Source organism: Erpetoichthys calabaricus, chromosome 4 (assembly GCF_900747795.2).
Source record: "Erpetoichthys calabaricus chromosome 4, fErpCal1.3, whole genome shotgun sequence".
Lineage (NCBI taxonomy): Eukaryota > Metazoa > Chordata > Cladistia > Polypteriformes > Polypteridae > Erpetoichthys > Erpetoichthys calabaricus.
In genome coordinates this window covers 59808776-59952954 of record NC_041397.2, presented here as the reverse complement: position 1 = coordinate 59952954, position 144179 = coordinate 59808776, and the positions used below count along the sequence as shown (strand labels likewise).

General features: G+C 39.3%; 1 protein-coding gene across 1 annotated transcript; it reads left to right on the top strand.

The window, feature by feature from the left end:
* Positions 1–28976: 28976 nt before the first annotated feature.
* Positions 28977–141034, top strand: tnfrsf19 (tumor necrosis factor receptor superfamily, member 19). The gene is made up of 10 exons (XM_051927317.1): positions 28977–28995; positions 37862–37965; positions 45877–45987; positions 80342–80526; positions 85286–85371; positions 113363–113527; positions 122843–122968; positions 123616–123718; positions 127567–127893; positions 136836–141034. The coding sequence occupies exons 2-10, from the start codon at positions 37864–37866 to the stop codon at positions 136837–136839; spliced, it is 1209 nt and encodes a 402-aa protein (XP_051783277.1). The 5' UTR covers positions 28977–28995; positions 37862–37863; the 3' UTR covers positions 136840–141034.
* Positions 141035–144179: the final 3145 nt, after the last annotated feature.

The window sequence follows — 144179 nt, the reverse complement described above, 5'->3', positions numbered from 1 at the left end:
TAAACGACTGCCTACCAAAAAGGAGAAGTGTGCATCATATTTCCCCAAAATGAAGTCAGTGCTCCGTGCCTGTAAGCCTATGTGTAGCTTAGGGCATTCTTGTGCTTGTTGACTTCATGCCACCCAAGAAGAGACTCACAGGTCAATGTTATGCAGACTGAGTTGCATTGACTGGCCGAGTCAATCAAAGTATAGCACCATGGAAGGACACGCCCACTCTCTCAATGACAATGCCCTGGGACACTCGGCAAGAACTGCAAAGACTCTTTTCACAGAATACCACTTCAAAGAACTCCCACATCCTGCCTATTCACTTGGGCTGGCAGCTATTAACTTTTACCATCTGGCTGGAAGTGTCTTAAAGGTGAGAAAGACCTTAACTTTTTCCTTGCTGAATTTCATTTAGAAATAATTCAGTCAAAAAAAGAATGTGTGTCTCTAGTATAACACAACGAGAGTTGCTTCTTTTCATGCTGCAGCCATTAAAAAAGGACTTAATGGACTCACCACAAGCTGGCGGGAAGGGGGCTCCCCATCACAGAGGATTATTTTGCATTAATAACAGCTGACTAACCCAGAGGCCGGGTAGCCCGATTATACGCTTCTCTCTGTTTCACTACCACATGGCCCATTGTATAGTGTGCTTTAGCTAGATAGAAAGCTGGATGTCGTTTTTACAAATGTCGTTATATTAAACTGTTTAAAACGTGTTTTTCATTAAGAATTGCATACTAAATGATGTAATCACATGATCACTTACCGAAGTATTTTCTAAATGAAATTGAAATGGGATATTGTGGACTTTACATATACTTACCAGCCTTCTACACGTACAGTATATTGAATTTATCATATTTGAATTGATCATGAGAATCCATTCTCACGCTTATTTATTATTATAGTGTAGTCCACAAACTAGATTATTTGCTGAGTCCTAATATAATATCCACTCTAGAATTGTACAAATGTTAGGCTGAACAAGGATTTAATGCAGACATTTCATTTAATGAGAAATTCATAATAGCCAGTTGGGAACATCCAAGCAGAATAGGTGTGTTTGCAATCTGTTTCCATAACACATACATTTTATACTTTTAACAAAATTTATTTACTCCTATTATCCCCTTGGGGCAAACAAAGTACTACTATCTATCTATCTATCTATCTATCTATCTATCTATCTATCTATCTATCTATCTATCTATCTATCTATCTATCTATCTATCTATCTATCTATCTATCTATTTATCCTGCATACATATGTGGTATTTTCATGTTCATTATTATTTAAGTGTTTTAGTTGCCCATCATGTTGTGTTCTATACAGTTACAGGTTCATTGTCATATGCACAGAGTCTAGAGAAACTCTTTCTTGAATGTGTTATTGCATATAAACTGTATTTGTAATTGTGTCTAAACATACATGGCTGCTGTCCTGGGTTTGTTCTATTGCGCCTTATGTATATATAGCTGGTATGGGCTCCAACACTCCCCGCCACCCTGTTCAGGACTAAGAAAGTTAAAAAATGACTTGCAGCATTGGTAAGTAGAAATGTGCTTTACGAGAATGAATTAAATTGAACTGAATTGAATCTAGTTTTCTATTTTCTGCACCAGCTTGATCATACTATTCAAATGACTTTGGGATGCAATGGATAGCACTGGTGCCTTGACTTCAGAGACCTGGGGTACCGTCTTTGAAGCGTCTGTACCATTTCTCAATTTTTGCATTGTTATTTTTCTGCTGGTGCTCTGTTTTTCTCTTTCACATTTCACAGCTCTGCATATTTGGTTTATTCATGACTCTCAATAGGTCCTTGATCTACGGTACAGGCTGGAAGTCCAAGGGAACACATATATTTTTCCAGAGACAAAAATTGTAAAAGTCTTAGAGTTAATACACATAATTCATTATATATGTTTTGTCTCATATTTAGGGATGAGCCAGAACCAAAGGTCTATTAGCTTCTTTGATCTGATTGTGAGACTGGTAATTTTGTTCCAAGCTCCCACTGACCTCTTTGTGGAGAAGCATCACCTACTTTGCTTTGAATGGTTTTGCCACCTGGCAAGGCATTTCCAAGGGCCTAGTTGAAACTACAGTAGCACAAGACAGTAGTAGGCCCATACATTGCTCAAAAAGCAAGAGACCAACCATTTCAATGGCAATTCTGCTTGCCAGTATAGGCTAACAAGTGTTACTTGTAACGGTATGTGGTATCATTGTTAATAGTTTGCTAGAATTAAATTCTCAGAAGGCATCAGCATTAGACAGAGAGGGTGTATGGAAAACCCCTCCCTACTGGCAGAAGGCACTTGAGAAAGTTAGAACCCTGCTGCATAAAAAGGTCTGACCCTACAGTGACCTGTCAGGATTTAGGGTTGCGATAACCTCAAGGGTCAACAGAGTGCACTGAGACCTGCTTCAGACCTCAGATATGAACCCAAGGTGGGGTTTAAAACACTTTTACTTTTTACTGAGTAATTAAGCTTGGAATTTGAGACATGAGTCAAGTTAAAGGCTCCACTGGAAGTAAGAAAGTGCAACCAGAATGCAAGATGGAGAGAGAGGGAGGCTGAGACAATGAGATTTGAGAGAGACACTGTTTGTGGATCTTGGGAAGATGGATAAGTGGAAAAGCCACCCCAAGGAACAGATAGGAGCAAGAACCTACAGAGTATCACTTGGCTGGGCAGCAAATTACTTTGTCATTTAAGAAATTTTCTTCTTTGCATTGTCCTTTTAATTATAAACCTATAAAACTTAACATTTTTACTGATATATTTGACATTTCTGTGCCACTTATCCAAACTAGACTGGCATATAATGGTAGTCCTATCATGTCTTGGGCACAGCTCCCCTTACCTTCCATTGATGTTCTCAAGTTTGTGTGCATATGTGTGTTTCACTGCTTTACTGCATAAAATCTGAGTGATAAAATGTGATGTCTGTTTGTAGGAATTTAAAAAAAATGTACATTATTTCCTATTCAAGTCTTTAGTTTAGATCGTTTTGTTAAGCTCTTGTATATGTGGTTGCACCAGGCTCTTCTTATCTGGACAGCTTTCTAGACTTTTTCAATTTAAACATTCTAAATCTAGTGCCACTACAGTTCATTGTAAGATCTGAGCATAACTAACTTCTATAGAATTAAAATTCTTCAGTAGTTCTGATTTAACCTATCATTTACAGTAATTAGCCTTCTAATTTCTCTGCCTGGGGGTGAGAGCGCTAAGTCAACTTAAAACCATAAATACCCTTCAGAATGTACTTCTAGGGGTCTGCGTATTTCCTCTTGTATTTGTAATGAATGTTCTTGTCACTTATGTGTAACACTTGATATTTACCTAGTGTTTACTGAACAGCAGTTTGTGTTTACTCCATTTTGAAGATTGACTACGCCTCTCAGAACCATTTTTTCCTTTTTCTATCCCTGAATGTTCAAGCATTACATTCCTCCTGAAGGTGCACCCTATCTTAGTCAAAGCTTGGCCTTCTTATTATGTGTACCACCTTCTATTACAGGGTAATCGTGAATTCATTGGAAAACACTGAGAATGACAAAATAACAGAGCAACAAGAAATTAAAGTGAAAAACACATCCAAACAAACCAAATACTAAAATGTTCTTGTAAATACTGTCAAGGTAATAATAGTGCAAACTTATAAAAAAAATCAGGAGTGGTCTCCCCTAGACTTTCTCATATACTCAGATATGGGAATGGATATTTGAGGAGTAATCCACAAGACAATGATTATATTTTTACATTATGTACATTAAAGAACCATCGACAACAAATCAAATCAAAATAATAATATATTGAACAATTATTATAAAAGTAAAGTTGAATAAATTGGACTCTGCAGTTACATGAATAAAAAAGTACCACTTCTGGTTAGCGGAAATAGCTCAAAAGTTGATAGAAATCTATGTTTTTTGTACATAATACATGTATGCAAAATTTGGTTGACCTAAGTGAAAGCACTCTCAAGTTATCGCGTTTATATACGCACACACACACACAGACAGACATACACAGACATAATTCCAAAAATGGTATTTTTGGACTCAGGGAGGTCTAAAACGTCGACATTCATCAAAATCTCAAGGTCAATTTTTTGGACGATTACAATACTTTCCCTATACTTCATATACGAGAAAGTAAAAATGTAAATAAAAAGATATATTGGAACACAAACAAACACAAAAAATGAATCAATAACACTTCAATGACAGCTAAACAGAAAGCCAGGCAGCAAGAAAAAAATAGATAGGAATACACAAAATAGCTGGAAAAAAAATGGAGATACTATGAGAAAATATGACTTGAAATCTTATAATCCTGACTAAAGCACTGCTTTAAAATACGGAGGTCTGTGCATACCATTTGCTACAGGTAAAATACAGTACATTAACACAATTCTCAATGTAGAAATTACAAAGAATATAAATGGACTAGATTAAACTTTGCTCATTCAGTTATCATCTACCACTAATGAAAATTGACAGGGCACAATGGCAGCAAGAAAAATGGACCAATGGTAAGAAATCTCAACAAAAAAACAAGCAAGGCTCATCACAGGAGATGAAATGAATGATCAATATGTAAAGTGCAAATCGAAGTCTTCTAGCTTAGGCTTTTGAACCAAAATAACTTTGTTTACAAGGATTCCAGAATGTTTTTTAAAGAACCTACAATTTTGGATCCTGATTTTTTTTTTACATAACATTGACTTACATACCGCTGTGTTGATTGTTACGTGATGTGAGTACCAGGGCTAACAAAAGATGATCACGTCTTGACAACAGGAACTCAAAATGGTGGTGCTCGGTGAAAAACAAGATACCATCACACTAAACAAAAATTATAGAGATTAAACAAAAGGAAACAATAACATGAAAATAAGCCTGAAATCTGCAAAGGTCCAAACCTAATAAACAATTAAGTGTTAAGAAAAAATGTATTAAGCTCATGAAAAAATCACAAAGCACTGACAATCCTAACAAGTTTACGGGGAGGAATTCTTTATTGCTCAGATTGAGTACCAATTCAGGAATAAAGCAAAATGTTAGTGGCCTGATAATACAATCATATCAATAAATATCTGGATCAGAGAAAGTTAATCATGTCTTGGTTTTGCTGTGAGAAAGTATACAGTTGCTTATCCATAGCTGTTTGCAATTAAACAGAGAACTTAAACTGATAGTCTTGAATGGGAATGGGTAATCAATAGGAGGAGAGTACATACAGAATCATCGAAATTATAAAGCAAATAGAAAAACTGTATTTGTTTTGTTATTTTGAATAAACACCAGTAGGGACATAATATGTTCACTCAAAGAAAATGATGCAAGTGCAACCTTTCTATGCATCTTTCAGTAATTACACCTTACTACAGTACTGTATATCTGAACAAAGAACACAAAGTTTTGGCATGAAATGACCATTCATTTACTGTTTACTTAAAATTTCCAAAATATCTTTCAGTCGAGATTTGAAGGTTTGCATGGACTGCCTGGCTATTATTTTCGGATATCTATAATGGCAAGAAATCCTTCCTAACATTTATGTGAAGTTTATGGAGCAGTGGAGAGCACTTTTCCCTCATAGATGCAGAGTTCCTGGTTTGAATACTCCACCTGCTGTTGGGGTGAAGTTTACATGTCCTCCATGTCTCTGCACAGGTTTTTCCTTTAATTGTTTCTTTCTCTAGATTTGTGGGTTAGGTTAGTTATCAAATCTAATGTGGCTACGTGTTAGAGTGAGTGATGGACTGGTGTCCATTCTTGGGGTTGATTCGTGTCAGGATAGGCACTGGCCTGAGCTGGATAACTTGGTTTGAGAGTGTTATGCCATCTATCCTTAACCAGCTTTTATGGATTGTCCCATTGTTTCATTTGGAGAACTTACTATATTTCTAAGTACCATCTGGCATTCACTTTGTGCAAAACTCTTAATAATGTTTTAAATATATTTATTATGTTTACCAGTTAATTTTTTATTGATTGAGCTGAAAATTTGCATCTCTTTCAGTTTTTTCCTACAGCTCATACCACACAGACATGGATTTAGTCTTCTCTGTATTTTATTTAGTGGTGTTTTACCCCTCTTGTAATATAAAGAGTGTGCTTTTTACAAATGCATTATAGATAGTAAGCATAATTGTAGTTTACTTTTACACCATAAACTGTGCAACACATTCTGAATTCTAATTATTACTTTTTTCTATACATTCTCCTGTGATTGACACTGACATGTTCATTAGGACTGCCAAATATTTCTTATAATGCATATTATCTGGTGCTACACTTGAACTGTGTAGCCAAATTAAATATTTTACTAACAATGGAACAGTTCATGCCATTTATTTAAATTAAAAATTAAAACGCTGAGTTTTGCTCAGGTTCATCTGTTGTGATTTTAGCAACTCTAGTGCATATGTAAATCACACCTAACACGAAAAAGAGCAATGAATATAGCACTGACCTTTGTCAGACCACACTTTTGAATCCACCTAATTCAAAAACAGCTTCTTGCACCCTAAGTCTTTGTTTTCTGCACTTTGACTAAATCTGCCGTCTGCACATTCTGTCATAGATCTTCACCTTTGTAGTTTAATGAATAACCTCTCATGGGATACCACTTCAAAAGCATTTCTGAACGTCAAAGTAAATAATATATAGTACATTCTACTGTAATCAAATACTTTATTGCCTCTCAAAAAAACTCAAATATATTTGAGAAACAGAATATCTTCTGTCTAAACCAAAGCTCAGCATCTGTGGACGCACCTGTCCTGGATAGGTGTTCTCTGTCTTTGTTTTCATGATGGCTTCTATTAAATTTTTATGTGTTTCACATTATGCTAAACAGAAAATAAATATCAGTTTTTAGAAATTGACCAGGTATATAATAGTTTCTAAATAAATTTTCATTGTATAGAGCAGGGGTAGGCAACGTCGGTCCTGGAGTGCCACAGTATGTGCAGGTTTTTGTTCCAACCCAGTTCCTTAACGAGAACTCAATTATTGATGATGAAGCACATATTGCTTAAGTGACATTTTAATGCTTCATTTTAGTGGTCTCGCTTGTTAAAGTTCTCCAACCTTAATTGCTTATTTCAATCTTAAACTGCTGCATTCAGTGTTTTAATTGCTCCTTATTAGCAATAAGATGTAAAACAGGGGTAGGCAATGTCGGTCCTGGTGAGCCGCAGTGGCTACAGGTTTTCATTCAACCCAATTGCTTAATTAGAAACCAATCATTGCCAATCTCAGACCTTATTTAATTTTATGGCTTGTTAGTCTGTGCAATGTAAGGCTTTTATATCGTAGATTTTTTTTTCCTTTCCAAGGATATCATCCAAATGATTTGAAGCCTAAAACAGATCATTTTCAGTCTGTCACATTTTTCTATTAAGTGTTTTATTAAATCAAACCGTGCATGATGAACACACACAGGTGTAATTGGAAAAAAGCTAGCTGGAGAACTGCTGGCTGCTTTGTCTTTTACATCTTATTGCTAATAAGGAGCAATTAAAACACTGAATGCAGCAGTTTAAGATTGAAATAAGCAATTAAGGTTGGAGAACCTAAACAAGCGAGACCACTAAAATGAAGCATTAAAATGTCACTTAAGCAATATGTGCTTCATCAGCAATAATTGAGTTCTCGTTAAGGAACTGGGTTGGAACAAAAACCTGCACATACTGTGGCACTCCAGGACCGACGTTGCCTACCCCTGGTATAGAGTAAACATGTTATAGCTTCTTTCAGCACTCTGTTGTCCAATAACAGTGATTTGTTTACTATTCGTCTATTTAATCCAAAATAGTACAGTATTCCAGTCTCTGTTTGCTTCAAGTGTTTCCTTTGATCTTTCTGTAGTTGCTGACATGACCTCTTCACTGCTGAAAGTATCTGAAAAGTACAAACAATGAATGTCTGATTTCCTTTACTGTCTATTTTATTCCTCCTGCTGTCCTTAATACACATCACCTCCTTCTAGACCACTCTCCCCAAACTAAAATACATCAAGAACCTCATGGTGTCATCATTTGTGCGTAACGTCATTTTATTCTCCAGCTGTTTTGTGATCAGCTCATCAGCCAAACAGTTAATGTTAGTTATATTTCTTGTTGGTCTTAAATAGCTTCCTTTTATTTGGTCATTTCTTTCTCATCCACTGAGGAGACCTACTAGGTTTCTTAAACATTTTTATTTTTGATATGAAAGTATCTTGTATTGAATGAAGTGTATTTTGATATCTAATATCCAATGAACCTCAGCTGTCACTGAATTTACAAAATGATTTCATTTTGTTTATTTAATTATTAATAATTTGCACTACCAAATTACTATGACACTGTACAATAGATATAAATAATGTATTCAGTCTTTCTAATTTGAATTATGTCTTCAAAGAGATAAAATAATAAATTCAAACACACTCCTCCTCATGTTATGGCATAATGCTGTTATTGTTAAGAAGTGACAAAGGAATCCAAGAACACAACATGTACGTACTTTCTCTATATTGCAGAAAGCCCAGGAGGAGGTTGGCACCACCACTCTGACTTTGTCTGCTGACACTGACCGTGTACTACCCAGAGGTTTAGTTTCTCCACAGATGTAGCTCACTGGACTTATCTCAATGATCATGTTAATGGATTTATATTTTCATAATTTTTTTAAATTGGTCTATATTACTGTGTGTTCCACCCCATTTGTCTGTTCATTTACATAAAGAATGTATCGGCTAATCATTTTTGTCACTGAACTTTTACTCAGTAACAAGCTCTTTACAAAAACAAATTGAAATGAAGTGAATCGATGTTATTCATTACATTTTTGAACCTCATTCTTTGTGTTGCACAATACCAACAATAATCTATCATCCTTGTGTAAATTAGCCTTTCTGATAATATTTTAAAGTTGTTCATTGACAATCCATGGTGCCGATTCTTTGTCAAATCTCCAGTCGTGCTCGCATCCTTTTAATTCCAACAGGAAATTTCCTCATTTGCTGCTCCTGCATGTCAAATTTGAACAGGTGGGGTTGACTGGTGACTCTGAATTGGCTCAGTGAGAGTGAGAGTGAGAGTGAGAGTGAGTCTGTCCTGCGATGGACTGGGGCGCTGTTCAGGATTGGCTGCTTCCTTTAATCCAAAGCTGCCGGAACGGCCTGGTGACTCTGTATTGCAATTAGCACGTTTGGAAAACGAATGAGTGAATGGCAATTTCTTTTTATAATTTTTAAGGAGTAATGCAGTAATATTATAGTATGTGAGTGATGTATTTCTTGCTGGTCAGTACTGTCCATGTTATGTTTACTTTGATCATCAGGATTCTGCTTCATTTTTATGTTTTGCGCCCTTCCACACCATAACCTATCGTCTGTGTTGGAGGAGCAAAAGCTTAAGATTCATCAAAAATTTCGTTCTGTGGTTTCCAATGGATTGTGATGTTTTAGGGCCACCTGATACGGAATACATCAATATCTCAATGATGGGTGTGTGTCTGTTTGTGTCTGTCCCAGTTTCTTGAGGACGGTCTAGACCTAAACGATTGGATGGAAAAATACCAGACTTGAAAGGTATGCCTGTTATAAGATGACGATGTGCTGATTCGTTTTTGAGCCAAATCATGCAAGTGAAAGAGGCACTCTAATGGAACCTTCAAATACTGTAATTCTGCAATTAATTATGAATTCTTACCGTCAATTACCTATTTTATGATCAGAAAGATCAGCATCAGAGCAATGCATAATTACTGAAAAGTTATAGAATAAATCAGGTAGCTTAATAGGTTCCTAGGGTGCAAAGCGTACTGTTACTCACCTCCGAATTTTTTGCATGTTCACCAATATTACCTAACTAGCCAAAGAACCCAGTGTTGCAGGGGTATAAATAAATATGGAAAAACGGTCCTTTGGAAATTCAAAATTGTTAAACTCAATCAATAACGAGACAAAAAGACATACTCTTAGACACATATGGTAATCCAGAAAGACAATAAAATTGTTATCCAAATTAGTTGTGAAGAAAATGCTGTACGTATCTGTGGTTTCGGGTGAGATCATGCTTTGGCATCTATAAAATTTTAAGAATCCCCCATCAGCCGCAGCGTACTTCTACTGCCTGATGGAAAAACTGTGTTTCTTGTGTAAGCAATGATTTTTGGGTTTCCCCCCACCTACTGTAACCACTCATCCCGATATGATATTTGGCCTATATTTTAAGTTATACAAATTGCAATGCACAAGCAAAATTTCATGAAAATTGTTTCCGCCATTTTTTGTGTAATTAGTGAAAAAACAAACAGACATCCAATCTGCTTATGATTTTATTTATATAGACTAGCTGTGCTACCCATCTAAGATAAGTTGAAATTTAAATCATCAGTGTATATCTCAGTGTATTCAGCATTAACTTTTGTGGAGCACCATCTATTGGAATGTATTTTGTAAAGCATGTAGTAATAAAATGCATTGAACGTTTCATTCCAACAGATGGCATATCACAAACATTAGCACTGTTTTTACGAATATCACACCTAATGGCATATAAAAGAGACATAGCAATCAGACAGACACACAGATAAGCAGAAACACAAACAGACACTTGTCCTTTTAGTAAGGTGGGTCATTTACAAGAACTGTAAAAGGTGGTCTGTTCTCAGTTTAAGCCCTTTCACCTTCATGGTCTAAACCATCTTCAACTAGCCTATGCAACCTATCTCAGTGGTACAGGTCCCATCTAATGTAAGAGGAACCAGAAAGCTACATAAACATGTGTTCATATACAGAGCACCAAGATTTCAGCCACACAATAAATCTCATCTACTCAATCTATGGAGTAAGGTGTAGTATACACACACAGATTCTGTGGCAGTTGCCATGCTAATTGTGACTATACATTTTTCACCAATTTTTCAAAAATTGGATCTAATACAGCTTTCATCAGTCCATTCATCCGGGGGATGTGAACCAAGAGTGCAGCACACAATATGACATCTTATTATAGGTACTTACCAGTCTATGTACACGCCCTAATAATTGAGTATCTATTGTGATTTAGTTATGTGGTGATGGGGGTCCATGGTGATGCACAGGTTTAATGAAAACAGTGGAACAGCTCAGAGCCAATTAAGTATAATGTGCAGTAGCCTTGCATCCACAGAGAACTAAAAGAGGGAATTGGCTAATTGTGTGTCACATACATAAATGGAGTTAGCTCACCCATCCCTCATTGAGTTTCCGCAGATAATTTTCCACAATTGTACTGAGTAGAGAACAAAAGGAGAAGGATGAAAGAGAACTGAAAAAAAAAATCAAGAAAGAAAATAAGACCGAGGAAGAGTGGAGATAAAACCGAGATGGAGATGAAAAGAGAGAATACCAGGATTGTGATCGAGCTGGTGAGGAGGAAAGGCAGAAAGGCTCTTGGGATGGAACATGTGGAGCGATACGAATGGCGCTCCAGGGGTGGGGTTGCTCCTGTTGAGCTTAATGGGAAGCAGAAGGAGCCAATTGTCCTGATAGCCATCCTAAGTATTTTGAAGGATTGTGATGGGGACAAGAGACAAAGACAGTTGACTATTCTCACTGGTGTCTCAGCTCTGCTGAGTAGACCATTACAGTGAGCACAGCAGGCAGGGTTGAGAGAGAGACATGCTGGGGCTCAAGATGCAAGATGTATAAGATTTGCTAATTCTGACTTTGTTTTTAATCTTGATTTTAACCTAGTTTGGATATTGGGTAACCTGAATAAAACACACTACACACTTTTTGAATCATGATTTCTTGTTTGTGTCCTCATTGTCCTAGTCCAACCTTGGTTATGATATATCGATGTCCAATTACATGGAATAACCTAGAATATGGGCACTCTGGTGCATCACAGGCAATACAGACATGACAAAAGTGTGTGAGGCAATAAAAAGGCTACACCTACCCCACATCAGCCAGCCCGTAGCTGCAATCTGTAGGCTGCAGCATATACACACTTAAAAATGGGCTCTGGATTTAAAATTTCTACAGTAAATACACAAAAATGTCTTATGAGAGAGAGAAATTGTTAAAACCTCTAGTTCAGTGAGACATGTCACCAATGATGTCTTTATAAACAAAGCTATTTATAATAATAAAAAGGCACAAAGCCAAAAAGAGACAAAAAGGATATGTCTGAAAGAGCAATCCAGGCCAACGAAGTCCCAAAACGTAATGCAGTAAATCAGAATCTCAAAACAGAAGTAATAGATCCAAAAAAACAGAAGACAAACACCATGAAAGTCAAAACTCCTAAGCAAAACTCATTGATCTGCTTCTGGTTTTCTCACTCTGACCGAAAGGCAAAGGGAGGACCCAGCAGCTTTGATGTCATGGTAGCCCTGCCTCCTGGGGCTTCACCCAGAAAGTACAAGGAATGAAGTCACATGTGAAGACACGCAGCCCCGCCACCAGAAAATCTTGGGCCCTTAACAATTATGGTTGAGCACTTGGGCCTCCTGGCTGATCGAGTGACGTGCCTATGCTACACTCAAGCTTAACGTCAATCACATTGAAATTTCATGCCGCCGTAATTAGATTTATATAATATTGTATCACATGTTGTGTCTTATGATTCGTGGAGGGTCTGGTAGCTCTGAATTAAAATTACTAACAGAGTCAACGTATCTTTTTGTAACGTTTTTATTTGTGTATGTGTATCTCATAATATGATATCAACAATCACAGTGCCCGCCTTTGGATCTTAACATTTGCGTCATACACGTTCTTGACGTGAATCACCTCATCTTTCAAATGATGTGACAGATCCTTTGAATATTTTGCATCTGAATTTGCACAAGAGGCTGAGATCTCCTCCATGCTCATGCTCCTAAAGTTTAAAATTGGACAAAAACGGTGACATATGTTATTTAGGCTTTCAAAATGCTTAGACAATTCTGAAATTAAGGAATCCATCATAACGTGAAACATGCGTCTTCTGAATTTTACTTCTGGATCTTGGGATTCCTGATCATCTGCTTCTGCGTCAGATATGTCAGATTCAAAAAGACATCTTGGTCTTTTGCGACACCGACCTGATTTGAACAGTGCAGGGATTTCCATTTCATTTGCCGTAGCTTTAGCCTCATGCAAGAGAGCCTCTCACTGCTCGGGGACCCTGACAGGTGTCATGGTTGCTTCCCCCCTGGCGGCGGCTCTGAGACACGGTACATAAATTTTAAATAATAAACCAACATGACAGAAATAGCAAAAATATGAAGAATAATAATTAAAAGATATCATAGGGAAAAAACAGGGCTGTTATACAATAATACACTTCTGTGAGGACTCACTTTTTTTCTTGCAGTGGGCTTTCAGGTAACCAATTTTATCTTCTCAGTTCTAATAACACATCCAGAGATATCAACAAAAGAAATGTAACAAATTGTATCTTAAATGTTGCAAGTCACCTTGGATAAAGGTATCAGACAAATAAGTTAATAATAACAACAATAATATCAGAATACTACCATTGATTAATAGCTCAAAGTGAATGGATGACTCTAACTCTGGAAATTATATTCTCGGACACAGAGCCACATAGGAGGTGCTAGGCAGCATTATATCTACTCCTAAGTATTGACATAAGCTTGACAATTTTTAACACTCTCATGAAAAAAAATGGTAATGTAGATCAATAATGTGTATCTTGAAAGGCATTTAAAAATATTTATTAAACTTCAGCACAGATATTTTCTGCCTCAGTGAAAAATAAGCAAATAAAACAGAAAGGACCAGGAGATGACAGGAAAATGTTAAGTCAACAGATAAGCACAGGTCTTAGCCAAGAGATCAATTAATCCAAAATGATCAAACTCTTAGTCAAAAATACACAAAGTGCCGACTCCCTAAGTAGATTTTTTTAATAGCTAAATGCTGCAAAAAGGATTTCACACATACTGTATATCCAAAATTGTAGACAGCAGAAACAGGACAACTCTATCTTAAATAGCATCACTATGATGACATCACATGTTGTAATGCTGAGAATCATGTGATTGCAACAAGGTGACGTCACCAAAAACAACATGGCCACAAGCATCTGAAAACACATAGATTGAGGTGCCCAAAATCAAAATTGAGAAACAAAATAAGACTCAGTTACATTACCAAACCAATAATAACATATTCAAAAAGACAAATATTCCCAGAAATCCATTCTACCAATGAAAAGAAAAATCATATAACAGAATGGAATACCTCATAGAATATTTTTTAACTAATTGGATGTCAGGCATGTATTGGAATTGGAGCAATGCTCTGTAACTGAAATGAACTTACTGGTTTTATACAAGGATATAGTTAAAAGCTGTGTGATTTACCCTTAGTATTGGCCAGCATTAGGGTTTTTGTTATTTTGGTAGTGGTGGGGAGCCTTAGGTTTTGACAGGTAAGTAATCTGGGACAAAACAAGTAGAAACTAAAATCATTATAAATGGAGTAAAGCATCTACTTTAGATAACTGATAGCATCAAGCAAGATAAAACTCTTGCAGCAGGCAATCTAAGCCTGTTGACTTGCTATTTTTTAATTAAGGAAAGGTATTAGGTAACGAAAGTAAACTAATCAGTACGCCAGTGCTGTTGCTTGTTCTTTGTTGGTTAAATGAAGCACATCATACTGTGATGAAAAGGCCTCTTCCTGCTTGGCTGAAGTGTGGACATTTGTGAAAACAGAATAAAGTAAAACTCAAGAAATGATGATTTGTTTTTGTAAATTATGAGCAAATACATTATGGGAAAGCTGTTTGTGTAAAGTGGTGATTCAGTGTTAATATCTCCAGCTCTCTCTCTGGCATTGTGCATCTGAAATCCAACCTACCTACAAGAAAGGTTGTTAAGTTTTGTTTAAATGAGAGTGATCTTGATTTGAAGCTGAAGAAAACCTCAACAGAGGTACAATTGTTTCAGCACTACAAATATCATTTTGGAGACAGAGACATTCTTTAGTCTTTAAAGTGTATTATTGAAGAGAGGCAATAGGTAATTCCTGGTAAATCCCTTGATTGCCTTCCAGATTAAGGAGGAGTTTGGCACAAATCTGTTGGTAATTGCTATTCGTCCACTGAGCTAGGAATGCATTGGTCCCGGCATTGTTTGTTGGATAGGAAAGTGTTACTGAATCTCCTTTTCAGAACCTGTGACCAAAATATGTGAAAAAAGTGATAATTTTGTGATCATATATTGCCTCTGAATGTTGAATGGCTTCTGAGATAAACTGCCATGTGGATTTGGACATTTAAAAAATGAAATATGTTTTTAAATTCTTATCAAAAATTCTGTAGACACCTTTCAACATAATAATTGGTATGTTTGTTAAAACTTCTAAGCAAAAAATTTTTAACACAAGCTAAAAACAATTTAAAACAAATACAAAGCAAGTAAAAAACATGTCATCAGGCAGATAAAGTAAAATGGACAGTAGTTTTATACTGTTGATTTGTCACTTTAATTTACTGGATTGCAATGATTAGTGATTTTTTTTTTAATGTATAGTAGTTGATTTGCACATTTTCTCAGTTTCAGCATGCATACGGTCTCAATTAGCTCTGCCTCCCCCTGCAAAACAATGGACACCATTTAAAAGGCCGTTGGACACATCCCTGAACATTCCAGCATTCAGGCTACTCAGACAGTCTGTGTGGGTCCGAAAGCAAGAAGATGTGCCCCTTCTGGTCACATGACCAAATGAGAGTATAAAAGGGGGTGTTAGAAGGAGAAAATCTGTCTTATGTACCGTATATCTTTGACCAGAGACACAGCCCAGCTGAGAGACTGCTCCAGGTCATCGTCAGAAGTATTTAGTTTTGCATACAGGATCATGTTTAGTTGCTTCAGAATAATAATAATAATAATAATAATAATAATAATAATACATTTCATTTATATAGCACATTTCCTCTCCTCAAGACGCTTCACAGAATTCTCAGAAAGAACAGCAGGATATATGTAACATTGGATACAAAGATTTTCTGCATAGAACACTAAAACAAATAAACACAGGATATACATAGCATTAAATAGAATAAAAGACTATAAACTTGAGTAAAATATTGAATTTAATGCTAAAAGAAAAGCCTGAACAAACAACATCATTTGTGTTATAACACACACAGAGATTATCCTGAGATTCTGGACAGAGAGGTAAACTGAAAGAAGGTTCAGAATGTTAGGTTTAGTTAAACGCCTCCCTGAACAGATGAGTTTTAAGTTGTTTTTTAAAAGAATGAATGGAGGTAGCTGATCTAATTAAGTTAGGGAGGTCATTCCAAAGTCTGGATGCTATACATATGAGCAGTATGGCCAAGGCGAAGCATACAGACACAGAAGAGCAGAGGGCCGAGAACAGAGCCCTGAGGAACCCCTTATGTGACTGGCGCTGAGCTGGATCTGCTGTCGCCAAGACTAACAAACTCTTGCCTATCAGTCAGATAGGACTTGAACATCTGGAGGGCAGTGCCAGAGATACCCAGCATGTTCTCCATTCTGGACAGTAGAATGTCATGTCTGACCGTGTCAAATGCTGCACTGAGGTCTAACAGAATTAATATGCTGGTTTGTCCAGAGTCTGCAGCCATAAGCAAATCATTGGTTAGTGAGACGAGAAAAGCTTTTGTCTTTGTTTTTTTTGTATATCATACTGCTGCTCTTTGGCAAACTGTACTTAGTTATGTTATTGTAATACATGGTTACTCCTATGCAGTATTATTTGTCATGGTGATTATTGTTGTGTTTAATATACCACAAAACAGGAAACCTGCTGAAAATTGGTATTTAACAGAGTAAGCCCAGTAAAATTGTGATGTTTTTGTAATGTTACTTTTAATTTTTCATGTGTAATAAATTAAATAAATACAAATAAATAATCCCCTCTCTCTAAACTGGGAAGAAAGGGAAACATAAAGAGAGAGAAAGAAAGGATAAAAGAATACTCTGTATGCTTTAGCATTGACTTAGAAAATACAAAGTGTCCAAAAATATTAATTTATGAGCTTTGTATCTTGGTTTCTGAAGTGCCGCCTACCACTAACTATATATATATATTGTCACAGATGACTGCGGTCATTACCTGGCTGGGATGCCTGGAGGGACCAGAAAGGGACATTAATAGCTTCCGGGGCACAAAGGGGCAGTTGCCCTGGATAAAAAGAGGACCACGGGACAGGGACAAAGAGGATTTGTACTATTGAGAACCGTGACCACCGCCAGGCGCTTTAAGCCTCAGGAGAACCGGATGTGATTACTTCCGCCACACTTGGCAAGATGGCGGAGGGATCGGCCAGGGACGCCCGGAGTGTTTCCGGTTCAAAGGGCAGCACTTCCGCCACACCAGGAAGTGCTGCCGGATGGACATCATCAGCCACCTGGAGCACATCCGGGTGGGAATAAAAGGGGCCGCCTCCTTGCAGTCAGTGAGCCAGAGTCGGGAGTGGGAGAAGGACGAAGCTCCCAGGAGGAGAGGAAAGGCGGCCAAGGACATTGAGAAGACTTGATTAAGGGTGATTATTGCTTTGTGCTTTGTGTGGAGTGAGGAACTGTGTTTATTTAATGGAAAATAAACGTGTGTCTTTTATAAAGATGTGGTCTCCGACTGGTGGTAGCCGGGAAGTCTCACAATATATATATATATATATATATATATATATATATATATATATATATATATATATATATATATATATATATGTGTGTGAAATGAACTGCCTCAACACACACAAAAAGGTTTGGAGCAGCCACCCATATACTGTCCCAGGTTGCAAAAGGGTTTTGAAAGAGCACTCATGTGCATTGTTTTGAGTTCTGAACTGAACTGATGAGGTTAGGAAAAGATGGTGGCTTTATAACCCGAAAAGTGGAAGTGATGTAATTTGGCCAGAACCGGAAGTGACATCAACCTGGACACCGAACGTGACATCAGTCTGGGCGACGGAACCGGAAGTGATGTTGAATCAGGCAGGTTTCCCATATTTGGCCTGCAGAGATAACAGAGGTAGGTTTAGTTACCTCCACTTGGTCCACTCAGCTCCCTTCTACATGCACGTGTGTGACAATATATATATATAAATATATCTATCTATCTATCTATCTATCTATCTATCTATCTATCTATCTATCTATCTATCTATATATATATATATATATATATATATATATATATATATATATATATATATATGTATGTATGTATGTATGTATGTATATATGTATATGTATATATATATATATATGTATATGTATGTATATATGTATATATATATATATATATGTATATGTATGTATATATGTATATATATATATATATATATGTATATATATATATATATATATGTATATATATATATATATGTATATATTGTCACACATGTGTGATTGGGGGACAACCAGTGGAGTGACGGAGCATAAAAGAAACCGAGATGGGGGAATAACACAGCGTATTAATGTCTTTCTCTCTTCCTCACCAGGAAACAAGAATAACAACCTGCATCAGATACGAAAACACTATCCGGAGAGGACTCCATTTCCGCGTACAAACTCGGATGTCTCTTCCATCCTCCCGAGATGACTTCACTTCCTGTCCTCTTCCGTTTTTCTCATCTCCAGTCTCCAAAGAATGATGTCACCTGCCTTACTTCCCTCGTCACCACAATTTCCTTTTGTTTGTTTACTTTCACACAATGATGTATAAAAGACCCAACGAAACTGTTTATGTTGTCAACTGTTTATTTTGAACTTTTTGACCATGGCAGCAGTTGTGATGGAAAGCACAACTCATCCACATTATACGGGGGTGGTTCCCCAACCTTTAATCTGTTTGTTCTGTCTTGTTTCTTAACTATATATATATGTAGTGTGACGGATGGCCGGGGCCCATGCCTGGCCGGGACTCCCCTTCACCACATCTGCCAGGGGGACAAGGGTGGGAAGCCCAGTATTTCCCCCTGGACGGTAGATGGCAGCCTCCCTGGGTTGCAGCGGTGCCTCGGTCTCCCCCAGGGCTTCATGGGGATTGGAGTTCTGTGCAGCTCTGTGGGGTTCCACAGGCACCGCCAGGGGGTGCTGCAACAGGAGCGGCTGGGCCCTTTTGGGCACTGGTTTCGTCTTACCCGGAAGTGCAGCTGGATGTTGATAATCAACCACCTGGAGCACTTCCGGGTACCCAATAAAAGGGAGCCAGTGACCACCACTCAGCGGCCAGAGTCGGGTGGAAGGAGAACAAAGCTGTGAAGGAGTGGTGGTGAAAGAGAGAGGAGTGCGGTGACTCAGTGCCTGGGACTGTGTTGTGGCTGGTGGGATTACGGGGAAGATGTGTCCTCCAGCTGAAGAAAAATAAAAGTCTTGTTATTTTATACGTTCCTCCTGTGTCAAGTCTGTGCCAGGTCAGACAACCAACAGATGGTGCGTCACAAACATTTGTAGTAATAAAGTACATTACTACAAATGTTTATGATGTGCCATCGAATGACAATTGCAATGCATATGACTCTGTTATATGCCATTTGATATGGAATTTGTAAAACCATTGTTAATGTTTGTGGCACACCATCTGTGGGAATGACAAGTGCAATGCAGGTTATTACTACAAATGTTTGTAATGTGCCACTTGTTGGAGACTTACCAATCAACATAACAACAGATACATAGCAACCAGACAGACACACAGACACATATCCTTTTATTAAGGTGGATATAAGTACATATACTGTATAACCACCTTAATAAGCAGCACTAAGTTCAATCAGGAACCAACTCTGGATGGGTGCCAGTCCATCGTAGAAGCATCTATATGTAAATCTATATTTCTGTAACCAATTATACTTCGAGAGAGAGAATAATAGATCAATCATCAATCCATTCAATCAATTTCCTTTACATGTAATAACTTTGCTACCAATATGATCAAATGGTTCCAGGTATTTACCAATTTCCCTATGTAGTAATGGGTGTATTTTGCAAGTGATACATGTTTTGTGTTTAGTTAATGTTCTGAGTATTTTGTTAAACTTTCTGCCCATCTATTCTATATTCCCTTAGCTGTGAGTGTGGGTGTATGTCTGAGGGGGCCCTATGATGGACTGGCGCCCTGTCCAAGGCAGTTTCTTTCTTGGATTGTTATGTTGGTTGTTGTGTGTCATTTTAAGAGCATGTTGCTATTTAGAAGTAAGTCTGTTATATTTTGAGAGGTTTTGAATTCTGTATTTGAATTTGTATTAACTTGGGATTTTTTGTTTTTGTTTTTTTTAAACAATCTGAACTGAGTATTCTATTTTGCCTTTATGCTACACAATCTTATAATTACAAAAATAATACAAATATTCTTAAATAAGCAGGCAACATTTTTCAACAAACATTAATATTTAAGACATAATACTTAGGAATGTTTTTGGTAAATAGTGCTTTAATACCATAGAGTGACAAAGGCCATACTGCTAGAGGAAAACAAATTACATGCATTCAAATATGTGAGTTAACATTAGGTGGAACTGCTAGAATATTACAAAAACAGCAAACGTGAATGGGGTAGCTTTATATTACATACATGTACTGTACATTGAAAAAATTGTTTTAACTATCTCGTCTGATTTTTATATATCTTTGAGTGTTGAATTCAAAACTTACAGCCATTTTTCTCCATCGTGTAACATTTTTACACATTTCTTTGCTGTCAATTACATTTTTGTATTGTTTTCACACTACAATTAATTAAATATCTATATTTTGTTTTAATGATAATTTATTTGGTTTATTTTCTAATATTAAAATCTACAGTATATTGAAAATAGAACAGTATTTTTTATACAATTAAATGAACAAATCTGCATTTAGAGTGTATGTGTACCAGTTCTGCATTTAGTAATTAGTGTAACCTGTAATTGAATTTCAGCTGAGAATTGTTCGCAGTGATCTGCTCCTGCACTCAGTGCAGAGCACTTCACAAACAATAGCTAGTATTGTATTGTATTGTGTTGTGCATATGTGGACATGAAAGTTCTGTGTATCTTACTGGCTCAGCAGTCAGGCCATACAAAATTGTCAGGTCTTCCCTGTGAGTGGGACAGCAGAGCCAAGAACTGATGTTAGGTTGAGCAGGAATGATGGCCAGCTAGAAAAAATCTACAGCTTGGAGCCAAAAGCATCATGAGACGGAGCAAGCCTAATCCTAGCCTAAAAAAGACTGAAGAACAGTCGTAGACTACTAAGCACGGTTGTAAGTCGCTCTGGATAAGAGCGTCTGCTAAATGTTGTAAATGTAAATGTAAATGTAAGCAAGTCAGGTGCAGATAAAGTGCTACCACCCCTTCATCTTAAGATTGATTTAATGAAGCAGTTTGTCAAAGCACTATTAAAAGATGGAGCCTGTTGGATGTGTTAGTGCAGACAGTTTCAGGGTTTCTCTGACATTAAACTGAAAGAGGATATTTTTTCTGAACCTGATATTAGAAAACTGATTTCTGATGCAGAATCTGATTATGCAATGAACAACCTGAAATGACAGGCCTTTATATCATTCAAAAAAGTCATTTCAAAATCTTTAGGTAAGAATAAAAATTCAAATGACAATGAAATGGTGAAAAAAATACATTGGTTAGTTTTAAAGAACTGAGTTACAACCTCGCCCTCAAAGTTCACTTTTTGGATTCACATTTGGAATTTTTCCCTGAAAATTGAGCAAAGAGCAGTGTGAAAGATTCCATCAGGATATCAAAGACATGGAAAGAAACTGCCAGGGACGTTTGGAAATCGGTCTGATGGTGAACTACTGCTGGATGGATGCTTCAGATTTGTGTACACACAACGGACCACCAAACAGAGGTCTTGGATCAGGAAAACTAAAACGTAGCAGAAACTAGAGGAGTTCTATGTAAGTGTATGAGTATGTACAGTATTGTTTTCCTTACATGTATATTTAAAAAAAATAGATGGACTAAATATTTTCATGGTCAACAGATTTATAACAATGTTGTACACATGAATAAACTGTGTCCTTTGTTTTGTTAAGTTTTAATTCAAACTCTTCAGTTTTGAACTTAAATGTGATGTGGGGTAAAAATTCTAATTACAGTTTTTATTGTGCTCATGAATGCAAATAAAATAATTATGCCTAATTAAAACAATTTGTATAAGCTTAATTTTTTAAATCTGGGTTACAGTTAAATTGATTTTTTTTAGAAATTGTCACAAAACATATATAAGGATGTATAATTGTGATAACATTTATGTTCAATTAAAACATCCATCCATCCATCCATCGTCCAACCCGCTATATCCCCACGGGGGTCTGCAGGAGCCAATCCCAGCCAACACAGGGCGCAAGGCAGGAAACAAATCCCAGGCGGGACGCCAGTCCACTGCAGGGCACACACACCCACACACCAAACACACACTAGGGACAATTTAGAATCTCCGATGCACCTAACCTCCATGTCTTTGGACTGTGCAATTAAAACATGTAAACTGTAAATATGAAATTTTAGGCTGTATGTTATATTCTAAATTCATATCATTGCCTTCTGCATTTGATGTACAGCATTTGATTATAATTAAATTATTAGTACGACTTTATTAGTTACACTTTCTTTTGTATTTGTGTGTACTGTATATTTTAGTAGTATTTTTGTGTATTTATGTATAGTTTTGTGATTAATGTAGCATATGTTGTGACTCTTTTAGTATATGTGTTCTACATTTATTCCTTGACCTGTTGTATAGTCTTATGCACATTGTTCATATCCATCACTTTCCACTTTTTTAGATATTTTAAATGTAACATATTTACATTAAAGTCACCTATATTTTGTTTTTTAAAAAAGTGACCTAATGTACAATCAAGAAGATAAAATTTGCAGCACTTATGCAACAAATAACCTCAAAATCAATCTTGAGAAAAATAAAAAAACACCAGAAAACTTAAAAACAATGAAAGCATAGAAAAAACAAAAAACAAACTTCATATGCAGAGCGCTTTCCATAGTGAATGAGGAGTCATTTCACTTCACCCACCACCCACCAAAGTGCGATGGCAGCCATTTTGTGCCAGGTCACTCACCAAACATTAGCTATTAGGTGGTTAAAGGGTGAGAGATGGTTAGCCAGTTAAGGACAGGGGATGACTGGAGGACCAGAATGATAAGACATGGAGGTCAATTTAGCCTGGACACTGGGATACACACTACTCTTTATAAAGGATGCCCAGGGATCTTTAATGAGCACAGACAGTCAGGACCTCAGTTTTACATCTCATCTGAAGGATAGGGCAATTTTTACAGCAGAATGTCCTCGTCACTGCACTGGGGCATAGGGTTCCACACACAGACCACAGGGTAAGTGCACCATGATGGCTTCTCTAACACCACTTCCAGCAGCAGCTCAAGTTTTTCCTAGATGGTCTCCCATCCAAGTACTGGCCGGGCCTGAACATTGCTTAACTTTAGGTGGATTACGTGTTATGAAGTGCATGTGGTATGGTTGCTGGTTGCTCAGATCAAAAGAAACCAGCTGAGGTGCTTGTACCAGATACAGTCCAGTAGCTGGATGACATATGCGAGACATGGCAGAAGAAATTCCTAAGGATGCAGCTAGGGAGAGGGAAATCTGGTCTGTCCTGCCAGACTTGCTCCCACCACACCCATCACTAAGAGAAAAATGCAAAATAAATAAATGGATAGGTACAATTATATTAAGTATGATTCTTTTAAATTATACTTTATTTATGCATTTACATAGATAAATCTGTGAGTACATAAGATATGAAAACTGTGAGAATTCATCCCATTAGGATCAGGCTTTAATCTCTCAGTGAATTTAGAAATACAAACCAGTGGAACTCCTTTGGGGGTATGGAAACATGAGAAAGGAGTAATTCAGATAATCATCTTTGTGTTTCTTGTTATATAACATGCAGTTACAGTATATATTTTAATACATTCTTGTTTATAATGGGGCCAGAGACTATTCCATTGCATTTTACACTACTAGAGCAATCTAGACAAGAACAGGACATTCAGCTCAACAAAGCTTGCCAGTCCTATCCATTTAATTCTTCCAAAATAACATCAAGCCTAGTTTTGATGGTCCCTAAAGTCTTACTGTCTGCCACACTGCTTCTTCTACTGCTACTACTACTGAACATGTTTGCTTAAGTTGCATAATTTACTAGTTTCATAACGCTGGTCCATGCAGTTCCTGCTGTAAAGGTGCCAGGGTGGTTCCTCAGAGTGATGCCATAGTGGAACCATTTTTGGTTCCCAACAGATCCATCCACATGATGGTTCCAGAAAGAATCTTTATTTATCTAGATCCATAACAGGCTCCATACAGTAAATAACCATGAATAGATGGTAACAGATTTGTGAAATACCAATGGGTCATGATTTTAATAGGACTCTTGCATGATTCAGTAACACAGGATAAGCTTCCGGCTTTCTTAATCTGTTAGTGTCCTACAAGGTAGCATAACATACATTAAAGATTTCAGCTTTTTTTCAATATATTAGGACATTTTTCAAATCACAAAGAACCAACTTCATTTGTAAAGAACCCTTCACAGAATGAAATGGTGCTTTGTCAAATAATGGTTATACGAGGAACCACACAAACCAGTAAAGAACCACAAAATTCTATTATTTTAAGAGTATATGGTGGCACACTGGTAGTTTTGCTGCCTCACACCTTCAGAGTCTTAGAATCAAATGTGAAGTTTGCAGAGTCAGCATAGCTTTTCCTCCAACATCCCAAAGACAAGGACATTGGCAAATGAATGCATACTGGACTGTGCCTGGTAATGGACAGTTGGTTCTTGCCTTCGAGCGCCATGGTGGAATAAAGAGATTTGAAAATGGGATGATTTATTGAGCTGTGCTGAACTTTACATTTAGCCAGACAGCATCCTTACAGACAATACTGGGCAATAAAGGAGGCAGTGTCACCCTGTAGGTCATGGGTGTCGAACTCCAGGCCTGGAGGGCCGCAGTGGCTGCAGGTTTTCATTCTGACCCTTTTCCTAATCAGTGACCAGTTTTCACTGCTAATTAACTTCTTTTCCATTCAGTTTAATAGCCCTGTTTTTAAGGATTCGGTCTACTGAATTGATTCTTTTTGTTGTTAAACAGTCGCCAAACAGAAATAAAACATGAAATGGGCTTCAAACTCCAACCAGTTTCACTCCAACCAGCTAATTCTTGCTGTTAATTAAACCAGATATTTAATTCCATGGCTTGTTACTGCTCTCATTCTGCCACAGCAGACATTTCCAAAACTGTTGATTTTCTGTTTTTTCTAAGAACACCAGCAAAATGTTTTGGTGACCTGAGAGATAAACCTTACTGAGACCCCCCACCTTTCTTTATTTTCACATATTGCGTGATGGGCACAGGTTAGCTGGTCATGTGGCAGCTCATTTTGTGTCTCATTATTGTTTGGCTGCTAATTGAGGATAAAGAAACAACTAAGGGGCCCGAGTCAAGTTAATTAAAACTAAGGCAAAAGCAGTTAATTAGCAGCAAAAAATGGTCGCTTATTAAGAAGATGGTTAGAATGAAAACCTGCTGTACTTTAGGACCAGAGTTTGATAAAGCAATCTTTCATGGCAGTGTAAAGTGAGATTATACTTTAGTCTTTGTAAAACTTTTCAGAACGGCGAGAGAGATATAAAGAGAGGATAACAGTTAAACTAATATTTGGTCGTGCATCCCATTATAGTTATATCTTCCAAAACGTTTTTTTCTGCGACGCAGCGCCGTATGAATTGCGTGCACAGTTCTGTTTTCGCGGAGTTTTTTATACCACTTGTACTCCACCGGCTTTGACTCCCACCAGGTTGGGCATAAATCCTCCTTTCGGTACTAAACAATGAATAACTTTGCAGCTCTAAAATACAACCCAAAACTTCAAATAAACACATACACCTGCGTGCCTTATTTAATTTCCTACGAGATCTTCTTGTTAAGGTGGGCAAACTGTGGTATCACATCCTCAGCCACGGCTGCTCAAAGCTGCGCTTTCTTCCAAAATGTGTTGTTAACTTTTTGGCTGTCGTTACACCCCCGCTCCCCGCAGGCTCTCCGCGCGGTGCTGCGTCCAATCCTAAAGCGGGCCAATGACGTCAAGGCATCTGCAGCTCATTGAGATGAAAGGGAGCCTGGAGAGGTTTGGGCACGGCTTCAAAAGCCATCAGAAGGCGGCGGAGCTGCTCTGCTGATAAAGCCGGCGCGCAGGATCTGGGAGCACTCGAGGGGTGCGGGCAGCGCTACGTGACACGAAGGGAAGCAGCCGTGGTCTGCAGAATAGAGATCCGGACACTGTAGGAGTCCTGGCAATTTTTCTTTTTTTTTTGGAAGGCTATGTGCCATTTTTCTGGCAGGGCACTCGCACGGCACATAATAATATCTCGTGATCATAATTACCTGTTTTAAGTGCTTGGCGCTTTCGTGCTGTTCGCTGCGGCTTTGATGTGTGCGCTGATCACCGATCAGATTACATGCGTTTGATCGCAGACCTCGTCTGCTTTTGATCTCGGATCTCCCAAGCTCCCCACCCCCTCCTCTTCCTCACCATCTCACCCGCCCTCAATTTTGGAGGATCCCCTAATTTTGAATGGTTTTTTGGACTGCACCGATTTGGAGAAGGGAGATTATGGTTGTGATTTTGTCAGAAAAAGTAGCGGAGCGGAACCGACACTGAGAAGGAAGCGAGGACTCTGCACTTTTCTGGTAAGGAGTTCAAATAGGTGTTTAATGCAAATTTCCTTGATTCTCCCTGGAAGTTGAGCGCAGTATTGTCGGTCTTGTCTTTTAATTTTCATCGCCTTTTCAATTCGTTTACGCAAATAAAAGGTGTAGCTTTGTTGCAGAACAAAGTTGTGCGCTCATGTAAATAAATACCCACAGCAGAAAGTTTTCCGTGATCGCTATGGTATCTTTCCAAGTGCACGAGTTTAAAAGTCGTTTTGTAGAATATGCAGCATAATTGTGTATAGATCTGCTGAAGTGCCAACATTTTTAATCGCTGTTCACATTTACAGTAAGGATTTCGCGTGAAGTAAAACGCTTGGCAAAGTCGGACGAAAACGCACCTTGCTAAGTGCAGAATAGCGATCGGGTTAAACTTGCACAGCAGCAGGGATTTGTTTCGCTGCGTATAATTTTAAGTGATTTGAGAAATATGATCGAGTTTATAACTGTGGTCTCGTATTGAACTTTCCAAAAAAAAAAAAAAAATCGCAGAAAACTGTGCGATTCACCAAAGCTCTCGATCGGCTTCAACCGGCTCCAGATAATCGGGGTTAGGAATGAAGAGATGGTTCGAGGTTTTTGTGTTTCCAAATTGATTGCTTTAAATAAGCAGTTAATAGAAATGATCTCGCGTGTACGTACAGTATATTGAAACCTAATGTGTTCATGAACACTGCAGAGAGATGTTGAAATTATTTATGTTTATGACTCCTCGGTAATCTGTACAGCGCACACATGAGAATTGAGATTTAAAAGACAGTTTAGCTAAAAGTAAAAAAACAAATGCTTGCCTAAAAGCATATATTGATATTAAAACCACTTCTGATGTATATCTGTGTTTTATCTTTTTAAATTACTGAGCGATCACTTCCATCTGAAAAAAGTAATGTATCATTTTTGTATGGCAAACCCAGAATTACACTTTAACTGTCATGGCAGACCTCGGATCTTTACTTAAACCGTGTGAAATATAAATTTGACTTAAATTATTACGAGTTATTTTTGACAGCGATAGTTTTTGTTACTTTTTTACTTTTGCCTGCCAGTTTGTATTGCGTTTCACGATTTTATATTTCTCACCATTAATGGTCAAAGCGCACCTCTTTAAAACTTTACTAATTCTGTTAAACTAGTATACAAAACTAATCTTCTTTGATTTAATTATTTAACATGTGTAAATATGTTTTATGTGTACAGTATTTAGACAATTCATATTGATGTTTACTGGCGATAGGTATATTCAAGATCAGTTTTGTTTATTTAAATTGTATATTCACTGAAGACCAAACAAGTCCAGGCCGGCAAAAAGTGCCTTTAATAAAGTTCAATTTCTTAATAACACACAATTCTAAAATCTGCATAATCCGTTACTATGTTTTGGGGGGCTGGAAACTATTGGAGGGACAAGACCAGGACATAGCGATGGTCCTTATGTTTTCCGTTTTTATGACCAACTTTTTGGGATTATGAGGACAAGAGTTTTGTGTGAATTTTCTGTATGCAAATCCTTTTGAGGATTGTATAAAACTCTTTTTCCATTTATAGTCAATTTCTGATTGAATTAACTCTTTTCTGCTTAGTCTCCAGTGCTGTCGGAACAGGCTACATCTCCTCGAGAGACAAAGTTGAATTGAGAGGTTTTACAAATGAGTGAATGAAACATTAATGAATGTTCTGGTATTTGGCTCCTGGGTCTAAATAGCTGCCGTTTATTTTGTTATTTCAAGGCCGCTGCGTGTCACACATTTTCGTTTTTTTTAAATATGTGTAAAGCTTTCCCTCAGCAAGACAAGTTAACTGGAATAATCTTTTTTTATTATTATTATTATTCTGAAACTATAACAAAAAAGTGTTACTTTATAATTTTGCAGCCTCTTGGTCTGCTGGTGACATGGCCATTAAACCGGAGCACATCCCACCAGCAGTAACGCTGGAGGCAGGCAGGGTCGTGTCCCGAATGGCATGCTAGCTGGGCTCTGAGTGCATTAAACACTTCTAACGGGGTAATTTTTTACTAATCCGCTAACTGCGTGCCTTTGAACTACAGCAGTCCCAAGTGACCCCCCCCCCCCCCCCCCCCCCCCCCCTTTAAATACAGGAAGACTATGTAAGCTCCACACCTCGAGTGAAGTCTGTGACTGGACTGGCATCTCGACTCGTCACACACACTTCGCCACTCCGGAGGGCCGTCTCCATCCTCGTGTCCTTACAGTCTGCAAGTATAAAACATCGACTAATAAGAGTGCATATTCTGAAGGATTTTGGCCATTCCAGAACTTCATTTCTAAAACAGTGTATTTTGTTACATGTTCTTCAGTAGATTTAGAACAGTTTTCTTCTAGAAATGTAGCATTTTAATTAATTGCAAGTGAATGAACGTTTAGTGGTCTTTAAAGGACTCTTAATGTAATGTCAGTGATAACCGAGCAGTTTCAAGTTGTCTGAAATGCATTTTCAAATATCTTAATGATGTCTTGATCGCCTTCAGGTATCTGAAATGTATTTTAAGCTCCCAAATTTGCTTTAACTTGAAATGGCTGACCATTCTTTTTGAGATATCTCAAATATATTTCAAGACACTTTAAAATTTCTCCATGTGCATTGTTGAGATATTAGAAGTAAAATTCAAGATAGCTCAAAACAATTTCCTGAGTTTCCAAGATATCTTAAAACGGATTTGCGATTTATTTATTATTATTTTTTTTTTTATGAATTGCACATGAAGCTCTTTTCAGATATCTTGACATGTGTTTGAGATATCTCCGGAGGCACAGGAAGCATTACCAGGTATCTCAAAATGGTTTGAGTTTGATATCAAGATAATCTGAAAGTCCTCCAAATATCTTGTAATGTCTGTGCTGCTTTTGAGATATTTTACAATGGTTTTCAACATTTCTAAAATACATTTTAAGATATCTCAACAAACAGGAAATTGTTTCAAGATCAAGAGAAAGTTCCAAGAAAAGAGAAACCATCACAATTACCGTATATACTCACAGATAAGTTCTCCTGCAGATAAGTTGGGACTTGATTTTACAGTATATTCTGGTATTTTATAATGTCGGCCATATAAGTCGAAAGCAGAAAACTCATGCTATTGGTCCAAGAGATTATTATGATATGCTAACGGCCACCTGAGAGAGTAACCATGGAGCACACTGCCTTTTTTTTCCTATGTGGGTGCGACAATGCGCTGTATCAGTATGTACTACTAACCTCTCGGTCTCTATTGTGCCTACGTGACCACACGGTAAAACCCAAACTATTCCGAAGCAATGTTTGCACTGATTTGTGTTTTTTGTATCTCACACCGTCATACACCTTTATCATAAGAGCATCCCTTATCTACGATGGAGCGTTCGATCAGAAGAAAATATGAAGCTGGTTTTAAATTGAACATCGTTGAAGTAGCGAAAGAAATTGGTAACTTTGCTGCTGCAACCAAATTCAATGTATCTGAGAAACTGATGCAAAATTGGAGGAGGCAAGAAAATGTAAAAAAATAAATAAATAAATAAATGTCGCTTTTTGAATAGGCGTATAAGTCGAGGTCTGATTTTTATGATCGATTTTTTTTCAGGTTTCAGACCCGACTTATACGTGAGCATACACAGTAGGCAATAATATGAACAAAAATGTAACCACAAAACCGGGTAAGATGAGATGGCTGGGAGGTCAGAAAAAAACACAAAAATAAAAACAAAGAAAAGAGAGAGAAGAAAAAACAAAATCTGCAGGGGTTCCAAAGCCAAAAGACCAGCCAGCCCCTGTTTCTTCAATCTGTCCTCTTCGTTTTCATGCTTCACATGACAGGATTCCACTGAAGCTGATCTCGTGGACACATAAGACACCCACCTTGATTCCATCATCTTTGGTTTCTGCATGGTCCCTTGATCAGGTTGTGGTGGTCGTCACCACAGAAGAAATGGGGGGTGGGGGGGCGGGCAGCAGAGAATAGTGGGGATTATAATATGATAATTCTACACCCATATAGTCTATCAGGGAATTCAATTGAAATGTAGCAACAAAAATGCTATATTAAAATAGTGGGCTTTTAACTGTTTTTAAAAATGTTCTGCAGTATTAGCCTGGCGAGTTTCTATAGGTAAAGTATTCCAGATAAAAGTTGGTCAGCCTGAACCATCTTAAAACGTGACATCTTGAATTGTGCTTTAAGTACCTGGAAAGTTATGTGAAACATATTCTGGGAAATGCCTGAAGAGGAGTCTGGCCTGTCTTGACAGCATGATCGTGTGGACAATATGGTGGGTGGGTGTGTGGTTTTTTTTATCTTTAGAAGTGAAGTTTTTGCAGTATGAGTTACGAGAAACAAGCCTTGCACAGTACAAGTGAGGAGCAAGTTCTCCAGCTTTTTAAGGAAGACATAAAAGCGCTGTACAAAATGTTAAAGAATGCAGAGCAAATGTTTAATGTCTGTGCTGCTTTGAACAGATAACCTTCTAGAAGGCCCTGTCTTGGTATTGCATTTGTTTTATGTTCTGCTCTTAAAGAGGCACAAGGAGGTATGAGAGACATTTCATTCCTGAAGTGTCTAATGAAAGTCTGAACTCTTCATGTGTTCTTTAGTTTTTATACAAGATGCTGTGTCTTAAAATTGTTTTTCTGTAATATATTGCTTTGCATTATTGTGATTTGGCCCATGGAGCAGAAAGGAGGTGACAGGAACCTCTTCATTACACTATTTTTGTGTTGATAGTGAACCTGATTAACATGACCTGAGCAGTGTGTGCGTGGTGCACATTCCTGGGCTCTTGTTTGACTTTAGCACGTTGGCAAGTTTGTCAAAGTGTTAAACATGTTTATGTTATTAGCGTTGCAATAAATGAATCTTAAAGGCGTAGCACAGAAGCTGTCTCCCTAATTACCAGAAGCTTTTAAAGTTTGCTGGAAAGGGCATTTGAAGGCAATGACTGAATCTGAAAACTGTACCTAATTACTTCATAACCTTCGCCTGGACCTGTTTGTAACTGACAAAAGGTAGGGTTAACTGCTGAACTTTAGGCCTGCGTTGGGTTTTTGTTTAAGCAAGAATGAAGTTCAGTAAATGTCTAATTGTTAATTATCAAAATTCCACCCAGTTTTGTGCCTCAATATTGAATTTGTAATTCTCTTTGTGAAGCTCTCAAAAGAAAATCATTTTGGACTCTCCATGCAAGTGCTACGTAGTTTGATCATTAATAGCTAATCTGCTATTAAGGTTAAGCTTGGAAAACAATGTGATATGAGAATGAAGGGGAAAAACATAATTTAGCCAGTTGTGTGTTACTGTAAAAAAATCCCCTCTGTTTTTGTTTCATTTAAAATCTGAGCAGTCTGTGTTTTGAGAGTTGGGTTTGAACAGCACCTGGTCTGGTTTGAGCTTAGACGTTCTCCCCATGTTTATGGTAGGGTTTGTTTTTCTTCTTTCACTGATCCACCCATTTTTGTGCACATACTAAAGATGTTAGATTTGGTTAACTGACAACTTGGGATTAGCCTGTAACTGTGCTATCATGCTCTTCATGGCCCAACGTCCTGTGCAGGTCTTAATCTGCTCCTGGAGCTGCCAGAACAAGTTTCAGCTCCCAGGACTCTCTGCTAATTAATAAACATGGGTGTAAGTGTGAGTTAATATCCCAACCAAAGTTTAATTTGACACTTGTACCCAAGGTTGCTGGAATAGCTTTTGAATCCTTGTATTGGGAGACAGAGGTGTAGAAAAATTATGGACGAAAACTAGCAGATCACTGTCAACAATGGTAGGCACAAATGAGCAAAAGTAAAATGTGAATTTCTTGGGTTTGTAATTTTAGTGATTTTTAATCATCACATACAATTTCTTGTATTAGGAATTTGTCATTTTTTGCATACTTCAAACTACTCTCCAGAGAGCTTTTTGGGGTCTGCTATTTGTGTAGCACCCCTGGAGCAACTGCAGGTTAAGGGGCCTAACAGAGCAGCATTCCTCCAGTCACTGCTGGGATTCAAACTGGCAACCTTCAAGTTACCAGCTTCAATCCTTTAGCCGCAGAGCCACCCAGCATGAAACCAAAGCACCGATCAGTCGCACCACCAGTCAATGCAGCTGCACCAATCTTATTTTTTGTTTTTTGTTTTTAATTGGGCATTTGTAATCGATGAAACCACCTTTGTTGAGTAGTTAATTGTGCCCATGCTTCAGCACTTTTTTTGGGTATCTGAGTTGGTGTGACTGGTGGAGCCGAATTTAGTGAGCAGCTTCTTAAGCACATGGTGACGTTACGATTTAGTCATTTCTAAGGGATGGTAACACACAGATGGAAAGACATCGCTTGTTTTTATTATTATTCTTATAATAATAATCATTGTTCACATTTAGTTCACTCATAGTGCTTTGCAAAACTCCATGTAGGGAAGTCCCGGGATGCGAACCCGTTATCTCCTTACTGCGAGGCAGCAGCGCTACCACTGTGCCTTGTGAACGTTTGTTAGTCTCCCTTTATTCTACTTCAGCCATCCCAGGTAACCTCAAACCCTTACCTCCCATTATAGTCGGCTTGTAAAAGTTTACAAAATTGTTTCACTAATCGGGTATTCTTTTGATGTCCACATTACTGCTTTGCAACCTTGGCATTTCAGCCTTAATGAAAGTCACTTCATTTTAAATTTCAGTTCACTGTCTCCATAAAATAGTAAATAGACAATATATATATAATAGACAAATATAATAAAGAATGCGGTTGATGTATAATATGTGAATCTCATTGTGTAATACTTATTTATTTGTAATCTATGTATAATATCAATAAATACAGACGGTGTTTCAAAACTCCTGATCTCTTGTATTCACAGAATAAAGCACATGAAAGACTTAAAAATGTAATTTTTTTTAAGGTGTGTTCATTTTTTATTACTTATGCAAATTTATGTGGATGGTGTTATTAACTGAAAATATCCTTTGATCAGTCTGTTGATTGATTTTTGCCTTTTTTCCCCATCTATGATCAGACAAATGCAGACCCCAGTAAGGAACACCCACCCTTGCAAAAATGGCTTAAAACTGCCTTCAAGGTCCCCTAAAAAAGTAACAAAAGGCTTGGCATATGATAATTAATGTATGATTCTTCTTCTTTCGGCTGCTCCCATTAGGGGTTGCCACAGCGGATCATCTTCTTCCATATCTTAATTAATGCATGATTAAGACATGCATATTTAATACAGATTTGCTATTGTAGCTGGCACAATGGTGCAGTAATTTGCAATGCTGCCTCACAGAACCATCACCCTAACTTCAAATCCCACACCTTGACATTGTGGTTTTCATTTTTTTTTTTTTTGTTCATTTGTTTTATTTTATCTCCTGGGTATTTGGGTTTTCCTCCCACATCCCAAAGTAGTAAGTGTTAAATAAACAGGCTGTTCCAGCTTGGCCCCTCATTCCTGAAGTTGCCTGATCTGAATTTCAAAGTTTTTGTGAATGTTACACTGTTGTTACTTCACAGAATGGAATAGACCAATGAAATCTTTTAAGTTCTTGGCAATAGTTTGCATTATTTGTATCTATAATAATATAAAAGCTCTTTTGTATAGAAAATTATTCCCACCACTACAAAAAAAAAAGTTATGATATAGCCAGATGTGATCGGAATCATCATGTACGCTCATGCTCTGGACGTCCTGCTTCAGCCAGAGAGACACAGTTAAGGATGTGCAGGCATCCAATCAGCGACAAGAACTGAGCAAAAGTCACAGGCATACATTTAATTTTGCATGTGCTGGGGGTAAACTTAATCCGCACAGTTTAGGGCAGGGGTACTCCATTAAGGTCATGAAGGTCCACAGTGGCTGCGGGTTTTCTCTTTAACCAGTTTAATATTGCTTTATTTACAAATAAAACAATATGTTTTTTGGGCTTAGTTTTAATCAACTTACTTATTACAATTCAGAACCCTTGATTGCCTATTTTAGTTTTAAACTGCTGTATTAAGATTTTAATTGTTGCCTGTTTTTTTTTTTTTTAATAATGAGGTGCAGATGACAAAGGAATCACCAGCTCTCCATCTAACGTGCTTCCATTTAACCCTGTGTACATGCTTCATGAAGTATCTGTGCTAATAAAATGTTTTGAAATAAAAGAGAGAGAGAAAAGGGAATGACCAAAAAACATATGAATAAAGTTCTCTAAAAACAAAGAATCCAATTTTTGTTTTGGAAGAATGAAAGCACTAATAAGCCATATAATTAAATACCATGTTTCATTATTGGTTACACCTGGCTTCAAATTTCGAAACTGGTTGCAATGAAAACTGGAAGCCATTGTGGACCTCCAGGGCCAGATTTGAATACCACTGGTTTAGGGTCACAGGGAGCCAGTGATTATCAGAGCAGCATTGTGTGTAAGGCAAGAAGAAACCTGCTGCAGTCTGTACCATTGGGCATGCATGTAGAGGGAAAGCTGAGGAAAACACATAGCTTGCGACCAAGGGGCAATAACTGAACAAAACGTCTAGGCACACAAATCAATTTAATCAGATTAAAGTTTTGTGAGTTTGGTACAGATGTTTCAGCATACCCTGAGTGGTAACGTGGAGCTAGCATTCCTGACTTGCGGCACAAAGGTCTACACAGGTTAGCATGTTCTCCCCATGCATGTTACATGCGTGCTTAAATTTTCTCTCCAATGTTACTGGTAGCAGCAGGCAAGATCTTTAAAAACTGGAAATGTCGAATGCTTCCCAATTAACAAAAAATGTTTAGCCAGTCATGTACTGTGAAATAAATAACCTCCATCCCCCATTTTTTATCCCCAACGTGAGCCCCCAAGCACTCATTTATGAACACTAACTGTCATGCCACTGGATCACACTGTTTCAAAATATCTATAGTAAAAACACTAGATTAGATTAAAACTAAACAGTTGCTTTATTTATAGGTTTTTGTTAGAAAATTGCACACAGCATGCTCTTTTCTGCTTGGCTGTGTGATTGTGCCCTGCAAAGGACAGGCATATCGTCCACTATGGTTGCTTCTTCCCTTACACCCAGGCAGATGCTGGTGCCATGAGTCAGGAATGCTAGCTCTGCGCTACCACTCTGCCTCTGTTAAAATATCTGTAACATACTTACTAAACTTAATCTGATTATAATGAACTATTGTCTCTTGACAGAAAGCTAATTGCTTTCTTCACCTCTCTCTCTGCATGTGCCCCTGATTTTGTTAGGTTCTTGTCACTGATTCCACGAATGCACATACTTAATCTATCCCTCACTAGCCATCAAAGAATACCTGGAACACACACGTGCATGATGATATCCACCACATCAGGCATATATTTTGTAAAATAATGGAATTCTTTTGTGAAATAATGCAATATTTATTTTGATTGGTGGAAATAAGCTGCCATTCATTTGACCACATTGGCGAGGAATGTATGGTCGACATATCTTCAAAAAGAAAAAAAAATTCCATTGGCCAGGCATTTATTGTTGTTTTACAATTTCTACTTTACATTCTGAAGCCCTTGTAATGCAAATCAGAGTTGCAGAGGCTGTAGCCAGTTCTGTCAACACTAGGAGCAATGTAGGAATCAGTCCTGGATAGGTTGCCTGTCCATCACAAATACACCAGCCTGATATCTACATTCAAAAGATGGTAAAAAGATTAATAACTGTTGTTTGTAGCTTTTGAGACCAAAACCGTAAATCTGTCCAGCGGGTGCTGGAATACAAAATTCTTTCATAGCTAGGCCATTTATGTTGGGTAACAAGTTATTGGGAGGCTCCGTTATTAATGCAGCTGCCTCCGTGCTTAGGTGAACTCGGTTCAAACAGTAATCCGGCCTGGAGCTGTAAGACTGCACCTCCAAACATTGTGCCATCATGCAGAGCTCAACATTTTTTTTTAAATGTTGTTCACTGTGTGAATTAGTATGAATGTTGAAATAGATACAAATATCTGTGCTTTTAGAGTTGAATATTATAAATGATGTAGACTGGAAAGTGATTTGTGTGTTATGTTTAAACTTCAGTAACTCCTCCAGAAACAGCCTATGAAGCTTTTGAGAGTATTTCAAGGGTGTGCCATTTAAAGGAGATGACTTTTAGATCTGATCTACTGTGGACCAGGAATTTTTGTATACGCTGTTAACAACTGCATGTCATTCACTTTACTACCTGGTGTTATATGACAAGTTAAATGAAAAACATGAAAATTATTATATTTTAGGTGCCACATTGAATTTTCTAGTGCTCACGTAAAGGTAAAACGTGTATACTTAAGTTTGATTTGGAGTAAATCAGAATAACAATGATGATTTTCACAAAACTGTTGGCCCCAGCAAGAGATTGAAATTGGCACAAATGTTTTCCGAGCCTCCGTAAGTCAATTGGTTAAGGGGATGTGTTAATTGATGTCTAGGATGCTATAAAAGGGTTTAGAATGCACCTTACGTCCAGGTAGGATGATTTTGTCCATACAAGCAGATCTAAACAAATGTGGCAGACGTGTCCTTGCCCTTGACAAAAAAAAATGCAGATTAGAAAAATGGCTTGGGGTTAGCATTTGAGAAGAATACAAAAACCTTCATTACTTGCTGTGTGCCCAAACATGGCAAAAGAATACTTACATTTAGACAATGAAAGTTAACTAAACCTTTTGAATTTTCTACTTGTGTAGTTAGCTATTACCATGTATTGAAAAGTCATCTGTGGAAAATATTCCCTGAAAGCACAAGCATCCTTCAGACTATTTTTGACTCTTTGTTTACAGTATCCATGAATGATTTAAGAATTTCTGTTATGAACGCCTCCACAGTTGGCCTTTATGTATCTCTAAAGGGCTGACTCCTTGCAGTTACTTGTGATTGCTAAACTCACCCCCTGAAGCTTTGAGCTTCAAAGCGTTTTTCATCAGCTTTTAGGTAGTTACTGATTTGCCAATCATCTTCTATGCCGAAATTCCGTAGGCCACCTTTTTAAAAATATTTACGACCTTCAGCTATTTTTGATCAACAGGCTCTTCTCTCTAAAGTGGTGCTTGGATGCACACATGCTTACACACAACTTTTACGCCTAAATCTTAATATGCTCTTTTTGTTATATTTTATAGCCATGAAGCCTTCAAAAGTGTCCTTACGAAGTCTCCGAATATCCTGGAATCAGTCCCTGAAGCAACTGCTCATGTTCAAGCTCACGCTTATCTGGGCTTGTCTGGTACGTTAATCCTAATGTTTGAATTTATATTCAATTTATGTCTCCCAAAGGCTTTTTTTTCCCATACTAGGAAGTATAATAAAACTTTAGCAACCGATCAAACTTTTGTTAATGCATGCACATAAACAAAATGGTAACATTTGCCGCTTTACATTTTCACCTTTTATAGTAAAATACTCTGTACCTTTGTGCCTTCTATTGTGTTGAATTTTGGTTGAACTTCAGTGTAAAGCTTGGGTTATGAAAATAAGTGGTTGTGAGTGGCCACAACTGCAGTATGTTTAAACGCAGGGTGTGACACAGTTCAAACCACTCTTGTTTTATTTAGCTCCTTTCACAGCAGATGCCATCACACAGCTCTTTAGAAGAGCAGTGCCACACACCTTATAGTAAGGCATATTGTTTTTACAGCTGCATCCCAGGCAAGTTATGAAATTGGTTTAGGGACAAAATGTGAAGCAAAGATACAATGTGACCTGGCATCAGTCCTCCTACGAGTGCTTTGGTACTGCATTATTCTGTAGTTTCTGTTGCACGGTCTGTTCTCACCAAAAATTATGCACATCTGTATATAGCAGGGGTTGTGGGAGATCACCATTATGGGTGTAAGGTAGGAATCTGCTGTGTATGGGGTGCCTGTCCAACACAAGACAGACCTGTGCACACAATCACACAACATTATAAAATGTCTATGTGCTATGGAAGATATGTGAGATAGAAGTTTCCTGTTGGCATAAGGCAGTGTCCATCCAAATGGTGTCTACCAGTGGGACAACTGGCAAATTTGTTTTCAACATTTTATTGAGTAGTGATGTTCTCTCTGACTTCTGATCTAATTTTTTCATACAACAACAGACTTGACAAAAGGAAACTGATTTATGAGCATTTTAATATTCTTGTTCTGCAACTATGGATCTCAAACTTTGACACTGCATTCCCCCCCCCCCCCCCCCCCCCCCAATCCCAAAAAAATGATCTCTGCTGAAAAATGTAATTTTATGGTTGCATTGTATTAAGAACTATGCAGTACTAATCTTCTGTATTTCTATGTGTTTTTCATTTTCAAGCATAGTTTGAGAAAAAAATCTGATTTATGAATGAATTCAGCAGAACATCAGTGGTGAGCTGTTGGTCACAATGTTTCTTCCAACCCATCAACCAAAATTGTCCTTAAACAGAAAGTGTAAAATATGGTGTCACAAATGTAATGTCCCTGAACTTCCACTGCACATTGTTCAAGTGTCACATTGGCAACGCTACAGTGGACAACTAGAAATTGGGAAGCTAGAGCACCTCCTGTTGGCAACAAACACCCAACGCAAAAAGGCTCAGACACAAATTAAAAGGCAAGAGTCTTTATTGTGGGGAAACTCTTCATCAGGTAAGCATTTCCCACCACCAAAGCACAGTACAACGAAGTACAGCACACAAGCAATAATAAAGAACTCTGCAACTCTTTCTCTTCTCTTTCTCCATGACTGACCACTGCCTCCTCCACTCCTCCTCACAAGCTTCGTCCATCTTCCTCCCAACTCTGGCTCTTGGAAGTGAGAGAGGCCGCTCCTTTTATCTACCACCCGGACGTACTTCCAGTGTTTCGTACACATGGTCTGAAAACACTTCTGTGTGAGGCAGAAGCCCAGTGAAGTAGGGCTCCTCAGTCCCTGCAGCACCCCCTCACAGTACCCATGGAACTCAACAGGGTTGAGTCAAGGTACTCCATGTCCCATCATGCCCTCTAGTGATCTGGGGGAGATAACGCCCTGTGCATGCTCTCTCCCCCGGTCCTTCCATCTTGAGTGACCCAGCCGGGTAAGAACACCAGCCATCCCTCACAAAATTCATATGTTGTGTTTCTTTTGAGAAAATATTAATAGCCTGTAATGTACATTCTTAAAAATAAAGGTCTAAGAGCAGTTCTTCAGAGTGATGCCTTAGGGTAACCATTTTTGTTTCCCAAAAGACCCATCCACATAAACGTTCCTGAAAGAACCTTTACTTATTTTGATCCATAACAGGCTCCATATAATGAATGACAATGGAAAGGAAACAGATTTGTTGAAAGCAGTGGGTCATGATATTAAAAGGACATATGTACAGGAATATGTACAGTAACACAGGTGTGGTCCAGTCTTTCTAAATCTGTTAGAGTCCTGCTTGGTAGCCTATCATGCATTAAAGATTTTGCTTTGTTTCTACATATTAGGAAGTTATTCCAAGCACAAAGAACCAACTTTATATGTAAAGAATCCTTCACAGAATGAAATGGCACTTTGTCAAGCAAATATGCTATGAGGAACAACACAGCCCAATAAATAACCTTATAGTGCTTTTAAAGAACCATTATTTCGAAGAGTGTAGATGAATATCAAAGATGTTTTAAGACAGATCACAAAAGAAAATTGAATTATTATCTCTAATTTAACAACTAATTAAATTGTTAATTTTCATTTCATTTCCCAGAATGTGTGTGCCATTTAGCTACAGCCTATCCAAACACTGTGAGGTGGTAGACAGGAACCTCTCATCGGAATAACGATTTGTAAAAGGATGAGCTCAAACACATTTTTGCTTATAATGGGCTAATTTAGAATTACCAATTAACCAAACCAGAGCATGTTTGAAATATGGGGGTTAAACCATAATCCACTGAGAAAATCCAAGCTCAAGCTTGCAGTCCCCACACAGATGTCCACCTTCGGCATCTGGAACTAAACAATGAAAGCAAAGAGCCATTCAGGGAGCGCTGACCAAAGACGAAGTGTCATAGGGCAACTGTTGCCTCGCTAACCCTCTGAACATGAAGAGGATTAACCATTTTATCAATCTTGTCTCTTATCCCCATTATCCCCCATGTTTTAAAGCTCTGTTTCTTGGTATTTTCTTTTGATGTTACACAAATATGTAAAAAAGAAAAAAAAATGACACAAAGTCCCCAAACAGACTTGTCTACTGTATCTTTCTATCTGAATCTTTTTAAAGGCTTTAATTCCAGCAAAGTAGAAAATCTCCTTTTTAATCATTGTGATATTCTCTGCAAAGCCCTTTGTCATAGTGCCAATGATAATATATTTAAACAAAATATTTTTGTAATCCCACCTAAATTATATACTTACAATTTCCACAAGCACAGAACAATTCTAGAGGACAATAGGGTATTTGCTCAATTTAAAAAAAAAAAATTGCAGAGGTCAAATTCCTCATCTGTCAGCAGAGTAAAACATTGTGCCGTTCATATTTATTACTGGATTGATGGCCATTAGTCTCAGGCAAAAGCCTTAACAGCTTTTTTATGAGTATGGGCTGTCCTTAAGCCATGTAAACATTGTAAAAAATAAAACCGAACTGTTAATTGAAGCTTTTTTGTTTAAGGCCCTGAGAATATTTACATATGAGAGACCACCATTCAGTCCATCTGGCTTATGTGGTTAACTAATAACCGTGTTATCCCAGCACATTTTGCATTTGACTCGTGTTTAAGATTTCTTGGATGTCTTGTCTTCAGCATGGCCGGTCAAGGTGTTGTGTTGAAGTGCTTGGTGGATTGGCATTTAGTGAAGTATCCTGGAACATTCTTTAAAACAAAAGTGAATTTCTTAATAAGTAATCCTGGACAGAGGTTTTTGCTTTGTAAATACTGTGATATTAGACTGCTTTGGCTTGTCACTTAAGGAGTTCAATGATTTTGGAGTTTACTGTAATTAACAGCCAGTTTGAGAATATTCTCAATAGGCTTATTATTTTTGTATTTGCAAATATCGATGTTTATCCTTGCCACACTACATGACTTTTTCCGTGATTTTTAAATCCTTTTCAGATCTCATTTACATAATCTTAATGAGTTGAGGGTTTTCACAGCACAGTCCTGTGTAGTTTGACATCCCCAGCAACTTAGTCAGAGAGTGTAACTCACTATGGTTTGATTTTTGTCTTAAATTGTAGAGGCAGGCATGTGTGTGTCTGAGAGCTATCTAGAATTTCAATGTATACAGTTCACAAGCAAGGAAAGAAGAAAAATGGGTGTTTTGGACACACAAGAGAAGCTTATCTAATGTGTTTAGTGTGTCTTTTCACGACAGAATTGAAAAAGTAAAAATAAAGGGCTAAGATTGGGACTGGACTTGCCATACATAGAAAGGATTTGTATGTGCATAAGCAACAGCAGAAGTTGGGTTAGGAGCATGTACTGATTGCTGCACCCACCACATGACAAACCATCTGGATTGGGACCTGAGTGCAGTGGGTGACACCTCAGCATCATACTGGAACAGTGTGAGGTTTCTTATGGTGGCTGGAGCGCCAAGCCTGCCGCAAACCCCCAAGTTTTCCATATAAGTTGGAGGACCTACTTGCAGGGCTGGATGCAGATTAACGTCATATCCAGGACAAAGTGATTACAGGTTAAGTGTTAAGGTTATACTTTGGTAATTTGAAACTGTGCTTAAAAGTTGTGAGGCAGTTGTGTAATTCCTAGGCCATTGCCTCTCTAGTCATGTAATTTGACATCCTTGAAGCACCTATAGTCACTGACTTTGACATGCTCTCTGATTAGAAGTCATGTAGGATGCCATAGCTGTCAATAGCTACAGAACTGGACCATCCTATTATAGCATAGCTCCAGTTAGAGAGTATGATGATGTTGAATGTTCAACGGGGTGTGGGATGGCGGTGCGCCATTTGACCCACTTCAGTTGAATTCTGAATTTGTTTGTTCCAAAGGACTGTACAGTCTTCCTGTCAGAAAGTCCTTTTCTCCAAGAAACCTGCCAACTGAGGTTTTCATTTTCTTCCCCTATGTCTATTATCTGGCCTCATCTTTTGCTAGCTGGAACCTCTGTTAGCTTGACTTCAGTATACTTTAACCAAAGGCAACTGATCTCTGTGTTATTGTTTGTTTAAATAGATATCTGGGTTTATGTGTTGTAAGATAAAGACAAGACAACGATAAAGAGTTGGATTATAACGCTGGTTACCCCATATAATTGTGGCAACGTCTTTTCAGATCGGAGTTTCAAGTGAACTAACAAAGATAGGGGAGCTTCTGGTTTTGAGTCCTTCTGGCGAGAACAGGTGGGTCCATGTGGATGGACACCGGAAGTGATGTCAGAGGCATTATACCTGTCAATCACCTTTCTGCAGAGGGAGGAAGAGGAAATGGCATTAGGATACAGCGCCAACCCTTGGAGTGGTGGTAGAATTACATTTACTAGAGCCGTTCAGCTGTCCCCTGTGTGCACACGTGTGATAGTATATAAAGTGTGTAACTATGTACTTCACTGTTACCATATTTGTGAGAATGTTCAAGGATGATGTACCTGATGTACATCTTAGAAATATCTAGCTATATATCTAACTAGATACTGCTTGATGGTCATCTGAAAGATAAGAGATGTCTTGAACAAAATATTTTTAACATTAATTGATGTAGTCTACATATATTTTGTGTCCACTTTTCTGAGTTTTCCGTTTGAGCTTTACTTTTTTTTTTTTTTTTTGAGTACTTTTTTCAGAAATAGGCACACTCTGGATAACCTGTAATGTACAATTTTAATTAGCGAATGATATCACTGAGCTTGGTTGAGCATCTCTGGACCAGCTACTGTATGTTCTAAGAAGGAAAATGAAATCTTCAATATCCTACTGGCCAGAATCAAATCAAATAATAAAGTTTTTATAATTTACCAAAACAAAATTAGGCTTTTTAACATAATGCATAGCCTACACATCTTTGTACATTTATAGTACATTGAACACTATCATTTCCATGCACACTTTACATACAATATATAATTACTTAGTTGTGATATTATTGGTAGAGATCTCTAGCTAATAGTATGCACTGTTTACTGTATAATACGTTTGCCTCTTTTATTTTTCATGCTTATGACCAAATTAATTTCCAATTTTATTGTTTAATAATGAGGGTAGCATTGGTGACGTGCAGTGGTTAGCAACATTGTGCCCCATAGCTCCTGGAGTTTTGAGTTTGTCTTTGATTTGTTGTTTTGTGTCTTCTCACAGGCCACAGGCAGTGTGGTGTAGTGGCTGAGACTTTGGACTTTTGACCTGCAAAATAAGTAAATTTAAAAAAGAATGCCAAACTGGCCCCAGGAGTGAGTATAGCTTTGTATGTGTTAGAATGGTACCGTATCCCAGGTGGGCTTAAATAATAAATTGAAAGATTTACCATTGATCTTTTTGAATGATCATGACTGCAAATGTCAATTTAGTTAGTATTTTTATGATTCTGTGGCATTTATTTGCCCCTATATCATCCAACCATCAATTTTCATTCAATCAAATCCAGTTGAGGATCACAGGGTTGCTCCTGTATCATTATTGCTTGAATGGCCGACTGTATGTAGTAAAGGTTTTTTTTAATTTGTAAAGGGGGATGTTGATCTGTTGGCAAGCCGAAGTAGTAGTAGTAGTAGTAGTAATAATAATAATAATAATAATTCATTACATTTATATAGCGCTTTTCTCAGTACTCAAAGTCTTAGCCACCTTTTACGAGCTTAGCAAACTGACTGGGCCTACTGAGAGACGGCGTACCATTCAAATGCTCTGTCCTAATTAGATCTAAGTAAGTTTTTTTGGTCACATTCTGACCCTTGGCATTTTCAATCTAGAAATGTGGTCCATTGGGATTGTTTCAAAATATCTGTCCACAAATGGATCTGAAAGGCCTTTCAAGTTCTCTAATGCACTTGCATTTTATGTACCATGTCTGTTTTTTCTTTCACCTCTTCTGATTTCATTTTATTCGAATGACCGTAGATCCTTGGACAAATCTATAAAAATCCTAAAATTTGCAAATGACATGATCATATTGGGTCTCATTTCTAATAATGACATGTCTTCCTATCAAAGAGAGGTGGGTTGTCTTGTAGAATGGTGTTCTTGTAACAACAAGGAGCTCAATGCTATTAAGACAGTGGAAATGAGGATTGATTTCTGCCGAGAAGTCACTAACTGTGCATCTTTGAAAATTAATGGCCAGACTGTGTCTGTGGTTCAGTCGTTTTAATTCCTGGAAACTATTTTCACTAACACATTAAAATGGGATACGCATATTACCTCCATCATCAAAAAAGCCAGGCAGGGATTGTTCTTCCTTCACCAGCTTAAGAAGCTTGGCATATCAAGGCGTATATTGTTACATTTTAACTCAGCCACCATTTAGAGTAGTGTGACCTCCTGCATTACCGTTTGGTTTCCCTCTGCCTCCTCTCTTTCTAAGACTCAGTTGCAGCGGGTGATTTGTTCAGCTGAAAAAATCATCGGCTGCTGTCTCCCAACATTAAAAGATCTGTTCATTGCTAGAGCAAAAAAGACAGCAGGAAAGATTGCAGCGGACTCCACCCTTCACAGCAGCCATTTGTTCATTAAATTGCCATCACAGAGGAGGTACAGGTCTATTGCGACCCAAACTAAACACCATCTCCACAGCTTCTTTCCTCAAAGTATTCAGATCCTAAATAAACTTACATAGGGCTACACCTAACTGTTTTTTGCATCATATAACTGGTAACTGTGCTGTTTGTCTATTCGTAAACACTTCATACTTGCTCAAGTTGTACTATTTGATAACTATATTTCATATAGTTTTTTCTATTTATTTGAGTTAACTATTGAAGTTTGTAAATGTGTTTTGTTATAGTGGTTTGCATCATGTCAGGTAATGGTGGGTTGAAATTGTTGTCTTGAGTTGGTTATGTCTTGTATCCCATGTTTTGCACCTAACCAAAGTCAATTCTGGTATATTTCACATGCTAGCAATAAAATGATTCTGATTTCTGTAACCTTGTCTTTCAGTAGAGCACACTGTCTTCTTTTCTCAGTAGTGCAGACTGGTGTCGTAACTAGCAATAAAATGTCTGTTTTGTGTGGTTTTTTTTTGTTTTTTAGATTGCGGCAGAAGCTGGAGACAATATGGAGTGTCGAGAGCAAGAGTATAGGGATCAGGCAGGAAACTGTGTTGCTTGTAAGCAATGTGGCCCTGGGCAGGAGCTTTCAAAGGTGAGTACTGAATATAAGACAATAAGTGAGTAGTGTAAACCTAGTGATTTATGTGAAAGGTGCTCTATACAATCTACTTTTGAGTGATCTGACTTATTAAGTAACCTCCGTGTTGTTATGCCAATTACAAGAGGAATTTTCTTTTTAGTTTGGACTGTTTTTTAAATTCATGTCTGAATTCACACTTTGCCCATTGCTGTTCATGGTAACAATGTGTTTTCAGGTTTCTTTAACACTGCCACCAATGTGCAGGTATTATAAAATATGGCTGCTTACACTGCTGCAAAGGGGGAACAATGAATTTGAAGATAAACCTAATTATGATCTTGTGTGTATTCTTGTGTGTATTCCGTATTGTTTCTTGCATTCTTTCTTCCGACTTGAGGCTTCTACTGGTGGGAATGTATCCAGTATACTGTCGCACATAAGTAGACTCCTGTGAGACAACAATACCATTGGCCATTTGTTCAATTCCTAAGTCTTGATTATGATAGTGCCCCACAATGAAGTGAAAACGTAATGATTAAACGCCTTACTAAGATGTTTCGTGTATTTAAGTTCAACACTTTTGATCCTAATTTGTTGTGTGGTCTTTGCTTTTGGCAGGTTAAACAGACATGCCTGCCTCATCTTGTACTTTGGTGCCATTGATACAAGAGAAAAAAGCAATACCAGCATTTTTTTGTTAATCTATTGCCCAATGTTAAGGTCTAAAGATTTACTTTACCAAGAACTCGAATTATTCATCACTGAGAATGAGCGTTTGAAGTTTCAAGAAACATTGAACAGCAGTTGCGGAGTAAAGAAATCTAAATTACTAAAACTCACATGAGACGAGGAAAATTAATTCTTAGAAAAACATAGAAAAAAAGGAACGGGCTTCATTATTTTCACATGACACCTATGATTTGCGTCACTTTCTGACTGGCTGCAAAATTAAGCCGTCAAGATTGACATCAATGGGAGAAGTGTGTCCTGAAAAAACACATGTATTTAAAAACGAAAATATGGGTGCCACAGGGCTACTGGGTAGAAATCTTCAGGCTTCCCTAATAGGGTACTTGAATTCATTACTTACCGTAATTATGAAAAGTAATTGAGATTCCTGACTTGAAGCAGGTAGAAGTTGGAATATCCTCCTGGATATTTTGGAGATACAATTTTATATAAGTGTAACCATTTCATGTTACAGTCACAGTGTTTCTGATGAAGAGTCAGACCTACTAACACCAATGCTCATGTGATGGAGGTCCTTACATTATAAACTGCTTTATATAAAAAACAACTATTTGTAGAGCAATGCTAATAACCCTTGTCTTTTACCTGTAGGCCCTTAGATTTATATACAGCCTGCATACCAGTTCAACGTTTATTACCTTGCTTTTTATTTAAAAGCCATAGTTTTACTTTTATTGACTGCTACACCTGAACAGTTTGATTTTCAAATTGATAAAACTGTAGTCACAGCTGTAAAGTGACAGGAATCGTATTCATTAGTTGCCCCACCTCAATACAATTGGAATAACCTGCACGCTGAGTCGAGAAGTTGAATATGGACACCTTTAAGTGTGAAGGAGTGACCGAATAAAATGATTTCCATAAATTTAAGAGACTTTCCTGGCTTTGAAATGAATGAAAGGTTTAAATATATCCAGTTGGGGTTGAATTCAGTTATGTTAGCTTTGATTTTATGGAATATTTTTTTTCTCCAGTAAATAAAAAAAATATATATATATATGATGAACTGTAGAGAAAAATCTAAAAATTCCAGTGTTACAGCTACTGTGCTTTAAATACAAGTGCAGAATTTTTTCTACTTTGTGATCATTCCACCCACTATCCTAGACATTTAATGGTCAAATGCACCTCTTAGGTGACACTAAAGAACTCACAAAGTGACTATCTTAACTGTTCCATGACCATTCTCTACACACCCTACCATTTCTGATTTTGCCATCCTTGGCTATACTTTTCTAACCTACAATTTTATCCTGAGTTTTAGCATGTTCATTCATTCATTCATTCAAATGGCTTTTCCAAATTGACAGACAGTCTTCTGCTGACATTTTATTAGTATGTGTTAGTAGCTGGGCTGCAATTACCTTTTTGTGGCATCCAAGTTTGCCAATGCCACTGCAATGCCTGCCCTTCAGCGGTGTTAAAAGAAGCTGTGGTCTCTCCAAGACCCTGCGGTTTATGCTCTACTACACATCTTTTCCTCCTGCTGACCTTTGGGTTTGTGAAATTCAGATGTCTCCAGCACTTTCTCAGGGGAGCTGTAGGTTTTCAGCCAAAACATAGGATTAAGCAGTCAAGTCTTATCAAAACAAAAATAATTGCCTCTCACAGCTGAAGGCCTTTTTTTCTGAACATGTTTGTAACAGTTAAACTCAGAAGTTAGTGCATTCCAGTTATGGGTTAAGTTGTCGGCCAATTCTAATGGCTAAATTAGCTGTCCTGTTTGAGGAGTGGCAGCTCCTTGGGCCTTAAGGACAATCTACATTTTCCTTAATATCATAAAAAAACATGGACATGGATGACATAATCAAGGTTCTTTGTGGTCATTCCAACGTCCATATGCAGAAACAAAGTTCGGTACTCAGGTCCTGATGATTAAACACTGCCCACGATAACCCCATAAAAACAAAAAAAAAATAATTAGTACTACATAAGTAGTCCCTTAACCCCCAAAGCTTCGTGATAAAGGTATCACAGATGAACATAATAAAATAGAATGAAATAACATTAATACATGAATAAAATATGAGTACATATTTTTACTCATATATTTTTACATGAGTAAAATAACTATAGCTAAAAGAAATATTACTGCATTATGCCCTTAGCCGCAAGTAAAAAGGTAGTAGCAATAGTTTAGTACATGAGACTACTGAAACAAAATGCAAAGTGTAGTAGGAGTCGCACAGAGTGCACAGTCAGATTTAGTGATGATGTATTTATAAGTCTCATACCATCCAAGAAGAAGCTGTTCCTTCAGCTGGTACTGCCAGCCCATAAGCTGCGCAGTCTCCTGCCCAATGGGAGGGGAGCAAACAGCCCCTGTGCAGGATGAGTGACGGTGTAAATGTCCTCGTACTGGGTAGGCTGCTGCTGACGTCCCACTGTGCAGACCTAACCACCCATTGCAGTGCTGTCCCGCCAGCAGCTGCTGTACGACACCGTAATACAGGAGGAGAGGATGCTGTCTACCTCACACCTGTAAAAGGAGGTCAGAATAGGGGGGCACAGACCAGCCTGCTTCAACCTCCTCAAGAAGTAGAGGCGCTGGTGGGCTTTCTTTAAATAAATAATTGTTAGATATATAATAAATACTGTATATGTTTTACGAATATACCTTTATATGTTTTATTATATACAGTGTATATATTCACCCCCATATAAGATAAGCCTAGAAATTATTATTGAAATTTCAGATTTTTTTGAATGGCTGAATTCAAGCCAAATCATGTTGAACCTTTCTCGCCTTTTGAGCTCTTATAACAAACTTTGTTTAGTTGAAAATACAATGTGCTATTTTCAAGAAAAATTCAGCGTGTCGGTTTACTTCAATAAAAGCTGAAAAGTGCGTTGACTTTTGATATCCTGTGTGTGTTTACTGTGTATATATAAATTTAATTTACTGTGGCGCAGAGGGTATCACTACCATCCTTTTAGTCCATGTCATTGTCAATGTATAGCTTGGACGTTTCTCTGTAGGGGTTTTCCTCCCAAATGTGTAAAGGAATGTGAGTCACACTAGACGACGTTTCCAGGAATTCCCATTCATAGCCTTCATTTACGTAATCTCAGTAAGTCAAAGGCAGTCAGCATTGAACTCCCGTGAAGGCCAGTCGCATACTCTGCCATACCCAGTGAGTTACTCCAACTGGCCTGCCACTCGCCCTGGTTTGATTTTTATCTTTAGTCATAGCAGTGAGCTCTGTGTGCGTGAGAGCTGAGCATCAATGAATGCTCATTTGGAAGTACATTGCATATGATGCAGCAACGAGGAAGAAGGAACACAGGTGTTTTGGAGCTCATAAATAGAAGAGAAGTTCATCTGTCTGGTTTTGTCTGGTTTCTTGAGTTTCACATACCATGACAGATTAGAAAAAGAAAAAAGGGCTAAGATTAGGCCTTAACTCGCCATACCTGTTAAGCCTTCGTACGGCACCCACAGCATGCTATTGGCTGTCAGAAAACTGAGCAGGCAAAACTCTGCCATGAAGTTTTCACGCATTTGCCAATTTTTTGACATGCCTAGTGATTTGAAATTGTTGTGGTTCAGTGATGAGATCAGCAACTGCAATCAGCAAGTCTGACATTCCCATCGACTAGACGTCACATAACATGACATCGGCTTTAGGTATATTGGTGACTCTTAATTGGCTCCGGTGTGATTTTTGTGTGAGTGGGCCCTGGGAATGGCCTGACACTGAGTCCAGGACTGTCTTACTAAATTGTGGTCCACGCAACCAGAATCTGCTCTAGCCAACCATGACCCAGAATTGAATTACGTGAGTCTGAGAATATGATGTTGTTTATTTATTATTAAAAAAAAATAAAAAATAGCGCCTTTTACAAAGAAACCGATTTAATCGATCAGCTATAATAGAATTACATTCATGTTGTAAAGGGTTTAGTTTGTTTGGTCTTTTCCTGGTTAAAATGACCTCAAGTGTTAATAGAGACTGCTGGGAGAGTAACTCTTTGTTGAAGGAGTGTACAAGTGCTCTTGTGACATTACCACCTCAAATGCAGTGTCCATGCTTCTGAGTTCTGAACTAGTGATTGGGGTCAATTACTCCATTTCCTTGTGCCTTTCTGAAGCTGTCAGTCTGGTTGCCTAGTGCAGGTTAGTGTATTTGTCCTTCATACAGTATGTTCATTCGCATACAGGGTATTGAGTAATGGTTTGTGTATAATGTGTACGTGCAGGGATTTTGCTGTTGTGCTTTATCTGCGCTGGGATTAAATGTAAGTCATGTCAATTTCAACCACTGACATTTCTGTTTGGCATGTTTTTGCCTTTCTCAGCCAGTAGCCTTGTGATGCAGTATCTCATTACTGCCAGCAACATCTAATGTGCTTCATCCTCTCGCAAGGTCGAGAACAATAGATTTGTTTTATGTGTCATTCAGTCAGACGCAAGTGTTTGCCTCTGCATGTAGTTTGCTGCTGTCTGGAGAACATTTGCTCGACTCCCCTTTTTCCCCCCTAAGCCTTGCAAGTGATTTACTGACAGGAAAGGATTAGAAGAGGGCGATGTTCACAGCATTGCCAATGTCTTTGAAATGATCACACAAACTCTTAATAGAATTTAGATAATAATGAAATGATTCACAGATGAAAAGGGCATACAAATCCACAGAGGCCTTGCTTTGAAAGTATTTGGACAAGCCATTCACTAGAACAAATGAATACAATATTAAAAAAAGACAAAAGTCATTTATTTAAAAATGTATATATTTTTTGAAGGTTTTAAAACTCTTACTGTAATACATCTCTGTCTCACAATGAGGGGGTATGACACAGTAATAGTCAATTTACGTCCTTCACAGAAGCTAATGTTACAAGCCACTGCATCAGCTCCGTTTTTATTTGTTTTATATTCACTGGAAAAATGACTCCTACAAGTCTGGTGGAGGAGCTGAAAGTCTTCTAGCAATGCCATCAGTGGCATTAATTAACTAGTACTAATGCCAAAATTCGTGTGGGTGTGTTTGTGTGTGTGTCCTGCGGTGGGTTGGCACCCTGCCTGGGATTGGTTCCTGCCTTGTGCCCTGTGTTGGCTGGGACTGGCGCAAGCAGACCCCCGTGACCCTGTGTTCGGATTCAGCGGGTTGGAAAATGGATGGATGGATGGATGGATAATGCCAAAATTCGGCAATTAATCTGCTAAAATATTACACACATGGATATACTGTACTTCTCCAATATTGTATAATTTCCTCCAGATTTTGGCAAAATTGATTTTTTTTTTGGCATGGTAGCATAATAATAAATAGCTTTGTGGTAGCTAGAGAGACAAAAGCCATAAAATGATTTGAGGTACTAAGATGAAAAATACAAGGCGTTAGATTCTAGACACATCAATGTACCTTCTTTCAATGTTCATCTTCTACATACTGTATGCTGTTGGAATTGGGACTGGGCTAAAGGTGAGCTCAGGGTTCTTCTTCTGATTTGTGGTCTTAACATTTGAGAGTGGAACAGAAAAATAACGAATTACTGAGATCCACATCCTTATTCGGTGCACCCTTTAAATGAATCCCTATAAAAATCTCATTATTCCCGTGCGTCTGACACTGTGAAGCTTCGTCATTCTAAACACATTTTACCTTCAATACCTTTTCCATCATATCCACAGGGAGTTGCTTTGTTTTTACTTGCCTTTTTAATCGGGTTTAATAAGTAGTCTTGGCCCGCAAAAATATCTGCAGCTAACCTGGTTGTGACAAGGCCAAGAGGAAAGGATTTGGCTAATTCGCCATACATAATACTTGGCGTACCATCCTAATCTTGAAAGGCAGCTAATCTAAGGCAGCCATAAACCAGGTAGCAAGGGTCCATTTTCCCCTGCAACTAAATGCCATATCCATGAGCAGCCTAAAAGCTCTTTATGCCAGGTGTTTACCTTACTTTCCACATTTCAACCTTTGGAGGGCCACAAGCTGTGAATAGATGGGGAGGATTATTCTGGATATAGAGAGACAAAAAAGTCAGTGTTGTGCCTAAGGTGAAATCTGCACGCCACAAGGGCAAAATGATAAGGGACTGGGAGAGAGATGAGAATCGTGAAACTAAAATGAAGATTGAAACTGTCAAGACTAGTGTCCAAACCTAAATAAAATCCTAACTCATCGTCAGAGTTCAAAAGTGATAATCGACCACCAAAACAATAAACCACTTAGATTTGAAGTTGTATCCACAAACTCGGATAATCCGGAAGTTTCAAGAGCGGAGTCTTATAACCACTGACTGAGGTTGCGCCACACATAATGTCTCAGTAGCATCTCCTTAGAAATACACAAACAAAAATTTTGAGATGGTGTAGCAGTGAATTAATACCAAATTTTTAAACAGAGCTAGGAAAATAAAGAAATGTGCATGCTTAACATTACAGAAAAAGAAGACAAATGTGAATCACTACAATGAACATTTTTGACGTTTGAAGAGCAGAAGTCTAGGGTACAAGGGAAAAACTCGGATTACTCATTTAGCACAGAAACCTGTAACAGTCAACTTCACGGCAGGTGACCAATCATAATGACATTAAATAGCCACAAAGCCAGTGTTGTACTGTCACTTTTCCGCAGCATGTCCTTGTACCCTTCAAATTTTGTGTGGCTTTATCTTTTGTGCCACTTTTTTCTTCCATTTAGAGTTCCATAAGGAGGTTCTGTAACTGTAAGCTGATAAGGTGTTCTACAATCTACTATTGTCAGTTCAGATTTGTCCAGCTGTACTGACCTGTTAGGTGTCCGCTGGATGTGCTTTAGTCGGACTGCTCACTTTCACCCAGCCTTGTGACTATAATGCTGTGATTCTTCTGCTGTACTTTAAAATTGTGTTCTCTACTACTTGGCAAGCTTGTACATTCTAATCACTAAATGCATTTAATTTATTTTGATTTTGTAATTCATGTTGGGTAAAGGAGTTTTCCAGACAGAGTATAATAATAAGAATGGGAGTCTCTCCAAAATGACTGTTATTGGCACAGATTATACACACATAGGAAATAATCCTATTTTTCCACATGATCACCTTCATTCACCGTCGCTGTACTCCACCTCCACAGGCAATGAAAGAGGCAGACATTTGAACTTTAGGCAGCTATTTGTTTGGCCTGACATTTAACCTTCTCATCGTCTTTTGCATTTCATATGCGGCTCTTCCTCGCAGTCTTATTCCCATATTGGAACACCTACTTTTTTTTTTTTAATTAGTTTGACGAATGAGAGGAAACCATTCGGTCCTTCACGTTTATTTGGTTATTTAGTGGCTACATTGGCTAATCAAATTTCCAGTTACCAAGACTCTGCTTCTAGGCAAGGGACCACCATAGGCTGGAAATATATTCTGGTTTTAGCCCAATATAATTATGACATTTGATGAAAACCCCTATAAGATTGTTACTCCACTTGTATAGTTACAGTATGTTTGCTCCATATCATCATGCATTGTTCAGCTGTTGAAACCTTAAGTTAGTTCCATTTTACTTCAAAACTGCAATCACGCGATCCATTGGAACCGACATCTCTGTTTCAGCGTGACTATGAGTAATTGTTAAGTGACCATGGGTTTAGATGGGGAGACCCTGCTGTATATGCTGGAATTCTATGAGGAAGCAGCAGAAGCTTGATTAAAGATGCATACACTGCTACTTCTCTTGATTTTTGAGAAAGCTTTTTATAAGGTCCTGCATGAGAGGCTAATAGTCAGACTAATTGATGGAGTTCAAGAAACAGTGTGTATAGATGGATGCAAAATTGCCTTCAATATTGGAAGCAAAGGGTTATGAGAATAACAACATTTTCTGAAGTAGGGGTTCTTCAGGGATCAGCACTGGGGCTGTTTTTTAATACACATAAATGACCTTGATCAGAAAATAAATAAGCTGGTTACATTTCTAGATCAAATTAGAGGGAATAGCAGATCATGTAGAATTAGCTGAATATTTACAGATGGATCTGAATAGAAATCAGAGTTTCAGACTTGGGCAAATTTGTGGCAAGTGAATTTTAATATACTGTATGTAAAGTATTGCACATTACACCTTATGAGAAGGACCTTGGTGTCCTAGAGGACTGTCCACAGTCAACTTGAAAACAGTGCATAGAGGAAATTAAGGAGGATAGCCAGATATTAAGGTATATTGCTCATTGTGTAGCGTACAAGTTGAGGAAGGTTATGCATAAGGTATATAACACACTAGTGAGGTCTCATGTGCAACTTTTGTCTCCATACTGGAAACAAGGCATAGCAGTACTAGAGAGAATCTAGAGAAGAGCAGCTAGGCTGATTTGAGTACTCGGGCGTATGTGCTAAGAGGAAAGACTTAAGGAGTTGATCTTTTCAAGTTTAACCAAATAGAGATTAAAAAGTGACATGATTAGAAGTATTAAAATTATTAAGAGATTTAGTACTGCGGATCCCAACTGTTGCTGAAATTTAAAAAAAAAAAAAAAAAAAAAAAAACAATTACAGGTGTTGTTAGAACATGCAAACACATGTAAATGCAATGCACAAAACATACAGATCTGTGTGTGCAAAAAGAAATGGGTCGTGTGATTTTTCTTTCAGTGTATTTGTAGGTTAAAGATAAGTAAAGTTTATCTAATGTCTTTGTGTATGGACTTGTATTTGACCTGTGTCTAGTAAGTGAGCCCATTGCCCCTTTTAATAATGTTGCCCAGTGTGGGGTATGATTCAACTTGATTGGGGAGTCGATGGAAATGGGATGTAGGACAGTTAGTAGCTCTGTCTTGTGCTGTGTTCGCTTGATGGAGGCGATGGTGAGAATGTGAGGGAGAAAAGGAAGCTGCACAACTGTTTATTAATCCAAGAGAGGTGAATACCTGTTATCAAATCTATTTGAGTAGTAGAACATTAACAAACATTTAGATGGATAAATGGCAAACCTACATGTGCAATTGAGTTGTAGCACATTTGTTATTTGTTTAAAAAATCTGTTTCAGTCTGAAAAGTATATACAAATATATTATACTGGTATCTACCAAAATAGTCAGAATTTTTAATTATATTTATGTCGGAACATTTCACCAACACCTACTTTAACATGAACAGGGAACACCAATTGAACATTAAAGGGTTTTTTTCCCCACATAGAGAATTACAGATCCGTGGATTACATTACCATGTAGTGAGATAAAGAATAATATTTGGGAACCTTATAAACTCAACTAAGTTTTAGAGAAATTTGGGGAATGGGGTTGTTGAGCTGCTTTGGGCTAGTCTCATCAAAATTGTTCTAGTTTTATATTCTTGAATAGATGGTGTACCTAATAAACTGGCCTTTTGAATAACGTGCAGCATGTTGGGAAAGGGTTAATGGGAAAGATGCAAGATAAAATAAATTAAATAAAAGAGTTAGTTAATTTTCTGTTTTTTTTTTTTTTTTTCTTTGTCTCTCTCCAATTACATAATCATTTTTCAATACAAAGTTAATGTCGTGCAGCTGGCAAAATGTTCTGTTCTGCCTTAAGGAGCAATTGCTTTAATGCGTTTCCATGATTTGTTACTTAAAATGACTGATGTCTTTTTTTTTTTTTTTTTTTTTATTGAGTTGTTTATAAGTTTTAAACAAAGTTTTGTTAGATATAGAATGCAAGTAACCTCGTACAAATGGTCCAAGCTGGCTCCTAGTTCTGCTATTGTTCCTTAAATTCAATGGTCTTGTAGCTCAGTGTTACGCATGGGCCTCTTCTTGAAACGTTACCATCTAGGAAAGCTTTGAAAAAGAAAGAAACCGAATGTCCTTTTCAGCTTTTCAGTGATTAGGTTACGAAGATTTGTTGGTTTTTCTCTAACAGCTTTGCAATGCACAGTTGCAACAATCTTAGACTTTGAATACATACTGTTTTTTTTGCTTAAGATTACAGCCTTTTATTGTTTTTAATTCAGGCTTTGAAACATATAGCAGGCCACGTGAATGCGCCTTTTATCAGAGGAAAAGTAAAACCTGTTGCACCTCCTGTACCTAACCAGTAGCTGGCATAAAAACGGCAGAGCAGAGTATAACATGGCTTGTCATTAATTAGCCATGTTTAGGGTTTTTCAGTAGTGAGAGGAATGCTGGGATCAGATGTCTGATTTTGTCTTTTTGTTCTTCCACTTAGGAATCATATGATTCCTACTTTAATCCTTGAATTAATCCGTGTGTCTGAACTTGCTGAAACCTTACAGGGTCTATTCCACGGCGGCTTCTTTGTTTCTTTTGGCCTTCTCACCAAAATTTGATCTGCATTGCGAGGGTGGAAGGGTCAGGGGGAGTCCACACGGTGAAGGCTTCTGTGTACTGCATGGAGCTGAGCTGATGTTTCATGCAAAGAACTCAATGTGTTTGTCAGTGCATTTGAAATTCCAGTTTGACCTAAGTAAATTTTAGATATTATAATGGTAACCCATATTTAGAGACTGTATATTTTTATATTTGATGCATTGGAAAGTGTCATTTTAAATCCTATTAAATCAATTTTATAGTCTTACAAGAACTTTCATGTTGTTTCATTGGCAATTTTTACGGATAGATTGGGCAGACACTGGTTCAATTTTCAGGGAACCACCCTGGTAACCACATTTAAAAGGCACAAAATAAAGAAATAAAAAGATACAGAGGAAAGTATCAGCCTCTGCTGTTAAGAATAATAAAATAACTCATTAAATTTAGAGACAAACCAATGCTCTTTCTTTCTCTCTTGCTCGCATCAAACAAGGACACTCCTTTCAGTCGGAACGAGGTATACAGTATATAATAATAATAATAATAATACATTTTATTTATATAGCGCCTTTCCCATGCTCAAGGCACTTATAGATGTCTCTGGACCCTGAAGGGGTGTGGCTTGAGAGGTCTCCGAGGGCGTGGTTAGGTGTCATCTGGTCGCAGTCCTTCAGAGCTGTGAAAGACCAGGTTGTGGGTGACCACGCCCCCTCTGGTCCCCGGGTGGTAGTGCTTACTGTGCTTAGAGCCTTGAAGGAGCCCACAATGCACGAATGTGTTTTTACAGATTTTGAGCCTGGAAATTTGGTAGTCCTGTGAGGAATTGCGATTTTTCTCCTTTTCATTTTCTTTTTAGTGTGATACAGAGGCATGTGGTTAGTACTGCAATAACTGCTTTATCCTGTTATGTTAGTTAAAGGTGTACATGCTAAATAAAGAGTTGACTCTAAACTGGCCCAGTGCAAGTCTGTCTAGGAATGGACTGCTGGCCTAGTGCTTGAAGCTACTGATGATTAAAATAAAAAAGTGGCTTAAAGTGGATGGATGAATTTGATTTTGTTCACTTTTTTTTTTCCTTTTTCTGATCTGTCCTGACATGAATCCCACAGTTGTAAAGAATGAATAATTCTGTTTGTTTTGTATTCTAAATCATCAAATGGTAAAATACCAAGCAAAACTTCTATCCATCTTCTGGTTAGGGGGTGCCAAATGTTCTCACTGGAGCATGGCAGACATTATCCCTGACTGTAATGTCTGCCCAATGGGGGCACAGACATGTATGCACCCATACACAATGACACACTGAGCTAGCTGACATCTAACAGCTATTCTAGGAGCGGGTGTTCATCCTGTTGGAGGAAACTGGAATCCCAAACACAAATGGGAAAACATGCAAAATTAAACAGAAAACACTCCACCAATAAGTGTATCAGCATCCCTTTTGTCCAATAGAACTTTAGCAGTATAGAATATCTTGATTCTAAATTAATTACACAAAGCTTAAAAACTGGGGCCAGAGGGGCTCATATTCCTAAGACGAGCAGGCTAAGTTCTTTAGCGCCTATAGAACTGGACCAGTGCGATGGATTTGCTCCATGTCTATTCCTGCCTGGTGTGTGCAGTTGTCCAACCGTATATTGGAATGAGTAGAATTGGTAAGATTTTAATTTAAAGGTATTGACATTAAAGTAAAAAACAGCATTCTTGGACATCATTGCAGACCATGAAAACATCCTATCACTTTTCCTGTCAAAGCGTTTTTGGAGGGGGGGACCATCAGGCCAACTCCACCCTTTCCAAGTGAAGACCAATAGACTTATTGAATCATATTGAAGACATTTAGCTTATGATCTCCAGGTGGCCCATTTAGCAAGATAATTGCATACCCCTGACATAGAGCATTTCATACAGGCTTTTATCACAATTCACTTCATGAATAAAACATCACAAAATTTTCTGTGTGAGATTGCCTTGGCTTTTTACGGAATTTACGATTTTTTTGTTATTCCCCTTAATAGATTTTGCAGTATACCATTCACTTCAGAATGTGAGAAGACATTCCATTATCACAATGCTATTGAAATTCAAGCTTTACATTGCTTCTATGTTTCAAGAAATAGATGGATACCTGGTGCTTTTTGATATGGTAGCATGTATGTGAACAAAAACATGATCTGTGTGGAGTGATTTTTGGATTACAGTACACTAAAACGTCAGAAGCATGTTCAAATTCACCTGTGTTAGGAATACATACACTTTTTCATCTCTGGATTTTACTTTACAAACGCACACGCAACCAAATTGTCTGTTTTATTTATATGCATATTGTGAAGTAAAATCCAGAGATCAAATATATATCAAATATCAGCCTGTTTTTCAGATTATTTCGTCAACTCGATACCAATCAAATGAAAGTTTATGTAGTGCCTAAAATGGTAGGGCCTCCTAGGCCAGATCAGGGATTTTAATTGCATCCCATCAGTTTCTTGCTTGTGTCAGGTCTTTAAATGACTTGTTAAACTTATTAACATTGATTATGATCCAGCATATGGTGGCTGCCTTGAACACAAGACCAACTTTTTTCAATGAACTGGTATTCCTCTTTCTCCGCATGTTATAACCTGCTCAGTTTAACACAGGGTCAAAGAATTATTATAATATGTTTAATAATGATATACTATAATTAAAATAATACAATAATAATATTAACAACTATAGTACTTATAGTAGTAGTAATAATAATAATATGATAGTATGAAAAGTTCTTGGGTGATAATACATAAGCTGAAGTCTATTTTAGTTAATGATGGGGTATCAAATGCACCACAAATCAGAATAATCTGCTGTGAACCCTCCTGTAGTAGGGGGCTACAGCAAATATATACTGGCTTACAACTGCTAGTGCTCGATATTTTCAAAAAAGAAGGAATAAAAACTGTATACTGTTGGTTGGTTGACATTCAATAAACTGTTTTATGTTCATAACGTCATAGTGTTCAGAATTCAGAATTTGATTTTATCCTTAAATGTTATTTGGAGAGATGGGTTTTTATCCTGGCAACTGCTAGCATTTTTTATTGTTGTAGGTAAAATCTAAGTGAAGCTGTTTCATGAATCGCTCATAGGTGGCAGAACATTACAATGGCAAATGCAGTGTTTCTAGACAAATGGTATAAGTTTTGCACTTAATGGAACTTAAAAAGTCCATCCGTCCATCCATTTTCAAAGCTGCTTATCCCCATAATGCTTATAATATGGCTGTAGGGGAGATGAAGTGATAGTAAAGGAGGGCCTAGAAGATCTTGCTACTTGTATGCATGTCTTTTTTTAAGAATTAATGTAATGCATACAGTGCCTCGAAAAAATTATTCAGCTCCCAGCCCTTTTCTCACATAAATGATTGGCATGATTTGCAGATCCTTCCTTGCAGAATTGCTCAAGCTGTGCCAGCTTAGATGGTGAACAGTGGTAGCAGGCAGCAGTTTTTCGTTCTTGCCACAGAAGTTCTCAGGGATTATGGTCAGGATTCTGAATGGCCCGCTAATGGACATCCAGTTGTTTTCATTTTTCAGCCACTCCATTGTTGGTCAGGCAGTGTGTGTTTTGGGTCATTGTTCTGTTGAAAGACAGATTTCCTCCCCAGTTTAAGCCTTGTGGCAGAGTGGAGCAGGCTTTCCTCAAGGATCTCTCTAGGTTGTGCAGCATACATCTTCCCATCAGTCCTAACCAGATTGCCATTTCCTGCTGCTGAAAAGAATCCCCACAACACGATTCTGCTGTTACATGGCGTTACCAGGCTGATGTGTGTGTTAGGTTTACACCACACACACTGCTTAGCATTCAAGCCAAGTGATTCTCCTTTAGTCTGATTACATCACGAGATTTCTGCCACATCTTTGCAATATTTTCTGTGTAACATTTTGCTAATTGTGTATGCACAAATAACTTTTTTTTTTCAACCAGTGGCCTTTCTGATAAGTGCCAAACTCATTTGCTTGTAGCTTCATATTTTCTCAACTTCTGTAGGAAGGAACTTCTGTGAGCCCTGATGTATGTTCAATGCCTTTCAGTGGTCTTGTAAACTTACCCATATCTGCGGTTCTATAAAACTTTATGTTCCTAATTGTTTTGAATGGTCTTTTATCTTCATTTGGGTGCTATTTGTGGAAAATATCCACCATACTGTTGGAACTCAGGAAGAGATGGGTTATTTAAACCCGTACGTTACCTGAGATTAAGGTCACCCACACATTTCCTACGCAATTGGAGTCCTTCAAGAAATTGAGTGAGTTGACAAGGTAATGCATTTCACCTGAGAAGTTAGAATTCTGTTTAGAAAGGGTGGGAACACGTTTTTTTAATTTCAGAATTTTTTGTATAGTGGTTTGTAGATTAGCTGGATAAATTCTTACCTTAATATATTATAAGTTTAGAATCTGAGACAGTAAAATGTGAAAGTTTAGTTTTGGGAGCTGAACAAAAGCAAAAAAATATATACATAATATTACACTATGCGTGTGTGTGTATAGGTGTACAGTAGATATATAATACACTAACTGTGCTATCCATCTAGAACAGGTTGAAATCTAAGTAATCAATTTGGACCTCCATCACCTATTGGAATGTATTTTGCAATGCATGTAAGTAATAAAATCCATTGTTTTCATCATTCCAACAGACGGTGCATCACAAACATATATGTAGTAAACAAAAGCATTGCTACAATTGTTTATGATGTGCCTGCTGTTTGAATGATAGAGAGATATCAGCTGTACAGACACACAGACACTTGTCCTTGATTATTAAGGTGGAGATAGATATTTAATACACACACAGACATGTAAATAGATATTTTTTCAAGCCGCTGACATCTGTTTGATGCCACTTGATACAAGTATATTGCATACAGTGTAATAGTGAAAAATTGTGCGTGCGGATTACAGCCTCGACACAGAGCGCAGTGCAACTGCTGCCAAAATGTATAACCCTATAGCTAAGATGCCACTCGTCAGTTTGTATGCCTATACTAGGAGATCTGCGCCAGGTTTCTCTTGAATTCGAACACTTGCCTGCGGTTAATCAGGAAGTGGGCCTTTTTCATGAACCACTTTAAATAAGTGGTGATGAAGAAATTGGCAAGTTTTTCAAAGGAAGCTATTTTGCCCTACTTTTTGTTCTCTTTTATGCCTTATTAAATGTGTAATTTGATTTGTGATCCAAAACTGAGTGGTTAATCTATATATTTTCTATCCAATCTATTCAATCCAAATTGAAATTGTGGGGGCCAGAACCTGTCCCAGCCATATCAGGCAGTACTGTAGCCAGGAGCCAAGCGTGAATGTAGTGCCAGCTTCTGCAGTACAGAGTGAAACACACGCCCATACATCTTCGTATGGGGCTAATTTAGAATTGACGACAATTAATGTAAACAGCCTGTCTTTGGGATGTGGAAAGAAAACTGAAGTACAAGGAGGAAAATTACACAAACACTGGGAGAGTATACTCCACATCGATTAATAAATGTGCCAGGATTTGAAACCTAGAATAAGTAGTTACTGTCGCATTAAAAAAAATAAATAGAGGATGTAATTGGATCACCAAACAAAAATCGTCAACACCTTAGGGAAAATGTCGTTAACTAAACAAAATTATTTACTGTAGAGCGGCACCATTGTAGTACTAATATTGTTGTTTTTATCTTCCCATCTATTATATGGTTTTGACTTGAATAGAACAGAAGCAAATCTACAGAATAATTTTCTACTCATCTGCATACTGTCAGTTAGCAAAGAGCTGCATATTAGTTAGTACTGTAGGTGTGGGAAAATCATATCAATCAATAGCTGTTTTTTCTGCCTTGTTGCCATAACCAGTTCTTCAGAGAGATTCTGACCTCATTAATTAGAATTTATAAATACACAACATGCATACTCATTATACTGATGGGATAAATCCAATGTAAAGATTACCTTGGCAGAGCCACTGATGCTATTACACATCACCACGTATATCAACAAAGTTTATTCTGATTTAAGCTGCGTCCCCACTACTGCATGTCTGCTTAACAATTGAGATATTACTCTCTGATTTCACCTTTCATCCACACTACTGCTGTCTTTAGCCCCCAAAAACTGAGACTTTTGAAAACTCTCCTCTGAGCTGTCTACTTCTTAAAATGCTGGCTTGACTTTGAAATGTGGATGGTTGAAAATGTACACTTTTAAAAATGCTCTGATTGGTTTACACTCGTTAAGTAGCCCTCCTCTGATTGGATTCTGATCATTACAACATCTCATTCCCTGATTGGTCACCCCTCACAGAAGGAAATCATATTCCAAGATAGCAAACACACAGGTGCTTGTTGTGCTTTGTACAGTTCGAATGCTGCATGCATATGCAAAAGGTAGATCATTTACCAGTTTCTTAACAGACGTTGAAACAGTTTATTATCAAGGTACCATTAAATTGATTTAAAAATATAGACAAGGTATTACTAGTGCTTCTAATGGCTATTACTGCTTGAAATGACTGCTGCTTCATTTATTAGACATGTATGGCTACAAAGCCCAATTTTCAGCAGCCATTCCTTCAGAGTCCTAATGTAAACTCACTTCGCTTATCCTTTGTTAGTCTTATTTACATGGTAATTGGTTATTAGTGAAACCTTTCTTTGCTACAGAAGACACTGGTGTTGGGTGTGGATTTAGTGCAAAGACAACAGAATATCTAGAAGACATTTGTTTCTCAAACTACAGACTCTGTTGACCTTATCCTCCTATGCCTATCCTCCTCCTTTTTCCATCCTGATCAGATCCAGTTTGCATTGTACCACTTGTGTTAACATTCCTTCAAGGATTTTTTTTTTTCCGCTGTATGTCTGCTTCATAGGCGAGTTTGGCTATTTTAGTGTGAAAGGAGATACTTTTGTAAACAATGTGTGGACAGTATAGTACAGCTTTTAAGGCTAAGTCCACACTACTATGTTTTAGACTGCTAAAATAGACTTGCAGTAAAATGCAGTGCTCTGTCCTGGCAACTGTAGACTTTGGGTCACAAACTTGCCATTTTTTAGCAAGAAATGTAGAGTAAACTTTTTTTTTTCCAAGCAATATAGCTGATAGAAATATTTTTATCATGGATTATGTAGGAGCCATGACTGTTCCTGCCTATTGAATCTTGAGGCTATCGATTTAGCTTTGGTGATGGCTGAAGTGTGTCATTCCCCTTCATGGTTGTTTGAGTTTCCTGAGGATTTGGTTCCTACCCTCTTATGCTGCGACATCTTGTTGCAGGCTTACTTCGACTCTTATGTGTGTTTGTTTAAAAACTAGACATGCTGTGTTTTGTATGTCATGTAAAATGTATTTTTATCTCCAGTTGAATCTCATAGAGCACACTATAGAATTTGGTCAATAGGCACACCTAAACCACACACATCACTTCATGAGCACCCCTCTGGATGTCTTGAATCATCTCCATAGTGTAGCCATACTTTGTGTGACAAGAGTGGAGTGTAGTTTCTGGTGCCTTAAAAAATTTTTTTTAAATGACATTATTATATGTTCCAACAGTGTATGCTGTGTTTGAGCCTACTGGTTGACTCCGATCCCAGAGAACTGGCAGACATTCAGGAATAATGGAAGCCATAGGGGAGCTCAAAGACAGCGACCTGGCAGACAATGAAGCAGCTGGTGATTTGAGGCCGAGTCACACTCCAAATGTTTTGAACAAAACCTGAATGTGCATAAGAGATGGATCAGGCAACACTCAGGGAAACAAAAGACAAAGCCAGAGAAGCACAGTCTGCGAGTAATCAGAATTTTAGTTTATATTCCATCTAGGGCAGCTGCATTTATTTATTTTTAATCTCAAAAGGGCAGAACCACTGATGCAATAGTTAACACTGGATCTTGGTATGATTTCTGGCCCAGTCACCATCTATGTAGAGTTTGTGGCAGGTTTTGTCGAGGTACTCTAAATTTTACCCACCTCAAAAAGCATCTGTATTGGGTTAGTTGGTGATTCTAAATTGGTTTGAGTTGTGCCCTAAATCTTACGGTAGCAGTTTTGTGGAAGTCAGAGTTAGGGAAAAATCCAGTTAAGTGTGAAGTGGAGAACATTTGGCTCTTACTTAATGCGATATGCACAAGCTTCCCATGCCCCTATAAGGAAGAATGTAGGTTTTAAAAAAATTATGGATGGGTAAATCTTAACAGCTTGGTCGTGTATAATAATGAGTATAAGGAATGTCAACAGGAAAGGAGCATTCTTGATAGATGGATGTGGGGCTTACTGGTATAGTGGTTAGCACTATAGCCTCCTGAATCTAGCAGTGAGTTTGACTCTCTCACTTGATTGTTTCAGTGTACTCTGCCCATTTTTCCTGCGTCTGTACGAGTGCTTCTCCTGCTGCTCCAATTTTCCCCCCACATCCCTAACACATTGGCAGTAGGTTAAATAGGGACTCTGCATTAGCCAAGTGTGAGTGTTATGTTATGGGTGGGTGTGGTGTGTGAGTGAGCTCAGCAATGGACTGGCACCATGTCCGAGGTTGACAGCTGAATTTAAGGACTGTGCACAGGATATACACCAGCTGTTACTGGAGTGCCAGTTTCATCACAGGATATATGTACACACTACAGGGACAATTTAAAGTTGCCAGTTAACCTAACATGCAGATTTGTGGGCTCTGGAAGGAAAACTGGAGTAAGCAGGGAAAGTGTTGCATTAGCCTTAATAGCCGGTAAATCAAACTCCTCAAATGTGTATTACACCGATAAACTTAATCCAGTGAGAAATGTATATTCCCTGGTTTAAGAGAACATGAGAGGCACTTGCATTCCAGGTTTGTTTTTTAACCATCTCTGCACCATCCACCATTGAACACATTATGATGTTAACTTCAACAATCAGTGATTTGTATCCTACCTTACAAAACAAGTGTCCACACAGACCTCCTGGAGTTTCAAGGTAAGACTGTCCAGCCGAGTGTAGGCGTGTGACAAGACTTGGACAGACACCCGGGGAAACACGTATACGCTGTCATTGACCCATCTGAAAGTTTTGTTTCTTTTATTTTAGGAGATGATTCTCACAAATGTAAATTAGGGTTGATGTTTAAGGTTCTATCTAAGCAGTACCTAGAGGACCAAATAGAATTATCAATCGATCATTACTTACTTTACATAGCACTTTTTTTTGTTTGCGGTAAACCCCTCCCAAAGATGTATCTTGTATATAAACGTCTACACGTGGAAGTGTGAGGCCAAAGCATGAAGCTCAAAGAAAGCGTCTCGCTTTGTTGCCAAAGTGAAACCACAGAGAAAAGAGAAACTCGCTTAGCCGCTAATACACAACCAATGCAAGTACATCGGTAAAACAAAACCTCTGAGGAGAGAGAAATTCACTTAGGCGCTAATGGACAACGGAGGTGAGCACGTCGGCAAAATGAAACCGCCGAGGAAAGAGGACCTCGCTTAGCCGCTAATGCACTGCCGATGTGATTGATTGATTGAAGTGCCAGAATCAATAGTTTCTAGGAGCCTGGGCTTTTTACAGAGGCGTAGCTAAGGTTTTCAGCGCCTGGGGACAACTGAAGATTTTGCGCCCCCTCCTGTTTGCCTGTTTGTAACATCAACTTGGCGCCCCCTGGATGCTGCACCCGGGGACAGATGTCCCCCATTACCCCAAAGCTACGCCACTGGCTTTTTACAGCACGGGCTCACACAGCTATATATGCAAAGTTTGATATTCATCTCAAAGACTAACATTTGATCTGATTCAGAGTTATCCCCCTCTAGTATGAGAGGATCAGCCGTATTTCTTTGTAGTTCTACCATTTCTTCAGCCATATGGCTTTACTATCATTGAACAGTGAGAACTAAGGTTGGTATTGACAAGGGTGGTTATGAACTGCACATATGTTTGGCCATAATTCTACTTATGTTATAAAGGAACAGCAAGGCAGAACAATATAAAATGTTCAATATTAGAGTCTGCAATGCTTTGCAGTTAACAGCGAGGCTCTGAAAATGAATAACTTTTTTGTAAGTGTGACAAAAGCAAGAAATTTAATATTTTGGCCCTATAAGCGGTCTTGTGCGTGTTTCCTTCTGGTCCTCTGGAGTCAAAGCCGTGCAGATTAGGCGGATTGACAAGCTTAATTGACCACTGGGGTCTGTGTGTGTGTGTGTGTGTGTCTGTTCACCCTGTGATGGGCTGGCGCTCTGTCAGGGCTGATCCTGCCTTGCGCCTGATGCTTGTAGGGATGGACTGTCATGTCCACATTACCCTGCTACGGATAATTGAGTTTAGAAAATATATGGATGGATGGTTTAACAACAGATCAATGAAAGGTTATCCCTTTTAATTTCCCAGTGTTTTACTGGAGTGTAGCACTTCAATGTTATGGCACAAATGTATTTAGCCCTCCCCTCCCAAATGTTTGAACCTACCCAGTAAGAATATCGTAAAGATTAAAATAATCTTGGGCAGGAAATCATTTACAAGATGCAGTTAGCCTTTTGAAGGAATTTTGCTTTTGACTTTAAAGCGAAAATTAAAAAAACGCAGAAGGCTGTCAGTACTGTGTCTCTGTCCTCATCGATCTTTATCTCTCACTCTGTTGTTCTCTGTTGAACATTAGTGGATGCCAAGGGATACAATTATGTAAGCTTATTATTACGCTGAGTGATAAGATGCATATCTGCTGTTAGTCAGGAATGTTAATGCTCTTTAAGAGTTGCCACTTGAGGTTTTCACACTCTGTGGTTTGTCCTAATATTGTGCTGCCTGGTTGTACACTCTACTGTGTGTAAATGATTTAAAAAACGCAGAACTTCTTTGTACCACAGAGGCATTCATAGGACAGCTGTAAAAACTAACTCTGAATAAACCTTTGCTAATGGACTTTATTCAGTAAACTGTATTTTAACAAGATCTGTTTTGTGAGACTTGGACACTTTAGCATGGAGTTACATGTAGAAGAGCACATGGTTGGCCTCCACAGATCATAAGCTTTCTTAGTGAAGGATGACCTGGATGGTGGAATATGAGTTATGTTGTGACAGGATGCAAAAAATGGTCACCAATACACTTAATATTGGGAAATCCCATCAATTGTATATTGCCTCTAGGGGGCAGTAACTTTTTATTATTTATATCTGGTGTTCTGGGAGGCCTCATTTAAAGGACATGAATTTGGGGTTGTTTGATAAGTCTTAAGTGGCCAGTGCCGGGTTGATGAGCATGTGCCCTTTTCAGCAGCTAGCAGGGCCTGAGTGTAAGAGGAGAATTTCTGTCTGCATTTTCATCTGTAATGGGTTTTACAAGATAAAGCTGCCAGAAAGTAACCCAGTATGACCCGGTATGTCAAACATTTCTGTCTTAAACAAGTGATATTGCATAGTCCCAAGAATAAAATAAAAGGTTGGTATAGCCAAGCAGTCCATTAACCTTTAGCTGAGTGGCCAGATAGAATAGAAGGTTACTGGCAGGGAATCACTAGAGTCTGGTTACTACAAGGAGAAAACAAGTCTCATTGTGAATCTGAAGCAGAGAGGGCTGGTTTGGTGGGAAAGTTCACCAAGGACCATGTGGTGAGCATAGCTTTTCAAAAACGAGCTGAGAAGCACATATTGGAAGGACAGAAGAACAAACTGAAATGATGCTAATGACAAATAACCGCTTCCTCACCCACTCTGTCTTGGGTGCAACATGGAAAAGTTTTTGAAATAGCCTTTGAAAACATACAAATGTACACCAAAGCAAAGACCTGTAAAAGCACACTTTTTTGTAAAATTAAGAAACACCTGAGAAAAGCAGTTATTACTATATTTACTATAACTACTATACTTACCTGGCCAGTATTTGGATGAAAGACCATCTAGGAGAAGCTTGGGTTCCTGCTGGAAGAGATGCCAGCAGAGGGCACCTACCTTGTGGTCTGAATGTGGATCCCAATTCCCCTGTGCAGTGACAGGGACACTGTGCTTTAAAAATGGCACAGTTGATTGGATGAGACGTAAAATCGAGGTCCTGACTCTCTGTGGTTATAAAAGATCCCTGAGCATCCTTCATAAGGAGTAGGGTGTGTCCTGATGTCCATGCTAAATTGCACTTAATGGCCTAGTCATTTTGGCCTCGTAATCTAATCATCCCCCGTCCCTAACTGGCTATCTCTCTCATATACTGGCACAAAAATGGCTGCCATCATATCATCCAGGTGGATGCTATACATTCATGATGGTTGAATTCTCTTCCCACTTGGAATATTGAGAAAGCACTATATGCATGTAAATAATTATTATTGTAAATAATAGGTGGTGTCACTTTAGGAGTATCTTTAATCCATGTTCTACATTCATTCCAAAAATTTGTAAAATGGGCTAGAAATTGCAAATTTCTCTGAAGAAGATCCAACACAAGAAATACATGTAATAACTTAAGTGGAAGCAGAAATACTGTAAGCTTTGTGTTGTAAGGCTTTAAAATGGAGTCCAATTTGCTTTAAGCAAATGAGTCTCACTGAGGACTGTGACCTTTAGTACCATAAAGCTACGGGTAGGAGACAGAACCTTGACCTCCCTGCCCTGTCTTATTTTGTTCCAAGTTAGCACAGTCATCCCACTTCCTAGTCACCTAAAGGCCATGTCGTATTGGGCAACCTTTCCATTGATGTTAAGTTGCAGCCTTCAGTTACATAATTTAAGTGAGCTGAGGGTAGTTGACAGTGTGCTCTCGTTAAGCCGGTCATGTAAAATGACATGCCCAGTGACTCACTCCAACTAGACCAGGACTCACTCTGACAGAACTGAGGTGAGTCCTGGATTAGTTGTAAAAAATCAAATCGATTTGATTTTGTTTTTAGTTGTGGGGAAAGGCTCTATTTGTATGAGAGCTGGCAACCAATGAATGCTCATCTGGAAGTACAATTTTTATAACGCAGCAACAAGGAATTAGGAGCTCAGGTGTTCAGGACCTGACAGTCTGAACAGAAGGTAGTCTGTCTGATGTCTCTTGTTTTACGTACTACAGTACAATGGGGAAAATTTGGAAAAAAAAAAAAAGGACAGAGATGGTGGCTGAACTCTCCTAGCTCTTAACCCTTTAGGCAGCATGTTATTTGTTGTCGCAATAAGGGGCAAGCGAACTGTGCTGGAAGGTAAACACTCAGTCACTAAATCTAACATGACCAGTGGTTTTCAGTGGTCCGGCAACAATGCCCAATTACTAGAAGTCACATGATGTGACATTGGCTCAAGATTTTAAAATTGAGTCAGATTTTCTTTAAGCACCTAGGAAAGTTGGAAGAGCGAGGAATCTTATTAATCTTAGCAGAAGATACTGTAGCTTAACAATAAACCTAGTTAAGTGGAATGGACAACTGTCAGTTAATGTGGTGGAAGCAATTGTATAACCAAGTGCCTTTTATCTCAGCCTCGCATTTTTCTAGCAGCACAGAGTGAATTGCTTAATAAAGCACACAATCTAAAATGTTAATTCTGTATGTCAAATATAGATTTTCATCTTTCTGTTATGAACTGTTATTTCTGAAGGCCATTCCTTTGTTCGTCCGTGTGTCACTGCACAACGCTGAGCAGGCAGAGTCACCATCCATAGCTTGGTGCAACTGAATGCATAATCTAAGATCATTTAGCTTGGTGTTCAGCAAGAATGCAACACAGCAGGCTCTAACCATGACTAAAAATGTAGACTGAGCATATGTAACATTTATTTTTCATTTTTTCACCAATTTAAGGGTGATTTGGTTACATCTGAATGATGTATTATTTTACTAGAACATAATGATCTTGTTGGGACCCATGGGCTCAGCTTGGCTTTCATGTATTCATTTGTGGCCTACTTTTGCCATACCAACTGTAGAGAGTTTATTTGTTTTCAAATAGCTTGTTATCTCCGAATGAATTGTGCCTATGTGGAATAGAGATAAGCTGGACAATTGGCTTTATCTGCAGGGCAAACACTGAGCAGTAATATTTTAAGCAGTTTGGATGATTAACCAGCACTGTGCTGAAGCGTGTCCACCATGGACGTTTCAAGTTTAACCTTTTCTCCTGTTTGACAGCCTTTATTGGGCCTTATGGCAGACCCCTGCTGAGAGCCCGTTTAATGAAAAGTCATCTGTAACCTTTTTCCTTAGCAGCAGTCATAAGAGAGGTCGGCAAAAGACAAGTAACAAGACGACTGACTATGGAAAGCCATCGGTTGCTTTCCCTGGCACCAGTCATGAAGGCAGTTTCCACGGCATTCTTTATTAAAATGCTGTGACGGGCAAGCCCACTGTTGACCACTTTTTCTTTCTTCCCATTCTTTGCCATACAAACAAGAATGAACTTCCTTACTCTATAGCCATTATTTTAAAGTGGCCAAGCTTTAATTTTATTGTAAAATGAGGGTAGGTTTTTGAGCATGGGGGGGATGGATTTGTTTTATGCAATGGCAGCCCTTGATTTCTGTTAACACCTTAATTTCACTTGCAGGATACCTACAGGCCGTGTGCTCTGGATACTCTCAGGAGGCATACTGCGTGCTGATGTTGCCCTCACCCAGCTTGCCATAGAGCTTACAGTGTTGCTGGTCAATCACATTAAATATTTTTACTTGGTTCTATTCAGAATAAGACATGTATAATTAAATATATGGATAGTTAAACTAGGACACTACTTAGCTGAAAAATTGTAAAGCTTGCTTGCTCTGTTTATTTTTTTAAGTCCTTATGAAAGCAGAGTAGGAAAACATTTTTGTTTTACTATGTCCATGCTATGTATATGGCAGATACCCTCCAGAATTTCAGCCAGTACTGTTGATGCAGTCAACATAAATGTAGGAGACCGCACCTCGATGTCACTGGCCTGGCATTTTCTATTCCCAATTAATACGGTTTGCCCACTTTCAAGTCATGCAACTTGAAACGCTTGAAATGCTTCCCTATTGGTTCTTCAATTTTTTTTTCTCGTCCTGTTTTATTTTATGCTTCTTTAAAACAATTAGTCCATAAAAAATATTGAATGGGGGAAAAAAATACATTGGACTGTCTTTAGTACTTGCAGTTTTGTCATCTGGCTTTAATTTTTGTTTGGAGGCTCAATGTAATTCTACCATAGGCAGCAGAGCATGCTGTATTTGTTTCAAACCCATCAGAATTCCGAACAATAAGAGGCTACAATGCACCTAGTTTGTGTTTTTTTTTTTGTTTTACTTTGATTATTAGGTAGGTAGAATTTGTTACATGTTACAGAGTGCTCTGAACGTTTCTATAGCCTCCCAAATCATTTATCTATTCTAAACGCAACTCAGTAAAATGTGCTCTGAGTCACGGTTGGCTGGATCTGTCTTGGCAGTTGTAACAATGGGCAGGAAACCAGTGCAGTGCATACCAGCTTATAACAAGGTACACTCACGCCAACATCTACACTCACATTTGGCTTTTATATAATTTCCAATTAACCTAAAAGTTTTTCCGAGATATATGAGGAAAGCTGGGTTACCCAGAGAACATCTATACAGACATATTCATCAACACCAGCTTAATGGCCATTTCTCAGGCACACTCAAGTTAGCCTGTTTTCCACCACTGTTCACAGTCTTGGACATCCTTTCAGGTGAGAGCCATTCTTTTCATATCATCTGACACCACCTCTAGCCATGACTTTGACCTCTCTCTGGATCTCATCCAAGCCACCTTCTTGGTATACATATCCATTGTCTTTACCACTTTAGTCCATTTCTCCTCTACACCAAACCTATCACCTCCACAATCCTGTCCATCTTAACTCAACATTTGTTATCCTGACATGGGGTGAATTAACAAATTCCACACACAGTGTGGCCATGTCAAAATTGGAATCCTGTGAATTATGCTACCCAGAGAATGAATATTGCTGTCTGGTCAGTATTTATATTAAACAAAAGAATGTTAATTATTTTTTGTTCAAATACAGTCTTGATTAGGATGAACATATCAAAACATTTCTGAAGAAAAATTCAGGATTACAAAAATATTAAGATTTATTGTCCTTCTCCCATCTGAATTTATGGGTATTCATAGTGTATCACAACCATCAAATTCCTACTTTTGTGTATACAAAACAATTTTTGAAATGGGTTGGTTCACATCATACAAGAGTCAAATAATTCTAGCAGTGGAAAAGGAAAAGAGGAAAGTCCCAGTTTAAGACCAAATTAATTTGGGAGTAGTGGCAGCCCCTGGTGCATAGTACAGGCCCCATTATTAATTAACTGAGAGTCATCATGGGCCGTGGCCCCTGTGACCATGAATATGAGAAAGCAGGTTCAGAAAAACTGGTGAATGGAGTGTGTTTTTTGGAAGATTGGTTAGTTGATCTGCACACCAAATAGTGTTAGACAGGTATTAGCATTTTGACTTTAACGATACCAGCATTTGGTCCTCAGTATCTGCATGAGACTGATATAAAAGCGAATAATGGAGAACTCTCCCACCAAAACCAGCATGCATCTGCTTCAGTCCCCCAGCCCACACACTCGCGTGTACCTCCTGGCTCCACCACACTCTTTAAATCAATATGAAGAGTGGGGTCCCCCCAGAATTTCCATCGCTTAGAAATATATTGGCTTGGAGTTCTGATCAGCAAAATTAGCTTCATGCTGATACCTTACTGTTTTTAAAATTTTGGGTTTTTTGGTACATTTGTATTACCAGAATAATGCGTAACACTAAGCCCAGTGACCAAAGTCATTTCTAACAACATGTTATATCAGTGCTTGTACTGTGAGTGTGTATAAAATATCAGGGCAGAGATGGATATTTGTGTAACATCCTTTTATATTTTTATTTTATATATGGAGTGCTGCCTTAGTATTTGAATATGTAGTATGTGTGTGTGTATACTGTATATGATAAAGTGTGTATGCTTTTTATATGTTTGAATACTTGTATGCACCTAGTATATATCTGCTACGTACTGTATGTTAATGCTTATACATACAATATGCAGTATTTGACACTGTCATAAATTTTAATGCATTGTAATGTAAAATTATAAAAGTGCATAAGATCCATCCCAAACTACATGGGCCATGTTACTAAAATCAAAATTCTCAGATTTGTTGTTTTTTTTTCTTAAACTGTCTTAAATGGGAGATAGACCAGACATGTGGATCATACAAAGAAAAAATTACAGGAATCTCTGTAATGTGCCTTTTCTCCCACATCTTCATTAAACTTTTCCCATGCCTATCATCATCATATCCAAAAACACAAAATTGTTGGTTTGAAAAAGAAAGGAGCCATTAATGGACAAGAAAGAAAACTAACATGTGCATCTTATAAAATAAAGGAAACAGAACACACACACACTGCGTCGCCATGATATATATTTTGGTTAAGAAAATGTTTCTGTTTTACAGTTTCTGCCAGACTACTATTGATAATACTGACAAAAAAAATCTTGACATTTAACTCGAAATATTTATTCTGTCAGTCTTTTAAATGATTGTGGTTCTTTAGAGGTGTGTCATTAAGTAGATGCATTGGTTTTAGTGGTCAAGTTTCCAGTTGTTTTCATTCAGAACCAGCATAAATAAATACTGCTACATGTACCTCTTTAATTTATCAAATAAGGAAAAGATGTCCTAAATAGTAGCTTTCTACAGTACATGTTTAAAGTCAGAAAGAGTTTGGTGCGGAAGTATGGCATTCTGTTTGGAATATGAGATTTGAGAATCTTGAGCCGTGGCTTAAGCCTGCATTTGATTAAGGATGTGTTCCCTAATGATCAAAGGTTACGAGAAGTTGCTCAGCTTGAGACGATTACTGTGGCCTGCTGTGACACTTTCATTTGAATTCACCACCCAGTCGTATATGGAGACTCTGTCCATTGATTAACTAGTTTCAGCAAGAGGTTATTGTAATAAACTCAACTAGACATGTTGGTACCACCACCAACATCAGTGTAAAGGCTTACTTTGCTTTGCTTATTTATTAAATAATTAACTTACAATTTTCAAGTAGCTGTAAGCTACCCACTTTTGAGTTGCATGCTGACAGCCCAAGAAGAAGGAGGGGGAATAAATCTCCTTAATACAGTTCAGGGTTGTGCATAGTCAGAACATTTCAAAGCAACTTTGGATACGAGGCAGGTGTCATCTCCAGATGGGCCATCAGGCCATCACCATTATGGATGAATACTGTTATGTTTGCCTTAGAATACAGAAAGATAAAGCAAGCTCAACCAGCTAGAAAAATTATCATTGTGTAACTTGAAATATTAGTAGTGTGATACACTGGTGCTATAATCAGCAATGCTGCCATTTAACTTCAGAGTACAAGATTCAAGTCCCAACCTGAGTATTATACAGTGGATTTTGCACATTCACAGAGTGAATTTTCCCTGGATATTCTGTTTTCCTCCCACATTTTTCATCTTAATTGGCAATTCTCATTTGGTTTGGTATAAGTGGCAGTGATTGTCAGCAGGGGATGTAGTGGCACTCATTCCATGGTGTCGGGGCAGGCTCCATCTCCCTCTTGACCCTTTAATGAAATGAACAGTTTTGTAACCTTAAAGAATAAAGATTTAATGAGTGGTGTCTTGACACTTGGTACGTTTACATGCACACACATAATCGAGGTAAGGTGAAAAGCTCTGTTTCTTAATAATCAGTGTTCACATAAACAAGTAATCTTATGGAGTTTTCCTTTGGCAAAACACTCCAACATCATCAAACTGCGCAAAAAAGAGTTCAATGTCATCGTCGGCCATTGTGAATCTGAAAATAAGCATGACACCTGTGATCATTTTCTTGTGTTTTATAAATACACTAGATGAAATACCCTGCATTGCCTGGGAAGAAAATAAAGTTTTTTTAATTGTTTGAGAAAAATATCTCTGTATTATAAAAGAAAATCTTGAGACGAGACTGTTGCCAAGAGATTTTTTCAAGTCCCGCCCTCCTCTCAACCATTTTCAACCACACCCACAGTCCTCTCACCTCTCATTCGTGTGAATGCTTTTGTCAGACACAGTTCCTGTGCTCTCAGCTCTTTTATAAATATTTACATTTTCCTCACTTTAAGCTACCAATAAAAGAAGACTTACTACATCCAAATCTTATTGAAGAATTTCATCCCGAAGGTTAATCAACAGAAGAAATGAGTACATGGACAATCCTAGCACCGAGAAATGATGAAGTCAAACGAATTAACTTGAAAATTTATCGGTTACACGGCAATGACATGAACAGGCAACAAGAAAGGGAATGTAGTACATATTCCACGGATAACATAAGACACCAAAGGAGATCTTGATATGCCATTCATATTAAAACGTTTACAGTTTACCGTTACAATAGCTTTTGCTATGACAATTAACAAATCACAAGGACAAATATTCAAAAAAGTCTGTTTATTTATTAGAGAGAAAGAAACGATATTCACTCCCTGGCAGTTATACGTTGCGTTGTCACAATGTAACTCTAAACACAGAATCAAAATTCAATGCGATATTGATGAAAAGTTAATTAAAAAAATTGCTTTTACTGAAGTTTTAAAGTAAAAGTGTAAGTTTGAAAAGTATTTGTGTGTTAATTTCAAAGGCAAAAAGAACAAAACGTATAACACAACGAATACCTCTAATGCAACATGAAACAATTTTCTTTCAATTTATCTCGTTTGACTATAATTTACTGTGGTTAATTACTCGCTGTAATGTAAAATAGTTGGTTCTATTATGCATATGTAACAATTCCCATGAAAATAACAATCACTTTAAATTGTACATCCGCTTCCCCATATGCAAGTGGCAGATCTGCAAAGTGGCTAGCACATAGCACCCACCCGGTGGTTGGCGAGCGAAGTGAGCAGGGGGCAGAGCCCCCTAGTAATTTAAAAAAAAAAAAAAAACAACTTGATAGATTAATTTTTATTTTGTGGTGTAGTAATAAATTTTTAAATGCAGAATTTTTGACAATGAAAAAAAAAAGTCAATTAAATTATTAGGTTGATTTAATTCAATTACCACTACAACATTGTTGCAATAAAAATAATGCAAGATGAAAATATAGTTAACAAAAACAAATATTAAACAACAAACAAATTATACTACGGATTTTTCATGATAAAACAGCCGGTTGCTTTTGAAGAGCACACCAGAAACGGTCCAAGCGTCAAATGGATGATAACATACATACAAGACCACAGATTGTTACAGTCTGCTTTATATATAAGATTGTAGCTAATTGTTGGAGAGGTGCTCATCAGAAGGTGCTTTGTGGAATAAAAACGATTATACAGTGATCCCTCGCTATATCGCGGTTCGCCTTTCGTGGCTTCACTCTGTCGCAGATTTTATATGTAAGCATATTTAAATATATATCGCGGATTTTTTGCTGGTTCGTGGATTTCTGAGGACAATGGGTCTTTTAATTTCTGGTACATGCTTCCTCAGTTGGTTTGCCCAGTTGATTTCATACAAGGGACGCTATTGGCAGATGGCTGAGAAGCTACCCAACTTACTTTTCTCTGTCTCTCTTGCGCCGACTTTCTCTGATCCTGACGTAGGGGGTGTGAGCAGGGGGGGCTGTTCGCACACCTAGACGATACGGACGCTCGTCTAAAAATGCTGAAAGATTATCTTCACGTTGGCTACCTTCTGTGCAGCTGCTTCGTGAAGTGACATACTGCACGGTGCTTCGCATACTTAAAAGCACGAAGGGCACGTATTGATTTTTTTATCTGTCTCTCTCTCTCTCTCTCTCTCTCTCTCTGCTCCTGACGGAGGGGGTGTGAGCTGCCGCCTTCAACAGCTTTGTGCCGCGGTGCTTCGCATACTTAAAAGCCAAACAGCCCTACTGATTTGTTTGCTCCTTTGAAGAGGAAGATATGTTTGCATTCTTTTAATTGTGAGACTGAACTGTCATCTCTGTCTTGTCATGGAGCACAGTTTAAACTTTTGAAAAAGAGACAAATGTTTGTTTGCAGTGTTTGAATAACGTTCCTGTCTCTCTACAACCTCCTGTGTTTCTGCGCAAATCTGTGACCCAAGCATGACAATATAAAAATAACCATATAAACATATGGTTTCTACTTCGCGGATTTTCTTATTTCGCGGGTGGCTCTGGAACGCAACCCCCGCGATGGAGGAGGGATTACTGTATTTATATTCTTTTATTGTGGACTATATTGCTGCGTCTGGGGCTCTCTGGCGCCCCCTTGTGGTTACTAAGCGTCAACTGGAGGATAACAAACATAGAATACCGCAAGATTGTTACAGTCTGCTTTATATATAAGATTTAGTCGAATTGATGTATTTATAGGTTTTTGTTACCAGATTGCACGCTGCAAACTCTCTTTCTGCTTGGCTGTGTGACTGAGCCCTACAAAGGACCTGCTAAGTGTGCTTCTTGCTTTACACTTAATAAGTTTGGGAAGCATGCACTAGTACAGCGTGTTGCCACCACACAACGAAATAGCTTAGGATCCCAGTTGGGAACCCCTGAGGCAGACACACAGTTCAGTCCCACCTTCTGGAAATGACCAACTATCTGCCACAGCCAGGTGTTACGTGGGGCGTCCCCTTGGCCTGGTCCAGCCATTCGGGTCCTCAGCAATGAGCCAGATCACCGGGTGATTACACCTAGTGCTGCTGGAATAATAATAATAACACAGATATTTTTCAATAAGATATGCATTAGGTTACAAATTTATTTTAAGAAGTAATCAGACTAACGTTACTTTTAATGTGTCATCCTACTGCTCTCGAGATTGTGTTCATGAGCTTAGCACTGTACATTCAGCTCATCAACATAAATTTAGCGATTAGACTATTTCAGCCTGGAGAAGGAATTTTGCGATCGCCCAAACATCCACATCTGTAAATGCATTTTGTGGACACTATTAGCTGTGGCTGCTGAAAGTGTGTGCGAAGTAAACACATGCACAGTCTGACAGAGTGCAGTGGACATGCACAGACTACAAAATCCTGTTTAAGGGTTTACATGGCCACGTAATTGGATTATTCGCAGAGAAATCTACCTTTGTTAATCAGGTTTCTCAGACGCCCATAACCCAATTTCTCTAACCTGAATAAGGGTTTACATGGCATTTTTGAAATCGGGTTTCTGTGTATAATTGGGTTATTGAAGTGCATGTAAATGTGCTAACTGTTCTTCTGTTCATCTGTGCAGCTGTACAGATCCTTGACAGTTTATCTTACAAAAATCTTTTCATTTCTCTGCTCCACTCATTGGTTTTGAGTTTAACCAGAGCTGCACAGAATGTAATGTCAACCTCTGATTTGCATTCCAGATGGTTGAAGTGATCTTACTAAAAGTTATTCAATATAACTGAAAAAAAGGTATGTGGTATCTCCAGTGTGGTCTTTGGAACAAAAGAAAAAGTGAAGCGAGGTTTCTCATATGAGAAATCCTTAAAGTGCAGCAGCTGCCTTTATTGTGGGTAGATGACAAGCTTGTTTTAAAGTTTATTATTCACAGATTGGAAGAAAATCAACCTGGCACTCCACCCATACAATATGGATAGAAATATATAGGGCCCCTGCGGTTTAGACTGTCTGCTTAACATTTAAAAATTGACATGAGAATTTCCATATCGCCAAAGTGGTCTCTGAAAAGGGTGGTTAATCATTTCTACCCCCCACCCCCACCCCCACCTTCCCATCACCCCCAATAGTAAGAAATTCAGCTAGTTAAAAGTTAAACTCATTCTGTCCCTGCTTCAAAACAAAATGAACTTTTCTTCAGATGACATTTTCTAAATGAGCTAAAGGCTGTCTTGGAAAGGACATGAAACAAACACGCAACAGGAAATGTTATTGGTCAAGTAAATGCAGCGAGCAGAGCATGTGTGTTTTGAATTTCATGTGGTCCTTTTGAGCTTCTGGTTTGGAGGAGACACAGAGAGGAAGAAAGGGAGACTTGTACAGCTAGGAGTTTTCTTGCACGACTGTCTCTTATGGTTTTTGCGCTCGGCAGTAGCCCATGAAAGAATGAGCATTTTTTGGTTTTCCAAAAACTTCTGAACATTTCCAAAGTTGATTTAAATAGAACACAGACAGTTCATTAAGCTCTCCATAAGCTAGTAATAATACAGCAGTAGGAGTCCAAGAGGTCTTTTATTATTCAAATGCTCTACATTTCCAGGAGTAAAGCAGATGGCTATATGCTTATGGTGGGGTAAAGGAGATTATTAGTTGAGGAAGGTGCATTATATCCTTTTCAAAGACCCTTGCTCATTGTCCCTCAAAAGGCTTGACGAGAATAATCATCCTATTGGGGTGTAATTTTATTCCTAAGGTGTTGGCTTAGCCTGGCTTTCACTCTTGGCTTATTTGCTTTAACACTTGGGCGTTTCTTCTCCTTTTGTTGCAGGACTGCGGCTTTGGCTTTGGTTATGGCGTCGACGCTCAATGTGTGCCCTGCAGGCCTAACAGATTCAAAGAAGACTGGGGACTCCAGAAGTGCAAGGCCTGTTTGGACTGTGCTCTTGTTAACCGGTTACAGAAATCCAACTGCACAGCTACCAGTAATGCCATGTGTGGTGACTGCTTGCCTGGGTAAGTGATGCTGACCTGGCTGCAATCACAGCATTTGTTCATCCATCTGCATCTGTCTCAGCGTCTCTTTTAGCCCCCAGGTTCAAATACAAACAGAAGAAGCTTATCTTTGGCCCACTGGCATTCAGACGCCTACCGTTCTAAGCCTTTATCTGTGTGACCTAGTTTTGTGCTTCTTTTTGCCCATATCTGGCTTTGTCTGCTGCAGACTTTTTTTTTTCTTTTTCTTGATTGATGTATTTTAATCTTTCCACTTCCAGCATTTTCAAAACTTTGTTTGATTTCTGGGTGGAAAGGCAGTTTACTGAGAGGTATTACCGTTCTAGCGCCCCTAGGCTTTGGTTCATTTCCAGACTGTGGTGCCGTTTGTGTGGGGTTTGCTTGTTCCCCTTATAGAGACTTATTCCCGGGTTTCTGGTTCACATCTGCAGTCCAACAATTCTGTCACATCAATTGCCAACCCTAAATTCTCCTGCTATGACTGTGCCCACTCTGTATAGTGCTCGTAGCACATATAATATAGGGTGGATGCCAACATTCTGCATAATATGACCTGGATTGGCATTCACGGTGATCTGCTGTGGTTTCTTAAAAAATTTAATTTGCTGTTATTACTTTTAAACGTGGGTAACAGTTATGTTAGATGGTTAACGAGAACAAAATAATCAATTGTAGGTACGCAAAAGAACAGAACATGACTAAAAATAAACTGCACAGCTTAGATAAAGACTAGGGAAGGCTTTTATCTTTGAGGAAAGTATTTGAGATTCTCTTGTGAGTTACAGAACTGGTGGACTTGAAATTTTTTGTTGTTTATAATTTACCTGTTATCATCATCAACTCTGTAAAGAAAAGTAAACTGAAAATGAGAAGAGGTGCATTCTAATGTAACGAGGCTTGTTAGGAACGCATTTGTTTAAATGTTTATTGTTACTCCGGGGTTGTGTTTATATCGAGACCTTAGTTTTCTGTATCATTCCTACCATTTTCATTACAGAAATTCTGTTGACATGTCTGACTGCCCGCTGAGAGCTTTTGTAATTCTAACATGTACTATACTAATATATATTTAAGCATTCTGTAACATACGGTTGTTAAATCTCATGATATAACATTGTGACATTTAGTTTTTACCCAATAGGTGCTATTTTTTTTTGTTTTTCTTACACATGATCAATTTTAAATAATTAAATTCTTGAACAACTTAACTTTTATAAGTTGAACCCCAACAAAGAGTAAATATGGTCTTGCCAGCATGAGATATAATAATAAAATAATAATAATAAATAATTCATTACATTTATATAGCGCTTTTCTCAGTACTCAAAGCGCTATCCACACAGGGAGGAACCGGGAAGCGAACCCACAATCTTCCACAGTCTCCTTACTGCAAAGCAGCAGCACTACCACTGCGCCACCTGTGAGGATATGGGACAAGCTTTACCCCTTTGGAGATTTTTTTTTTTCTTCAGCATTTTAACTCTTTCAGGGCAAATGTCGATATTTGTCAAAAGGAGGGGTTGGCGGTGGTAATCAACCGTAAACAGTGAGAAGACCTGCCGTTATGTTTCAGTTGTTAGAAGGAAAGTTACTTTCATTTGTTTTACCGAGAGTCCCTGTTCTTGTGTAAGTAGCAAGCAGCAAACAATGGAAAAAATGGCATCGACATCTGGCAAAAGATCTAAACAAATGTGTAAAGCAAAATATGCCGTGGATGATGTTTTGCGTATTATCACTGAATTGGACTCGGACTTGTCAGATTGCAATTTTTGAAACAAGTGATTGAAAACGAATGTCAGGTGCCAGTATCAGTTGATCAGTCTCCAGCTGATCGTAGCGCTGAGCAGGTTTGTATCACTGATGTGACTAATACAACATTCACCTGGGAGGAACACCACTTACAATGACAAGAGGTACAAACCACAGTCTAATGCTCTGTGACCTCGATCACCACTGCCGTCTCCGCCACATGAAGACAGCCTGGCAGTGAACTACTGGGTGCAACATGCAGCAACAGATGTTTTATGTTGATTTCTGTGTGAAACCATTGCTTTGTGTGCTTTTCAGAAAACTGTGTTTTTTGGAAAAAATATTCAGCCCTCAAATAGTTAAAAATTGTTGCTAAAGATATAAGTTATTAAATACTAGCCATGTTCCCTGTCAAAGTCAGGAAATAGAATGATTAAAACATATTTGCTATCTTTTGCCTTACTTTGCCTTCAGTGCCTTTCATCTGTATTTGCATGTATGAACTTCTCTTAACTAGCACTTCCTCTCTCAAGCGCGTTCCTGTAAAGCCTGCTTTTCAGAATCTGTCGTTATTTTCAATTGGCCTTTCTCACCGCCTGTCCGGTTTTATACTTGCCGTCTTTGAAGGCGACTCTCTCAGTATGTCTCGTAGGCCTTTACTTTTCCTTGTGCGTGTCACACTCGCACTTCCTTTTTCGTCACATCACTAAAGCCAAAAAGACCAAACACACCAAAGTCAAACTGGCCAATCAGATTGCTTGGACAGACTGAACACATAGACCTTAGTGTTTTATAAGATAGTAGATATACCGAGTGTAGAGTGTGTGTGTGCAGTTCTGTAACTTGCATTGTAATAACATTTATTTCTATAGCACATTTTCATACAAACAATGTAGTTCAAAGTGCTTTACAAGATGGCAGAGTAGTACTTTACATGCAAAGAAAATTAACAATAGATAAGAAAAAAAATCCATAAATAGTATGCAAAAAAATAATGCATACTTGCATAAGACAGATATGTAATTAAAAGAAATAGAGTTCTTAAATAGAGAATTGTATTAAATACAGCGTGTAATTATGTTTATAGTTTACAGTTTTTTTTACTACTGTGTACAGTGACTTTATGTTCTGTTATGGCGTGTCTGTCTGCAGGAATGGAGGTGTTTTATTTTGTAGAAATTGTTTCTTAAAGCTACTTGACAGAGTTTTCAAGTTTTTCAATTCTGGCAAAAAGCTATTATTAAATCAGATGTTGTTAAATACCTAAAAATATACTATTTGAGTTCTTGTAAAAGTATTCTATTTTTAAAAATTACTCACCAAGAAATGATAGCAAGTTTCTATTATTTGTGTTCAAACTTAACACTGACTCATTAATATATCATATTGTTTTATTGTTCACTCAGGCACATCTGGTCATTACAAACACTTTTAATTGTCCATTTATTTGTTGAAGAAATGGATTACTGCGTATTATAAACATCGCCTGGCTTCAGTCACATTACACACACACTCCTTCTATATGATCAGCACTTGCCCTGTACTGTGAAAGTGGAGTCGTTGGGATATTTTAAAGAGTTCATCTGTCAGACCTGCTTTTGTGCCACTTTTCACTGAGGCTGTAAATTCTGTCAGGTATTTAGAGAACGCATTTCACTATTCTAAAAAAAACATGTTGCTTACAGAATAAAATGCCACTACCACTAGGCCACCATTCTTTTTTTTTTTTTTTTTTTTTTTGTCCCCCCACCCCCACCAAGTAGTGTGTATTTTGCCGATGTGTTAAAATGTATGCTAGGTTGACAGTTAAATCGAAGCAGTGGGGAAATCATCCAGCAAAATTTTTATTTCTGTTATTCAACTTCACACTTAAACTGTTAGATATGTGTTGAAAAATTATAACCCTTGTTAGGTTACCCTCCTCCTTCTTTAGTTAAACCACTCACAGAAAAGTAAGATATTTAACAAAATCAGCATGTTTAACTTGGCCTAAATTCCCGATCCCGTCTCCACTTGTGTTAAATTTGCATTTGCATTCGCAGAGATGTGAAGTGGCAAGTGTATAGCACAGGCTGGAGGGGTTGACGAGTGAAGCCCACTAGTGTGTGTGTGTGTGTGTGTGTGTGTGTGTGTGTGTGTGTGTGTGTATAACCACAAAATTGTTTGTCTTCTTCCTCTTCCCTACCGACCCCCCCCCCCCCCCCCCCCCCTCTGTCTGTCTGTCCTGGTCACTTCTCTGCCTCCTCCACTCCTCCTGGAAAGCTTAATCTCCTTCCTCCCAACTCTGGCTCTTTGAATGAAGGCAGCGGGCTCTTTTTATGTTGCATCCAGAGTGCCTCTGGTGGCCTGTTAGCATGATCTGGAAGTCCTTCCTCAGTGAGGCGCAAGTCCAACAAAGTAGGGCACTGCAGTCCCTGCAGCACCCCCTGGTGGCACCCAGGTCAGAGTCTGCAAACTCCAACTCCCAGCACACCCTGCAACCCAGGGGGGCTGCCATCTAGCGATCCATGGGAGATAATGCCCTGTGCACTGTTTCTTCATCGGTTCTCCAATTATGAAAGCATCCTGGCCAGGCCCTTACCCATCCATCTGGCACACTATATGTGTGTGTGTGTGTGTGTTATTGGTCTTGTAACAGGAAGATTGTGACACACTCCCAGTATACAGTGTGTTATCTCTGTCCAGGTCTCCACATTGGTTTTATGGTCTGTGCTGTATCAGTCTGTTTCCTTTGTCTACTAGATATGCTGTTTACATTTTTTGATACTCTGCGTCATGTTCAGGCTAGTCCCATTTAATTCACTTTGATAAGCCATTTTTATGGTGAAAAAGATTTTGATGATGTTTTAATTTTTTATTTTTGCATACTATGATATGGATATTTTTTTAAACAAACTTCACAGTCCAGATTTATCATGGATAGCACAGTTTATTTGCCAAACTTGTTTTAATGTTTTTCCTTTCTATGTTTTTGATGTTGCAACTTTTAAACTGTATTTTGTCTTTTCAGTTTTTACAGGAAAACTAAACTTAGTGGATTTCAAGATATGGAGTGCATTCCATGTGGAGAACCCCCACCCCCCTATGAGCCGAACTGTAAGTGGCTTTAATTTTTTTCTTGTGACAATAGTTAAAAAAAAAAAAAAAAAAAAAAGGTCAAGAGCTGTCCTACCCGTGCCAGCTGAGCATTTATACAGTGTAACTGAGTTGATTTGGCAATTATAGACCAACAAAATGGAGAACTGTAAAGATGATCCACTGCTGCATATGTTCAGGAATATTTGATCTTCTGATACGTCTTGCAGAAATTTACTGTATAGGCATTGGTTTGTATATATTTTTACCTTTTATAAACTGGCAGATGAATTAAGTAAAAATGCACCTTCCGCTGGGTGGGACAAAGCTTTGCACTGCCACCTCATAGCTCCAAAGTCCTGGAGTGTCAATCCCAGCATGGGCACTCACTTTGCGGAGTTTATATGCTCTCCCCTTGTTCATGAGGCTTTCTCTTTATGCACTCTGGCATTCCTCTTCAAAAATGGGCGCTTGTGTCTGATTTGTGATACCAAGTTGGCTCAAAATGAGTGTTTGTATGTCCCCCCTCTGATGGACTGAGGTGTTGAGATGCTGCTGGGATAAATTGGGGTATCTGACAAATCTAAACCTGGATTACGTGGAGGTGAGAATGGACGGGTGCCTTATCTTTACCTTTTAACAGAAATTCCACTTACTTGCTCCCCTTAGATTTTCTTTTGTGTATTTTACTCATTACATTGGGTTGTCTGGAACTGAAATGCTGTTGCATTCAAGAGTTTTAGTCGTCACACACACAGTTATACAGGTACAACATACAGTGAAATGAAAAAGCTAGCCTACTCCTGCTATATAAATTAAGCAGTAATTCATGACCAGAAGACCCCACAAACTCCATGCTACACTTTCTTCCAGTCATTTTACATCCACCTGAACTGATTATAGCACCCTGAATAAGAGAAGCGTAACACATCGACTGGAGAGGTATGAACCTCCCATCCAATTTGACTTCTCTCTCCCTGTCAGACGTTTCCACCCCAACAACATGCCAACAGAATTCTGCTCCTAGAAACAAAACATAACGGGTGGTCTATGCATAGTGGATTTTGGGCAGCAAACACCTTTTTACTTCCTCTAACTTTTAATGGAAAAACCTGGGGTGGCTTCAAAAAAACAGGCTTGCTGGCTGTAAGCTTTGTGCCTAGTAATTGAGTGCGACTTCCACTGCAGGAGTTGCCTGCCCTGTGTGCTACGGCATTGGCCCCGTTTCAAAGCCGGTACTAGTGCCAGGTCTTCTACTCTGGTGTTGACTGCTTTAAGAGGTCTGCATTCACAGCCCGAGGTTATCTAACTACACAAGATGTAGTCGGCTGCACAGTGTGCGGGTTTTTTTTTTTTTTTTTTTCTGCACCAGTGAAGTGTTGCCAGGCAATTACAAGAAGATGAAGACCATGCTGACCTACATTTGTTGACTAAGCTGTCACAATTGGGTTTTCTAAATTGAGCCTTTGTATAGCTAGTTTTTGTGGGCTTATACTGTATATGTTTGCAGTGCACCACAGCATTGATTTTTCTAAGTAGCATTTACCAATTGCAAGTATAGTAAAATGAAACACTCCAAAGGTCTAACAGAAATAAAAATGTAACTGGAGAAATTGGTGAAAATACAGTATGCACCGCACTATTTGCTGGTGGGGCCAAGGGGGAAAATGTCTTCTTTAGAAGTGGGGAAATACGATGAGGAAGCCACCTTATAAAGCAGTCATTCATGTTTATTCTCTGAAATCCTTGGTTACTTGAGGTGAGTGTTGCAGGACAGTTTTTAAGGTTACAGATTCAATTACTTTATGATGGGTCAGATATTGAGGACAAAGCTCAGATCTGAGACCACAACCAGCATCCATGTTTATCAAGTGCCTCAGAATTACTCCTAGGAATTGCACTGAAAGTCTGACTGGAATAAGAATTTCTCCTGCCCCAGAGTAGGACATGTTGTCCAGCGTCCTACTGTTACTCCCATCTAGGAGTAGGAGTTCACGTTTGAGATGGAATGACATTGTCATTTTTACAGCAACCCAACCTGATGAAGGCTTTCTGTAGTTTCCTTGGAAATTGTATTGATACTTTGTAGTTTTCTGGTACTAATGCTAAGGCTACTAATATTCAAGGTAGTAGGAGGAGAAAAAGAAGGAAAACATAATAAGGTAGGATGTTGCACTAAGCTGCACGTAATTGCTGCCACTTCACAATAACATATCGAATAATACTGCAACAACACCGAGACAGAAAGACCAAGACATATGCATCCGATTAGAGTAAAGCCCAATAATGGATTGGTTTATTTAACAATGAATTCAAAAATAAAAAAACAATATATTAATATCCTCTCTGCCTACTTCCCCAGTATGACTGGCACATGATAGATAGATAGATAGATAGATAGATAGATAGATAGATAGATAGATAGATAGATAGATAGATAGATAGATAGATAGATAGATAGATAGATAGATAGATAGATACTTTATTAATCCCCAAGGGGAAATTCACATACTTCATGTGTGTGAATCCACCTGAATGATACATGAATGATCCTTGCTTTCAGAAGTACCCCCTTCCCGCTATTATGGCCACAGGAAACGCCTCATAAACTAATAGTTACTGAAACTAGCCACAGCTTATGCTTTTTTGAATGCACATTCAGTCTTCCAATGTTCCAGATCATCTTCCATGTTTGCATGCTGTGTTCCTCTCGATTTATCCACTGCCCCGGGAGTGTGTAACACGAATGTTCCAGAGGTTTGGAGAATGCAAAGCTTTGTGTCCCTGTGTGACATTTTGCTGTCAATCATTCATCCAGGCCCATATGTCTTCAGGGTAATATGCTGGCTATACGATAGAGTTTGCATCCATGTTGGTTCTGTGATATCGCTTGCAATTCATCCATTCTTGCTCATCCACATTTGGGGTAATGATTTTTATGTGCATGCCATCAACTCCAGGAAAACCAGCGATTTGCTTTAATATTACCTCACGTGGAGTGGTGGAGAAATGTATTAATCTAAGTATTACCTCATGGGCTGTAGGGGCCTTCAGAGTTTGGAACTAAATTCGAGAAATGGTTGGGTGTTACATACTTAAATATTGCAAAGCTACATTTTTCCATGTGGCCAAAAAATGCTACATTACCAACACTTCCATTTCGGCTGACAATGTATGACTTTTTTGCTTAGATGGAGCAATCAACTGACATAAATATTGGTTATGAATATTGTTTCATCTATCTTTTTTACATGTTAATTGTTTCCCAGCATTTCCAAAAGATTCAGCCTTTTGTGAGATTTGTCTGCCTGAATGCCATCTTCTGGCAGCGCCTAGTGAGTTGGGAGAGCTTGTGAACTGTCCTAAGTCTTGGTGAAGTTAAGAGTAGAACTAGATGATGATAAAATTCTTTTATTTCTGTCCTAAGAGTAGAACCAAATTTGCATCACTCGGAGATGTTGAGCCAGTTAGGACTGTTTTACTACTCTGATGCACTTTAGCAAACATGTCACATTCCCTTCATTTAATACTAAAGAAAAGTAAAAGTATTTTTTAAATGGACAATACATTAAAATTATTTACCTATGCATTTTTAGAACAGTGGTGCAGGCAGGTTAAAAGCAGGGAGTCCGAGGAGGGAGCTGAATCTGCCGCCTTGTGGTTTAAAGTCAAATGTCCTGTAATAAATTAGTCGATTCTTCGGTTTGATTCCAAAAATTGATAAATCGTTGTGTGTACAAATCTAATGGTTGGGGATTCACAATGCTTTACTGCTTTTTAGCTTTGTGGTTTTTTTTATGTACTTTTTAACTTTATGTATTTTGTGCATCATTTTGGAGATATCATTAACTTGTGGAGCTTCTAAGATAAACTCGTAACAGTTTAATAAAATGCCTTTGATTAAGCATCCACAACCTTTTATGTAGAGGCTTAATTTGGATCTGTCCTAGCTTAACTGCTTCGCATCTTGGATGCTCTTTAATATGTAAGACTTGACAAAGTGTGGAAATGCATCAAACACTGGTCAAGGTTGGTTTTAAGGTGAGCTTTATTATCCCTCAATGGTATGACAAGATGAGGAGGTGTTCTATGACAGGCCAGAGTACAAGAACAAGTTTGGATTTATTGAAGGATTCAGTTCAGTGGTTTCATGGATTGAGATGAAGACCAATGACATGAAGCAAAAACAGACCAGTTCAAAGTGTTTATTCTTCTTCTCTCGCTCTCCTAACTCCACACTTTTTTTTCCCTTTTTATCTGGCCTCGTCCTCCTCTCCGCCAGGTGAGTCCTTACAACTGATGGGTACTGGCTGAAGAATAGAGGCTTCTTTTAAATTTAGACTTGGGAGTTCTTCCAGCACCCCAGAAGCACTTCAGGGTCAGTTAGATCCTCACAGAAATAGCAAGGCTGCCTCCTGACAGCTGGCACCAGAGTCTTCCGACAGGGCTTCTGCTTCAAATTACAACTCCAAGGCAAACCCTATTAGCCTGAAGATGAGCCACCACAGAGGTGTGCCACATCTAATCTCGCCACAGGAATATATTGCCCAGTCCCCAGTTGTCGACCCAAGAAGAGTACCGTCATTTAACAGGGACAGTCTTGGCCTAACCTCTATTACAGTGAGAAATCTGAGTTGATTGTGTATTTAAGAGCTAAATATCAAGAAATGTGCATAAAGAAAGGATCTGTAATTTGATTTGATGATATCTTTTAGGTGGGATAACAAGTATGAATTTTAATCTCTTATGTGTTGAATTCAGAATCTTTTTTTGTAACTGCTTCACACACCACAAAATTTGTGATATCATGGCCAGTTCATTCAATTGCTCCCTCTTGCCTTCTATGGTTTTAATATGTTACATTTTGACTGATTGTTATTTCAGCTAACTCTGAATTAAGAATGTGACTTGTTTAGAATAATACATCCCAGCCACCATCCATCTACTTTTAAACTCGCTTAATCCATTTCCGGGTCACAGAGTTCACTATTTCTGTACATATCTGTAAATGCACATACCACACTCACTCATAACTTCATATTTTGTTTTATATAATATATACTGTACGTAGTGGGTCCTGGTGAAATGTTTAAGAGCCCTAAGTACAGTATAATTAGCCAGTCAGTTTTTAAAAATAACTAAAAACGACACAGCCTCTTAATGGCTGGTCAATGTCTTTGTTGCATCGTTGAGAACTGATTTTACTTATTAGAGAATAAAAATGATTCAAGACGCTTTGTTGAGCTTAAGGTGTGCCAGAGTACAACTCAAGGAAATGAACTCCTGATTAACAAACACTTCAGGTTTTTGCTCCAACACAATTGCTTAATAAGAAGCACTTATTGCTCAAGTAACACTTCTGCTTCACTTTAGTTGTCTCGCTCATTAAGATTTTTCACCCTTATTGCTTATTTTAGTCTTTCACAGCTGTATTTTTAATTTCTCCTAATTTAGCAATAACATGCAAATGACAAAAGAGACCAGCATTTCTCCATTTAGCTTGTTACCATTTACACCTGTGTGTATTTATCATGCACTATTGTGTTTAATTAAATACTGGGAAGGAAAATAAACAGAAAAAAGTGAAGGACTGAGAATTACTCCATTTTAACCTTCAAATCATTTGGATGATATCCTTCGAAAAGGGAAGAAATCTAGGATATGTAAAACACTAACAAGCCATGAAACTAAATTATTGGTAAGAATTGCTTTCTAATTAAGCAACCAGGTTAGAACAAAAACCTGCGGCCCTCCAGGACTGTGATTGAGGACCCCTGATTTAAAGCAACTTACCAGACTCCACTATACCTAAGATACACCATTATGACTCTCTTGTGCGAGAGACTGTGTGAATCTCAAAGACGTAATAACGATTTTATTGTTGATAGGTGCCACTAAAATGAGCAAGGATTTGTCGGGATTGATTTTGTTTTGAAGACTTGTATCCGTGATGAAGGCGATTGGAGGGCTGGCAGTGAGGCTGAAGGAGAGACCGCTGTGTAATATGTAGTTTAGAAGTCAGAAGCCCACTTGCTCAGATGGGCTTATTCTTTTGCGCTTTAGTGCAAATGAATAGGCTGCTGCTTACCGACTTGGAAGCCCTGAGTTGGCGGCCAGCTCCTCCAAGTGAGGATGTGAAATGAAGTGTGGTGGGGGACCTGGACGATTTTCTGTCCTGGCGACAGAAAACTAGTCACAGGTGTAGTACTTGATTGGCAGTGTACCATCATTAAGATAAAAAGCAAAATAGTTTTAACATCTTTAACATCTGTAAGTCCTGACCTATAATGTACACCATTATTCTGTTGCAACTTGCTTTAAATTTGAATCACACAAGCTCTCTTGACGCCACGCTTCCCACACTGTCAGTGAAGGAATGGTCATTAGGGTCCGTCCTGTTGCCAACTACTAAAGTCCACACTGATGCGATTGTTTTCATTGCATGATTGAAATAGTTTTCTGAGAGGTTTATTTGGAGTGAAAACTATAGCACTGCCAACCCAAATGTATAAATTCCATCTCATTCAGTTTACTTAAAAAACGAAAGAATGCTAACTGCAAAAGTGAAACTGTCAGCCTTCTCTTAGGAAGAAAGTCAGTCTGCCAATTCTCCGGAGTGGAGGCTACTTACAGACATTGCAGGAAGCTCAAAGGTGATCTGAACGCTTCCCAGCCGCCGTCCGATTGTATGCTGGCGCCTTGTGCTTTATCTTTCCAGGATGTGATTTCAGGTATGCATACTTACATTTAAGAAAACAAGTTGGAAGCAGGTGCGTTCCCATCTGTCATCTTATTCCACCCTCTGCCAATTTCACCCTCTGCTCGCATTCTGTGGTTCACTGCACAGATGCTATCTTCTGCCTGCTGCTACAGCTGGCATAGGAGATTGTATACACAGTTTAATTTTATGTTTCAACGGGCTGTTATGTGCAGGCTGGAATGAAAATTAGTAGACACAGTGGGATAGATCAGAACCGGGATAGAACGATGTGTGTTTCAGAATGTTAAGATTGTGTACTGCTACTCAATTATATGCACGTCATTCTGCTATGCAGTATTATGTTTATATATTTGCATTAGTGAATGACTTGAAGCTGTGGGCCTCTGGTCTTTTGTATGCTAAATCTCTGGAACATGAAGTGCTTTACCCATTCATTCTGTATAATCTTACTAATGAAGTTTAAGTTCTCACTCCTTCTCCTTTAGCATATATGGTTATTATTTTTTTGATAAGATCAGCAGGTGAGAGCGCTTTCATCTTATGCCCTGATCTACAGATAAGACAAAATGCCACAGTCAGTGACTGCAGATGAGCTGGAACGGAATTGACATTTACAAGAAGAGCAACTTGTATTTCTGCCATGGTGGCAATTTATGAATGTTATTGCTGGAATATTTTATTTATGATGTGGCTTTTGTGAAATTCAGACTTTTCTACACATGCACTGTTCTATTTCAGTTAGGTTTCCTCCCATGGCTGGGGATCATATTCATGTTTTAGGCATTTTGTGTTCACTTTTTGGGTCATTGTTCTGTGTTAATGTCACGTTGTGTACTACGACTTGGTGACGTTCCATGTGTTTTGTGCATGGTCCTCCAAGAGGCAGGGCCACCTGCCAATCTGAGCTATAAATCCGGAGGGTCCCCCATGGATCCTGGCGGTTCATTGTGAATGCGCACTGGAGTTGGTGAGCTCTTGTTTCTCTGTGCTTTGTACCATTTTGATTCTGGATTTCTCAACCTTCTGCTCAGTTTCCTCATCTGTTCTCTGGACTTAGTTTTGGGACTGGGCTTGCTTTGGATTGTTTAGGCAACTCCTCTTTGCCTTTATGCTCCAATGGAGTTTTATTCCTGTTTATAGAGTGATTTTAGATAATAAATGGTTTATTTCTGAATCCTGCATTTACCTTGATACGAACCTGGTTTTAATGATTTTCACCTTCTAGTGGGAATTTTTGGAGGTGCTTTTTGAGACTTTCTGCTTTGGGACTCCCAAGTTCACAACACGTATACTCAAGCCTCAGCTTTCCTCAAAGAATACTTTACAAAGTAGACTTCATATACAGTATGCATGCTGCCTGTAATGGCTTGCAGTAGTGATGTACTGTCATATATACATGTGCAGCTTTAGGGAGGTTCTATATAGACAATTTTAAGGAGACTTACTGAGCCACACTCCATATCTAGTTTGAGCTTTGTCCTGCAGCAGTTTAAGCTGTCCCTCCAACAAAGTGTACACTCCATGCAATAGTGTTGTGAACTTGGGAGTACCTAAGCACAAAAGTCCCAAAAACTGTAGCAAACCAGTGGAGGGATCTGTCAACCTTCAGGCTTGAGGCAAGAAATAGGAAAACAATAAATCTTTAAAAATAAAAGATATTGGTTAAAAATGCACTTCTTAACAAAAAAGTCACAAGGAGGACAAAAGGCACAGAAGGATCTGCCTTAAACAACACGGGTAATCCAAGGCGAATATGTCCCAAGAACACAAATCTGGAAGGCAAGGCCTTCTTAACATTGGCAAAACCAAGGAACTGCTTATTGACTTTCACCACACCAAAGATCCACTATGTCTGGTCACTATTCAAGGAGTGGATGTAGAAGTGGTGCACTCATACAAGTACTTGGGGGTCCACATTAATGATAGGTTGGGCTGGTCTCTGAACACAGAGGAACTATGTAAGGAAAGGCAGAGCATTCCTTTAATGTCGGAAGTGACATCCTTCACATCTTCTTTAACTCTGTGATGGCCAGTGGGATTTTCTATGCTGTGGTGTGTTGGGCTGGTAACATCACTTCCAGAGATGCCCACTGAATCAACAAGCTAATTAAAAGGGCAGGCACAGTTATAGGAAGCAATCTGGACCCCCTGGAGGTTCGAGCAAAGGAGAGAATTAAATAAATGTGAATAATGCTGCACATCCTCTCTGACATTCTCTGTGAGGACTTTCAGCCAATGAATTATTCAGCAGAAGTGTGTCTAGAAATGGTACTGGGGCTCCTTTATACCAACAGCAATATGTCTGTATAATGCCTCACTGGGACTGGGACAGCCAAGTCAGAAGTTTTCTTTCTTACTTATCTACTTATATAAAGGGCTTCTGTTAAAATTCAGTTTTCCTGCTGGGGACAAATAAAGTTGTATCCATCTATCTATCCATCCATTCATTTTCCAACCCGCTGAATCCGAACACAGGGTCACGGGGGTCTGCTGGAGCCAATCCCAGCCAACACAGGGCACAAGGCAGGGAACCAATCCTGGGCAGGGTGCCAACCCACCGCAATCTATCTATCTATCTATCTATCTATCTAAAAATTCAATAAATCCACAAAAGCAAAATAATAAAAAAAAACTCGCCAAAACCACCAATGTATTTAATGAACTACAAGGGACTGCATGTTTCCTCGGTCCCTTGATAGAAATGGACAGGTGGCCCTGCCTCCTGGGGAGCCACCCACAAAATACATGGAAAGTTATAGAAAATTCATAGATTTGTAGAAACAAAATGGTCAACAATACTGGCAAAGAATACATCATTATACCAATAATATACATGAACAACAATATTAACATAAATAAAAGAATCCGAAATAAAGAAAAAAGACAAAAAAAAAAGAAATCTGAACCCCAACTAGGGGAGGAATGCTGCCCAAAACATAAAAGCCGCTTGACAATGTACTTGACCATCTTAGGTGCTATAATAATAAAGGCAAGATTTGTTTTAAATAATATGAATAAAAATGTATTATTCAAATGATATGAAGCACATCTCTGAAGGTACCATGACCACCCTGAGTTTTAAAGGGTCTCCGCAGTATTGAATGGGGTAAGACTTACCTGTGTTACACACAAAACACAAATTCAAGACACCAGCAGAAGTCAAAGGGTGTTCTTGTTGACTAATGAGCCATACACGCCACTATTTAAGCAAATATTGGCTTTATTTAAAGAAAGAGTTCAGTAAAATTTAAAATATGCTCTTCATTCTCCTTCCCTGTGCAATGTCAGTCCAAAGTTAAACTTTATATCTCTACACCCTTGCAGTTTGCCCTTTCTTGGTAATTCTTCCATGAGAACCTATTCTTTAGCCCTTCTCTACCAAATGCCTTCATGTCAAAGTCCCGCCATAATGGGTGGCCATCTAGGTGTTCTGTCATCTACACATCCTTTTTTCATATGAGGAGTTATTGAAAATAGGCAGGAAAAGCCAGTTACAAATTTGCAAAAATAGAACCTTGCAAAGTATGTGATCGGCTAATGTCTCTTCAAGTAAAGTAGAGTGACATTCTTGGGGAAAAAACTGGTGTAAAAAATGAGAATCATTCAAGCAGAAAGCCGGATTTTGCTTTCATGAGGTCCTCTTATTGCTATCTTGAACAAGAATAGCTGAAAGGGGGGCATATTTGGGGTCTTTTAAATTTGCAGCTTGAAAACTTCTCTCAGTTACAAAACAGTGAATTAGATGCTTAAGTAAACTGGTGGAAATTAATTGGAAGTGAATTCTAGATGGAGTCCTGGAAGTACTTTCCACAAGAAGGAAACATTTGAAGCAAACTACAAAGTCGTGTACTTGAAGCAGAACCCTCAAAACCCAGGCATTCTGTAAGCCATTTGTAAGACTTCTTGTGTTCTTATGATAACCCTGCACCCCAATGACTCCGTTTATTTGGCAAATATTATTTATGAATATCTTTTGCAAATTAGAAAATAATTGATGGAAATTAAATGTTGAATTGTTTATGGGGGTAGGTTTACCGTAAAGACCAGTATTGTAAGTTTCCCCCGTGGTCTCTGGGTTAAAGAGGCAGTTCCTCCATACATAAAAAAAACTTGTTTGCAATGAGGACACATTTCTTTTTCTGTATTTTAGTTTGAAATTTAAACAAAGCTGAGGCCAAAAAAAAAAATAAAGCTCAAAACAAAACAGGGTGAGGTGCACTTGGCACTCTGGTCTATTTTTGAATTCGGCTCCACCCTTGATTCTCATGAGATATTAATTATGTAATTATGCTTCTGTTTTTGTTTTAGATGCTTGCTGGGCAGGGTTGCAGATCATTTATAGCAGCCTTTTAACTTAAATGTAAAAGTCGATCAAACAAGGCTTTTTGTTTTTGTTTTTCTTAGGTTTTTTTGTTTTGTAAGTGTGGGAAATTTTAGTTTCTGAAATGGCTGGTGGCGCAGAACTAAATAAGTGATGCATTTTTTAGAACTGGATATCAAAGATACCAGGCTAGACGATAGCCTAAGTGAGATTTGTTTATTCATGTATGGCTCATACCACAGACAGATAGATCACTGCCGTCCTTTGAAGATGGAATATTGTAATTTGCTTTGTAACGCTCCCTGAAATGGTGCTTACGCTGAAAAATAAAGATTATATCGTTTCAAAAGGATAGCATAGGAAACAGTTTTGGTTGACTTTTCCATAGTTTCATTTGAATACTTTTATAACCCAAAAGCTGGGCTGGAATTCTCCTCAGATGTGCTAATAGACTCTTAAAAGTACCAAACCGCAGCCAAGTTCTGTTTTTTTCTGCCTTACAGTTATGTCAGGACTGCACTAGAGTTAAATTGCCCTGTAGTAACCTTTCTCTAGCCTGTAAGTAATAATACATAAATACTAAAATCAATCAAGCTACTTTTCAATTCTTGGTGTTTCCCTGGTAAATTCCATGATGTTCTCAATGTTAACACAGAGATCCAGATGGGTGACGTGTGCTGCTCAGGGACGCACGTAAGACCAGCAACATGCTGTAAAACTGCAGCCTCGAAGTTTCAAGCCCATTGTCTTATCCAGCAGTGAGGATAATATAATGAAGTTGATTAAAATAACAACTACACAAGTGGTTGATATCCCTGACATGCAAGATTTGACTTATTTCATTTAGTGAATGTGGAGTGTCTTGATTTAAAAGGGGACACCTAGCAAGGCTATCTTGAAAAATTAAAAGGTTCTCTTGTCAGCAGTTGTCAGCTCAGATGAATTTGTGGAATTGTAAAAATAACAACTAACAAATAATTGCATTGTGTCTGTTAAATGACCTTATCTTGTATATAAACGTCTACACGTGGAAGTGTGTGTGTTTGTCCGACCTGGAAGTGAGTGGTGGAGTCGGTGTAAGGGCTCCACCTCCGAGGAAACAAAACTTGCTTAGCTGCTAATAACACAAGCGAGGCCAGCATGTCAGCAAAACGAAACCTCAGAAGACATTGGCAAAACGGTATCTCTTTTACTTTTCCTCCCGTCGCTAATACACAAGTGATGTGAGCACGTCGGCAAAACAAATCCTCCTAGGAGAGAGACGCCCAGAGTAGTTCCTTTCAATCACCTGACATCTCTACATTTCAATTTTTTTTCTGACAATTTCAATAGTTTCTAGGACCCCGGGCTTTTTACAGCACGGGCTTACACAGCTAGTCTTATATAAACGACTACGCATAGAAGTGTGCGTGTCTGTCCGGCCCGGAAGTGAGAGGTGGAGTCGGTGTAAGAGCTCCACCTCCGCGGAAACGGAAAACTCGCTTTGCCACTGACACACGCAGGGCAGCACGTCACCAAAATGAAACCTCAGAAGAAAGACAAAGTCACTTAGCCGCTAACATCAGCAAATCAATATCCCTTTTTACTTTTCCTCCCACCGCTAATGCACAAGCGATGCGAGCACGTCGGCGAAACAAATCCTCCTAGGAGAGACGCCCAGAGTAGATCCTTTCAATTACCTGACATCTCTACATTTCAGTTTTTTTTTCTGACGATTTCAATAGTTTCTAGGACTCTGGGCTTTTTACAGCAAGGGCTTACACAGCTAGTATATATAGATTGATGGAAATTATGAAAAATGAAAAGATGATAAAACAGGTCTTTTCAATAAGTTACAACATTTGCAGCACAAGGTATCAGGAGTATTGTGTGATTGAAGAATTAAGGTGACAGTTAAAGGTAAGGTTTTTAAGCCCGTCGTAAGACCAGTAATGATATACAGAGCTGAGAAGTGGGCAGCAGAAGAAATTACATGTGGCAGAAATGAGAACGTAGAGATGGATGTGTAGAGTTACAAAAGAGGACAGAATAAGAAATGAGACAATCAGAGGTGCAGTAAAAGTGGGAGAGAAATGTAAGGAAGTACAGGAAAGTAGATTGAAGTGGTATGGATGTGTGATGAGGAGAGACGATGAACACGTAGGCAAAAGAGTGATGGGAATTGAAGTACAGGGGAGGCCAAATCAGAGGTGGATGGATAAAGTAAAAGAAAATCTGATGGAAAAGGACTTGACTGGTGAGGAGGTGCAGGGCTGAGCCATATAGAGACGAGTGACCACCACATAGAAGTGGAAAAAGATGAAGAAGACCGTGTGCCAGTAACTGTGATGTTCGCCTTATCTGTGCAGACCCTCCACAGTTGAGGCTTCCTACTGTACACAAAATCAGATCCTGAGATTGGTGCAGAACTGTGCTAAAGAGTGGGGGGGAAAAGGGGAAAGAATTAAACAGATGATTACCAAAGAATTAACCAAATTGTAATCTTGTACCTTTTTATATCATCTTAGTTAAGTGAAAAAGGCTGGAAGACTAAATCCAAGAGTATAGCTATAAAAAAAAATAATAATAAATAAAAAAACATGAAAGACTAACAAATGGAAGATATGAGAAAATCTTACAACAATTAGGTTTTAGCAACAACCCAAACTCAATAATACATGGAGGCTAACTAGCTGCTAGAAACACCAAATGGAGTAGAGTAGATTTGCACTGTAAGTGTTAATTCAACACTGGCGTGTTTTTTCTGTTGGAAATTGCAAAGATATTTTTTGTTTGTTTAGCTTCTTCATGAAAAATATGCAAAATCTCATGAAGACGTTGTGCTGCAACTGTTTATGAAAAACAAACATGCGGTAATAAGACTGCAAAGAGATGACATTAATTTAGAAATGACTGATGTGCTTTCTTGCGTAAATCTGACTTTTTTTTTTTTTTTTTTACATCACTTCTGTATCCATCACCAAAGATTGTCATATAATAATAATTCTTTACATTTATATATCGCTTTTTCATTTCACAAAGTGTTCTCCACACAGGAAGTGATCCCAAGATCTCCGTACTGCGAGGCAGCACTGTGCCAGCTGCGTATTATGCAGTTCTTGTATCTTGTTCTTCTCATCTGTGTATTTCTGATTGGAACATTACAGTAGTTTTTCTTAAGACCCCGTAGAAGTGTCTTGCTGCAATCAAAAGCCTATAAAGACATTATAACAAAAAAAAAATGTAACCTGGGCCTGAGGATGACTGGATGAGCTGAATAAGTGCCAGCCTTGCTTGAGTACACCCATGCAGACATACATACATCCATCCATCCATCCATTTTCCAACCCGCTGAATCCGAACACAGGGTCATGGGGGTCTGCTGGAGCCAATCCCAGCCAACACAGGGCACAAGGCAGGAACCAATCCCGAGCAGGGTGCCAATCCACCGCAGGACACACACAAACACACCCACACACCAAGCACACACTAGGGCCAATTTAGAATCGCCAATCCACCTAACCTGCATGTCTTTGGACTGTGGGTGGAAACCGGAGCGCCCGGAGGAAACCCACGCAGACACAGGGAGAACATGCAAACTCCATGCAGGGAGGACCCGGGAAGTGAACCCAGGTCCCCAGGTCTCCCAACTGCGAGGCAGCAGCACTATCCACTGCGCCACCGTGCCGCCCGACATACATACATCTCTTTTGAAATTAATGAACATTTTGGAGCCATGCATGACTTGGTGAGTCAGTCTTCCATATTACAGGTGTATATCTACTCCAACCAAGTTTACTGGTCAGCTTCAGCTTTCGTTTGGCCCAGTTAGTACTCTGCTTAAGCACAGAATATTGCAGCCAACGGAGAGGCTGAATGTATATCGGGTTATTGTGTACCATTCAAATTGGAAACCACATACTGTGAACACCCCTAATATTAAGGACTTAAAATCTGTCTTGTTTTTTTTTTTTTAAGGCGGGGGGGCTGTCCAACCACCCATCCATGTTCCAATCTAATTCACTCAGTTGCAGAGCTGTGAGTCTGTCCCAGCAGCACTGGATGCGAGGTGAGGACCAGTCTATAACTGGATCCATCTGCCTTAATCAAAGGATCAGTGTCTGTGTGTCGGTCCAGTTTCTGTGTCTCAGTCATTCCAACAGATAATAATAATTAATAATAATAATAATAATTCATTACATTTATATAGCGCTTTTCTCAGTACTCAAAGCGCTATCCTCACAGGGAGGAACCAGGAATCGAACCCACAATCTTCCACAGTCTCCTTACTGCAAAGCAGCAGCACTACCACTGCGCCACCTGTGAGGACAGATGGCACATGGCTATTACAAATCCCATGCCAAATGGCATATAATGGAGACGTAAGCACTGCAAACGTTAACACAAATGTTTATTACTTAGATTTCAGTCCATCTTGGACTTATAAACATTAAAGGCACTGGATACACTGTGTTCGTAAAATGGATTTTTCTAACAGCTTCACAGTGGCGGCTACAGTAAATTTTACAAAATGATCTCCTGGAAATCTGTCCAATGTCTGAGTTTTGTGCCAGGCTCCCTGCGTCCTCCAACTCCATCCTCATTTTATTTCCTTCACTTCCTCAAACCGCGAGAGGATTACCGTCCATTGACATCTTAATTTCATGTCTCAGCCCTTATTGTTGCAGGATATGTATGTACGCGGCCCATTATACAAACAGCTTTTTGGCAAAAATAAAATGTGACAGAGACAATAAGAAAAAAAAAGCACCAGTCTCTGTGTTTCCTCAAACTGGCATCAGAAGAATCCAACGTTATTCAAATATTCTTAGTCATGTTCATTCTTAAACAAAAGGTCCCTTTTTATTTTTTTTTCTTTGGTTTTTCAGTGGCATAAATCCCAGCTTAATCTTGAATGTGGAGGCCAAAAGAATATTTGCACTGCAGTACAAAGCCCGCTTTGAATGTGAGCATCTGCCTCAGTAATGCTTAATTATTAATCAGGAAAATATACAGGAAGTATTGGCACTGTTAAGGTGAGAACATGGGGGGGTGGGGGGGGGGTGGTGGGGGGGGAGGGTTAGGCAGGGAACAAAACCACTGGTTTTGTCCAATGAGAATCGAAAGGAATAAAAAATAAAATAAAATTCACCTTTAAGCCAATGTAACACAAAGTGCGATGGCCTGTCCCTGACAGTAGGTCAGAATGAATAGCTCCTCTGGCACTTGGCGGCTGCAGTGTTAGCAAGAAGGACCTTGTTGCTTTCTTTTAGTCGTAGGAAACGGGAGGCTAGTGTCCGTACTGGCAGCTTCGATCACAAGGCAGGAACAAACCTTCATGGATGTGTTTTTTATTCGCAGTTATCAGTGTCATCTATTAAAAGTGTCACAGCCACACAATCGTCAATTTGTTTTGGAGGAACCCTTCCTGTATGTGTTGCTTGTTTTCTTGTAGTTTCAGGAACCCGGGCTCAGTTCTTGTATTCAGAACACCATGTTATATTAGAGCAATCAAATTACTTCACATGCATTCGCAAATTTCATTTCTGTATGCCTGTCAGCAATCCATATTATCTAATTTCTAATCCCTCCTAACAGATTTTACCGCTAAGCATCAATATTTGATAAGCTACGAAGTACGGCTTAATTACTAAGGCGCTGGCTTAGAAAACGCAAGGTCACAGGTTCAGTTCCTGCCTTAGGCTAACTGTGTGACCCTAAATAAGTCACTTAGCCTGCACGCCCATGTTTAAATTCTGAGAAGCAGTAAGGTGTGTTGTAATTAGCACTTCAAAAAGAAAAACACAACGTAAGATATTCATGTGTCACCACTCAGGACTACCGCTGCCTAAAAATAGTGATTTGCAAAGTAGCTTCTTTTTAAGGAGGTACTGTTATTCTTATTCTGTGGTGGGCTGGTGCCCTGCCCGGGGTTTGTGTCCTGCCTTGAGCCCTATGTTGGCTGGGATTGGCTCCAGCAGACCCCTGTGACCCTGTAGTTAGGATATAGCGGGTTGGATAATGGATGGATGGATGTTATCCTTATTATAACTCAATCGAATACGCTATCCATTTCAACAGAATAAGCAAAGTGATTTTAATATACTGCAGATATGAAATGAGGAAACTGCTGGACCTTATTTTGTACACAGAGTGGGCATTAGGGGTGCACTCAGCCTGATATAGTCACATCTCTGTGTTGGGGAGTCAAGTGCTGGTTCAAAGAACAGAGCTGTGAATTAATTTTAATACAGCGATACTACTGAATTAACACAGGACATCGCTTTGGACCCTTTGAATTCATGCCATGACACATTCAGGGGGTTTGTGCATCAGGTGAAATATTAAAACTGAAACTAACTAACTGACTGAAGGAACTGTGGCCATTATCCATTTAATGAAATGCACTTACCCGGTGTTGACTTGTGGCGACTTAATATTCTTGTTTAGTGTATTGAATGTACCCATATGTGAGAGTGAGCCATTCAGAATCACTAGCATGTTCAACATAAATAGCACCAAACTATGAAATAAGAAATTAAGACTATTTATTAAACAAAACGGTAGAAACCTCAAACATTCCAAGAAAAAATGTTCATCTTTCCTGCTGGGGCCTCTCTACACAAAGGTGTATCTCTATAGACAGCAGATGCCCAGCATCAGATTCTTTCTGTCCTCTCCACTGTCTTTTTCGACTGCCCTTATTACACAAGGCATCGGTTATTTCTGTTTCTGTCTTTAGGTTTGCTGACAAGGGGCAGCCATTTCTACTTGTAAGGTGTAAGGTCACTTCTGTGGTCAGTGGACACTTTGTCTTGCAACCATCTTGGTCAGCATTACTCTCCTGATCATCGATTTTAACTTGAAGTGCGATGATCCACAGTTTAAAGATTTTCAGTGTCCCTGCTGTACCCAAAGGGGATACTGACCCCAACCTAAGGCTGTTTGGCAAAGATCAGCCACTTTGACTTCTTTAAGTTGATCCTCTTCCTCTTTTACAGCCAGATCACCACTCCTCTCCATCTATTCTCTGTCTGTCCTATAATTAAGTGCACTTTCTATCTGTCTATCCATCTATCTCTGTACAGTGCATCCGGAAAGTATTCACAGCACATCACTTTTTCCACATTTTGTTATGTTACAGCCTTATTCCAAAATGGATTAAATTCATTTTTTTCCTCAGAATTCTACATACAACACCCCATAATGACAACGTGAAAAAAGTTTACTTGAGGTTTTTGAAAATTTATTAAAAATAAAAAAACGGAGAAATCACATGTACATAAGTATTCACAGCCTTTGCTCAATACTTTGTCGATGCACCTTTGGCAGCAATTACAGCCTCAAGTCTTTTTGAATATGATGCCACAAGCTTGGCACACCTACCCTTGGCCAGTTTTGCCCATTCCTCTTTGCAGCACCTCTCAAGCTCCATCAGGTTGCATGGGAAGCGTCGGTGCACAGCCATTTTAAGATCTCTCCAGAGATGTTCAATCGGATTCAAGTCTGAGCTCTGGCTGGGCCACTCAAGGACATTCACAGAGTTGTCCTGAAGCCACTCCTTTGATATCTTGGCTGTGTGCTTAGGGTTGTTGTCCTGCTGAAAGATGAACCGTCGCCCCAGTCTGAGGTCAAGAGCGCTCTGGTGCAGGTTTTCATCCAGGATGTCTCTGTACATTGCTGCAGTCATCTTTCCCTTTATCCTGACTAGTCTCCCAGTCCCTGCCACTGAAAAACATCCCCACAGCATGATGCTGCCACCACCATGCTTCACTGTAGGGATGGTGCCAGGTTTCCTCCAAATGTGACACCTGGCATTCACACCAAAGAGTTCAATCTTTGTCTCATCAGACCAGAGAATTTTCTTTCTCATGGTCTGAGAGTCCTTCAGGTGCCTTTTGGCAAACTCCAGGCGGGCTGCCATGTGCCTTTTACTAATGAGTGGCTTCCGTCTGGCCACTCTACCATACAGGCCTGATTGATGGATTGCAACAGAGATGGTTGTCCTTCTGGAAGGTTCTCCTCTCTCCACAGAGGACCCCTGGAGCTCTGACAGAGTGACCATCAGGTTCTTGGTCACCTCCCTGACTAAGGCCCTTCTCCCCTGATCGCTCAGTTTAGATGGCTGGCCAGCTCTAGGAAGAGTCCTGGTGGTTTCGAACTTCTTCCACTTACGGATGATGGAGGCCATTGTGCTCATTGGGACCTTCAACGCAGCAGAAATTTTTCTGTAACCTTCCCCAGATATGTGCCTCGAGACAATCCTGTCTCGGAGGTCTACAGACAATTCCTTTGACTTCCTGCTTGGTTTGTGCTCTGACATGAACTGTCAACTGTGGGACCTTATATAGACAGGTGTGTGCCTTTCCAAATCATATCCAATCAACTGAATTTACCACAGGTGGACTCCAATTAAGCTGCAGAAACATCTCAAGGATGATCAGGGGAAACAGGATGCACCTGAGCTCAATTTTGAGCTTCATGGCAAAGGCTGTGAATACTTATGTACATGTGCTTTCTCAATTTTTTTATTTTTAATAAATTTGCAAAAATCTCAAGTAAACTTTTTTCACGTTGTCATTATGGGGTGTTGTGTGTAGAATTCTGAGGAAAAAAATGAATTTAATCCATTTTGGAATAAGGCTGTAACATAACAAAATGTGGAAAAAGTGATGCGCTGTGAATACTTTCCGGATGCACTGTATATATAAAATCCAATGTCTGTTTGTCTGTCTGCTTTTCACGAGAGAACTACTTAACGCATTTAGATTGGGTTTTTTCTATAGTTTGCATGAACATTCTGGTTGATTTTGCGACTTCTCTCATCATGCTAAGAATCATAGTTCGCTTGCAGGAGTGATATATTCACCCTGATCCGAGACAGAGGCTGCAGGCCAAGGGGAGAGGGAGCATGACGTCAGGAGTCGGGTGGGGTCCTCCTCACTCTCCTGTTTCACTACTACGCGGGTGGAGCCGTGGGGGATGGCTATTCTGTAATGAAGTACTCTATCCTATCTTATCTATTGTGTGAGTGTGTATATATGTACATATAGTGTACTCAAGAAATGAATGTATAAAATAACACATTTGCCAAATTTTGGGCTCATACTCTGAATATTTTTATTTTAACACAGTAATTATTAAAGCTCAAAATATTTTACAGAGTAGTATTTTTTTTTTTTTTTTTTTTTTTTTTTTTATGGAAGAGATTTTAAAATGACTTGAACCCCTGCAATTTATATCAGGCAAAAAATACACTGAGTTAGTCTTGTAAATTGTGACAAGGTCTGAGCATATGGCAGCTATAGAGAGATCTTGGCCCACTGCTCCTTGCAACAAAAATTTAAAATCCTTGATAGCCTTAGGTTTATGCTTGTTGACTGCCATCTTCAGACTGAAGGCTGAGAGGACCACTACAAAACACTGATGTTGTGTTTCTGCAACCATTTTATTGTGTTGATTTTGATGAATTGTAGCACTAAGCACAGTTAAGGTGATATCCTTTCAATGCTGGATCTGTAGAAGCATTTTTAGGAACTGAGATGGCAGCCTAAAATCCTAGAGCATCTGATGTGGCAAAGATGTTGTCACCCAAGGTCCCGATGTGCTTGGACCAGGTCAGGTTCTTTGTATGTGGACAATGAGGTATGTAAAACCGCTCATTCTCTTCACTCAGGTGCTGTTAACTCTAAGGAGGTGATAGTGCCTCTGCTCCTTTCTTCAAAAAATCCACAATCCACTCCTTTGTCTTGCTGACATTCAGGAGTAGACTGTTGTCCTGACACCAGCGTGACAGAATCTCCACTTTGTCCAAGTACGCCTGCTTGTTATTGTGAGATATCAGACCTACCACAGCTATGACGTCAGCAAATTTGACAATGATGTTTGAGTCCGGTGCAGCCATGAAGTTATTTGAGTAGACGGAGTACGGAGAGGACTCAGAACACAGCCCTGTGGAGCCCCTGTGTTGAGGATGAGGAATGATAAGGTGTGACCACCCACTTAAACCACCAGGGGCCTAGCTATCAGGAAATTAAAAACCCGCCTGTGCAATGAAGTGCTCAGAAAACCACAGACAATGCTGTAGCAGTGCTACTTAAATGGACTGCAAATCCCAACAACACCAGGAGTACTGCGTCATCGTTTGCTGTGAGGGCTGTTAGGTGAAAAACGAGTGTGCTAGTTTTAAAAGTGAGCCATAAAAAACTGACACTTTCGCCATCGGTGGGGTCTTTTTGTTTCAACGCTTCACTGCACAACTGAATTACAATTAGACTCGTCGGATTACATTTCAAATCCTTGAGCTTGGTGATGAGCTTAGAGGAGTTTCTTGTGTTCATTCCAGAACTATAAATAACACATGCACATAATCCCCTCTCCATTTGTCCAGGTGGGTCAGTACGGTATGTCCTAGGTCTGTTAATGGTCACTTCCTGTGATTTGGCATTTTTATTTGTCATGGCCAGAAGGGGTGGAGCTGGAGGAGGGACAGAAATGACTCCAATCCTCTTCATCCAGGCCGTGATCTTCTTCTCTAGAGATGTAAACAACTGCACTTCTTCCCTTCCCCGATGTGCCTTTAAATCGGCTTCCTTAAGAGACTTGCGTCATTTTTCTTGTTTGTAATTTATATATGCATATTAATACAAATATATTTACAAAGATATGCATGTGTGTGAGAGAAGAATGCACACTAACTTCCCATGCAGAGGTATTCCTACAGTAAACCTGTTTTGATACGTTACTGTAGAGTTCACTTGTGAAACAGGAGATGGAATTAAATGAATTTTTAAGAGCTGGGGAGCCCTGAGGAAACAGCAGCACGACTAACAATTATTATTATTCTTCTAAAGTCAGTAAGTGGGATATTTCAATGTCTTCTTGTTTCTGTGCCTCTCAAAGCTAGGGGCATTCATTGATTAACAAGCCACAATAATTACATTTTCTGGGTCTCAGAGCCCAGCACAAGGAAAGAAAAAAAAATGATTAAAAGGAATGTGGCCTTTCTGTTCAGCAGACATCTTTTGTCACTTAACAGCGAGCAGACATGAAAGATGTGTGCTGTGCGTCAGCAAATCAGAATTTGTCTTGTTACTTTTTTTCTCCCATATTTAAAGTCCTTTTTTTTTTTTCTTCTCTGTGCTCACCTTAATTGTATTTAGGCTGTTCATTTTCTACTCCTGTTGTGCCCATTGCCTCCTGTGTATTTTGAATATGTTGTGATTGTAAAATATTATTCCACATTGCGTTTTAAATCCTTTTTTGATGGTGCTCATGAGTAAAGACAATAAAAAGTGATATCATTACATAGAATTACTGTATTGAAATGAGCTACAATTTTGGTCATGGGTACACAGTGAGGAATTGCATTGAGTGTGTCTGGGAACATCTGGGCAAAGTCTCAATCTGTCAGTCCATTTCCTAGATGTGCTTTATCCATTTCTAGACCTATGGGGAGTCAGGAGCTATCCTGCCAACACAAACAGCGAGGCAGGAATCACATGGCAGACGCCCTGCAAATCAAATGACTATCAAAATAAATGAAGAAAGAAGTGGACTGGAGAACTCTTTTATATAGAAATATAGACTAAGATATAATCTAGTAATGAATTGAACATACTAGCAGAAATGTTCAGAGTACTTAACAAAATACTATGTTATTTTTGCACCTATTGATTCCTAAAATAATTATATAACCATGTGCAGCATTATCCACAACAGTTCACATAGATTTCCTGACTGCGTTGCATTTGTTCATACTTTATATTCATATTGTAGATTAAACTTTGCTCAGACTTCTTCTTTGGATTCTCCACTGAATGCTCATACACTGCACAGACAGTGTGCCTTCCAAATCCAGTTGTTTCCAAAGGTACTCAACATCCCATAATCCAAAACTTTTTTCATTTGCTAAACGTTCTTCATTAGTGGTGGCTCTGAGGCTAGGGAAGGTTGCTGGTTCGAATCCCGTAAAATGCCAAAAGTGACTCTGCTCTGTTGGGCCCTTGAGCAAGTGGTGAGAAAAAAGCGCTATATAAATGCAAAGAATTATTATTATCTAGCGATTTAGCAGTTCAATTTAAAAAGTCTCGGGTTCACATTCCCACTGTGGTTCACTCTGTGATCCTGAGTAGGCCACCCCATCTGATCCACATATTATATTATATTATATTATATTATATTATATTCTTTCTGTAGTTGAAGTAGAAACCTGGAAAACCTTTAAGTGTCTGGATGAGATGTTGGGTCAGCTTAGCTATCAGCTGAATAAATGAGCCTGATAGGCTGAATGGTCTCCTCTTGTTTTGTCAAATGTCTTATGTTCTTTGGCTTGCGGCCCTGAATGTGGAAAATTTTTATATAAGATAAGCGCAGACTTCTCCCCATCATCTTCATCATGGGGTCAGTGCGAGCTCCAAATGTTATTTCTGTCAGTTATTAGAAATCATGTGTTTATCTGTTTTTCTACCCAGCCTGTTCTTGTTTGCCTCAACAGTGAAGGGTCCCAGCATTCAAACAGGTTATTTGTCTGGCGGAGTTGGATTTGTATTATAAACCAGTTACATCAAATGAATTATATTTATAGAATTAATAAAAGTCAAACCTCCCTCCCAAGATACTGGTGCAGTAAGACTCCTTAAACACATTTAGAGAGTTCTGTTTAATGGAATGAGAGTTTTTGGAATCCAGGCTTCCTTAAAGAATTCTGCCTCCTCCTCCTCCTCCCTCTCACCCTTAGCGTGATGATGGCTTGTGTTTTAGCAGGGCTGTCTGGTGGGTTTTGCTTGGATCGCTTTCCAAGATTGCTATTCTGAGGGCCCAAGTAGACCAGAGATGTACTCTGATTATGCATTCCTGTGAGACAATGGCATTTGTTTTTACCTTTCATTCAGTTACATAAAAGCTGTATTGTTCTCCTAAAAACATATACACAGAAAACTCCCAATTTATTTAGTCTCGTTCATGGATTCTGTCTTTTATAGGTTATGCTTTGATTTTTTTTTTGTGTTTTATGAGGTTTTTTTTTTATTGCACAGTTTAATTCCTGTAGTGGGCTTTATGTAGTTGAGGAGTGCAGACACCCCTTGAATTTCATTCACTTTCTGAAATGGGAGTGCATTGTCATTAGAAGTGAGTCTTGGGCTTGAAGCCCCGTAGGCTGTGTGAGGGCTTGTTGGGACAAAACTGACAGCTTTTACGGTGTGCAGATGAACAGATGTTCATCACAGCAGCGAGAAGGGCTTTTTTGTTTTCTTTTCTGGACAGGGTGTCCCAGTAGCCCCAAAAAATGATTTGAACCTGCCTCCGTTAGGTTGCCAATTTAGAGAATGCCGTGGCCTCACTAAGGCATGTTATCTAAAGTCAAGTCAGGTCAAATTTATTGTGATGTGTACTCAGTACAATAAAATTCCTATGTTTGATAAAAATACAATGCAAAAAACTGTATACACAGTTATATACACTCTGTATTTACTGTTTGTTATGTTACAGTATTGTTCTTATGATTGACTGTTCAGCACCTTTATGACTAGTGGGTAGAAACTGTTCCTGAATCGACTGGTACAAGTGCCAGGGCGGAGTAAGAAAAGCACCTGTGTGGGATAGCTGATAATTTTAATATGATATGCCCTGAAGAGACGCCAGCTGGGTGCTGGTAATATTCTGTGCCACCATCACCACTCTCGTAAGTGAGTGGCATTAACAAAAATAAGCTGCTCTTGTAATGGTTCAAACTGGAGAGGTGAATACCTGCCATCAAATCCTTTTGACTAGCAGAGCGTTAATGAGCCTTTTGACTGTAACATTATGAGCTCCATTAATCATTAATATATTATTTGTTGAAAAAAACGTTTCAGCCTGAACATACAGTATATACAAATATGGCAATACTGAAACTGTCTGAAATTTTAAATAGACTGTTAAATGGACTTCTGGCCATAACACCCACTTCTACTACCACGGCAGAGTAACACAAAAGAGGTCAAAAGCTATAAAAAAGGTGCCATAAGATGAGCGTCGGCAGAACATAAAATTAATCTCAAAGATGGTATAGCCACCTTGAAGCCTGTCTGGGCCAACCTAAACTACCAGGGTGGGGTGGATTGTCCGGTTAGCTACCAGAGTAGTTTAAAGCAGGCGTCTGTTCATCTCTCATCCCCTCAGACCCTACCATGAATATTGGGTTTTTCACATTATTTTTAATTTTTGGACACTTTTTTTTCCCCAGTAGATTACGAAATTATAGTTGTTGATTACTTTTAACTTTGTTTTAGTAACCTCACCGTTAATCTGCATCCAGTCCTGCAGGCAGGTCCTCCAATTTACAGGGAAACCTTGGGGTTGGTGGCAGGATTGGCAATCCATCTGCCATAAAAAAAATGTCCCACTGTTCCAGTGTGGTGCTGAGGTGTCACCTGTTGCACAGCTGCACTCGGGTCCCAATCCGGTAGGTACGTCGTGTGGTGGGTGCAGCAATGCGCTGCTATCAGCGCATGCCCCCAACCTCTAAAAGCATACTGCTATTTTATTGTTGCATGCGTCACCATTTTGTACGCTTTGCCATGTAGCGTTGCCCATGTTGTTGTTGGAGACATAGTCCATTGCTAGCCACGTGAACCCCCCAGTGCTGCAACACGTAATGTCATCGTGCAACACTTATTGAAGACGATGATGGTGCATTAAGAACCACTTTGAGATAATTTTACAAAACTTTTTCAGCTAGGGTGAAGTTTTTCTTAGTTTATTTTCTGACTTTTTTGCAAAGTTTTTCTTGACTATCCTTTTATATTTGTTTTGGCTTTGTCACACATCCTTCTTGATTTACACGTTAGTAACCCCTGCCTGTTCTTTAAAAAAACATTTGATTCTGCTCCTTTTCATTTTTTTGTTTTCAGTTTCCTTTTTCCACTGCGCAGACACCTTATTCGTCTAAGGCACGGGTGTCAAACTCCGGTCCTGGAGGGCCGCTGTGGCTGCAGGTTTTAATTCTAACCCCCTTCTTCATTAATGACCAGTTTTTGCTGCTAATTAACTTTTTTTGCCTTATGTTTTAATTAAGTTGACTCCGGCCCCTTAGTTGTCTCTTTTTCATTAATTGGCAGCCACAAAACAAGCCACCACATGACCAGCTCATCTGTGTCCATTACACAATATCTGAAAATAAAGAAAAAAATCAACAGTTTTGGAAGTGTCTGCTGTGGCAGAATGAAAGCCACAACAAGCCATGGAATTAAATAACTGGTTTAATTAACAGTGAGAATGGGCAACTCATTAAGAAATTGGTTGGAGATTGAAATCCCAGTTTAGCTGGTCATCTCTTTGCTCGTTTCACATCTCATTCCTGTTTGGCTGCCATTTAATGAAGCAACGAATCAATTCAGAGGACTGAATCCTTAAAAACAGGGCTATTAAAATAAAGGGAAAATGAGTTAATTAGCAGTGAAAACTGGTCACTGATTAGGAAAAGGGTTAGAATGAAAACCTGCAGCCACTGCCGCCCACAAGGCCTGGAGTTCGACACCCCTGGTCTAAGATGATTTCATTACACTCTCCACTTGAGCTTTCACCCCAAACTCTCCTTCTCACTCCAGACCCATTTAAACTCCTTAAAGTCATTCAGGACCAAGTCCGGCAGATATTTGTGAGGTCAGGGGCAGCTCCTTTCAGTGGACCCTGATGTCCTTGTTGGATCTCGGATGCCTCTCAGCAGCCCGGTTCTTAAGAATGACAACATAGCCCAATATGTTCTCACATGGATATTTGTGCCCTTAAAGAGTTTGGATGAGCGAGTACGGCTACCCACAAGCCCTCCAGGGTCTCGCACTTGAACAAATAGTCTGACCATGTGCTGCTCCCTATCGGTTTGAGAGTCTTGGTCCTGACCTCTTACTCTCTTCTTAGATTGTTAACAGTTCAAGTGATGCTCACTCTTATTTTCTGGAGGATAATTGCATGTTGTTGCCTCAACTTTCTCTCTTACTTGTGCTGGTGTCGCTTTCTGTTGCCTTTACAGAGAACACATCACCATATTGGGGTACACTGCTCCAGAACGCCTGTATGAGAATGTTAGAGAATATGTAGGACCCCGTCTGCTGGCAGTGAGGATCTCTCACTTTCCTAGAAATCTCCTGTGGGATTTTCTCATATACTAATGTTTGGTAAAACAGTGGTTAGAATTTGCAAGCTTCTTAGGTTTGAACCACAAGCCTGGCCAATATCTGTATAGAATTTGTATGTCTACATGGATTTCTTTCACCAGGAGGTACTTTGTTTTCTTCTTACCGTATATCCTAAATACGTAGGTGTGTTTGGTTAGTTGGTAATTTTAAATTGGGCCATTGTGAGGGTATATGTACATGTGTTTATGTGCGGGACCCCCTTCCAGGGCTGGTCCCTGCCTTGCGCCTGGTGCTGCAGGAAAGACTCCATCCTCCTGAGACCCTGAATAAGAATGACATGTCACATATTCACGCATTGATCCTCCTGCCCCGTATTTCTCCATTTCATGATGCAGACAGTTAATAGTACATTTACTTATTTGGTTGACGCCTTTATCCAAGGCGAATTACAACATTTATAATACAACTGGTTACACTTCTTTGGGTTTCCAATTGGTTGCACAGGCAGGTCATGTGACTTGCTCAGGGTCGCACAGTGTCAGTAGCGGGATTGGAACTCACAACCTCATGTAACCATTACATCACACTTTCTGCCTATATACTGTATAAAATAACAAGTTAGTGCCCACAAAACTAAAACTTTGCTTGAGCTAGCAATGGGCACAATGAAAAACTTTATCCTTGATACAAGTAATAACTTTCAAATGAATGATACCACAGTACTTTATAATTTGATACAGTGTTTCATAATTGTGCCTCTGATAGGACCACAAAGCTGCTGCTGGCTTTATTTTACCCGATGTGCCTTTACATCTCATGATTGGCACCTATTGTATCACGCTTATGCTTTCGATTTTGTTTTCCATTTTCCAGGCAGTAACCGAGTGAACCTAATCAGGATTCCTTCAACGGAGTCGAGTCCCCGAGATACAGCGCTAGCAGCGGTCATCTGCAGTGCACTAGCCACAGTCCTGCTAGCTCTCCTCATCCTCTGCGTCATCTACTGCAAAAGACAATTCATTGAAAAAAAGCCAAGCTGTAAGTATTACTGGTTTTTGATTCCTCCTTTTCATGTTCCTCATTCTCCTAGGAGTGTTCCACTGGCTAGGACTGATGACAGTATGTGGTTGTGTGCGGACATTAGAAGGAACAGGGGCACACCTTTTAAGCCATTGAGGTCCGGTCAGTGCACTAGTTACAAATGGAGCCAGCAAAGAACAGTCCGTGTGAGATCTTAAATTTAATATACAGGGCCTTATCAGCGAAAAAGCAGAAGAAAATGCAAACCCTGCAAAGATGTGACGTGCAAACTCACTGCGTATTCAATATTCATTTGCTTCTCTTCTTAATGGAGACTGGTTCCTTATTTACAGTATGTCTGCCCTTCAAGTCACTGAAGCAGCGAGCAAAATGTGTATAGGAAAAGTCAGCCTAGACATGGTAATGATAAAATAATTTACATAACACACAATCAATTGACATTAAGCAGAAGTTCCTCTCTACTGGAAGAAGTTACGGCTAAAATAAGTAGAGTCTGGACTTTAAAAGATGGCCCTGGATTACAATCGGGCCTGTTTCATTTGACCTGAATGTAGACCTTGATGACTGAGGCACACAGCAAGCATTGAAAGAAGACAAAGTGAGCTCTCTAATCGTCCCTTCTCATCTGTCTTTCATTTTGTTTATTCAGCATATTCTTTTGTTAAGAGAACACACTGAGATCTGAAAGAAATTTCATCTTTTTTTTTTGTTTTAAACTGGAGTCTACTTTAGTGTCCCGATTTTTATCCCACGCAAGTCTTCCATAAAGAAAAAGAATAATTAGTATGAGAAATAAAAATTATGTTTTGATAAGGCAATATGGTCATTTGTTAAATTCTTTAAAATGATGAGATGTGCACAAGCGTGCATGAAAAATATGGTTTGCTTTTTTTCTACATTTATATAAATCAGTCTTAATGTTCAGCCAACTCAATTCTGGTCTTATATTACAACCTCTCTAAGCAGAATAGAATATAAATAAATAGAGGTATAAATATATAAGGGAAGAACCGACCAAAACTATTTTTTTCTATTTGAAAAAGACGATTTTTTTTTTTACAGATATGGAAGCAGTTTCAAGGAACACTAAAGAAATTGCACACTTTTTCTGATCCTTAAGTCCCCTTCCTTCTCAATAATTAGCGACATTTAACTGTATGAGGGAGGGTTAGGAAAATGATTTAATTTTGTATGTTACTAATGTCATTTTTGTATTATAATATACGAAGCATTTAATTTTATGTGTATGTTGTTTTATTTTGGAGTTCAATAATGGGATTGAAAACAGAAATTTGTTCTGATATACTGCACTTTTAACATTGATTACTCAATTTTTTTTTTATCTATCTATCTCTATCTCTACATATCTATATTGTGGAAGACAGCCCCCCCGTCCACAAACAGACAGACACCAAATGTCCAAAACACACACGTTTATTGCTGTTCTCTCTATACAACCCCACACAATGCTCTATTAGCCAAACTCTGTCCCTTCTTTCTTTCTCTATCCTCGATTCCTTCTGCCGCCTCTACTCCTCTCCTCTCCCCACAAACTCCGTCTTCCTCCTCCTGACTCCGGCTCCTCTATTGGAGCTAGGCGGCATGTTTTATAACAACCCGGATGTGCTCCAGGTGCTCTGTGACGATCTTCGGGCAGCACTTCCTGATGTGGCGGAAGTGCCGCATGAGCACCCAGAAGTATCTATCTATCTATCTATCTATCTATCTATCTATCTATCTATCTATCTATCTATCTATCTATCTATCTATCTATCTATCTATCTATCTATCTATCTATCTATCTATCTATCTATCTATCTATCATTATTTATAATCCTGTCCTCACAAGCATGCCACTCTCAATGATGTATGCTAAGTTTTTATTTAAAAAATTAGTTTGTAAGCAGTCTGCACCTCTTCGACTAAAACAGCAGTTGCTCTTTACAAACTGTTTTTGTCTCACTGCAGTATTAATAAAAACCTTACCTTGATCAAAAATTATGATCCTTGCTGAAAAATGTGGTTTATATATACTTTTCAGTATGAATATTCTTGTGAGCTCATTGAATTCAGTATTAAGATACACGCATACGATTCAAACTGATGTTACTACATTTAAGACAAGAAACTGACAGACGCCCGGTGAAAAGTGTAAAGAACAGATCTAGTTGGAAACCTCCATTTAAAAGGTAATGAAAAGTGAGTAGATTGAACAATATGCACACAAACCTATGGCAAAAACAAATGTTATCTGTATTTACAGCATATGGCTCTTACAATAATTACAAAGCCTTTTACAGAAAAAGAAAATGACCAAAAAGGCTACACTTCTGAAAAATTTTATTTTTTTGTATAAAATAAACAAGAGTGGGATAAACAAAAGGAAGAACACATCAGAAAAGAAAAGAAGCCGAAATCCCTGCAGCCCGCCTCGGTCATTCTTGACCCCATGTGTACCCTTGGGGGTGGCTCGCCCACTTGTTCCCCTGAAAAGCTGAATAAAGCACTCTGTTCTTCAGCCCTCTTGTCTCATACTGGCTTCTCTTTCACCCTCGCCTGTTGAGCACTTCCTCCAAGTTACTTCCCTACTCCAGACACAGCGCTCATTGAGTCATACTGCAACATTAATCCCCCCCTGGATCAGGTCCATGCAGCCATTTAAATACTTCAGAGGTGATTTTCTATAAAGTCTTGAGATCACCAAGCCACTGTGCCCCCTAAGAGCCATCAAGGCCACTGTATCTCTGTGCTGTCTAAGGCCGCTAGGTGCCAGCACCTTGAGCATGGGAAAGGCACTGTATATTTAAAATGTAATATTATTATTATCATCATCTCTCTGGACTATCGGGCAACGTGATCAAGCTGCTACCATTTGGAGAGAGTGTGCTGGAAGGGAATAGCTGGTCTCTCCCCAGATCTCCCAGAATGTCACATTTAAAGCTGATCCCACTCCTGGGCAGTGTGGCTTGCCTCTTTATTTAATGAACAAACTGAACTTCCCACAACAAAGAAACAAACCACCGTCCCAAATCCTAATGAACACACATGGAATCTGTTTTTACATGGCTAATTAAATAGTTAAGCCTAATAGGAAATTTAATTAACATCTTATTAATAAATAAGGAAGACAACGTAAACACAAAAAAAGCTAAAGAATAAAGCCTGAAAAGTGCAAAAGACGAAACAAGAATGACTAAATTATTAAGAATTTATTAAATTCAAACTTGGTGGGGTTAGGGGAATTTAAAATCAAAAACTGAAACAGACTGCTATGAAAAAAACAAAAACTGAGGCAGTCTGAGCACAAACCAAAGAACTAACATCTTACAAAAACAAGAATAATTGCCTCAGAACCCCTAATTTAAATATGAAGACAAAACAGTTTTCAAAAAGAACAAAAAAAAATCCAAAAATTCCAAAAGAGAGTTTGTAAACTATGTGATGGAACCAGGAGCATCAGCGAGCCCCAAGCCCCCCAACATGAACACACAGTGAGTCCTGGGTTATAATAATGGAAGGTTTATTAAACCACTTCTTCTACAAAGTTGCCAAAAGCACAAGGACACAAGTTTTCTCCCTCCACAATGCCGTTCTCTCACTACCACCGCACTGCCCTCCTCCAGCCGAGTGTTGCTCCGCACCCCCCCAGCTCCGACTCGCCTGGATAAGGGAGTGCGGTCCCTTATGTGTCCCAATGGAAGCCCTTCCAGGTCATGTGAAAGTCCATTATAATAGGGAGCTTACCTTCGTGCAGAGCCCTCTTGTGGCACCCAGTGACCCCAGCAGGGCTGCTCTGCCGGACTACATCTCCCAGCATGCCCTGCTGGCTTCCCACTGGGCACTGATAGCCAGGGCTGCTGCCATGTAGCATGCTGGGGGAGTAAAAAAAAAAAAAACCCGCGGTATCTTCTCTTTTTAGTGGGCTGTCTGTCCATCCCTTTTGGTCCTTCCTTCCGGGTCTGATCCCTTTCTCCTCCCTGGCTGGGATGCCTATCTGCCTGTTAGGAGCCTCCCATCCCCTCTTCTGGCCGGGATGCCCTTTCCAGCCCATGTGGCCTCTTTAACTAAAATAACTAAGGTAAGGATTCAAAAGAAAAAAAGATATCAAAACAGAATCTCAGCTATAATAGCAGCTAACGCCTCAGCAGAGATTGGCGGCCGCAGCGTCTTTTTATTTTGCACTGCAGGTGACTGCCATAATGGACAAAATTCCTAAAAAATTAATGATGAGTGGAGGCGCTGTCCCCAGGGGCTTCACCTTAAGGAGAAGCCAGGAAGTGGGATTAACAATTAAGAGAGACGAGCAGATAAAGGGAGGGGAAGGAAAGGAATGGGGCGAGGCCCCTGCTAAGACCTGACGGATAAAGACCATGAGCTACTCTTTATTGCCCGGGAGTTGTTGTGCCCTCCTATCAAACCTTCTGTGGCCTTCGCCTACCCCTGCAGGGCAAGTTCGTCAGCTTGGGCATGTGCTGGGTCTCGCCTAATGGGGGGAACACATCATATTACATGTTTTTCCAAATCACAGCTTTCTCTTTCCTTTGCTGGTGTCCGTAAATGTGTTTATTTATGTATACTGTATGTGTTTATGCATAAATATACAAGGTACATGTGAGTGAAAGATATTGTTGTATAACATACCACCAGATACTGTTCAACTTCCTCAAGCCAAAGTTTTTGTTTTTCTTTATTTAGATGAATGTAACTCTGCAATTTCTTTAAGCAGCACACATTACCTTTGTGACTTTTTTGTTACAATACAACAGGACCATCACTGTGCCCCCCCCCCCCCCCCAACAAAAAAATCTGTCATGATTAAAATAAACTAATAATAAAACTGAATTCTCCCTACCCACATCGGAGTGCCACATAAAGCATTTCCATTTAAACAGCAGCGGAGGTCAAGCAATGACCAGGCAAAAACCGTTTTACAAACACATTCATGAATTTATTGACAGATTCCGAAACAGGCAGAAAATTTCCTTTTTTCCAATTTAACATAACCTGAGACATCACTTTACTATTGAGTCATGACGGGTGGATTAGGATTCTTCTAACGAAGCAAGATGAGTCTTCATTCAAGCGGCATAGTATTGGATTTTAAAGTAGATTTTCAATTACGTACTCCAAATATTGCTGTTAAGGGGCTGGGAGTGATCTTAGATCGGAGGAAATCTGAAAGCTATGCAAAACCGATTGTCCAAAAATGGTCTGAGTGTAGAGCACTTCCAAAACATATGACCTAGTGAGGCAGGTGCCTGTGGACAGCATCGTGACTCAGACCCTGTCCTGAATACACTTTACAGTACAGTATGGGTGCCCAATGTACAGTTTATAGTTGAATTACTGTATGTACCCTCGTTTAAGTTCTCCCACGGAAAAGTCGGGACTTGATTTTACAGTATAATTTCCGGTGTTTTATAATGTCGGTCGGTATAAAAGTTGAAATCGGAAAACTCCTGCAGAGATTGACATGCTAACACCCACCTGAGAGAGTAACCACGGAGCACACTGCCTTTTGTTTTCTATGTATTGTGCCTACGTGACCACACGGTAATACTCGAACTATTCCAAAGCAACGTTTGCACTGTTTTGTGTTTTTTTGTATCTCACACCCTCATACACTTTTATCGTAAGAGCATCCCTTATCTACGATGGAGTGTTCGATCAGAAGAAAATATGAAGCTGGTTTTAAATTAAAAGTCATTGAAGAGGTGAAAGAAATTGGTAACTGACTGCTAAAACAAAATTTGATGCGTCTGAGAAACTGATGTGAAATTGGAGGAGGCAAGAAGATGTATAAAAAAAAAATGAAGGGTCATATTTTTAAACGGGTGTTCAAGTTGGGGTCTGATTTTCTGATCAATTTTTCAGGTTTCAAGACCCGATTTATACGTGAGTCTGTATACAGATGAGAGGTCAAACAGCTGGCCCTCTGGTGTGGTCAAAACAACCTGGAGCTGAACAAGCTTAAAACTGTGGAGATGACAGTGGACTTCAGGAGGAGCCCCCCAGTGCTGCCCCCTCTCACACTACTCAACAGCATTGTGTCTGCTGTGGAAAACTTTAGGTTTCTGGGATCCACAATTTCCCAGGACCTAAAGTGGGAACTAAACATAAACACAATTGTTAAAAAGGCCCAGCAGAGGTTGTACTTCCTGCGCCAGCTCAGAAAGTTCAATCTGCCTCAAGAGCTGCTCATCCAATTTTACTCTGCAGTAATCCAGTCTGTTCTCTGTTCATCTATCACAGTCTGGTTTGGCTCAGCCACAAAACAGGACAGGAACAGACTTCAACGGACAGTCAGGATTGCAGAAAAAATCATTGGTGTTGATCTGCCCTCCATTCAAGACTTATACAGATCTCGAGTCAGGAAACGGGCAGAAAACATCATTGCAGACCCATCACACCCTGGTTACAACCTTTTTCAACTTCTTCCCTCTGGTGGGCGCTACAGAGCACTGTACGCCAAAACTACCAGACATGTGAACAGTTTCTTTCCTCAGGCCATCACTCTCATGAACACTTAAGTCAATCTCACAGCATCAGGGACAATACTAGGTAAAACCGGAGTCCAATTCCTTGTATGTGTACATATACTTGGCCAATAAAGCTGATTCTGATTCTGAATATATACGGTATTTTATGTTTTGCACAAGTTCAGGAGGAAAATATTTTCTGAATAGCCCAGTTCCATTTATATTGTGAAATACTCAGAGATATACTGTACATTCATTTCCCTGAAATCAAATTTCCTGGATTTTTTTGATAAAAATCTAGAAATCCTATTTATATCGCATCATATCTAACCAGAACTTCTTCAAGAATAAGAACTGGTAGAAGAGGAGAAAAATAGGCATATTACATTGGTTGCTTTTTTTTTTTTAAATCCTGTCATACATTGCAGTCATTCTTCATAGATTTTAGGGTGCTGAATCCAAATCTGGCAACAGAACTGCTCTATTTTTAAGAGATAATGATTTAAAATAAAAAAACACCATTTTACAGTAAAGACGTATTTTTAAAATTAACGATTTAGACTTGAAAAAATTATAAAATTTACAAAGAATTGTTTTAAATCTAATTATCACTTACAAAACGTAGTCACTTGGTAGTTTCTTCCAGTCCTATTCAAAGGAGTGACATAACACCACGGTTTTCAAACTTTTTTGAACAAGTACCACTCCGCGAGGACCAGTAAACTGAAGCACCACTGTTAATGAATCGTTAATTTACGCCCGTGTTGTTTTGAAGAAAATGTCACTATAATCACTATAATGACTATAATTATGACGTTAAAGTGATATTAAACTAATTAAGGAAATGGGTGTCCGCGGTAATAAAAGCCGGCTTGGAGTCTTCCACGCATTTGCAGTAGTATACTTACTTATACTATATATGATTATATGCAACATATTGGCATTCTAGCAACATCGATTCGTGGAAAATAAAGGACCACACGAGTACCACTTGGCATGACTTGAAGTACCACCAGTGGTACGCGTACCACAGTTTGAAAACCGTGGACATAACAAAGGAGTGAAACCTCAGATATAAATTTCTAAAGAAGTGACAACCATCCCACCAACCATCCAAGTGGTAGCAACGATTTTTTTGGCGAGCGTACTTTCAGTTGTGTGCGGTAGGTGACTCCAATAAAATGACACTCCTTTAATACGATATTTATGTCGCTCCTTTTCTTATGTCACTCCTTCGATAGAGACCTGTTTCTTCTTATCCTCCGAAGGTGTTTCGTGGTGAAATGACCAACACATGCCAGCTAATGTCGACTCGCACTTCTTAAGGTATTCTGTCTCTCCGTCTGAGTAGTTGGACTTCTCTCCATGTTCATCAGAGTTTATCTGCTGATTACCTGTTAACTGGTCAAGACAGCGGATGGATCAACCCGACCTGGCATATTTCTGTAAAAACATTTAAATAACCTTCTCTCTTCTGGACATTAAAAGGGCATTTTTCTAATCCTAAGTATTTTGAAAGGAATAAAAAGAGAGAAAAAAAACATACTGATTGATAGCATAAACCGAGTAGTGAATCCTTGATTTTGGGTTGTTTTCACCTTAACTAATGTTAAGAATGAGGAAGGCTGACATTTTTCAGCTCAAAGTATGCTTCAAAGAATATTTTGGGCGTGAAAAATTACACCATAAAACCTACGGAGCCCCTTAGGTGAAAAAAACATGATGCTGAAAATAACAAAAAATGTGTTTTGATGAGGGGGAAATTTTTGATAGATTTTTTTTTTTTGATGGGACTGTATTCTTTCACAAAAGCACTCCGAGTCTATAGTGCCAGAATATATTATGAGAAGATAGGCAAGCAGTCCAAATAATAATATCTGACCAAAACACGGCACATAAACACACGGTCAGCTTCGGCTGTGAGAATGTCTGTGTGTTGGAGACGTGCGATCATAGTGTGAGCCATTCTAACAGCAGATGCAGTATTTCAGTCAACTTGATGCCGTGCTTACTCGCTTCTGCTTCACTCTGCTTGCTATTTGATTGTGCCGTCTGCAGTGAGAGAATGACTGAGCTTGTTTGGGATTGCTGTGGACTGCTGGAGGGTATACTTGAAATGACAATCGTGTGTCTCCGTTAGTGGCACATTCTCGCAGGTAGATGAGGTGTTTCGCTCAACTTGATGCTGTGTTTACGTGCTGCTGTTGGATTGTGAGGATGACCGAGACTGGGATTGCAAGTCACCGACGCCCAGCCCTGCGCTCTGCTCTAACGCGCATCTCTGACGTCCGATTATCTTCCTCCCGTCAAAAAATCCCATCCAAAGTTTTTCTTTTTCACCATTTTTTTCCTCAGAAACGTCACATAAGGATTGTCATATACTACAAATGTAACGTATTTTTTCCTCTTTTTTTTAAATCCATTGAATTTATTACAATCAAATAACACTCCAGAATGTAACCTATTTAAAAAAACGTTGCTTTTTTTTTAAATGTAACGTTTTTTTTTTTTTAAAGTCAAAACTTCGTTTTTGTCACAGTATCCAATATCTATCTCACTGAAACGGTTTGTGGTAAGGAAATTCCCATTTCACAAATGGTTTCAGCAAGCCTAGATCTTTAAAGAACATTTTATTTTTTTAAGCGTGGGAAGATTTTGGTGCAGACTGGTGTTATGAATTCAGACGTTTCTAGCTGGTATGTAGAAAAGATAATGTGTTGCTGTCAGATTGCACCGCTGTCTCATAAAGATGAGACGTGTCGATGTTGTCAGTAGAGAGGACTCCATAAGCTGCCCACTGAATAGCTCTCTGCCTGCTCTTTTATGGTCACAGGGCCCACACGCTCACCTGAATGTCCTTACAGCGACGCCGAGCTCTCGTGTTTTGACAGACAGAGAATGACTGAGTGCTCCCACAGAAACTGCTGTCACTGCCAGAGGGACCCGACACAGACTTGTGGTAAGCTCTGCTTCAGGGCAGGTCTTTTTTTTTTCTTTTTTCATTTTGCCTTTCATTTGCAAATGTGAAGTAAGTGCAGAGGTCATTCTTTTCCAGTCAATAAGATTTTGTCCCGAGGATGTCCAGCTGCTGCGGTTCTGCTAAATGGTAGACATCCTTTGATGCTCCACCGTTATTAATCGTTTTTCAGTTGCAACTGATGGAAAACTTGACAGCCTGGCATAATATAGTTGGCTGTCTTTTGTCTTGAAGTAGATCAGTCAGTCACCGAAACCCTGAAGTGGAACGCAGCAAAAAATCAGAGCAGCCAGCCGACTGGGAAGACGGCACTCCGTGTGTGTTTCTCCATGTTCATTCGTGGACGTGGCTTTGAGTAAATCATAATGCTAAATGAGAAACTGCTTACTTATGAAAAGTGCTGCAAGTACTAAGAAGATTCAAAGTAAAAAAATACAATTTGGTTAGCGTACTAAAGAAAAGCAAGTGCTTTTTATGTTTGTAGGTTTCCAGCTGAGTTTTAGTTACTTATAAATTTAAAAGTGCAGCAACTTGCCATAAGCTCCAGGCACCTTAGGGTATACAGATGTGCAGCAGTACCAAAATAAATCAAAGTGCCTCAAGAAAGATTTGTCTGCTTTATCTGACAGGGCCAGTCCATCTGATTCCATCTTTGTGCTGTGACGAGACCTGCAGTCTGGAGCGTGGCAGTGACGGCTGCCCATTCCACTCTCAGAGTGGCCTCGATGAAACGTAAGATACCTCCTGACAGCACGTCACGGGTTAATACGATGGGAGAGCGACTGTGTGTGCCTGGTGTGTGTGATGTGGAGTGTGTGTGTGTGCAAGCGAACTTGAAGGCTCAAACGTAATTACTGGCTCTTTCCTAGCGTCTGCCCTGCTTCAGTCCTGGCGGAGTTCACTATGAAGGAAGAACCTCTGTAGGTGCCATCTTAGACTACACTACAGAATGCAAAACCACGGGAGAGGTGGGCTAAAACGTGACCCCGTGCCGCTATGTCTGATCGAATTCGCATTCTTGGCTGCAGTTCACCTGATAAATATGCAGCAAATGTTATAGTTCACCGACTTACCTTTCTGGGTAACTTTTAAAGTATTGTCCGATACACACTCTGCCTTTATCATTGTACATAACATAGTCGATTGATGATGATGATGGTGATGGTAATGCCCGCAGTGCTGCACTGGTGGAAGTGATTTGCCCAGGATCAGGCAGTGAGTCTGAGGTTTTGATTTGTTTGTCCACTTAAGTTTCTACTTAATGGCAGATTTCCTGTGGTTTTGACAAGAATTTGTATGTAGCTCTCAGATTTCAATCAGTGCATTACGCAGCAAACTTTTGTGTCAGTCACACCTTCCTAAAATGATAAAGAGAGCTGTTGTCAATACATTTGCACAGCTGTTTCGTGGCCTTTGACACATCTTTATTTTATAGCAAGATCCCACCCTGCACTGAAGTCGAACGTCAGAGTTCACATCTCTAAGATGCAGTAGTCCTTGATTTTAAACGAAGGCAAGAATATCATCTGGCTACTATTGGTTTAATTAATAAACAGATAAAATGCAAAATCTCCAACTGTGCCTACCTTTATGAATATACTTTACACAATATCTTTAGTCTTTGATGAATAAAATCAGTGCTTGGTTCCCAACAAGTCGAATTAATTTGAAATATACAACCAGAATGAAATAAGTTTGTATTATGTCAGTTTGTTTTACTCAATGATGAGTGATGGGAGGATTTTGGGGATGCTTGTTTTGTACACTGTTAAATAGTTTTTGGGAGAGTTTTCAAAGTCTGGTAATGAGTTCATATCTATAATTCATGTAAATGCCCTTTGAAGTGGGAACTGCCTGTAACACAATCTGAAACATAAACAATGTTTCACATGTTTTGACATAGCGCTAATCCTTCTCCATAGCCCACCTTCAAAAAGGGTGAGTATCTGTGTGTCCATCTGGTTGCTGTGTCTCTGTCATTCCAACTGCTGGCACATAATAAACTTTTGTAGTAAAAATGCATTGCATTTGTCATTCCAACAGGTGGTGCATCTCAAACATTAACACCGCTTTTTTATGAATCCCATACTAAATGGCATATAACAGACACGTGCATTGCGTTTTTCATTCCAACTGCTGGGACATCACAAACATTTGTAGTAAAAAAATGCATTGCATTTTTCATTCCAACAGATGGTACATCACATACATTTGTAATAATGCATTTTAGTAATGTGGAACAATATTAACATAAATAACCAACCTAAATAATTCAAACTGAAAAATGAAAAGTTGCTGATTTTCATTCCAACTGCTGGAACATCACAAACGTTTGTAGTAAAAAAAAATGCATTGCATTTGTCATTCCAACAGGTGGTGCATCTCAAACATTAACACTGCTTTTTATGAATCCCATACTAAATGGCATATCACATAGACACATGCATTGCATTTTTCTTTCCAACTGCTGGCACATAATAAATATTTGTAGTAAAAAAATGCATTGCATTTGTCATTCCAACAGGTGGTGTATCTCAAACATTAACATTGGTTTTTATGAATCCTATACCAAATAGCATATAACACAGATACATTTACATTTACAACATTTAGCAGACGCTCTTATCCAGAGCGACTTACAACAGTGCTTAGTAGTCTACGACTGTTCTTCAGTCTTTTTAGGCTAGGATTAAATCTACTGTCATTAAACAAGTTACCACTGACCAAGTTGTACACAAAACCATGCTAGAAGAAAAGAGTAAGTTTAGTACAATTTTTTTTTTTTTATAAAGAGAAAGGGTAGAAAAAAAGCATGGGGACTTTAGTCCCCCAAGTGCTGTTTAAAGAAGTGTGTCTTCAGACGACGTTTAAAGACAGTGAGGGTCTCCGCTGTTCGTACATCAAGAGGAAGTTCGTTCCACCACTGAGGAGCCAACACTGCAAAGAGTCTTGATAAATGTCGTCCTCTTCTTTTAAGTAAGGGTGGTTCGAGACGAGCAGTGCTTGATGTACATGCATTGAATTTTTCATTCCAACAGATGGCACATCACAAGCATTTGTAATAATGCATTTTAGTAATGCAGAATAATATTAACATAAATAACCAACCTAAATAATTAAAACAGAAAAATGAATGAAAAAGATAATGAAAAGGATCATAAACATAAGCCAGTGGAGGAATCTGGGCCAAAACCTAACAAGAAACAAGGCAGACAACAGCACTGTGCCAGACAGCAGTCTATAGGAGGGTCCACTCCTGTACACACACACACTCACCCCGGGTCAGTTTAGATTCTCTGATTAGCCTAAAACACTCATCTTTGGGGAAGTAGAATGCAGGCCCACATGTCCTTCCTGTAGCAGTGACAATACCGTATATGTGAAAACAGTTATTCATGTGTGGTCAAGGATAAATCTGCAAAATATTTCCTCTTACAAAGAACCCGAGGCCTCTCCGTTGAAGAGCGCTCAGTTTGTTGTTCTCCGTCATATCCTCCATCCTCCCTGAGTCGGCTTGGTTGGGACACAAACATGGGTCACTGGAGTTATTAGCGGCAAAGTTTACTGCTCAGTTAAATAGAAAATTCCATTAAACTAGTGGCTGATCTGGCTGCCCAATTTGTGATTGAGCGTCCTGCATTACAGGGAGTGTCTCTTCCAGCTTCTTTACATGCATGCTGCCAGATGTAGTAAGTTAGCAAGCAGTGTAGTAAATATTGGAACTTCAAGGATTTTCAAATCCCATTTCATCGATATGTTGCAAAAGTTAAGTGACATGACAAGATATGTGCAAGAAAAGAGAAAAACTGGGCAAGTGGCTTCGAAAGTGACATGCAAGAAAGGTTTTATGAGGGATACACGTTGCCAGTGGTCAAATTACAAACAAAACCCTGTTGGATCACCAGCCCTAGCTGTTTATTTTTACTCCACTGGTCATATTGGATGGCACAATTACAAACCTTCCACAAAACACATGGACAGTGTCTCATACAGCACCATTTGTGTGTTTTCGCCACCTCCCTGGCCATACTGCCATCCCAGCAGGCAGTGGTCATTTGAACCATGTGCTCTAATTAAGATCCAAGATGATCTCAAAGCTCTATCTGAGGTGTGTTGGTGCTTTTCAAGGTCTGAGTTATCAGTTCCAAAGTCAGTGATGGGGCAGGGAACCCTTGGGATTGTCCATTCAGAGCTCCTGCTAGCAGACCCAGGTGTCCCTGCAATCATGGACGCCAACCTTCTGTTAAAAACTAAGGTTTGTTTCTGTGTTGTGCACAGTAATGCTAAGACAGGCTACTGCCCCCCCATGTCTCACTAAACTCCATTAAGGTAGCTTGATGATGGGTGGATGCCTGTAACCTAAAACAAACAACATTGAAAACTGTACAGTATCTGATATTTATTCAAAGACAAAGCAGGAGAAGAAATGTCATCAAGGCCATATTCCATTTTATGTCCCAGTGTGCAGGTCTCAGAATGTGTGGGGTCATCTTGGTCTGAAGCCTGCTTCATTCTAAAACCAACACTCTTCAGTCTACAGTTGGGGCTCATCAGCTATGTGTTTATTTTTGTCTCTTTAGAAGCAGTGATCCAGTAGAAGATCTCATCCCATCCTGCATGGCTGCTTTTTCTAGCTGCTCTCGGGCAGATCATTCTGAAGTGCAGTCCCTGATGCAACACTCGGCTGGCAGTGAAAGCTTTCAACTCTTCCTGCCCGATGAGCCAGAAGCAGAGGAAAATGAAAACCAGAATCCGGCAGATGATCAGAATCCGGATTCCCCTGTAAATCGGGATCAGCCGGAATTAACCGAAGCCCACTCATTAGATATCGGCGAACGAGAATCAGAATACAGGGGGGCCAATGGCAAGAAGTATTCAGAAATTGGGACTTCAGATGATGAAGCCAAGTAAGCTAAGCCATTTGAATTTTTGGGGGTTGAATATCTGATTTTAATTGGGTTGTCAGGCTGGAGTGTCTGCCTAAGAATGGCAACACTTCTGTAAATTAAAGATAAAGGTATTCAAGCAGGATATATTTCTTAAGAAACACATTTTACATAGCTGTTGTTCACGCTGGTCAATGACCCTGAACTGGGCACTTTTGTAGAGTCTTCCTATTCTGACTCAGTCTTTGAACGTTGTGTGCACTAACATCATATGAGCAGTCCTGAGAGTGGTGAGGTAGCCGGTGTAATAGAGTGGCTAAAGCCCCTCACTCATTTTCAGTCATAGCCTTCATTTACACAATCGTAGTGAGCTGTGGGCAGTCGAGACACATCCTGTGACTGTCAGCCCTATAGTTTTATATTCACAGCAACACAATTATACAGGTTTGTGACAAAGAACTACATGCAACAGAACTGATTTTGTCGCAAGTCATGAGGGTGCGCTCACGGGCACAAAAGTTGATAACCAAAGAGAGCTTAGCTCTTCTCAGTGCCCAAGCAAGGGAAGAGGTTAATCAAAGGCAGCCTCATGAAACGAAGGAGAACAGGCAAACAGAGGAGTCTGCAAAAACATCTGTTCAATATCTCGTCTTTGTTGGAGAAAGGAAAACAAATAACAGGAAATGTGAAAGTGTTGCTGAGTAGCCATGAGGGCGCCATTTAGTCCGTCACCTCCTGCAATACCAAGTCATGTAATCCCGACCTCCTCAAGGCAGCAAGACTGAGTAACTGAAGTTGTTAAGTGTGACACGCTGTCCAACTCAAAGTTGTGTAGTGTGACGCCGGCCTTATGTGTTTCACTTGAAACTTGGCGGGTGTTCATTCCAAATCTCACTGCTAATATTATGTGCATCTGGGAAAAAGCAGTAACTCAAAGTTTGATATTAAAACAAGACACTAGTGTTGGATCAGTACTAAAATTCTGACCAGCCTTCAGGCCTGGTACCAAAACAATACCGAAGCATATAATGGATAAATCTCCAACTCCCCTGTCTTGCAGCAGCCCCCCGGTTCACTGCATAATCGTTGTTTTATGGTGTGTGAATGGCCCCCCTTGGAGTCTCTAATGCATTAGTATTCATATCTACATTTGAAGGGCAGGGAGAGGGGGTGTAAATCGAACTAGATGTAGGGTAGGGGTTGGTTGAAAGAATTCTGATCATGTTAATAAATGACTGCTCACAAGGTGCTTGAAAACTATTTTCTATCTGTACCAAAATTAATGAAAAGCTCGTACCGTATCATGTTCAAAATTAGCGTTTTGGTTATTTTTCATTACCAGAATAACATGCAAACCTACAAGACAATCGGTCTGCGAACCGAGTCTCCCCAGGTTAGGCTGTCTATGCTGATATTGCTTTTCACATATAGCATTGATCTCTCTAGACTCAAAGTGAGACATTAACGCTTTTATAAAGCTTGGAAAAAATGACTAATAAAATTTGTACAATACTCCTTCAATGCAATCAACAAGACTTTTAATGACCGGGCATGGAATAAGGGATAAATGCCAGTTATAATTACTCCAGGCACAAATGTGGTGGGGCAGATAACTCAGCACTACTGCCTAACAATTAAGTATCTAGCTATCTAGGGCAGCACAGTGGCGCAGTGGGTAGCGCTGCTGCCTCGCAGTAAGGACACCTGGGTTTGCTTCCCGGGTCCTCCCTGCATGGAGTTTGCATGTTCTCCCCGTGTCTGTGTGGGTTTCCTCTGGGGGCTCCAGTTTCCTCCCACAGTCCAAAGACATGCAGGTTAGGTGTACTGGCGATCCTACATTGTCCTTAATGTGTGCTTGGTGTGTGTGTGCGTGTGCCCTGCGGTGGGCTGGCGCCCTGCCCGGGGTTTGTTTCCTGCCTTGCGCCCTTTGTTGGCTGGGATTGGCTCCAGCAGACCCCCATGACCCTTTAGATAGATAGATAGATAGATAGATAGGATATAACGGGTTGGATAATGTATCTATCTATCTATCTATCTATCTATCTATCTATCTATCTATCTATCTATCTATCTATCATGTGCCAGTCATACTGGGGAAGTAGGCAGAGAGGATATTAATATATTGGTTTTTTTATTTTTGAATTATAAAATCTGCTTATAATAAATAGGATGTGTGTTTGCTTTCCCAGTAAGAAAAATTTGTAAATAGATGCAGTGAATGCATTTTTATGTAAAGTTTCCCTGTTTAGAACTGTCAGTGGTCCTTACTACATACACATATAATACATGTAATTATACATGTGGCTGTGCGGATTTATATATCATTTGACATGGTGCCTGGCTGTCGGAGTTGCATAGATGGCACAGGATAGGATGAGACATCAGAGACAGACATAGACAGAGAGAATGACATGGGAAGCAGAAAGACCCACCAAATGAACTCAAGAGCCACGAGAGGCAGCAGAGGGAGACTGATGTCGGGCCTGTGTGGTGGGTGGTGTTTAGCCTTCCACAAATAAATTAGAGGGCAGGCAACCCAGCTGGTGACGGGGATCCCTCCTGAACCCTGCAAAAAGAGAGGAAGAGGTGTCACAGAAGGTTGGCATGAGATTAGAACATCACCTGAATGAGAGGGAGCACTACATAATTACACATAAGAAGACTGTGGAGTTTGTCACCTTTTTAAAGTTGGGGACTGACAGAAAACCCCGTAGAAACATCCAGTCATTAAAGTGGCAGCACATGGTTAAGATGCTAGACAGAAAGCAGTAAAAACATGCTGTCCTTCTAAGGCAAGTAGCTGAGGAGCTTCCTTGAAGAACTCCGCTCTTAAAAGGCAACTGAAAGAATGCATGACTGCCAGTTTCTGCTATAGAGACTTCAGCCCAGTGGTGCAATGACACAGGTAGGACTTGCCTCTGTCCCTGGGATTAAGTTATGGGATTTGGTCAAAAGTGAGTCCTTGCTGCATTTAACGCCACTGCATTATAGGAAACTCCTTGGGAGGTGAGATGGAGCAATGGCTCAAATGGGGACAGGAAGGGCGTAACAGTTTTCTGCAACAGAAGAAAGAGAGAGGGATGGGATACGGCCATTTTTTTTTTTTTAAAGAACGCCTATCTAGTGCCAGGTAAGACCCCCTTTTTTTGCCCCTGAACAGACTAAAATCTTCATGGCTTGAAATTAACAACTTGCTGGAAAAATGTCTTACAAATGCTGGCCCTTTCTGATACGACTGGGTAATAAACCAGTTGATCTGATATTCTGGATAAAATTCGCCTTGTAGTACGTAAAACTTTACTAACATGCTACAAATTAGTGGAAAACTTGCACAAACGTGTAAATGTAAAACATGTTCTATCTCAAAATGTAGAAGTCTGTGCATGTAAAACAAAATAGTAAATGTTGTCTTACATTTGTGCGTTCATGTTGAAAAGGTGATGTCTTTTTGTATTGGACTTGTATGTGAACTGAGCCTATCCCTTGAAGAATATAGGCTGGCGTTATATGTGCTTCAGTCTGATTGGTGAGTTGATGTTGGCTCCACCCCCCCACCCCTGCAGCTGAATCGGGTTAAGAGGGTTCCAGAATGTATGCATATGAAAAGGTGATGATTTGAGACAGTGAGAGAGCATAGAATAAAAGCCGAGTCTTGGCCCGTGTTTGCCTGGCAGTGGCGTGGGTGAGTGAGTGAGAAAGTTGCTGCGGCATTCTGGAAATGTGAATACTGACCATTGAATCCGTAATAATAATAATATATTTTATTTACCATATATACTCGCGTATAAGTTGGGTCTTGAAACCCAAAAAATTGATCATAAAATCAGACCTCAACTTGTACGCCCGCTCAAAAATACAACACTTAAATTTTGTTTTTACATCATCTTGCCTCCTCTAATCTCACATCAGTTTCCCAGATGCATCGAATTTTCTTGCAGCAGTCAGTTACCAATTTCTTTTGCAACGTCAAAAACTTTTAATGTAAAACCAGCTTCATATTTTTGTATGTGGGTGTGAGATACAAAAAACACAAATCATTGCAAACGTTGCTTCTGAATAGTTTGGGTGTTACTGTGTGGTCACGTAGGCATGATACATAAAACAAAAGGCAGTGCGCTCCGTGGTTACTCTCTCAGGTGGGCGTCAGCATGTCATAATCTCTTGGATCAACAGCGGGAGTTTTCCGTATTCAACTTTTATGACCAACATTATAAAATACCAGAAATGGTAAAGTCAAGCCCTGACTTATCCACGGGAGAACTTAAACGTGAGTATATACGGTATATAGAGCATTTCCATTTGAGTAAAAGAGCATTAACAAGCTTTTTGATGGATAAGAGGCTTGTTTATTTGCACAGTTAATCATTAATTAATCTCTGTAATGTATAAAAGAACACATTTCATCCTGTACAGCATATACAAATACATTTTATGGGTATCTATCTTAACTGTCAGTATTTGTAATTATTGTATAATGTGACATGGGCTTTGGCCATACCACACACTCCAACACGCATCATGCACTTCTGTAGAAGTTCCAACCACACATTCATACTGTGAGCCTCCCCTTCCACCTCATCTCAGTGAGACCAGGGTAGTGTGTGAGCCAATGGAGTAAACCAGTCAATGAAGCAGCGCGAGTTAATGTGTGCTTTGTGACATGCCTCACTGTCCTGCTGCAAAGGGCAGACCGTGACGATAAAGGGATACATGTGGTCAGGTATACTGAGACATACAAGTGGTACTAATGTTCAGCTGCTATTAAGAGGCCTAATGTGTGCTAGCAAAACAGTCCTTACACCGTTACACTGTCACCATCAGTGTGTATCTTTGGCAGAAGACCAGATAAGTCTGGAGAATCACGTTGTTTACTTCAAATTCTAACTCCCTCTACATTTTAGAGCAGAAATCAAGACTTGCCTCACTAAAGTAGGTGACATTTTACCAGTCTTCAGTCATTCAGCTTTGTGCCCACTGTACTAACCTTGTCTTCCTGCCCTTACTTGACAGGAATGGTTTTCTGCCACTGTAGCCCATCTGCTTCATATTCTAACTCACCGTGCGTTTAGAGATAATATTTTGTACAACACTGCTGCAAAGTGCTGTTATCTGTAGCCTTTCTGTTAGCTGGTTTTTCTCCTCTTCTCCTAATTAATACGTCGTGTTGCCCCACAGTACTACCTCTCATTGGATGATTATTGTCTATCTATCTATCTATCTATTGTCATCATACCACTCCCTGTAAGCTGTAGGGTCTTTATGAGAAAGATTTAGACGAGAACAGGCCACTCAGCCCAACAACGCTTGCCAGTCCGATTCATGTAATTCGTCCGAAATAACATCAGGTCGAGTTTTGAAAGTCCCTAAAGTCCTACTGTCTACCACACTACTTGGTAGATTATTCCAAGTGTCTGTGGTTTTATGTGTTGATAAAAAGTTTGTAATGTTTGTGCAAAATTTACCCTGAACAAGTTTCTAGCTGTGTCCCTGTGTTCTTGATGAACTCATTTTAAAATAACAGTCTCAATCCACTGCACTAATTCCCTTCCTAATTTTAAACACATCAGTCATGTCACCTCTTAATCTGCTTTTGCTTAAACTGTAAAATCTCAGCTGTTTTAATCTTTCTTCATAATTCATCCCCTGTAGTACAGGAATCATCCCAGTCGCTCTTCTCTGGACCTTTTCAAGTGCTGCTATGTCTTTTTTCTAGCACTGGAGACCAAACCTGCATCCAGTACTCCAGATGAGGCCTCACCAGTGCGTTATAAAGCTTCAGCGTAACCTCCTTGGACTTGTACTCTGCGCTGCAATGTTTTAACCATCATGACTGGCAACAATATTCACATCCTGATTTAAAGTCATTTATATCGCATGTCTTGCCCATTCTCATGTTTGACTGAACAACAGCTAAGCCCCTTGTCCATGTCTGGATGACATTAATATTGAGTTGCAGCCACAATTAGTTGTTTACAGGAGCAGACATTAACAAGCAGGCATACCTAATAATGTGGCCTCTGGGTGTATTTATTGAGTGTACAGTTTTCTTTTGTTTCTCAGTAGTTATTATAATGTTGGATGGGAACATTTGCTTTGTTTCTCTGCTTAGTATGCCAGGCATGGGTTGCCTCACAGTAAGCTGCAGCTGAGAGTTCTGCCTCCTTCATCCTCCACTCTGCTACTTTTCCTTGTAAATTTTTTATCATGCTGCTTGGCAACTTTAAAGAAATGGCCTTTTTATTTTATTAGTAGTCTCTAAGATATCGTTAAAGTAATCCCCCCCACCCATCCTTCCCATTTTCCTGTAAGATTTTTTTTATTAAAGCACACAGAGTTGGGGGAGGCCTTGTTGTAACGGTTAAGTTCCTCTCTGTGAAGTAACACAGCTGAACTGGAACAGAATTCATCCTTCGATCCTCACTGCCAAGCCGGTTTTCTGTGCTCCCAGCGGGAATCTGTGAGAAAGCAAGTGAGAAACTTTTACAAAGAATAGGAAGAACTGCAGGGGAGAGAATCCATAATTCGGAACACTGCCGCCGGAGAACGTTTGGATTTTTCTGGCAAGAAAAGAGAGATTCCGAAGGCAAATTGATACAAGTGTGCTCCTCAGACCTGCCTCTATAATATAACAGGCACCATGGGGGTTTGTGGGCTGGGAAGTGGGGGCAGTCAGAGGGTCACTGAAAACTTGTTTAGACAGTAAGTGAATAGACCCTGAGCAGAGGTGGAGGGGACATGGAAACCATGCCAGCGTCACCATTATCTGCGCCCTTATTTCAGTCCCCGTTGCATCTGCAAGTGTCTCCTGCTCTTTTTTTTTTTTCTGGCCTTTCTGCTTCTGTCTTGTCCCGGTTTGTTCTGAATTTGGCATTTTTCACTTGCTGTGGTTTATAGAAGGCATGAAGTTCTCTGCAGTCGGTCACTGAGTGTAAAGATTCTTGATTTTACAATCATTTTTTCTGTGTAAATATATATTTATAAGATAAGTCCATCTATCCATCCATTCATTGTCAAACTTGATCCCATTGTCACAGACTACATAAGGCAGGAGCCCAAAAACAGAGGCCGTCTTTTGTAGGGCACATCAATGCACAAACCTACACTCCTATCTGCTATTGTCAAACCAAACCTGCATGGCTTTGGGAAGTCACAATGGGAGGTCTGAAAATTGAAAGTACACCTTATGAGAAGGATTTGGGAGTCATAGTGCACTCATCACTATGTTCAGAAGCCATTAAGAAGGCTAACAGAATGTCAGGTTATATAGCGCCTTGATGTGTGCAGTACAAGTCCAAGGAGGTTCTGCTCAGGCTTTATAATGCACTGGTGAAGCCTCATCTGGAGTACTGTGTGCAGTTTTGGTCTCCAGGCTACAAAAAGGACAGAGCAGCACTAGAAAAGGTCCAGAGAAGAGCGACTAGGTGGATTCCAGGGCTACAGGGGATGAATTATGAAGAAAGATTAAAAGAGTTTAAGCAAAAGAAGATTAAGAGGTGACATGACTGAAGTGTTTCATATTATGAAGGGAATTAGTACAGTGGATCGAGACTGTTATTTTAAAATGAGTTCATTAAGAACACGGGGACACTGTGCGAAATTTACTCTTAAGTTTCCAACTAACATTAGGAAGTTTTTCTTTACACAAAGAACGACAGACACTTGGAATACGCTACCAAGTGGTGTGGTAGACAGTAAGACGCTGGGACTTTCAAAACTCGGCTTGATGTTTTTTTAGAAGAAATAAGTGGATAGGACAGGCGAGCTTTGTTGAGCTGAATGGCCTGTTCTCGTCTAGAGTGTTCTAATGTTCTAATGTGACAGAAGGAGACCATAGTGATTGACCACTGTGTCATTATAGTGGTAGGAACTGTAGGGAATTAATATTGATTATGCAAGTTATGAAATTTCTTTAAAAACAATGAACTTATTTAAAATGTACTGTTGCTTTTTAAATTGCATCTTTGGTCACAGTTTTATATTCTCGTTAGCAACGTTATTGAAAAGCCCTGTGGACATGGAAGCCATTGATACTGAAGCATTGATCCCTATTGGTTCAGTTCTGGTGGAATGCCAGCTTGAGGAGGAGGGAGGCGGTTGGAGGGGACAGGGTCAAGGCCCCCTGCTCTCGCCCCCCAAAGCTCAGTAATAATCCTTCTGTGGGTTCAACTCAGAAACCTTGCTATGACTTTAACCTCCTCTTTAGTCAAGTTCAAGTGTCTCCTAGGTGCTCCACCCGAAGCCACGACTGACTACAGCAGGGACAACCAAGAACCCTATTAAAGTGTGGTGGTGTGTACAAAGGGAAGTGTGAGCTTCTGACCCACACATGCTGGGAATTTCTCATTCATGGTGAATAATCGCAAGCCCTTGTCTCCATCACAAATGGTGTTCAATGGCTTACCCACACCTCTCAGTGACAGGTAGACAAGCAGTCCAGTGTAGCGCATGAGCAACTCCGGGCATCACAGACCTGTTATTGCTCAAACTCACATGTGCGACAGGCCAATCAGAATTTTTTTTTTTTGTGCTGTTCAAGGCCACAAATACAACCCCCTGATGTCCATCCACCCTCCATCTCATGGCCCCCGGTGAGGATCTTATCTGCAAATAGTCACGATTAGACTACGGGTGTCGCAAAATGTGTTACACTTTTATAACAGCAGATAAGTAAATGTGTAGATACTGGAGATTTAGTGTGGCACCTTACATGGCAGTACACAGAATAATCACAGTATAACGTTTTAAGTGAAATCCAGAGGGCTCGCCTGACTTGTACAGGGCCACACCAGGAGCCAAGGTCAGATCTGAGTCTCTTATCACAGCATTTTGTCTGCCACGTCTAAGCCACTGATTGTACTGCCTGAATTATTTAAAAAATGTGGAGGCAACGTTACATCTGCTGACCTTATAAGACAAACATGAATAATGACTTGATGTTTTCCTTTTTCTTTTTTTTTTGACAGGTAGGCTATGAACAAAGTTCTCTCTTGCCAATGAGTTGAAGACAAGCTGGGATTAAGTGCAGTAGCGTATGAAGAAACAAACACCCGAGCACATCCACGTTCATGGCATACTGTTCAACAGGAGTCTGAGTTCCACAGTGCTTGGACAAAGGAGGAGATGCCTTGACTGGGCTGCTATCGCTCAGTTTCCTAAAGCTGTTTGCCGACTGGTGGACACCGTAGCAAAAACAATGATTGGAAGAGAGAATCTGGCAGCACTTTTTCTTGAAATGAAGACGCCAAGTTTTCCATACTTTTTGTTTCACTTGAACCCTGCTTGGTGTTGCCCTTTCTAAGCACCCTTTATCACTTTATTTTTGGCCATCTTCACAAATCCTGCGGACACTGGGATCACTTCAGGCTGGCCTTCACATTTTGTTTGATAAGTCATCGTGAACAGTGGATGTGTGAATAAGCCATAGCGACAGCCTTCACAAAGCGATGATCTGAGGAAGGTCAAGTGCACTTGAAGTGCCATAGTCGTAGCTGTCCTGACATTCTGACTGTTTTTCATTAACCATGGAAATGAATGTGGTTTATAGCAAATAGCATATCTATTGGCTTAAACATTAATACTTCTAAAATATTTCCGTCCAGCTTTACTTACAGTTAGTAAAAGAATGCTATCGGGAATGCTATTCTGTTAAAGGCAGGCACTTCTTCTCTTCATCGCTCCTGTCTTGTTCTCTGTTTCACTTTGCACATCTGTAAAGGACAACAAAGGATTTTGTGTGCAGCTGTGCAAGTCAGGACCCTATAAAGACTAGCAATAGGCGTTTGCATTTAACTGTAGATAATGTAATATAGTAAATAGCAAGTATTTTTGTTTTTTTTAAACTCTTGAATACACACAATGCTTCTAGTTGGTCTTTGGGCTTCAGATCCAATGGATTCAGAGGTTGTGTGTGTCCCAAGTCCATCCATCCATCCATCTCTCCATATTCTCACCTGCTTGTGAGGCCCTGAGACCCACTGAGAAACATCGAGGCAAGGCAGGAACCAACCCTGGATGAGGACCAGCCTATCATGGAGCTCACCCCACAGCCACATCTAGCAGACCACTGCACCACCATATGTCTAAATATATAAATATGCCCTAAACTTCTCGTGGGGGAATCAAATGTGCTCTTCCTTTCTGCAGGCTCCACAGTAGGTTGTTGCATATGTTTGGTTTGATTCAGATATCTTCCAATGGTAGCCCTATAGCAGCAGCAGCTCCTCCTGTAAGAGCTGAACCATCGTTAAGAGCAAAGTATGGGGAAAAAGATCCATAAATGAGAACTTAAGTCACAAAGTACTGAAGCGTTTTATATTTTTGTTCTTTTGAGCAAAACTGTTTGTGATGGGCAACAATAATTACAAAATTATGGCATCGGGGTATTCATTTATACAGTGAGTGTGTTTATAGGTACAGACTCCATACAGTGCTGAACAAGATGAGAGGGCAAGAAAATGAATGAATGAACAGACGCTTATGAGGTACAGTCAAAAATAAACTGGTAAGACAAGAAACTGTGACCATGTGGTGCTGGGGTGTTGGTAAACTGGTCTAGAATTGTTTGCTGAACTTTGTTACACATTATATGGACATTATATGTTCAGTAAAATAATGAAACCCTTTATGCTATACTGTGTAGGAGACCACTGTCAGGACAGACTGCACAAGGGAGCTTTAGGAGCAGATGAAATGAAGCCGGCTCAGGGGCTTCAGGTAGCTTTTGAATTGGATGTGATCATTTTATAACAATCGAAATGTTCCTCCCCCAGGGCTCGTTCACACTCAACTGTTTCCCCCTGCCAGTATTTTCATAGCCATGTAGGTAATCCGTAGCACGACCGTAAAATCAATTAGAGTCTTTGGCCCCCCATTTCCATCACCACAGAGGATCACTGTGTGTTTGTAAAAAATGTGACATGCTGCAGATCTTCCACATGAAGATGGACCATCATGCACATGAATGCCTTTCTTCCACACAGAAATCCCGCCCCTTAGCCGTTGCTTAGCAACCGCCCTTTCCTGTTTCCAGGATTTAAGGCTGACAGGGTGGCAGCTACACACACACACACACACACACGCCTGTCTCTATGGAGGAAAGTGCTGTGTGTTCTGCTGGGAGCCAGCGACAAGAGAGGGATGTGGCTTAAATTAAAGTATGTGGTCATGTTTGTTCAAATTGTTCTCTGCACACGACCCCCTTTTTTCCCTTCATCCATCCATTATTCAACCCGCTATATCCTAACTACAGGGTCACGGGGGTCTTCTGGAGCCAATCCCAGCCCACACAGGGCACTAGGCAGGAAACAAACCCCGGGCAGGGCGCCAGCCCACCTCAGGGCACACACACACACACACACACTAGGGACAATTTAGAATCGCCAATGCACCTAACTTGCATGTCTTTGGACTGTGGGAGGAAACCGGAGCACCCAGAGGAAACCCACACAGACACTGGGAGAACATGCAAACTCCCAGGATCATTTTATTTAAACATATAATGACAGGCAGTTGCATGAAAATGCATATCGTCAAGGCCCAAAAAGATAGTAATCAAATCTGTGTTAACTTGCACCTCTGCAAACACACACGTGTGAATGAGGCATCATGAATCCAAAGCAGATGAATGTGGCAGCATATAAGCCACCTAAAGGCCATGTCACATGACGCCGACTTTTCCAGCGATTTTCAGTCGTAGACTTCATTTACCTAATCTTAGTGAGTTGGAGGCAGTGGACATCACGCTTTCATGAATCCAGTCACGTACCTGTGACATGCCCAGCATCTGGTTTGATTTTGTGTTTAGTAGTAGAGGCAGGCTGTGTGTGCAGGAATGCTGACAACCAATGAATGTTCATCAGGATGTACAATGCATAGAATGGGATGTGGGGGTCCTCACACACAGAAGAAAACCTTGTCTTTCTGATGCCACGTGTTTCACCAAAAAGGGGAAAAAAAAACAGAGCTGAACTCGTCGTACCTGTTAGCCGCTTGTACAGCACCAGCGCCATCAAGGGGGCCTGTTATTGCTACAAAATGAGGCAAGCACAACTGTGCCAGAAGGTCAGTACACAGTCAATAAATTCAACACACTCAGTCATGTAAAGTGACAGTCCAGTGATGAGGTGCAGTCGGCAAGTCTGACTTACCCCATGACAAGACATCACTGTGCCATTAGCTTTAGAGAACAGTGTAAATACTGTACTTAATTAAGTCCAAGCATATCCTATAAATATAACTTTGTAGCCATAGTCGCAGGATTTTTTAAAAATTCTGTGCTAAATCAAGCTGGACTTTGCATAAGATGCCTGATATTTGTCTCAACTGTTTATATTCATAGTGTTCACCATCCTGCTTGACAAAATTTAGCATTACGGTGCTGCAGCCTGTCCTGGGTGTAATATCAATGGGAACCCCAGAGGCAGAGGCCTGCACTGTAATGATTTTACTCTCCCACTCCTGACAAAATTCCATTGATTTTCTTGCTTCCAATGGAATTTTGTTTACCTCCCTAAAAGTTACTTGAATGAAACCCACAGCCTATGTGGAGGGAACAGACTATTTTATGAGACTGCTTTCATTGTGTATCAAAGTGCTCCCCACTAAAACATTCATCCATCCATTATCCAACCTGCTATATCTTAACACACAGGGTCACGGGGGTCTGCTGGAGCCAATCCCAGCCAACACAGGGCGCAAGGCAGGAATAAATCCCGGGCAGGGCACACGCACACACCAAGCATAATTTCAGGATCGCCAATGCACCTAACCTGCATGTCTTTGGACTGTGGGAGGAAACCGGAGCACCCGGAGGAAACCCACGCAGACACGGGGAGAACATGCAAACTCCACGCAGGGAGGACCTGGGAAGCGAACCCGAGTCTCCTTACTGCGAGGCAGCAGCGCCACCGTGCTGCCCTCCACTAAAACATCATTTTTAGAATCCAAATGAGAATGTCAAAGTTATAACGTGTGTAGCTCTCGTTATTTTTACTTTAGATATTAAGACTTTTGATGCGTTAAAAAACTTAAAAAACATCAAAATAGTGCTATATAGTTCTCCATTTTTGGAGATTATGGAAGAGAAATCACAAATCCAGACACCCTAATAAATAAGCCTGCACTGGCCTGTGTACATAATGCCTGTAATTATTCATTTGCAAAATCAATTTAAAAAAAAAAAAACGACACACCACCATGTCACAGATGCGCGCACACACTAGCTTTCCTTCTTTTATAAGTGCAGCACTTTTATAGCAGTTATCGATTAGAACATTGATGATAAATTCTAACAGTAATATAACTAATTATATGTAGTATTTTTCATAAATGTTTCACAAGAGGTTAATCTATGCTGTTACAGCCTGCTCCCGACCACAGGAATAGCGGTCAACTACCCGCATCACTAAATCTATAGTCTGATCCTATGGGAATGCAGACCTCTGCCAGATGGTTTGCTGCCACTGATGGAGCCCTCTTACACACACACACACACCCAGACACACACACGTCTAGAACCAGTCGAGTCAGCCTGGCATGTGTCTCTGGGCATGTGGGATTAAAACTGAAGTTCCCAGAGGAAAACGCCACACATACTCGGGTAGAACAAGCAGACTTCACGGAGTCAATGACCAGGCACTAGATTCAACCCCATGATTCTAGCCATCATGCTTCCCCTTAACAACACTTTACTTATTTATATTCTTTTAATGTGCAAATTGATGTCATCGGGTCATCACCGAGTAAGTCCTTCCACATTGGATTTTGGTAGCATTTGATCAAAGTAGAGCAGAGTGGAAATGTGCCTCAAGACGCATGCTATCTGATCTTTAAGATCCAAACCTTTAAACCGCTTGCTGTGCACTTCTTCAAGCGTGTTCCGTCATGGTGAAGGTTTTACCAAGCTGTACATCACATACTGTATAAATTCTCATTCCCGTGGTGTCGGAGGCACTGTGTGGTGCTGCACCTTCTCTACTCTCTACTAGCAGACAACGACTGTACCCTTCTAGAGCAGTGTGTGTGTGTAATGAGTGGGACGCTGGACTTCGTAGCGTTTAAAACTCTCATTGCTACCTCAAGCATGGCAGTCAACCGCCTCGTGTGCAATTTCTTTAAAAATATAAAGTGTAAGTTAGGAATTGTAATGTGTTCAGATCTTGTAAGGCACCCTTGGGTAAAAAATATTTGTAAAGTCTGATAATAAATACACAACATATTATTTGTTAAACAATTCTGTACATGTGTGTGTGCCCAAATGACATCATCTGAATTTTCACAGTTCTAAGGAGTTTTATTTGGGGAGGGGGTGTCATGCATATGTGTTATTATACAGTACGTACATATACAGTATAGCATCAAATAGAAGAAAACACTGTGGTGGTCCAAAGTTCAAGAGCAGCTGGCCTCTGAATGTGTTAATATGAGTGTGTATTTAAACCTCTATATTCATACACACATATGTCCTTGAAGAAAATGTAAATTGTTTGTGCATTTGTAAATAAACAAAGCTGTACAAATCCCTTTCTTCTTGTAATCTTTTGAACAATGTTTGTTCTTTTTTCCATAAAGGAGAATGTATTTGTAGAATAAAGCATTTTTTTTATCGATACTGCTACAGTCTCTGTTTAAATGCAACATACTTTGGAGATTTGAAATTTCCCTTTAGGACACACAGATAATATTTCGTCTCTCCCTCTCAAAGAGCACAGGTGTCCCTCCCTCAGCCTTCACACGCAATTTCGTTGTTTCATTACGCTGCTGTTGCTTGAGGCTCTCTGACAGAGCTTCCAGTAGAAGTGTCTACTTTTGATTCCTGAACAAGGACCTTAGGGGGCTGAAAGTGAAGTTGATGTGACTGCTGCCTGTTAAGGTTTGGGGGCCATAGTGGCATGGCATGCGAATGCGTAAACCTTAGATGTTCCCGTTTTTGTCACCAAAGGATGGCCATGGCAGGGCTTACATTTCCAATATAGCAACACAGCACAGTATTAAAATGCCCTTGGGGAAAAATATGGTAATTTGCTTGATTAGAAGAACTATTAGTTTTATCATCCTCCCTTCTAGATTAGTTGATGACAGTGTCCTCGTAGAGCAAGTTAAGTTAGGGCGCGCGTTTCTGTATGGATGAATGCAAAATCAAGAAAACAAGACTGACCTCACTGTCTTTTTGGGAGAGGACTCCCTTAGGGAAAACTGCGCCTCATTCCTATAGACAGATGTGAACGAGGCAGACTGCTTAATGATTCCATTTAGGTGCGCAATTACCAGCCGACATTTTAATTACACAATTACATCATTAAACAAGCAATCTTGTAATCGGTGCATTTACCTTAGTACTTTCCTCAAATTTAGGAGTGCAGATGTTTTCCAGGTAATACTATCATTCCCAGCACTTTTGACTGATGATCTTAATTGCATCTCTCATTGTTTAATCAGCATAAGGAAATCTTTACAGTCAAAAGTAAAATAGTGAAGAGAAAAAGGAGAACTGCCCAGCACATCAAAGGTCTTTCACCTTCTCGATTCTTTGCATTTTCTGCAACTCTGCTCTGATGCTCATGAATCCAAAGTGGTAACTTGGGCAATGTCCCACATTGAACTTCTTTATGGATGATCATAGAGATATAAGAATGCTTGTTGATCTAAACTGTGCCTTGCTGGGTTCATCACAATTGAGCGAGAATGTGGAGATGTGGGGGAGCTCAGGTTCAGCCTTGGTGGGGCTCAGTGGCTGATCCAATTGCTTAAAATTATAAGACAATCATGGGTGACAATGGAACTCACTTCATTTTAGGGCTTGAAAGTCCTTTCATTCTGCCATGTTAGGCCATTCTTACCTGGCAGAGGATGTCCTCTAAATCACGGATGTTGAACTCCGGGTCTGGAGGGCCGCAGTGGCTGCAGGTATTCATTCTAACCCTTTTCCTAATCAGTGACCAGTTTTCACTGCTAATTAACTCATCTGCCCTTTGTTTTAATAGCCCTGTTTTTAAGGATTCAGCCCTCTGAATTGATTAATTTCCAGCCAAACAGAAATGAGACGTGAAACGAGCCAACAGATGACGAACTAAACTGGGTCTTCAAACTCCAACCAATTTCTTAATGAGAAGCTGATTCTTGCTGTTAATTAAACTTTCTTTAATTCCAAGGCTTGTTGCTGCTCTCATTCTGCCACAGCAGACATTTCCAAAAAATTTCTGTTTTTTCTAAGAACACTGTCAAAATGTTTTGGTGATCTAAGAGATCAACCTTACTGAGACCCCCACCTTTCTTTATTTTCAGATATTGTGGATAGCTGGTTGTGTGGG

Coding starts and splice junctions, on each gene's coding strand:
- tnfrsf19 (XM_051927317.1), top strand. CDS start 37,864: ATGAAGCCTTCAAAAGTGTCCTTACGAAGTCTCCGAATATCCTGGAAT. Junction 85,372..113,362: donor ACCCCCCTATGAGCCGAACT/GTAAGTGGCTTT, acceptor TCCATTTTCCAG/GCAGTAACCGAGTGAACCTA. Junction 123,719..127,566: donor CAGAGTGGCCTCGATGAAAC/GTAAGATACCTC, acceptor TTGTCTCTTTAG/AAGCAGTGATCCAGTAGAAG.